Source organism: Lytechinus variegatus, chromosome 3, assembly GCF_018143015.1.
Source record: "Lytechinus variegatus isolate NC3 chromosome 3, Lvar_3.0, whole genome shotgun sequence".
Classification (NCBI taxonomy): domain Eukaryota; kingdom Metazoa; phylum Echinodermata; class Echinoidea; order Temnopleuroida; family Toxopneustidae; genus Lytechinus; species Lytechinus variegatus.
The window spans coordinates 65,784,465-65,928,643 of record NC_054742.1 but is presented as its reverse complement, the minus strand read 5'-3'; the positions used below and the strand labels follow the sequence as shown (position 1 = coordinate 65,928,643).

Here is a 144,179-nt window from a genome sequence, read left to right as displayed (position 1 = left end):
CAAAAATGTGACCAAAATACGTGATTAGTCACATCAGCGACAAGTATGTTTACTAATTTTTCTACTTCCCTGTCTCCCTCCAAGCCACTATTATTCTTCCAGGGAGTGTTACAGAGGTGATTTATCCAACTGGTTCATTATCTATACAAATTATTTTAATTTTTTGTTAGTCTTTCTTGAAAATTTCATAGCCTTATCTTTTTAATTTTCCTTTGGGGCCTATATAACTCACAAGCTTTGCTTTCAACTTAGGCCCCTCCATTTTTCACTATGTTCATTCTTACTTCAAATTTCTTCGTCTCAAGAACCATCTATTTCATATCACTATGAACTGAATATGTAAAATAGAAAGGCTAGACACATCATAATTCGTTTCAAAATATACTTAAACTAAAAATAACGCATAATCAAACCTGTCTCTCTCCATCTGGGTTCTGTGTAAAAAGAGGTAAATAATTATATGAACACAAAATGCGATCATAATACATGATTAGTCATTTCAACGACCAGTATGTTTATTTTCTCTCCTACCATGTCTCTCTAAGCCACTGTTCTTCTTCCATAGCATGCTGCAGAGGTTATTTGTTTATTATCCATATATTTTATTCTTTAATTTCTTGTTCTTTTCAATTACATTTCTATTTTCCTTTGGGGCCTATATAAATCACAAGCTTCGCCTTCATCTTCATTCTTCACTGGTTTCATTTTACTGCGTATGATTTTATATCATCGCAAACATAATTATCAACCATTGTAAATGTTTTACATAAATTAATGTGAAATATGAAAAAGTGAAACTGTAAAATATAAAGGCTAGACACATCAGAATTCCTTTCAAAATACTAAAACTAAAAGAAATGCACGACCAAACCTGATTCTCCCCATTTTGGTCCTGTATACAAAGAGGTAAAAATGAACAAATATATGAACAAATATGTGACCAAAATACATGATAAGTCATATCAACGACCAGTATGTTTATTTATTTTTCTACTTCCCTGTCTCCCTCCAAGCCACGGTTATTGCAGGGAGTGTTACAAATTGTTTAAGTTTTTTGTTAGTTTTTCTTGAAAATGTCTTAGCCTTATCTTTTTAATTTTCCTTTGGGGCCTATGTAACTCACAAGCTTTGCTTTCAACTTAGGCCCCTCCATTTTCACTAGGTTCATTCTTACTGTGTATAATTTCTTTGTATAAAGAACCATTTATTATATATCATTATAATCATAACTATCAACCAATGTTGTAAATGTTTTATACAATATGAACTATGGAAAAGTGAAACTATAAAATATACAGGCTAGATACATCAGAATTCCTTTCAAAAATACTAAAACTAAAAGAAATGCACAACCAAACCTGTTTCTCTATATTTGGGTCCTGCATACAAATAGGTAAAAATGAGCAAAAAATTTGACCAAATTACGTAATTAGTCATATCAACGACCAGTATGTTCATTTATTTTTCTTCTTCCCCGTCTCCCTCCAAGCCACCGTTATTCTTCCAGGGAGTGTTACAGGGGTGACTTTATCCAACTGGTTCATTATCTATATAATTTATATTTTTGTTTCCTTTTCTTGTAAATTTTATAGCCTTATCTATCTTTGGGGCCTATAACTCACAAGCTTTGCTTTCAACTGAAGCCCCTCCATTTATTTTATATCGTTACAATCATGGCAACCAATGTAAATACTATGAAAATGAATTGAAACTGTAAAATAGAAAAGCTAGACACATCGGAAATCCTTAAGGAATACTATAACTACCCCCATGCATTATCAAACCTGTATCTCTATTTGGGTCCTGTATAAAAAGTAAAAGGAACACAAAAATGTGAGCATAATACGTGATTAGCCTATATCAACGGTGACTCAGTGATAGAGCGCCCCGCCTCTTGCTGGGTGCTCAGCTTCTATATTGGAGAAGAATAATGATGATATTAGGACATGCAGGGCCCGCTGGTAGAGCAATTTAACTGAAGTGGCTTCTCTGGGTAAATAAAACGTTATTATTACTGTATATATTTATATGATAAGCAAATACAAACATCAAATTTTTTTCGGGGAAAAAAATGAAAAATTAATAAAACTGCAAAAGAAATAGCCAAACTTAGCTCCACTATAGGTCCTGTCCATCACTAACCACTGGATATTTCAAACAAAAACAAAACTAGAAACATCAACATTAGATTTTGAGAATGACAGATAATGAAGGTTTTGCGAATTAACAAAAGCCCCAAAATAGTGAATCTGTCTTTGAGTCCTGTTAATAATGTGAAAAAATAAAGCATGAGTTTATGATGAGTAGTCACTTCGGTGCTTCGGCTATGCCAATGATTTAACCTGTTGGTGTATGAAAACAAACATAGCAGGAAACATTGGAATTTGAATAGAAAAAAATTCGTAAAAAAACACTTCTAAAATGTGTTTCCCTTCCATGTCTCTCATCTGACTCTGTACATTACAAAAGTAGAGACAAAAAGGAATGCAAGTGTCGTACATCAGAAATCATATTTATCATTTAAATCATCATTAGGTAAACAAAATAATATAAAACACTAGAATTTGACTTTGGAAAAACAATCGCCAATATGCTTCACTCCTCTGTTCTAAGTAAAAGGTAAATTGAAAAGATGCAAGCACCACGCAGGAGTAGTCATTTTACTCATGTCGACGATCATTGTCTGTATAAATCAAACACAAAAACAGTATCTTTTAAAAATATTTATATATCTTTGATTAAAGTTACAAAGGCAAATAACAGATTATAAGGTTGATGAATGCATGGAATATTAATAACTACTCAGAACATGGGGATAGAGAACCGGACAACCGATCATGGTGGTTCAGTGGTAGAGCACCCGCACCCGGGGAGGTCGTGGATTCGATACCCTCATACCAAAGACTTTTAAAAACGAGACCTTCTCCTTCTTGTCAGGAGCTCCATCTAAGAGAATGAAGGATAAATAGGCATCCCTGCATAAGTAAATAAAGCTATAAAAATGATCTTTCTAGACGCATCAAGCCTGCAAGGAGATAATGTATTAGTTAGTACTTCAGTCTCCTCCTAGGCAATGCTGGACATCGTCCAAATCACTTCTGTCCTAAATACAAATATATCAACATATATAATCTGACTAAGATGAGTACACAAGGGCAAGTTATCATTGTTTTTGAAACATGTTAAAAAAAACTTACTTTTGTAAATCTTTGCAGTATCTTCATCAATGGTAATTCTCGTCATCACAACTGCATGACTGCATCATACCACTGATAAGCTGACTAAAAGGGTACACAAAAAGTGAACTTTGCGAAGATCCATGATTTGAAAATCGACATTACTTTGGGGGGTATTTAACTCTAGGTAAAAAAAAGAAACAATATTTCATTGGGGAAACACTGATATCAGCCATTGCTCCTTTCCCTTTGGGTTTCTATATCAAAATAAAAGAAAATTTTAAAAAAGATGTTCGTAACGTTGGTGAGTAGTCAATGGCATCATTGATCATGATGTTCATTATTGTGAATGGCATGAAGACCGATCTAACGAGTATAACCTATTATAAACAACGCTAGCTCAAACAAAACATAAAACAAAATAGCATAATGTCAATTGATAGACAAAGGGTAAAAAACGACAGTGAAGAAGGAGTTACAAGCTGTTCCAAGAGAAAATCGCAACATAGTGAAGAGAATAAAAATATTGATATTAATCTCTTTCGATACTCACTTTGACGAACATCAGGAGGAAAAATCTACATGACTAGAAAAATGAAATGCATATAATTATTTGTTCAACCGCAATCAGCCTAAGAAATAAATCATAAAATCAGGTTTCACATGGTTGCAAGTCCTTTGCTAAAGCTTTCAGCATGTCCTTGGTCAATGACGTCATCAAAGCTCTTCTGAATAATAAAGAAAAAAAAAACGACATGGATAAGATTAAAATAGTGGGAAAGCACAAGTAGTTAACTTAACGTTATCCTAACAGTTTTTAAAAAGTCCACAATTTCATCATTTTAATTAAGTACGTGGATCTAAATAAATACGTATTATTTAAAGTTTGTTCTAAAAATCGAGAGACATTCTCAAATAAAGATCAATAATTTAGGAATGTTACTGGTAAAGCAATATTGTACCCTGTTCATTCAAAATTGAGATTTCCAAGTCCACAGTCAAGTTCGCGAAATCGTCGAGGATTGTTACATTGAATTTCTTTGGCATTAAAAGAAATAATTTGACCCTGAGGTTTTTTCTCAAAAATTTGATGGAACAAGTTTTATTTAAAATATCGAAAAAATTTAAAAATGTATTCTTATTCGTTATTACATACCTTTTTAATCATAGACGGAGGGAGTGGTTAATTATTCCTTACCGCTAATAATGTAATATTAAGGTCAAGGATGTCATCAGATGAAGGAAGGCAATGACGTCAGCTGATGAAGGGAGCTAATGACAACAGCTGATAAAGGGAGTCAATGACGTAAGCCGATGAAGGGAGTCAATGACAACAGCTGATGAAGGGTGTCAATGACGTTAGCTGATGAAGGGAGTAAATGACGTCAGCTGATGAAGGGAGATTCAGTTCGCTTTTCGCCTCCCAGGCACAGGTGACGCCAAAACAAAAATAATAATAATAAAAAAAGTAAATGACGTCAGCTGATGAAGGGAGTAAATGACGTCAGCTGATGAAGGGAGTCAATGACGTCAGCTGATGAAAGAAGCCATGGAGAGCAGCTGATGAAGGGAGTCAATGACGTCAGCTGATGAAGGGAGTAAATGACGTCAGCTGATGAAGGGAGTCAATGACGTCAGCTGATGAAAGAAGCCATGGAGAGCAGCTGATGAAGGGAGTCAATGACGTCAGCTGATGAAAGAAGCCATGGAGAGCAGCTGATAAAGGAAGTCAATGACGTCAACTGATGAAAGAAGCCTTGGAGAGCAGCTGATGAAGGGAGTCAATAACGTCAGCTGATGAAGTGAGTCAATGACGTCAGCTGATGAAGGGAGTCAATGACGTCAGCTGATGAAACAAGCCATGACGAGCAGCTGATGAAGGGAGCTAAGAGGTAAACTGGAATAGGGAGGCAATGTAGGGCAGCTTATGAAGGGAATCAATGAGAGAACTGATAAAGAGAGTCAATTAGGTCGCTGATGAAGGGATTCAAGGAGGGCAGCTGATGATGATGAAGGAAGGCAACGACGGCAGCTGATGAAGGGAGCCAATGAGGGCAGCTGATGAAGGGAGCCAATGAGTGCAGCCGATGAAGGGAGTCGATAACGTCCATTGACGAAGTGAGTCAAAGTGGTCAGCTGGTGAAGGGAGGCAAGGACAGCTGATGCTGATGAAGGGAGTCAATGGTATAAGCCGATGAATGGTGACAATGACGGAGGGATTCTGATGCTGATGAAGGGGGTCAATAAGGGCAGCTGATGCCGATGAAGGGAGTCAATGGCGTCAGCTGATGAAGGGAATCAATGACGTCGGCTGATGAAAAGAGTCAATGACGTCAGCTGATGAAAGAAGAAATGGAGAGCAGCTGATGTAGGGGGCCAATGGGCTGATGTAGGGGCCAATCGGGGCAGTCGATGTAGGGAGGCAATGAGGATAGCTGATGCTGATGAAGGGATTCAATTTGGGTAGCCGATGAAGGGAGTCAATGATGGAAGCAGATGAAGGGTGACAATGGCGGAGGGCTACTGATGCTGATAAAAGGAGTCGATTAGGGCAACAGATGAAGGGAGTCAATAATGGCAGCTGATGAAGGGTGACAATAAAGGCTACTGATGCTGATGAAGGGAGTCGATGAGGGTCGCTGATGAAGTCATTGAGGATAGCTGATGAAGGGAGTCGGGAGGATTGCACATGAAGGGAATCGATGAGGGCAACTTGTCAAGGGAGCCTATCAGGGCAACTGATGAAGGGAGTCGACGAGGGCATGATGATGAAGGGAGTCGAAAACGTCTGTTGACGAAGGGAGTCAATGGGGTTAGCTGGTGAAGATAGTCAATGAGGGCAGCTGACGAAGGTGGTCGAGGAGGGCAGTTGTGGTCAATGAGGGTACCTAATGAAGGGAGTCAATGAGTTAAGCAGATGAAGGGAGTCAATAAGGATAGCTGATGGAGGGAGCCAATGAGGGTAGCATATGAGAGTCAATTAGGTCAACTGATGAAGGGATCTTAAGGGCAACTGATGAATGGAATCAATGAGGACATCTGATGAAGGGGGTCAATGAAGGAGGGCAGGTGAATTGAGATAGACTATGAGAGAAACTGATGAAGGGGCAATGAGGTCAGCTGATGAAGAGAGTCAACGAGTAAAGCTGATAAACGGAGTCAAGGTGGGTAATTGATAAAGGGAGACAAGGATGGCAGCTTATGAAGGGAGTCAATGAGGGTAGCTGATGGAGGGTGACAATGAGGGCTTCTGATGCTGATGAAGGGAGTCAATGAGGGTTTGCTGATGAAGAGAGCCAATGAAGTCAATGAAGGGAGTCGAGGGTAGCTGATGAAGGGAATCAATGAGTGCATATGATGAAGGGGGGCATTTGAAGAAGGGAGGCAATAAGGGCAGCTGATGAAGGAAGTCAAGGAGGGCAGCTGATGGAGGGAGGTCAGGTGATGAAGGGAGCTAATGAGGGCAGCTGATGAACGGCGTCAAAGATGGCAAATAATGCTAGTGCTGCTGATGAAGGGAGGCAACGACGGCAACTGATGGTATCGATGACGTTAATGATGAAGGGAGACAACGACGGGAGCTGATGAAGGGAGTCAATGAAGGCAGTTGATGCCGATGAAGGGAGTCAAGGTGGTCAGTTGATGAAGGGAGTCAATGACGGCAGCCGGTGAAGGGAGTCAATGACGGCAGCCGGTGAAGGGAGTCAATGAGGGCTTCTGAGGAAGTCAAGGAGGGTAGCTGATGAAGGGAGTCGTTTGCACAGCGGCAAGCAGTCAGCAGGATCTTGTTGCGGGCATCTCTTGAGTGCGCCACGTGTACTGGGGTCTGCTTGTAGGTCAACAGGGCTTTCCTTTTTGGCTTCAGTGACTCGCTGCATCTCTTCCCAGTGAATTTCATATCAGTCCGGACTCCGATGATCTTTCTTCCCAAAAGCAGCAAGAGCAGAGTAGATGCCGTCACGTAGGTGGTACCATTTGCTGTCACTACTTCATGGGATCTTTGATACAACATGTGTTGATACGTCGGTGCTTTGGTTTTGGCATGGTGTATCTTCTCATTCTCAGTCTCATGTTACTGGAGATAAGGAAGTGCTGTGTCACAATCAGCACTGTGAAAACCAGGACGATACATAGCTCGATCTGCACTCCTAGCAACAATGTCAGGCCGGTGCCAGTGTTGACATAAAGATTGTCTCCAGGAGGCGTGACAGATATTAATAAAATTGGTGGACGAAGTAGTTGAGGTAATTTTGATGAAGGAAGGGAGTCAAAGGAATCTTGACAGACATCGTAGATGAATTCGATCGCCGATGTGGGCAGTTGATGAAGGGGGTCAAAATAATCTTGGTATAGATACCAGCATCATTAATATTGATGATAGACGAAGTTGATTTCCAGTGAGGGAAAATGACCTATAGGAGTCAAAAGAATCTTGAAAGACATGATTAAAGATGGTATGCAATGGCACACAATTGCCAATGAGGGCAATCAACACGATTCATGATCGGATAAAAAAAAATCATTTAGGTAACGCAACTATTTTACCAACACGGGTTAAGATGAAGCTTAAGCCAGACATCTAACCGAGGTGCAAAGTGTATTGATACATCAAACTCAGCTTCGTAAGCCATTAATTGAATTCATAGTTTCAGAAAGATCATGAAGTGACATTGCTGATTTGCTGTGCCGTGCTGAACTTTGTTCTTTTCATGCGGGTTTACTAGTGCTGGAGGCCTATAGATTTTTTCAACCGTGTCAAGCTAGTGTAAATATTCGGGGCATCCATTCCTGAAACATAAACAAGAATGTTAATAAAAAAAAATTGGCTTTAAAATTTGATAAATCGTATTGATCACTAGATCTATGACGTAAAATTATCGTTTTCACCATTATAACTACAGTCACCATCCTGGATTTTTTTATGATGTTAGGCCTATCTGTATCTGTCCGACTTTGTCGTGAACTTATCTTTCAATAGAAAATTTTTAATAGACCTATTTTGCTGCTTGCCTGTTTAATGATTACTTGCACCAAGAATCCTCGGTAATTTGAATAAAATCCATATCTCGACCTATCACTGTATTACGTGTATGGGACTGTATTCAAAATCACAATATTCATACAAGTGCGCTTCACTGCAATGTTGGACACCAACATAAAGCTCTAAAATACAAGATACAGGCATAATAAATATGCTTACATAAATTTTCAAAACTAATGAAAATAAACTTACCACCATAATCAAAACGAACGAGACGATGTACGATGACGAAGCGCAGAAAACATTACGAAAATTATGCTTAAAAGCGACTTGATGAATTCGATAAAGATTCGATTCGAAAAAGCCGAATACTCGCAGCATTCCTACCTTTTGTATCAGCCAAATGCTTATCTTCAAAAGGCAGGATTCTTAACGAATGCAAATAAGGCGCAGTATCGTCGTTTTTTTAAAAAATCGAAAATTTCAGAATAAAAATTGAGCAGCGTTTACGTAACAACGCAGCAATCTTCGTGGCATGAAGTAATAAATTTTACCGACATAGGTTAAGATCAAGCTTAAGCCAGGCGCCTAACAGGGACCCTAAATGTATGAATTTTATCCTACGAATCCTGGAATTAAACTTGACCTCACAACCCATCTCAATAAAATTCATAGTTTCACTTTCATCACGAAATGATATTGCTATTGTTCAACGTGCAATTGACTCGCGCAGATTTTTGTTCATTTTCACGCGGGTTTTTATACCTATAGGCCGATAAATGATTCCATCTCAACCGTGTGTTCATATTCGGGCATTCCATACCTGAAACAAGAAAAATAAACCATGTTTAATAATTTGTTGATATTGATGATGGGTCTGAACTTTGATAAATACAAATGGTAACTAGATCTAAGTTTTGATTTGTATAACAATATTGTCGATCAAACTAAGAAAAAATAATACAGGTTCGCTACAATGTTAGAAACGAATATAAAGTTAAATATGCATTATGTCGGCCTAATTAATGAAAAGTAATAAAACTGAACTCACCATTATAATTAAAACGAACGAAACGGTGCATGATCATTGACTAAACGCCGAAAACGATACAATGATCGTGCGAGCGAATACCGAATAAACGATTCGATAGCCGAAAAGCTTCAAACTTGACTTTTTTTACCAGTTAGATTTTTAGCATCAGAAGGCGGATTGCAAATATGGCGCAACACAAACGTTTTCTCCGAAAGAGTCTAAAAGTGCAGCATTTAAATAACAACACAGCAATCTTCGTGATGTGAAGTAATAAATTTTACCGACATAGGTTAAGATCAAGCTTAAGCCAGGCGCCTAACGGGGACCCTATACATGTATGAATTTTTCCTACGAATCCTGACATTAAACATGACCTCACAACCCATCTCAATAAAATTCATAGTTTCACTAATATCACGAAATTATATTGCTGTATTGTTCAACGTGCAATTGACTCGCGCAGATTTTTGTTCATTTTCACGCGGGTTTTTATACCTATAGGCCGATAAATGATTCCATCTCAACCGTGTGTTCATATTCGGGCATTCCAAACCTGAAACAAGAAAAATAAACCATGTTTAATAATTTGTTGATATTGATGATGGGTCTGAACTTTGATAAATACAAATGGTAACTAGATCTAAGTTTTGTTTTGTATAACAATATTGTCGATCAAACTAAGAAAAAATAATACAGGTTCGCTACAATGTTAGAAACGAATATAAAGTTAAATATGCATTATGTCTGCCTAATTAATGAACATTGAAAATACTGAACTCACCATTATAATTAAAACGAACGAAACGGTGCATGATCATTGACTAAACGCCGAAAACGATATTATGATCGTGCGAGCAAATACCGAATGAACGATTCGATTGCCGAATAGCTTAAAACTTGACTTTTTTACCAGTTAGATTTTTAGCATCAGAAGGCGGATTGCAACTACGGCGCAACACAAACTCTTTTTTTCGAAAGAGTCTGACTAAAAAGTGCAACATTTAAGTAACAACGCAGCAATCTTCGTGATGTGAAGTAATAAATTTTACCGACATAGGTTAAGATCAAGCTTAAGCCAGGCGCCTAACGGGGACCCTATACATGTATGAATTTTTCCTACGAATCCTGGCATTAAACATGACCTCACAACCTATATCAATAAAATTCATAGTTTCAGAAATACCATGAAGTTCTATTGCTGTATTGTTTCAAATGCAACTGACGATAGCGCAGAACTTTGTTCATTTCGTGCCGTTTTTTTTTTCTAGTCTACAAGCCGAGATTCTAACTAAACGGTTCGATAGCCGAAAAGCTTAAAACTTTACTATTTTTACCAGTCAAATATTTATCATCAGAAGGCGGATTGCTGAGATGGCGCAACACAAACAATTTTTCGACATTTAAGTAACAACGCAGCAATCTTCGTGATGTGAAGTAATAAATTTTACCGATATAGGTTAAGATCAAGCTTAAGCCAGGCGCCTTATTTAGGAACCCTAAATATGATTTTTTTCCTACGAATCCTGGCATTAAACTTGACCTCACAACCAATATCAATAAAATTCATAGTTTCATCTATTTCATGAAGTCATATTGCTACATTGTTCCTTTTGTCAACTGTCTCTCCTGAAGATAATCGACACTTGGCAGAATTATTTCCATTTTCATGTTGGTTTTTCCAATTGCAGTCTCGAGTCCAAAGACTTCCGTCTCAACGAGTCTACATATTTTGGGCATTCCAAACCTGAAACACAAACAAGAAACCATGTTAATGAAATTCGTTGGCTTTGATAATAATAAAATATAAAGCTACACATAGGTCTCATTAATGTAACAGCCTTGTTAACACATTGCACTCATTAGGTCTATTTCACGAGATACACTGTAATGTCATCTTGCCATCTTTGATAATGTTAGACCTATATTTGCTGGGAGCTATTGAAAATAGCGGTATAATTATCATCGTTGCTACGATTATTCTACATTTTCCATTTTTCAGCTCGGTGTATTAACATTAAATTAGACCTATTCTGATGCAAGGCAACCTGATGTATTGGTAGGCTGATATGTAATTGCCGTGAACTCGAACTATCAATAGTCCTGTTTCTGCCAGTCTGATCATTATATTTTTTCCTTACGGTATTTCGTTTGTCTCAAGTCTCCTTCCTATCTAGAATCTACGGTTATTTGAGTAAATACCATGTAGTGTCATAATACTCTATTACGTGTATGGGACTTTATGGTTCCGCCAAAAAATATTGTCGAAACAAAATCACAAAATCCATTCACTGCAATGTTGGAATAATTGAATGATAAAATGTAAAGCTACAATAGATCTCATCAAAGTGGTAACAAACATTGTCAAAAAATAGTAGATAGACTATGCTCATTTGATCTAAGATATGAAACTGAATGAATGGTAATTCCATTTCACCACACAACTATAATCATCATCTTGCAATCTTTATGATGCTAGGCCAATATTTCATGTGAGCTAGATAGAAAATATGGAACAAAATTCATTTCATATTCACTTGGCAACATTCATCATTAATTCACTGTTATGATAAAATCATCCTTAAAATCTTTGCTTTTCTACTTTTTAATGTTAAGCGCGGTGTATTAACAGAAGTAGACCTATTCTGATGATATTCCTAAGTTGTTAAATGCTACACTATTTTCATCCACCTTTTGTCTGAACATATAGGTTCTTTTCGACTCACTGTAGCTGCACTACATTCTGGCAATACTCATCAAGAGTCATCTAGTCGCACTCATATTTTAGTGGATAAATTATCACGGGCTTAGAAACTATGGGACTATGTGCCGAGTCCAAATATTTTTCATACGATAATCAGATTAGAAATGTACCGCAATTACATATAAAAATAAACGAATATATAATAATCAAACCTGTTAACTGCAAAAGAAGAAATATAACAAAATCATTGGAATTAAACTCACCTTGTTTAAGAGTACGAACGGATATTTCGATAAGGACAACGGATGTCCCGATGCGAAAATCGATTATCGATAATAAAAATAATAGTAATAGACATTATGCAGCGCCAATTCTCTACATGTAGATCAGAGGCGCCATATTACTATTACCCCAGCTTTAGCTTGAGCGGCCGTTTCCAGCGCTCTGCCTTCTAGAAATTAATCTTGCCGGGTACCCATTCATCTCACCTGGGTCGAGTGCAGCTCAATTTGGGTAAATTTCTTGCTGGAGGAAAACACGCCATGGCTGGGATTCGAACCCACGACCTTTTGATTGAAAGACGAGAGTCTGAACCACTAGACCACAACGCCCCAACACTCATTAAGGTAATTTCGCCTGCCAAATTTTGGCGTTGGAAATCATCTTAACGGTTTCGAAAAGAATACCGAATCAGGGACACGTTTCAGACAGAGTTACAACCGTTGCAACTTTGCCATTATAGCAAATACTATGGTAAACTTAATTTTGATTATCTGCTGAGCCCTGTTGCCATGGTAGTTGCCACAATGGCAAAACTACAACAGATGTAACTCTTCATGAAACGGGCACCAGAAGTAACCGAACGATTCGAGATTTGTCGGGAAAAAGCCTTACAACCTTTTCTTTCGAAAAAAAAAGTTGTAAAGCTTTCGGCAAAAATGATTAATCTTTTCAAAATAATTTGATTACCCGTAGGTGACAACACAGCAATCTTCTTGATATGATACCTTAAATTTTACTGAGATGGGTTAAGATCAGGCTTAAATTCAGGCGCCTACAGGGGGGAGGGGGTCCTATCAAACCTACAAAACTTACTCTACGATCCTGGCAATAAACCTAACCTTACGACCCATCTCAATAAATTTCAAAGTTTCCATTAAGATCTTTAAGTGATATTGCTGTACTGGTCTGCGGGTAAAAGGACTCACTCATACAGGAACTTTTGTTCAGTCTCAGCATTCCCATCTGTATCCATGTCCAATCAACATAAGCACAAAAACATATTTCCATTTCAAGATCCAGTGAAAAAGTCTCCTTCCAAAGGTCCACAAACATGTCTGTCCGCAAATGTTCACCAAATTATTGAGTTCAAATCGACAGATGAAGGGTAGAACAACCGACCAAAGACCCATCAACAAACCTCGCATGAGATTTGGTTAATCTCGGCGAAGTTCTCCAGTGAAAATGATGTTTCTCGAGCAGATGAAAAGTGAAGAGTTTTTCTGTCGAATAAAAATAAGTTAAGCAATTCAGCATCTCAAGTCCTTGATGATAATAAATCTCAGTAAATATAGAGTCACGAAGTTCTGTAGAAAGTCTTCTGAAGCACATTTTGATGCACGGTTTTGCTGAAGCGTATTTTGCCTCTCATGCAGACACCTTTATACAGAGATGGATTTGGGCGAGGAGTGTGTAGTTGAGATTGGAGTCGGGTTCAAAACAAGCAGAAACAAAGTTCTTTGGAGAAATGCCGGCTTGTATTCACTTGAATCTTCACTCCTTCATTCCTCCATTCCAATGAAAACTGTAAACAAGAATGTAGTAAAATGCAATTACTTTAGCTATTAAAAGAGTAAAAGTAGTGTAGGGTGTAAAGGTCCTAAACATTTTACCAATGAGAACACAATAAATAGATTAAGTGGCATTTTGATACACGAAATCATATATGTAGCGGAAATGATAATCAGGCTATCAAACCTAGACTTATTTACATTAGGCAGAGTGGTAATAGTCGACTAATCAGGTGTTAGACCACATGATAAGTTGTAGACCAAATTGGGATTAGACGAATCACATATCGAACGTCATATGATAAATAGACTATCTACAATTTATTTGATTTAATTGATTTATTTCTTTTTTTTCATTCCATTTTTTTAAAATACAAGTCAAAAATACATAAATACAAATACATAAATACAATTACAAAAAATGAACAAAAGTAACGACCTTACATTTGCAAAGATTGGTAATTATACGAATAAAACACGATACTTATGTCATCGTTTTATACAACTTAACATTCTTTAAAGTACGAGTATTCGTGTGAATGTTAAAAAAAGAAAGGGGTGAAATGAAAAATGAGACCAGGGGCCCGTAACACAAAGGTTTGCAATCAATCGCTAAATACCAATGACCAATCAAGATCATTATTGCATGAGCACTCTGTTTAATATACTTACCGGGAGCCAATCAGTGTGGCTCTTTCATATTTGCAATTGATCGCAAACCTTTGTGTTACAGAGTCCAGATGAGAAGCTTGGCCTGTTGGACGATGATCTCTCGAATACGTAAATAATATAATATGAATTATCATTTAATTGTATAGAGACCATTTCCACACAAACGTTGGTAAAATTCCAGTTGTATTATTATGGTTTATTTCTTGCTTCCAAATGGGCACTTTAGAGAACTAATTCAAATTTATTAACTATTATTAAACTAATTCCCAAATTTATAATGCGAAACACATTTATTAGTTTCATATCCTTCACACCATAACTCTTAAAAGGCATGCGCATTCATAAAATCTAGTCATGAATTAGAGTAGGGACACCAGCACTTTTATGGGGGTGTGGGAAATTGCCAAAGCTAAAGACAGACTTGCAACACAATAGGGGTCATCTTCTTCCTGTCTCAACTAGAGATTAAGTGGGTACTTATGGCTTTTTTTAGAGGGCGGGTAGGATTGTGCCCCCCTATTAAAGGGGTGTTCCAGGATGAAAATGTGATTTTTAACACATAAATAACACATCAATGATGTGGAGCTTAACACAATTTTAATTTCATCCCAGTTGACACTGTGGTGAATTATATTGGTGACGTAAATTGAGGATATAGAATTGAAATTGATGAAGAAATGACATAGAAGCATTTTTTGTGATCTATGAATAAATTTCAAATGAATTAAGCATAAAAACTTTAGTGTCAATATTTATTAACTCTGTATAGAACCTTGATGAACCTCATGTAGCTCTCAGATGGAACAAAAATCAAAATCAATCAACAAATAAATAAATAATTTTTGTGAGCTTTGAAAATATATGTATAAATTGGCATATTTAATGAATTCCAAAATTCTGTGTTGATATTTTGTATCACCACCTTGAGCTATCAAATACATGTAAATAAAATAAAATTGATCAAATGAAGAAAAAACATTTTTGTGATTTATTAATAAATTTTTGCATAAATAAGCATAATTTTCCATACAAAATTTCAAAAATTTGTGTACAACCTTGGTGAACCTCATACAGCTCTACCACACAGAAGAAAAAAATATGTCAACAAATAAAGAAGAGGCATTTTCTGCGATTTATGAATAAATTTCTCATAAATTTGCATAAAAATTGTCTACTGAAAATTTCAAAATTCTGTGTAGAAGTTTGGTGAACCTCATGAAGTTCTACCAGATGGAAGGAAAAAATAAAGAACGGTCAACAAATAAAGAAGCATTTTCCGCGATTTCTGAATAAATTTTGCATAAATTAGCATAATCAATTTTCTACTAATAATTTCAAAATTCTGTGTAGACTAAAGGTATGGTGAACCTCATGAAGTTCTACCAGACGGAAGAAAAAAATAAAGAATGGTCAACAAATAAAGAAGAAGCATTTTCCGTGATTTCTGAATAAATTTTGCATAAATTAGCATAAATAATTTTCTAATAATTTCAAAATTCTGTGTAGACTAGAGGTATGGTGAACCTCATTAAGTTCTACCAGATGGAAGAAAAAAATCGAAATCGGTCAACATTTAAAGAAAAAGCATTTTATGTGAATTTGTAAAAATATGAATAAATTAATTTCGCATAAATTAGCATAAAAATTGTTCTAGTCAAAATTAGAGGGGAGCAATACCTACGGATGGAAGAGTTGGAATGAGGCCAGGGGTTGTGCTAGAGACCGCCAAAAATTAAAAGAAAGCGTGGAGGCCTTATGTGCCACAGGGCACGAATGAGGTAGTAGTAACAGTAGTAGTAATAACACAATCTCTATATGGTTGAGGATATACTTGGATTTGTTGATTAAAACAAGAACAAAACGGACAGATTTGACCCCAAAACATGTTTATCTATAATAGGTCAGTGGTTAAAATAAAGGTACTTACTCTAGGGTGACTGTCATGATCAATCTTAACTTTTATCTTTCTTTGACGAAACTGTCAAGCTTTTCCCCTCTCTGTGTTTCTCGAGATTACTGATTCTAACCTGCAGAAATAGAAGGGAGAAAAATAATAAAATAGAACATAATTGCTTATCAATAAACATGCTAAACCAGCCTCATAAAGGAAACCTCATGAACATAATCTTTATAGACTCCTAGTGTCATTTAAAAACACGTAATGGCGATGATGAAGATTATGATGACGACGATAACGACGACGATGATGATGATGATGATAATGATGATGATGAAGTAAGAGAGATTTAATCTACTGCGACCGGATTTTGAATCCAAGATTTTCCAAAGGGGGCTTCATTTAAAAATACATATTTGGCGATGATGATGATAATGACGATTGTGATGATGAAGATGATGATGAAGATGATGATGAAGATGATGGTGATGATAATGATGATGATGATGATGATAACGATAATAATGAAGTTAGAGAGGTTCAATCTACTTCGACCGGATTTTTAATCCAAGCTTTTCCAAAGGGGGCGTCATTTAAAAACACATATTTGGCGATGATGTCGATGATGATGAAGATGATGATGGTGGTGGTGGTGATGATGATGATGATGATGATAATGATGAAGTTAGAGAGGTTCAATCTACTTCGACCGGATTTCGGATCCAGGATTTTCTGAAGGGGGGGACATTTCTTACAGGATAATTTTGACAACCAAAAAGGGGTCCTCACTCCCAAATTCAGGTCATATTGTTCCATGAACAATGTGAAAATCCAATAGAAATATTGGGGGGGGGGGGCTCTCGGGGGGGGGGGGGCAAGGGCCGGATCTGCTCCACCTGGACCTGCCACTGAAGCAGTCAAACCACCAGTTACATTTTGGAAAGAGCCTAAGCAAATGACTACTGAAAGTTTGCTCATAGAATGATTCTCGCTGAGAAAGGCAACAATGAACATTATTTTAAAGGGATGCATGGTCCACGCTGGAAATATTCATATCTCAATAAATAGAGTAAAATTAACAAATCAAAATGCTAAAATTTTCATCTAAATCGGATAACAAAGTTATTGAATTTTGAAATTTATCAATATTATGTTAAAACAGTTATATGCACATCGTCACGAATATTCATTAGGTGGCTGATTATGTCATATCCAAAATTTTTCTTAGGTATTTATCATATGAAATTAGGTTTATTCACATTTTTCCTACCAAGAACTCAAACAATTGGATTGGCAACTGATTAAATGCATTAGTTATTTATTGCCGCAACTAATTGGAGACACATCATTTAGACATGTATGAAAAAATGAAACATTTATAATTTCATGTAATAACATAAGAAGTGGGGATGTGACATCATCAGCCCACCTAATGAATGCTCATGATGACGATGTGCATATAACTGTTTTCACAAAATATTGACAAATTTTATAATTCAATAACTTTATTTGTTCTCCGATTTTGATGAAATATTCAGCATTTTGCTTTGTGAATTTTATTCTATTTATTGAGATATAAATATCTCCAGCCTGGACCATCCCTTTAAGGTGATCTATCCGAGTTCAAAACCGATTTGGCAGCGGTTACTTACGCGTCAAATACCGCCACCCCTCCGGGGATCATGGGGATACGCGCATGATGCAGGGTGTGTTAAAATAAAGGCAATCCGAATTTCGGCGGCTAGTATGAAAAAATAAAATATTTTAGTTTTTACTCTCTTAAGTACAGCATTTTTTAAATCCTGATTGTGACCATTACTGGATGAAATTCAGCAAGCTATATGCACGTCATTCCAAACATTCTTCCTATTCTTTATGCTCGATAGCCCGGTAGCATTATTCTTTTTGCTTTCCCTTTTCTTCATTTTGAATTTTGTTTGCGTGTTATTCATGTATTTAGATTGGGTGCCTTTTACTTGATACATTTATGGCACGGACCCAATGCAAATCAGACTTTGAATCTGTTTGGGGGTTTTAACGTGTGAAAATAAAATAAATCTATCAATTCATCTATCCAATTTCATTTTTTCTCCCAGCCCATTCTCATTCCATTCTATCTTCATTTCATATCTTCATGTTTATTTTTGCCTCTAGTTTCTTTTTCTTACACCCTTTCCTTCTATTTTGCCATCCCTTTATTTCCCTATTCTCATACTCACTTTTATTCCGAAGCGATTAGTTCTCACATGTTCTTTCCTGCCCCCCTGACTTTTTTCCTTCCTTTCCTTTCCTTCCTTTTCTTTCCCTTTCTTCCATCCCCTTTTACTTATTTTTTTTTATTTTCCAAAGGAGATGGGGGACTGCCCCATCCCCGCCCGTTACGCCACTGGACATGTGTGGTACTGATTAAAATATTTAGTTTCAATCTTCTGTGAATAGTTGCTCTAAAATTGTATCATTTTATACCCCTATTTTTGTTTTAAGTATAAAAGGGTCAAATAATTACGTTGCAGTCTTTTGCTCTCGTGTAAATTAACCCAAATACGGTGACACGACATTAATTTTGCTCCTGCGACAAATTCTCCAGTCTTCATTTCTCAGAACTTAGGGTTAGAGTTGAATCGAAATAGAAATTTTGGTTCAGAATAAGTAATGTAAAAATTAAGGTTTATTCAATTTTGAAGAATAGGTTACCAACTGCCACTCATTCAACGAACAACATCTTCTCAGCAACTGCTTGCTTGAAGCATGGTCCTCACACAATCTACGAATTCATGGTTTTTTCTTACAATAAATTAGCAATTTTTCGTGCTATGATGTGAACAATAATAGGCTCATATATACAACTAACCTCTTTTCATTCCACTTCAGCTTCTTCGGATCAAAATTATCATCGGATGCAATTTCTGTGAGAAGATTTTTCTCCGCAAACGACGATACACGTTTCGTCACTGAAACCACCATCTTGCTTCTTCACCATCTAGCCTATTTTATTTTATACACTGTATGATATGTCAGGCAATAGGCGGAACACACACACACACCCACACAAAGACACATTCATTGAATGGCACCCACAATGGTCAAGCCGATAGTCTTTGGCTTCAGACACAATTTTTACTTGAAGTGAATAATTATGGTATATTATGGTATAGTTATGGTATAAAAGAACTTACTCAAAGCAAAATTCATAACAGAGTGTATCGCACAGAATGTTACTAAACATAACAACGCCGTTATGTTTTAATTTTACATTTTGAAATAAACAGGTTTACGTGATTTACATTTTTATTTATTGATTTACTGAACTTATCCTCATTTTCTACCACAATCGCTTGCCAAGAAATGCTTTCCCCGTCACTTCTCTTAAACAACATCACTTAAAGGTTATATTAACAGAATATATTTGGTTCAGTTATAATGTGTTTCTGATTCATGACTCCACTGTAATTCACATTGCTATAAGATGAATTTCCATTGTCTATCTCATAAATATTTGATCGACCCAAAACCTTTGGTTACCAACATTTCAAAGAATTCAGATTTCGTAAAGAGAGATTCTACATAAACAAATAAATGAAGAAAGAGATGGTCATAAAAAAGTGAAATGGATAAACCATGGCGTACAATATTTCAGGGGAGAATAATATTTAGACAAGGAGTTAAATCTACTCATGGCCTGTGACTGGCTGCTTCTACTAAGGTCTGTGCTTGGAGACTAGTCCATACATTTTTTGACCCATCAGACATCACCGAGCTTGACGCAGGTGCGTCACATTCTTGCGTCACAATCAAAGTTATGTGGTGAGCATTTCTTTAGGATTCCACGGACGACATGACAAATGATCTTGAAATTCCTGCGCAGTGGCCTAAAGTCAGTCCGAGAACGGGGGTGGGGAAGGGGAGAGGGGACGCGGGGAGGGAGGAGGATGAACTGAGTATGTCCAAATAAAAATATGAGGGTACTAAAAGTCATGTATCTAAAGGAGTATCTAAAATGGATAATCCTGCAAACTCACTTTTGGTGATGGATTTTGATGTCTATCACGAAATGTTTTTTTTCGATGGCTGTTATTATTACAGTTGGGTCTGATGACCACGTTAGAGCGAGCATTTTTTTTTAATTACACGTTACAGGTACAAGACTCAATAATTGTGTCTGACAAGGGAGGGGTCTTAGTATATTAGAGACGGAAGGCCTTCTAATAGGTCTAATGTTGCGAAGCAAGCATTCTCAATTATGGAATGGGCTAAAAATTTCAGAATATTAATTTTGTCCAAAGTTTGTTAACATCTAATAACTTTTTGTAAAAAAAATAGAGCTCTAAGGGCTTTCTTTAAACAAGTCAAATAAAAATACCGAACGAGGGTGCTAAATAAAAAAAATAATCCTTACAGCTGAGAAATGCAAAAATTTGACTTCTAACATGTCTAACGGCTACAATATACTGTGGTGATAATATTGAAATATTAGATGATACTCGAGTATAATTCACATTATTGAACCTTTGATAGATCTTTGGATGAGCTGTAAAATGTGTATTCTAATTCGCCTACAAAATGGAGAATATCTTTAAGATCCGGTAAATATTCATAGCCTACATATCCTACGTCTTTTATTCGTATTGATTTGATCACTGCCATTATTATTCATGATACATTAACATGTTCCTTACAGCAAGAGTTATGTACTTGAATAGCCTAACATATTCATGACATTTATGCAAACTATCCCAAACCCCTCCAAGTGCCCCCCCCCCCCTGTACAGGATGTAGTGATTGGTTTATGGTCAAGTTAACGACCATATTGAACCACATTCTCGCCTCTTCCTTCTTCACAAACAAAGGTTAATTTCAAATATTTCATTATCAATATTTCAAGCATGGTTGATTAAGATTTTAAAACACTTGTTTAAACCGTTTAAAGAAATGCTATCATGCGATTCACACAATAATAAGTGATGTTTAAATTGTTTTTAACAGTGCTGTTTTTCAACATTGTCACCATTATCTTATCATTGTAATTATGAACAAATATTACCATTTTGCTTTATAAATGTAGTAATTGATTTACTTGGTTTTGATCCAGGGAAGTCATTCTTTTCAAGCAATCTGCTGATAATGTCAATCATTCTCATCCTTTCAACCAGCCCGGTGCAATATACTGTCCACACAACTACTGGTTAAAGTCTGCCAAAATTGGGTAATAAAAACTAATGATTGGGTAATACATTTGCTAAATTGGATAATAATTGCCCAAAATATGTATACATTTTTTCACCAACATACATTGCCCATACAACACAATGGATCGTATGTTGCCCAACATTTTATAAGTATTTGTTTAGAATTAATATTTTAGTCCATTTTTTCTTTAATTCATGCAAAAAAAAACACTACAGTAACCAAAATATTGTGATTTTATGTAATGAAAAACGTATAAACGAATGCTAGGAGTGCAGAAGAAAATATGAATTCAATTCAAATCAAATCAAATCAAATTTAGTCCTTCTACGACTACATAGTGGACCGTTTCGGCAAAACCACATTGCGACTTATGATGAACATCATGAGCTGATGAGTTGCTCTATTATGGAGATAGATACAAACCAAGCTATCATTTATGTTTCAACGATGTTTATAAGGTGAGATTTCAACATGATAATCCTACGTGCAGAAATTTTGGAATGCCAGAACATCTCCTCACGGTAGTAAATTTCTCAAGTCAAGGGATGATGGCGATTGACAATCCGTGATCGATTAAAATAAATTCGTTAACGAACATGTGAAAAAATGGTAAGCGTAAAGTTTTTGCACACAAAACTATTTTTTTTTAAAGCAAAACTTAAGTAAAGTCTTGATATTACACAGTAATTTAGACGAGAAAGGCTAAGGCCAGGCTACAGTTTCTAAATCCTTTCGACTCTAACGCTAGATCTAACGTTCATGTCGCTGACTTAAAGCCCATGCCTTATTACTTTTATTTATATTAGGACCAATTTCCAAAAGGTTTCATTATCTCATTAAGATCACAAATATTGCTTTATTGTTCTACGGATAAAATTACTCACTCAGCAGCCATACGGGAACTTTTGTTAAGTCTCGACATTGTTTTCTGTTCCCGTCAATGGCCTTGGCCCCGATGTCTCCCGACTCCTGGTCCTTGCCAGGCATCCAATCCATGCTCGCTGAGTCAGTCACTGGCATAATCAGTTCCAAAACAGTTATTCATTTCTGATCCATTAAAAACATCCACAAATATTCATACATCCAAATGTTCGCGAAAAATCAAGTTCTTAATGATAAGCCGTAGATCTACAGCTATCAAAAAGTGTTCAGAGATCCATCTCTCGGGAGCACGATGGGGTTCGCATTGGCCTCCCCGGTGATGATGCGGTACTGCGTGGTCAAGGTTCGGCGTGAACATTTCTCCGAGTCCGTTGACCATGAAGAATTAAGACCAGTCAGAGTTTCTCTCCATAAAATCTTCTCAAACTGATTCAGATCAAGTTCTTCATGTGAACGATTCCAGCACTGTTGAAAAAAAATCATCTGATATGGGAATGCTCTCCGGGGCACAAGTTATTCCGGTTAGTTTTACCAGATTTATTGGACATCCAAGTTCTTCAATCTCGGCCTTGGGGGAAAAAGGATGCAACATAACGCTCGCTCTTTGTGACGTATTAATTTTGTCACAAATATCGTGGTCTGCATTGTTCAATGGCGCGAATTTACTTACCATAATGATAGAATGCATCTGGACGAATAATGTAACATAAGAATGTTAAAAGGAACATGATACCATGCGATGATGAATATACACGATATGATTTCGGATAAACATGGGGGGAGGATCCAGGGGTGATCTGGCCGTGCCGTAACCCCGGCTTAACCCATCTTAGCAAACTTTAAATAAAAATAAGGCTATAGATGTAGGGGATGGAGATAATTATAAGAAGAAAATTAAAACAGGATGGATGGGACCAATCACAAATCTTATAGGATCGGTTGAAAATATATTTTGGGACTATCCTTGATTTGCCCTAAAGGAAATTCACCTTGACGTGAAGATGGTTTTGATGAAAAAAAAAATATGAGAAGCACTGGCGGGGGGGGGGGGGCACAGCCGGCCCGTGCCCCCCCCGTTTGAGAGGCACAATTAAAATTTGCAATGTAAACATGTCGCTAAAACACACATGTGCCCCCCTCCTCCCTCTTAAGTGAGGAACTTTCTTTTTCCTTGTGAAATATTTTATTTAATTGTACTTAATTTTTCCTCGGGAAAATGTGCCCCCTCCCTTTTGGAAAATCCTGGGTCCGCCCCTGATAAGAAGAAACGAACTTATTGACATTCCCTCAAATAACTCTTCTGGCTTACTTATGTTATGTGATATGAATTTTTTTATAGAAAATCAAAATTTTATAATTATGTTATGTGATGCACATTTGATGTACGTTCAATTATCATCAGATTTATTTTATTCTCGCTACATTGAAAAAAATGAAGTCATAAGCATCGTAAAGAGTAGAATACTTATGGGATGTATATCATTTGACACTACTAGACATTGACAATTTAATAAGTAATGTCATTAACTTTTAGCGCTTCCATAATTTATTGTGTCCTGAAAGAGTGTTTTTACATAAATATTCGACGTAATTCTTATGTGTTACGCAGGGTTGACAAGGGGGTAGTTTTTGCTGTCGTGCAAAATTCGATTTAAATGCCTCTTTAAAACTTGTTTTCTTCAATTAAAAAAGGAATGGGAGATAAAAAGAAGATAAATTGAAAAAAGAAAGTCAGTATGGGAACGGTCTCGTTCCCATACTGCTGGCTCACAAAATTATGGATGCATAGAGAGCTATATGATAGAGGAAAATAGAAGAAAGCGAAACAACCATCCCCCAAAAAAACATAAAAAATTGGGGAAAAAGAATGGAAAGAAATAGGAACAGAAAGAAATGAGAGGATGAAGAAAATATATTTCAAATATGGCAAAAAAATAAAAACGAGATGAGGGAAAAGAGACATATTGGGGAAGAAGAAATTACTGTATATATTACAATTAATACACGTTTTTTTTCGTAACTGTATGAAACATAATTTGATTAGGGCCTATAATGTGTTCTTTATTCCTGGTGCTCGCATTATCTGTTAATTTAATTTTTTTTATTGTTTACATGAATTATGTCTATACGTAACTACTATACAATTTTCACCTTTGTAACTTGATCATTATGTTTGTTTAATTTTATATCATTGTTATAAATTTGGAATTTTGATTTATTGATAAATGCAGAAATACCTGCTTTAAACTAACTAGTAATCCTGTTGTACTAAAACATCCATTTCAAGTCAATATACACCAATATATTTCCTCGCACTTCGAGTTATTATTCTTTTTTCATGACTACTTAAAGTGATTGCCCCTTTTTAAGGTCTAAATATAAAATATTTTCAGTCCGTGCTCACGTTCGGATTAGTAGATTGTGAGATATATCTGCTCTTCATGAATTCCTCAGAACAGTCCTTAAAATTTCCCTTTTCTGGTTCTGAATAAAAGAAAAATATGTTCAGCTCACGCTTCGCATCATTTCGTTCGTGAAATACGGATGGTCTTAGTGAATTCCTACAAACAAAACTTAGATTACCCCTCTTCAGGTCTAAATTTCAAAAGATTTTCAGCTCGTGCTACGCGCTTGCATTTTGATTAGTGAGATACGTATCATAATCATGATTACAATGACTACAAAACGTGCTTCATGTGTTGAGGTGTAATTCTAATAAAATCAGCAAGCGCTTGAAGCTTCCATTAGATGAGATATGCATGCTTTTAATGAATTCCTAAAAATTAATGTCCTTAGTTTGGATCAATAATTTATACACAAATTTCAACTCTCGCTTGCATTGTTTATTTAGTGAGACAGGTACGTGATTTTCAAAAATTTCTTATGATGTACCCTTTTCAGGTCTGAATATAAGAAATTGAACCTCGCGCTTCAGCTCTCATTATTTGATGAGCGCGAAACATATCCGGTTAATGGCACAGTCCATAAAATGTCTTTATTAGGTCAGTATACCTGGCAATTGAGCGCGCTTCGTGCTCCCACTAAGTGACTCAAAATTTAGCTGGTGCCCTCATGCCTTGACCCACGGTACGCCACTGAGTCAGAGGGTGTAAGGGAAGATCGTTTGTTCATTCTTTTTTTATATAAAAAGGTAAATTTAAATGCATAAAGCCACTGCCTCCTCTTGCATAAAACTTAGGAAAAGAAATTGAAAAATGTAACCGAATCTAGGAACCAAAGCGGTCGCGGCTTATATGCATGCTATAGCTGCGCAAAAAAAAGACGGAAGTCAAATTAATAAGAGGAATGATAGAAGAGGGGGAAACTGGCACCCATGCATTACTCGTTTAAAAGTCAATATGAAGAACATAGTGAAGTTCGCGCTTTGCACTTTCTTTACAGTTAGTTTTTTTATAAAGATAATGATGCCCGTATTCTGAGGGCCCCCAGGTAGGCGAAAAGGGAGGCGCCAAAGAGAAAAGGGAAATAGAAAAAGAAAAAGGGGAGAAAAAAAGAGGGAAAGAAGAGAAGGATAAAAAAGGGGAAAGAAAGACAGAACGAAAAAAGAGGAAAGGGGGCGCAGAATTAATGTTCGACCTAGGGAGCAAAAAAACAACAACGATGTTTTACCTAGGGACGCCGTATTGATATTCGACATGGGGGGGGGGGCGCCGAATTAATGTTCAACCTTTGGGCGCCGAATTGATGTTTGACATATAGGGGGGCGACGAATAAATGTTTGACATACTATAATAATAATAATAACTCTTATTTACCCAGGGTAGCCACTCTCAGCTGTAAGCTGTTCTTCCAGCGGGCCCTGCATAACATAATATGTTATTATTACCCTTCTCCATTCTAAATGCTGAGCGCCAAGCAAGAAGGCAGAAGGTCCCATTTTTATAAGTCTTTGGTATGACTCGGCCGGGGATCGAACCCACGACCTCCCGTCCATGAGGCGGGCGCTCTACCACTGAGCCACCATGTCCGGTGATACTGATGTTCGACATAATAGGGGCCGCCGAATTGATCGATGTTTGACCTATGTGCATGGGGTACTCATCCCGCTGTATTACATTAAAATACTTAGAATGTCCAGTTTTCAGATCGGAATATTACAATTTTTGCTTGTGTTTCGCGCTCATATAAATTATTGTTTAGTAAACTTTCTGATCCTGCATACAAAAATCGCTTAGAATATCCAGGTTGGAATATTGCAAGTTTTCAGCTCGCGCTCGCCTTATTCAATTGGTGAGATATGTTTCCTATTCATGGGTCACTAAATGCACTGTCCTTAACAAGTTCCATTTTCATATCTTATTACAAGAAATGTCTAAACGATTCGGCTCGCGATTCGCTCTCGCAACATCTCGCAGGATATCCTTTGAACAACAATAGCGCCATTATTGACCAAAAAGCGAGTTCTAAAACTTCAGATTTGATTTTTTTTTCAAAACCGACCGCTCGCTACGCCTCCTCGCGAAAAAAGATAAAACCCTAAATATAGGCTATATCTTATCAATCAGAAATCAATCACTTCAAGACGGATTTCCTCGACTCAATTACTACAAAACACAACCATGACTGACTCAGATGATAATCTCATGGTGAATATATCCGTTTGTACCAAATGCCCATATCGACATTGCATAGGCATGTTAAGTGCAGGCCCCCACTTTTAAATTTCAAATATAAAAAATACCTTCAAAATCAATTTCATGTTGTACATGAAGCTTTGCCCCATCCATTTTTCATTTTCCATTAGCTCGAATATTATCCAGTGTCATCCCATAATTATGCAAACTCATAATGCCAACAGCTTCAGCGCGCCATCTAGCGGTAAAATCCTTATATGTGCTAATGGCAAGATGTCGCTCTTACCTGTCGTAACCCGAGCTGGACGCTGTCTTTCGACTGTAAGTTACCTGTTTTCACACGATTGCGTGTCAGAAAAACTCAAATAACTCCCCGAGAGCTTAGTGTATGGTTGATATTGTTCTGTTGAATTACTATAATAATGTATTATAAGCCAGGAGGGGGTGGTGTCGGCTGCTAAAACAAGCAAAGCACCGATTGTATTCTGATCAATTGTTGTGTAATTTCTTGTGCACACAAGTGAATAGGTGATTATCACGATTCTGTGATATGTGTACGAATAGCACATGACGTAATGAGTGAATTCACCTGCTACCCTGCAGCACTAAATGTATGAAATAGGCTACTACAATGGTGTACAAACTTAGATCTGCACAGCTCATAGACCGCTAGCAATAGCATCTGTCTGCTTCGAGGAATTAATGTAAACTGACAATGCAATGACATTTAATTTAAAAAATTTCTTTTTATTTCTCGCACACGACACAGTCACAGATGGCTCGCAATTGTGTTAAAAAAAAAAAAGTTAAAAATGGGAAATCCCCCCTACAGTACAGGGCTCATCAATTTTTGTCTTTATTTTGTTATTTCATAGATATATATGAAAAGAACTAGATCTAGACCTAAATAAAGATCCGGTTTTGTCCTGAAATGCACCATAACGGAAAAATGAACTTAAAAGGACAAAAAACAGTGACTTACTTTGGCGGTCGCGCAACTTCACTTCCTTGGTTTATCTGAATTTAGTAAATGGCCATTGAGCTGAGTCCCTGTACAGATACAGATTGAGCTAGAACTTTGGTCTCTGTAATCATGGTTAATTGGTGAGTGGAGCCAACGGAGTTCAGCGGAACAACCAATAAAACAGAGTCTGAAGCTTTTGGTCTACATAGCTCAGTGCTCCTTGTCGGCATAAGTCACATGCAGAAAAAGTTCAATTTAACAACATGTCAGTTCAACTAAAATGTCATCGATTGTCATTGCAAGGTCACATTACAATTTATATGCACAGCATGCTCACTCATTCAATGAACAAGGGTCACAATTTTTAGGGTTAAGCACATTTCTAAAGTGAATGTGATATTGACAGGATCACATACAGTGACTATGAAAGGTGCCTGTACCCTGTTAACATTACAATAAAGACTAGACCCTATGTAGAATCTTTATCGCTAAATACAGATTAAAAATTTCCACAGAATTAATTGATGAATATGATCTAAAGATTTGCTAGATTGACACTTATTAAGAATGAAATACTTGTTGGTACTTTTTATAATAAATTAGATTTCCTTTGGACTTTAAGATATAATGCTATTGTGAAAGGGGGAAATGTTCTTAAATTCCCATTTTAATTTTTTTGAATTTCAGTATAAATCCTAACATTTTAATTTTAGGTAAACCACGTTCACAAGCTTTCAAGATGTACCACACCCGCACTTTGGAGGGGCCAGAGGCGGCACATGTCACAGTCTGAAGCTGTAGAGGAACAGGACTTGGTAGTCATTGGGTCTGGACCAGGGGGCTATGTAGCAGCTATCAAGGCTGCACAACTAGGACTAAAGGTATGGATCTAGGACTACCCCGGTCAGATCAGCCACATTCATGATCCCAGTGCTACAACACTCAAGCACTAATAATTGCCCTGTCAAAGAAGATACTTTTTCTATATTATGGAACTTGTAAAGCTTCCAGGATTAAATGCATGGAAATTTGACGGAAAGTACTGAGCTGTTAATTATCTTATTTGTCTATTTTTACATAACTTGATTGACTTTGTATTCATAGTACATGAGCATATTGGGAATAATGGACGATAGATAATATACCTTTAAGTTTGGAGTTTATTTGCCAAATTACACTAGAGATATGTTTTTGTTATTTAGATTATACCCTGTAGTGTAAATAGTTAACTCAGATCACGGTGATTGAATAACATATATTTAACCCAACACTCCACCATTATTAGGAACTTACATCTTATTAATTGTCTGAGAAAAAAGTATGCAGGCCTAACTCTCTCCCAAATACAAATTGGATATGAATGATTTTAAGGAAGTCTAAAGAAATTTCCCTGTAAGAAACGGCAATTAACTAAACTTTTACCATCTCGCCTTGCAGGTTGTAGGTCATGCTGGTATTAAAATGCACTATGATGCTAATCTAATTAATCACAATTGTAAGTCTAATGACAGAGAAATGCCAGTTGTGGTTATGAAATGAAAAGAATCCAATAAAATGACCACCCAAGTGTTAAGATATATGTATGAATAATGAATATGTGGTAACTGCCAAATAGCTCTGGAAGAAAATACTACATCCTTTTACCTTTAAAATTTGTTCACTTTGGTGAAAGGAATCACTCCGTCGACCACACAACATGGACACCAGGGCTGAGGTTTCCTGTTCTATCATTGGGCGTCACTAAAAACAAAACAGCCTCGGCTAGAACACTAATACACCATTTTCTTTGGCAATCGGAATGACAGAAGGGGAGTACTTGCAAAAGTCCTTGACAACTAAAATTTAAACTTCTTCTGCAGGCATCCCCCTCTAACAACATACAGCCTCAAGAACCCCCTGCTAGTGCAATTGTCATGAGTCACTGAACACTCTCCCTGGCTAATAACAAAAGAAGTGCAGTGGTGCACATCCAAGTACAAAGCAATTCCTAAAAGGGGTACCTGAATTAAGCATTAGTGACACCCCTGAAAAGGGGGGAAATAATTGACCAATGAACAAAGAGAAGGCAGCAACAATTGGCCAATGGCAGAGAGGAAAAAAAAGTTCTAAGACAAAGTTGGCATAAGAAGAGTGAAACATGGAGTTATACTCCATAGACATTATATATTTTGTAAATACAAGATATATAACTGGAAATTGAGTATTAAAAAACAAACAAACATCATTTGAATTAGATTTTGAGCTACAATATTGTATAAGAAAAATCAAATTTACAAGATCTAGACGAATTAATTTATCTCTATTATTCCCCCAGACGACATGTGTTGAGAAGAATGATACCTTAGGAGGTACCTGCCTCAATGTAGGTTGCATCCCATCCAAGGCTCTTCTTAATAACTCCCATCTCTACCACATGGCTGCATCCAAGGACTTCAAGAACAGAGGCATTGATGGTATGTAATACGGTAAATGACATTGCCCATAGAAAAAAACATGTGTTTGGATTAGAAAGTTGAATATAATTCTTTGTGTGTGGGGTAGGGGTAGTGGTGGCTTAGATGGGGAGAGGCAAAATACTCAAAGAGCCTCTTTTTTTGTCCATTTCTTAAAGCCTTGTAATTATGAAATCTTTGTGATTATGGTAACTGCGATGGAAACCTTGATAATTATTGGCTCGTGAGCTCTGTTCCCATGGTAGATGTAGTTATAGAAATGACAAAGTTGTGAAACAGGCCCAGCACTGCATAAGTATTGAAATAAAGGTAACTTCTCCATGACATTGCATGATTGAATTTATTCCAGCTAGGAAATCTTCAGCAAAATAATCTTGTCAAAATGTTTGTATATTCAGAAATTAGGTACAGGGGGTAGCATCTCTAAAGTGCCTTTTTGCCAAAATGGTAAATAAATTGACTTTTCCTTTTGAGAATTGCATGGATGCATAATATACGTGTAATTCTAAAAATCGGCTGGAGCATAATCACAGGCCAAGAAGACCTGTTGGTGTCCAAGTTTAGTATGGGGTTGAGGGGGATGGGGAAGTGTTTCCCCCCCCCTAATGGCAATCAACATTATGACTTCTAAAAATGCTAGTCATTATTGGGGAATAATGAAAAAGAGTAATTGTATATTTGCAGTTATATTGTAAATCATAAATCAGTTATAATCTTGTACTTTATTGTACATATACTTTCTCTAGAGTTCTCATGTCTTTGTTTTAGGCCCGTCTTCTGAACTCTAGTCAAATTTAATAAAACTAATGTTGTGGCTTAACTATGGAAAGCCAATTGTGACATATACATGTAGCTCTAACAGTAGAGGTTCAATGTGTCAGCACATTGGTGGCCTATTCATCCATTGCTGTCCGGGAATGAAAGCTGAAATAGTTTTCTTCACCATTAAAACATCGGGTCAAATTTGTTGGCTCATTAGAACATAGTAAACAAAAGAACAACATTTTCAAAGTTTTGGCTCCCTTTAATTTTAGTACAAAGTTAGACCATGTCCAAGGTTAATCTGGACTTCAGAATACAGGCATTGGAGATTAATATAATCATGTTGAGTGTAGATTCCTTGTTTGATATGATAAAAATGTTTTTTTTCCTCTTCATATATAATTCTAGTTGGTGAAGTAAAGCTGAATTTGCCTCAGATGATGGGACAGAAATCCGATGCAGTCAAAGCACTAACGAATGGTATTGGGCATCTCTTCAAACAAAACTCAGTAAGTGATATTTTAAAATCAATATTCTGCCACAATATAAAAAAGATTTCATCTTACATGGTAATCTGTAAGAAGTTCTTATTATATTCATCATCATCAGTTTGCTCTGCATATTTTAGATGTAGGATGTACGGCCTAAAAGTGTAAAGTGGAAACTTTGTACATTTAGATATGTTGATATCAATTCTCTTTATGGGTATTATACATGTAGATTATTTGACATTCATGTGATCTGTAATGTAGGTATGTTCACGATGTTGACATCAATTCTCTTTATCAGATGGGTAAACATTAATGTCACAAAATATACAGTTCTGTCTTCACAGTTATTTTACTCATTGTAAGTAGACATGAGAATTCAACTATTGACTCTTCTTAATATATTGTGTCTTCTTCCTATGTACCGCATCCTGATGGTAAAATCAAAGAAGTTGTCAAGACCAAGCACTTCTTCATTCTTTCTTTCATTGCGATAGGTAACCAGGATTCAGGGACATGGTAAAATCACTGGACCTAATGAGGTCGCTGTACTCCATCCCGATGGTAAAATCAAAGAAGTCGTCAAGACTAAGAACATCCTCATAGCAACAGGGTCAGAGGTCATGCCATTCCCCGGAGTTGAGGTAGGTTATTTTATCCATCCCACCTCCACTGTCCCCCACATATAAAGCATGTACACGTTAGCTTTGGAGATTAGTATGATCATCAGAAATATGGTATTTTTTATCCTTAAAAAAATTTAAGGATAATCCTAAAATTTGAGGATATTGGATCAATGAATATGTGATTTTGATTTAAATTTAGTTTTTGTCTCTTTTTAAAGTTTCCTGGCTTACTTTTGGTTTTCATAGTGATCTTATTTATCGAGAGACAGCTTCAATGAGTTTTACAGACATGGATTTGAAATCATGCTCTTCTGTATTTCCTGATTTTCATGGATTCCAATTTTATTTTTTTATTTTGTCGGATTGATTTTTTGTGAAAAACTGCAGATTTTCAACATCTCACCAAGTCATACATATTCAAATTGTTCATTTGGAGTTTGTATGTATGATTCAAAAAGATCTCCCTCCTCTGTAAATTCTCCCTGAAAGGCAGCTCTGGGCCCCGTCTTACAAAGAGTTGTGATTGATCTAATCAATTACAACCATGGAAAACCAGCAACATCAACATCTACAATGCATGTTCAAAATATTTCCTAGATGATTTAGTATGCTTCTCTATGATTGCCAAGGACTTTGTGCAAATTTTCTGAACAAAAAGTTGTGATATTGATGGATTTCCAGGCAGTTGAAGTTGAGTGGATCAATCGTAACTCTTTGTAAGACGGGGCCCTGGGGCCTATTGCAGAAAAAGATGCGTTTAAACGCAAGTCAAGAAATCAATTGCAAGTCCCAAAATGCACGGTTTTGATTGGTTGAGCATGATTTTTAGAGTTTTGATTGATTGCAACTCTTTCTGCAATGGGCGCCAGATGTATGAATCTTATTCTTTTTTTATTTTCCGTGTAGGTTGATGAGAAGTCTGTGGTGTCATCAACGGGAGCCTTATCTCTTGAGAGAGTCCCTGATCACATGGTTCTCATTGGAGGAGGTGTTATCGGCTTAGAACTGGTGAGAACCCTTCTTCAGGGGCCTGTTTCACAAAACTTATTTTAATAAGAAATTTGTAATAACTGTTAAAAGCTTCAGAAATCCTTCAATCTGATTGGCCGATGGTAAATTTGTTATAGAAATTGTGCATTCGCTACTGTAACAAGTCTTTATGAAATTGGAACCTGTATTCTTGTATTGATATGTAAATAGAACAAATTTTGCACTGATTGGACAATAAATAGTAAATTGAATTGAATGAACCTTCAAAACAAACTTATTCAGACTTTCTGTCATAAAAGCCAAAGCAATTTTTATAAATGTATTGATGCCACACGTAGTTTTGTACTGTATTCATTAAATAGTGAGTGTCTCATGAGCTTGATGTATCTAGGGGCGTAGTTATCGGCAAAGATTTTGTGATAATCTCTAGTTACTCTTGATAAATTCTTATTCTAATTGAACTCCTTTCACATCAAAGATTTATTGATTCTGACTTCCAAAACTGAAAGCTAAATTTTGTTTCATATTCAGTGTGAGAGTGCTTTTTTTAGATGTTTTTTTTTTTAGCTTTGAAGAGATGTTTGTAGCCAAGGGTTGGTCAGATCTGTATCAGAAAAGTGTATTAATAAAATTATCTCAGACTCTTCATTATGAAAAAAGATCACTTCTTTTTAAATTTATGAGTGTTGAACTGAGAGGGTTCATATCCCAGCCATTTATGTGTCCATATTGTGTTGCATTGACTCAGTTGAGATGAATGGGTACCTGGCAGGATTAATTCCTTGATTGTACTTGAGTGCTGGATTTAAGCTGCAGCTCCAGCCAAAGCTGGGATAATGTAATTGCACTTTCTATCATCTGGGAATGGCCACTCAATATAAATCCAGCTATTGATATTATTACTTTATGAAATCGTTATCTCTTATCTCATCAGGGGTCTGTATGGCAACGTCTTGGAGCCAAAGTCACAGCCGTTGAGTTCTTGGGTCACATAGGTGGTGTCGGTATCGATATGGAAATGGCGTAAGTAAATGGTGGTGATTTTTTACTTGATTGTTAAGAAAACAAGAATGCTTGTAAGCAAGTTGGGGGGGGTTTCAGGGAAAAAAAAAGATTTTATGCATTCGTGTCTTGCTTTGTAGACAGTTGATGCATGGGACTAGAGTCTGCAAATCTTTGGAGATTATGTGTTGTGAATCTGTTGACGGTAACCGTTGAATTTGATGTTGGCTGGTTAACATGACAGTGATGTTGGGAAGTCGCTGTGGTGTGCCCCCGTATTGCAACTACTTTGAATCCTACAAACTGAATCAGCTGATCATAGTTGGAAGTTAATCACGTATATCAAAGTGTGATGTTACAGTTTGGTGCCAGTTGCATATGACCATAACTGGGCACCAGTTTCATGAATTTTGTCAGCATGAACCAAGTTTTTTATCTAACAGACAAAGTGGAAATCACACCATCTGGGCTCTGTAACACACAGCTTAGCAATGATCGTAGAACATTTCTCTACGATTGATTCCATTGACTTCAATGTACAATCAATCATGAAAATAAAGCGTACGATCAATCACTAACCTTTGTGTTACGGAGCCCTGGGCATTCGACTCATTGTCTCTGACCAGTGTAGAGTTGTGGTTTACAGAAAGTTAATCGTGAGGAACTGTATGAGAATAATTACTTGAATAGTTGTCTTTACCATTCATGCACAAAGAGAGAACTCAATAAATAAATTGAAGAAGCGTACATTGCAAACAAAATCTTTTTATTTTTGGCATCTCATAATTTCAGCACTGACTTAAATCGAACATGGTCTAACTTAAACCTGACTTCAGGATACGGGCCAATGACAGTTAGACCACTTGAATACAGTATCAAACCTATTAAACCAAGTCATGGTTGGACCATTATTAAACCAAGTTGCTAGAGGACCAAAAGTGTTTAGCCATGACGGCATAATAGCCAGTCTGAAAATTAGACCATCAGGGCCAGTAAACTTAAATAGGGATTAATCGCTAATTTGAAAGAACAATTCTGATTGGTTCCTCATCAGTGTACGGAGCAAAATGCGCATGCAACAATGATCTTGGTAGGCCACTTCATTAGCAATTACTTGCTATTCTTTGTGTTGACGGGTCCTATATGTTGACTAAGTGGATAACATATAAACCTCCCAGAGTATTTGTGATATTGATGTTAAGGAATTTTTTTATTTGTATTTATTTGTAGAAAGAACTTCCAGAGAATTCTCACCAAGCAAGGGATCAAGTTCAAGCTAAACACCAAGGTGACAGGTGCTACCAGGTCGGGAGACGAGATCAGCGTGTCTGTAGAATCGGTTAAAGATCCCAACAAGAAAGAAGAACTGCAGTGTGACACGCTGCTCGTCTGCATCGGACGCAGGCCCTACACAAATAACCTAGGCTTAGAGGTGGGTGTTTCGTTTCGATATCTTATGGACAAGGTCAAATGTTGTATAGGGCACATTTTTATGTTACAGTGCAAAGTGAGAAAAAGGAAAAAAAAGGCCCAAAAATTTTTTTTCAGGCCAGTGAGATGGGCATTGAGGCCATTCAGAAGGGCATACCGGTATATGGCAATGATATTCAATTGCATTAAATTTATTCAAGCCATGGTATTTGAAAGATAGAAGGCAGCATTGTCTACAGCATCATTATCATGTATCATTAAATCAAAATTGCACCGTTATTACATTTTTCTTAGAACCTATTTCATATCCTATTAAGATGTATGAGATGGTTACTGAAGAAGAATTAGCCTCCAATAATCCCCTTTCCCCTCTTGTTTCTGTTGTTTATAGTAAGCCAGCATAATCTTGTGCAGAAATTGAAGAGAAAGAATTTGACTGTTTGTTCATAATATATTGCTCAAATTGTGTGATGTTTAATATTTTCAAACCTAAAGGAAGCCATATTTTCAGTACATTTTCTCTGACATGATATCTTGCTGGTTCCATGACATTTGCTCCGGTGCCGTAAATTATAAAATTTAACCTCTTAAGCTGAATACACCCTCATCCTAATCTCCATATTATTCTGAACCAAAAACTCTATTTCAATTCTAATTCTAACCCTATGCCCTCTGTAGTATAGCAGTGCCTGTCCCAAAAAGGATGATTTTCATTTTGTTCTTGACCATCATCTGCATATCTTTTTGTACTATCTATTCAGTAATTGTAGTGTTTGGCAACCTTTATAGCATTCATTTGAAATGATGAAGGTGAACAAAGCATGTTGATTGTATTATCATTGTGATTGTATTTGAACCTTCATTCTTAGGAGCTTGGAATTTCCCTGGATGAGAGAGGGAGGATACCTGTAGACAGTCGCTTTGCAACGTCTGTACCAAAGTGAGTCATTTTCTGTTATTATTGAATAAATAAATAAATTAATTCATTAATAGTAAAGTCTGGGATGGGAAATGTGAAAAGCGGTAGGATGTGAAAGCCTATGTAGTATGTCTCGCAATTTAGTCTTGGAACTCTTGTTTGGAATGCTCCCCAGAGAGTGGATAATGTGCGGGCATGCCAGGATCCGATGACCAGGGTAATTATCTGTTACTTGATTTTCGACCAATCAACAGCGCCCATTCGGGACTTGCGATTGATTTTTTTACTTGCGTTTAAATGCAACTCTTTCTGCAACGGACCCCTGGACTATCAAATCGATTGTTTTTATTTCAAATAAATATGATGTGAGATGATCAGTGTTGTCATGTGAAAATGTTCATTAGTGTTCCTCCCAACAATGTTCCACTGTGTTCGATAACACACTCGCCTATTTTGCCCATATCCCTTTGTCCATTCTCAGCGTGTTCGCCATCGGAGATTGCATTCATGGGCCCATGCTGGCACACAAGGCTGAGGACGAAGGTATCATCGCTGTAGAAGGAATGGCTGGTGGGCCTGTTCACATTGACTATAACTGTGTTCCCTCAGTGATCTACACACATCCCGAGGTAGCATGGGTAGGCAAGACAGAGGAACAGCTGAAGGAAGAAGGAATCAAGTACAAAGTGGGAAAGTTCCCCTTTGCAGCCAACAGCAGGGCTAAGACCAATGGTGAGAGCAGAGGCAGAATAGTATAAAATCTCAATTTGCAAATTTAATGTAGTATTTCTCAATGTTCTATATAAGAAATTTAACACTACTGCCCAAATCCATAGAATTATAATGAAGATTTTGTAGTACCTGGGGGCCGTTTCATAAAGCTGTTCGTAAGTTAAGAGCGACTTTAAGAACGACTGGTGATCCTTTATTGTGGTAAATGGCATATTCATTAGCGATGGTTACGCGTGTAAGAAAGGATCACCAGTCGTTCTTAAAGTCGCTCTTAACTTACAAACAGCTTTATGAAACACCCTCCTGCTTTAATGAATGTGTTAAGATGAAACATATCAAAATGGGTTATATCAACTCTTTATGGTATTATACTCATTACGCTTAGAGCAAATAAAAGGCACTATTTAGTTACAAGTTTGCACTGTCTTTGTATTTTTCATGAACTAACTCTGCTTTCAGAATCCAGCCCTGTCCACTAAAGGGTACCCATTTTACCACAATGTCATTGCATTGTTCCTATGATCCCCCATCTCTCCTTTGATAGCTGTTACTAATGGTTTAGTGAAGATGTTAGTTATATATTTGCGTTGCTCCATTTCTCCTTTATTGATAGTGATGGTTTAGTGAAGATGCTGTTAGTTACCATGATTTAATTGCATTGCCCCTACATGTATATTTTTCCCATCTCTCTTTAGCCGATACCGATGGTTTAGTGAAGATGTTGAGTGATGCAGCTACCGATAGAATTCTTGGAGCACACATCATTGGGTCAGGAGCCGGAGAAATGATCAACGAAGCCGCATTAGCAATGGAATATGGAGCTTCCTGCGAAGATGTAGCCAGAGTTTGCCATGCACATCCGGTAAGTCGACCAATGTAATTGAGGAATATTTTATGGTGTGGAACTTTCACACGTTTGGGCCAATTTAAAAAATGTGTTCGTAGTGGAATCTTCTGATTTGCAATCGGAATAAAGAGTGGAGATGTGAATGCAATCTATTCGATAAAATGGCTTAGCTGCAAGTTTATCTTTCTGTTTATTAGACTCATAATTTGCTTGTGCATGATGAAATTGAGCTGTGCAGTTGTTTTGAGAATGGAATGAATGATAAGGTGTTTTCTCAATACTTACAATTTTTATTTTTCTTGACTCCTTCAAAAAAGTATTAAATATATATTTCTGATGAATGAAACTTTAAGCTCCAACATTTTAACATTGAATATTGATCAAGAAGATATGAACTGCCTTTGTTGTATGGAAATTAAAATGAAACTTTGTATGTATCACGAGTTTGTTGATATTTGCACCATTTTTTGGGGGGGGGGGGCATTCCAATAGTTTTCAATCTTATTAGAATCTTTAATGCTAAAGGGAATGCATCTTAAATGACAATTTTGGTTTCTTTTCTTTTTCTTTCAGACCGTATCCGAAGCATTCAGAGAAGCCAACATGGCAGCGTACATCGGGAAAGCTATCAACTTTTAATAATGCCCTTCATCGGAATACAATTTGAATAGATCCTCTCTGCTTATCTTGATTCTATTTGTAAAGTTTTAACTATTTGCTGCCCTGCAAGTAACCACAGTGGTTGTGGGGAAGATAGGTATATTGTATGTGTTGTGCGATAGTTATTTATATACTTTCAGATAAGTATTACTCTCTGAACTCTGCTTCGGAAGCATGGCCCATATATGTAGAGCCTCAAAGTATTCTATAAGAATCTGGCATTTTTACCTTTTAAGTGACTAACCCTGACCATGGTATGGGGTGTCATTTGGAGCAGACCTCAGTTGTATTTTTTGAAATGCATAGCATGTAAATAATACAGATAGATTTAAATATATTAACACTCCTGTATTGATGCTAATGAAATGTTTTCCAAGGACAGTTCATATTCGTTCACTGTGCTGGTTAATGGTTCTAAACAATGAATCTTTCACATAAGGTGCATGGCAGAACCATTTTAATTAATCGGTAATTTCATAAAGGCTTGTTATAATAATATATGCATAGTTTTTCTAACAAGTTTATGATCAGCCAATTAAATCAAAGGATTTGGGTATACAGTTATGTAAAGTAAAATTTATGACAACAGGTTTAATGAAACTGGCCCCCAAATCGTGGTAGTTTGTCGTTCAATGGTGAATTCAGTGGTTCTTTTGGGGTTTATTTATTGGATGAGAATTACTGTTTCTATGGTAACTGTGGATGTCAGCATGTCAGTGTTGAAAACCTTCATGAAACAATGACAAGGGCCTTGTATCACAAACCTTAATGCTTGATCCTATGACGGATCTTTATTCATGACTACATTGATCATTATGTGCAATCAAGCATACAAATTATCTGTATCATCCATTGCAAAGCTTTGTGTGACTTGGTCCCTGATGTTTTGTCATGGACACAGTCTTTAGGAAACCCCCCATCTAAGACAGACTGCACGATATCACATGAATTGGCAATATGAATGTCACGCATGAACAGAGCTTTTAAAGCCTGAAGTTCTTTTGTTATATTTTCATCATTTTTTTTCTGTGTACCAGGGGTGTGAGAGTTCAGATTTTTATCTGATTTCAGATTTTTTTGTTTTGATTTTCAGCTGGATTTCAGCTTATATTTGGCTTTCCTCTGTACAAAAAGTATGGGAGCACTTTCTATTTCAGACTTTTTCAATGTTTTTTTTTCAGATCTTTTTATTTGTGACCACTCACACCCCTGGTGTACATAACATACCACAGATGTATACACATTTGTCGAGATTTGTCAAGGACTTAATACATGCCTTTATAGTTATTAACCTTTTGCCAACTGGAACTGGTTGATACATGTACAAAGTGTATAGGAATTACAGAATTCAGCATTCAACAAGTTCATTGCATTGCATGTTTGGACTGAATTCTTGTACATCACAAGGAAGCGGGACGATTGAAACATGGAGAGTCCTCCTTCAAGTAGTCTCGCTCTTCGCTCATTATTTTTCCCTGGATAACACTGCTAAATATTGTAAAACTACAGAAATTCAAAAAATCAAGATTTTCACAGAAATGATGGTACAATCAAATGAAAACTGGGGTGTTAATTTGATAAAAGCAATCAGGAGAGTGCAGTGTTCTGAGGAATACCCTTGGACCGTACAAGAATCCTGTCCCATAATTGATTGCGATGCAAGAACTGTAAATGCACATATCGATACTGCTTTGCCCTTATGTATCATTCGATGAAAATGACATGCATGTGTAATATGACCAAGGTATATCAAGCACAATGATCATTAGATATCTATCTTTGTCGATGACAACTTTTTTGAAATTTCTTCAGTGTTTTGAGCTGATTTCCAACACATTAGCTCTAACAAATGATATATTTTTTATTATTTTGCCGTTTAAAAAACAAGTATAATATTACATACTGGGTGTTATTTCATCCTGATGTGTTTCATTTAAGTCTTTTTATTTTTTTTTTAGAGTGAATGTCAGACGGGGAGACAGAACTATGAGAAACTTGATCTTTTTAGTCTTGGCATTAATCCAGATAACCCCTACAAATTGTTAAATATGTAAGCTATGGCGGATTGGGGACATTGTCCTTGAATTCTCTGGAAGAATATCTGACAAGTGGGCTTCTGAAGCCTTTAGAAATCACAGTTCAATAACTACAAATCTGAATTAAGTCATTGGTAAGGGCTTAACTATACAATAATTTTATTTTAAATTCAATCATTCTTATTTTATGTCTTGGCTGTGTGCAAGCTGATAAAGAAATTGGAAACAAAAATACTTGATATTGTATTTTGTTTTACCATGTGTTCTATTTAATTATGGTGACCTTAAAAGATTGGGTTTTTTTTTAATGCCAGGTGTTGGGAGTTGTGTCCCAATCGACAGCTGTATTTGGAGAAAAGGTTTAAGAAATAAAGATTTGAAATTATCCTGTAAAATATGTGTTTGTATTTTCTATGTGTGCTGAAATTACTAAACATAATATACACCTAATGTTTGAAGGGTTAATAGCACTCAAGGGTGAAAATAATTATATCTAAATAAAGTGAAGTACACCACGCAAACTGCTGAAAATTTCAATAAACAATAAAGTTATTTAATTTGAAAGTTTGGCAATATTTTGTGAAAACATTTACATGCATGTTTCCATGAATATTCATGAGATGGACTGATGCCACATTCCCACTTTCCTTTTTCTTATGTTATTACATGAAATCATAATTATTTTGTATTTTCGTACATGTGTGTATACATGTATGTCCCCCTAATAACAAAATAAATTGCAGCAATGAATATCTAATGCACTAAAATCAGTTGTCAGTCCAATTTTTTTAGTACTTGAAGGACAAAATTTGAATAATTTCATATAATAAAATACATGTGCAAATGAACAAGTTGGACATGACATCAGTTTGCTCATTGAATATTCATGAAGACATGCATAGAATTGTTCACCGAAATAATGCAAATTATTGTTATGTCATAATTTTGTTGTGTTTCCTGTCCGATTTTGATGAAGTTTTCAGTGTTTTGTTAGATTTTTCTTTATCTTTTCAAAAATTATTTCAGCTTGGAGTACCTCTTTAAAGTAATATATTTTTATTCATTTTTCATTTTTGACTCGCCTGCATAGCAAAGCGAGATAATAGGCGCTGTTTTCGAACGGTAGTGGCGGCTTCGTCAACATCAAATCTTAACCGAAGGTTACGTTTAATTATTACTGAACATCCTGTCAGAGTTTGATGTCATATGACCAAGGTCAAAGCCGTTTTGGATGGTCGTTTCCAAAGTCAGCACTGCTGCTAAATCGAATCGCGTAATGCAGGCGAGACTGCCAGAGGCTCTCCACTTGTTTTGGATTTATCTTAGGATCACCTTGCACCTTGTGTTCATCACCCGGGGGTGTGGGGGGGGGCACTTCTATTGACGAGCGGATACCATGCTCGACCATGGGGTCCCGAAAAGCACCCTTAACAAGTATTTTCCATATTCTGAAAATGCACCCCTTAACAAGTGTTGGCATGTGAAACCCTACCCTTAATAATTCTTGGAAACAAAATGATACCCTTGGCAAGTATTCCCTGAATTGAAACCCAAGTACAGTGATATTTTAATGTCACAGACGTCGGTTTTACCTTTACCTACATCATTGGGCTTGGTACGGCCCCACCTCCCACACCTCGCGCAAATCAGACTCTAAACATTTTGTGTTGACAATTGGGCAAAATGTACATCCTTTATATATTTTAGTATCTTTACCCTTGTAAATTTGACCCTAAACACTCAGCTTTCCGTGCGAAATAGATACCCTTTTTTCATTATTTTAGTGTTTTTGACACCCTTATTACGATACATACGTAATGTGCCCTATACATCCTTTTTACATGTTTTTTTGGTCGCGCATGGTATCCACTCGTCAATGTAAGTGCCCCCCCCCCAGGTTCATCACTTCTGAATGGTCCTCTAGGGATTATAACTGGCAGTAAATGTTACTCTGCCTAAATAAAATTTCTTAGGACCACATATTGACTATAACACATTTTGCATATTCTGGTTAAAAAGATTAAAGGAATATTTTTATTCATGACATTAACAAATGAACACATACACACACCTGCATATCATCATGATCTATATTTTGTTCTTTAGTAACTCTGTTATCCCATGATCACAGTCATAATACTCAAGCCAATTTATAATACATATACATGTGAAATTTGCATTTAGCTTCAATGTATGTTTGAAAATAAAGGCATATTGGTAAAAGAAAATTATTTAAGATTATTCATGATATATTCTCACTCTCAGAAAAAATCATTTAAATATAAAAATGTTTTGGGTTAATATTCGCTGCATACATGTATATGCCATAATCGCAAGAATTGAATTAAATGATGAAAGATTGTATCTGCATTTACATGAATAACAATGAAGGCATTTTTTTATCATAAAAAGAAAAATATTTCTGCTATATTCTCATTTTGGACGAAAAGAAATGTATCTAAAATTCTAAATGTATAAAAATAATTCACTTTTGGTTCAACATTCAATCACAAGAATTTATTAAAGAAAGAAAGAAAAAGAAAGAACTTAAAATTGAGAATACACATTTGTATTAATGTACTTGTTTCATAATGAAGGCATGTTGGGTTATGAAAAGAAAAATACTCAAAACAATATATTCTCAGTTTGGACAAATGCATCTGAATTTTAGAAATTAATCATTTTGGGGTACCAACATCAACTATACTTTCTAATTTTCAATAATTTTTTCTACAATATATAAACACATTAGTTCAACATCAATTGTATGTACAATAATAGCAAAAAGTTAGTAACTTTTGCAAAGAATGTTCATTATAAAGCTGCAATTCATATAATTTAACATAGATAAAGATATAAAAGATAAAACATAAAAAGATATATTCTGCTAATACATGTACATTGCTAAATGTACATAGAATTTTTTCATTGTATACAACAAAAGGCCTTAACATACGCAAAATATACTTTATGTACAGGTCTAAAATGTGTCAAATACAATTTATAATTACATACATTAGCAAGTTAGCAACAAATACTTTTATCCATAAATGTGTTTGTACATTTTTTTCATCCATGAGAAGCTATAACTCGTCAAATGCATAACAAAAATAAGTTTTTAAGTCAGTACTTTTTTATGACCTTACAACGTCAAGTGATGTTTCATAAAATTCAAGTCACCCTTGAATTCCCAGTTGCTTGTTATACATGTACATTATAAAATAAAGAACTATGACATTGGTCAGATCATGCTTGGGATGGACCCAAGTGTGGTCATCAATACGTATTTAATGTCATGTAAATGTAAAAGGTCAAGTCCACCCCAGAAAAATGTTGATTAGAATAAACAGAGAAAAATCAAACTAGCATAATGCTGAAGACCTCATCAAATCGGATGTAAAATACGAGAGTTATGGCATTTTAAAGTGTCGCTTATTTTTTCCCCAAAACAGTTCTAAGCTCACCTCAGCGATATGCAAATGAGAGAGTCACTCACTCACTATTTCTTTTGTTTTTTATTGTTTGAATTATACAATATTTCATTTTCTACGGATATGACAATTATGACCATCTTGTTTGAAGCACAAAATGTTAAAACAATCAAATCCCACATGTAAAGGGAGGAATAAAACTTTGCTCACATGACATTGAGAAGAAAATTTAAATATTTTGATATTTCATATAATAAAATAAATACAAAAGAAATATTGAGTGAGTGATGTCATTGGTCCCCTCATTTGCATACTGACCAGAATGTGCATATAACTGTTTGGTGAAATTTAGCAAAACTTTAAAATCTCATAACTTTCTTATTTCAGATCCGATTTTGATGAAATTTTCAGTGTTTTTCTTGTTTGATTTTTCTCTTTCTATTCAAATCATCTTTTTGTTGGGGTGGACTTGTCCTTTAAAGCATAATACTTGCGTTTAAATCTTTGTGAAACACCCCTCAGGAGCATGTGTCATATGAGTTGTGCATGTTCTCAATGGTAATATATGCCCAAATCAGTACCATACCATCCATGTACAGAGATAGGAATCGGTTATGTTCACATCACAAACAAAATCCTAATTCAATCCTCAAGTCAAATAACAAACATACATGTGTTGTTAACTCTACCGAATGATAAAATCCAATCTGGCAATTACTGACATTCTCAGTGCTATGAAGGTAATTCTAGTGCAAACTTAAAAGGTCAATTCGCAGCTTTTCATTGGCATCATACCTGTAGTCACACGCACAGACCCTTCTTTGGCATCTGGGGAGCGTTTCATGAAAGGACATGTTGGACGTTTTATCCGACAGTTACTATAGCAACAGTGCCTCTCAGCCAATCAGAATCAAGGAATGATGTCAGATCTGATAACTTGTCACACAAAAATGTTGATGAAACGGTCCCCAGATCTCCACTCTAGACAAGGTATAAAATTGGTTAAAATGTCAAATTTGAGTCTGGTTAAGATCACCATTATAATCTGGGAAAAACCTTTTCTCAAATTTATGTTAAGATGTATAAATTCCCTAGAAATTATATGTACACCATACATTTACAAACACTATAAAATAAGATGAACTATGCGGAAAATAAAATTTCCACACAAAAAAAAATTCACATAGCCATCACAAATCTAATGAATTGTATTTCTTATGAAAGAGAAAACAATAGCCTTTGTTTAGCACTCGGCTCCATATTGTGATCCGTCACAGATGATTGAGTATGAATCATCATTTGATAATGCATATTGCCGGACATTGCTCTGACCACTTAATGGTGTCCCTTCAAGAAGACTGTATAATGACTCCACTGATAAAGCAAGTACAAATTGCATGATGTCATGCAACACAATCTAACCAGTGAGTAGTATTTAATGCATGCATGGTGTTTGGCACGTGAAAGTCATCATCAATGAAGATGAAGACACATATATATATAACATAATTGTAAAATGGTCTAAATTCTTAATTATGGGAATGGTTTGCAAATTTGCAGCATAACGAAGGGCTATTCACAGAGACCTTTTTTGGTAACAAAGAAATCTGTTGGATGAGGCATCAGTGAAGGTTTCATCACAGCCTTACTTGTAAAACATTTAGAAATATTGAGTTGACTCCTGTTTTTTTTTAATTGACATATTGGCCCATATTCTGAAGTCGGGTTTAATGTAAACTCTGGTTTAAAGTTTTGGTTTAACTATGGAAAGCCAATTGTGACATGAATCCCCAACAATAGAGGTTCAAAGTATCAGCAAATTCAACTCTTAAATAATTCTTAACTGTCTGGGAAAGATTAGTAAGATAATTTTCTTCACTTTTTGAATTAAGGAAGAGCACAGTAAACACAAGAAATATGCAGTGTAAACAAATTTTTGAAATTTTGGGCTTCCCATAATTTTAGCACAAAGTTAGACCATGGTCTAACTTTGAGTTGTCTGTGGCATCAGAAGTCCAGGTAATTGGCATCAATGAAAATCTAATGAGTTTCTCTTTCATATTCAGGAGGAAAATTTTGTCAATAATAATAGTATGCAGTAATAATAAAAACTGTATTAAATACTCTAAAGATTTGTATATCATCATCATAATTAATAATCTATGAATCTGAGACTTTCTAAATACAAATCACCTTTTTTAAATAGGAATTTATATATAGGAAACAGTATTGCACTTTAATAATCATATCAACTCAAAGAAATTACTTTAATAAAATTGATTTCAAAATTTCATAATTCCTTAATTGTTAACATGAACTACTATATACTTCAGGTTGTTCTTGGTCTCATTTGAAAGCATTTTTCCCCTTTTTTAATAATAGGTGCATCTGCTAAAAAATTGAAACAGAACATTTGATCATCTATTCCCAACTCTCCCCCCCCCCTCATAAAATTGTGGCAAGGTTGTCTCTAGGTTAATCAGTCCATAGGTCCATGATCAGTCATTGTGGCTGACCTCATTGATGACAGATATCACCCTCAGGCCTTTTTATCAAAGTGGAGACAATGGCAGAGTTGGGATTCAAACTCACAACCTTGCCATTATGAGTCCAATGCTCTAACCTCTGGACCACACGACCCGTCTCTGATAAAACAAAACAGGCATTTGGTCATGAAACTCTAAAAGGTGACGTATTCCCTGACCTATCATCAGAGTATGAAGTCGTGAAATTCAACCACAAAATGAGATGCAACATTTTCTTTCAGATCATCTTTAATCAAACAGCTTGGAATTTCAGTTTCTAGTCTTACCCGTTTTCCTCATCTCATGCTCACGTAAATTCATACTCCAAACCCTGTTATTATTTCATTCTAATCTCTCACTGAAATACTTTTATTGTTCATCATATCATATCATATCAAAGCATAGCATATCATATAGTACCATGGGATTAGGTTGATCCATTTTGGCAAGTTACATATCTTAAAAAAAAAAAAATTATTTTATATAAAGAAAAAAAACCCTCTTATTTATTTTGGCTAATTAATAGTGAGTTCTGAGCAAGGCAGCTGAAGTCGGGGTACTACTACACCCGGGTACTAGTAAACCCGGAAAGGAATTATTTTTAGATAGATGCTGTTATATAAACACTTATCAATATCATTTGGTGACAAAACCTCAATGGCAAGTTTGTGTTTGTGGTTCTGTGTTTTCCCCGGGTTCTCTTTGGTGTTCATCACTATTCTGCCGCTTGCCTTCCTCTCTTCCACTCTGTAACATTCCAATGTGCTCTCTCTGACCATTAGTCTCTGTGCCACCATTCGATCCATTCTCAGGCAGCTCTTTGCTTGATCCAGAGAGGGATGTGTCCTCGGTGAGGTCAGAAGTATCGCTTGATTGGATGGATAGAGGCTTCAGATTCAAAGTACGCATCTTGGGGTATACCAAGCCTTTGGGTGATTCAGATGAGGAAGAGGAGGCTGTAGCAGAGTTAGAGGAGGGGGAGGCAGAAGCTGGGGGGTTGTGTGCAACCAGGTTACCATCCTGAGTGGATCCTGCAACCCCCTCTCTGTTCAAGTGCTCAAGTCTCTGCTGGCCCTGTTCCCTGATTTCAGGCCTTTGGTGATAGCCATCAACCTGTGGTCTTGGATTTCCCATAGGAGGTCCAAAGCCTGGATGCTGTCCATAGTACTCGTGCTGACCATCCATCATATAGTTGGATTCCGGCATTACTTGCTGAGGCAAGTTCAATGGATGCCTAAGACGAGGATCCATGTGATCTCCGTACCGTCCCTGAGGTATTCCTTGAGGATGTCCCATGTACGTCCCCTGGAAGCGTGCCCCCGATGCATCTGATGAAGATGAAATGCTGGACGATTGTAAATAGCTTGGATAGGATGATCCAGGAGAGGGGGACATGCTACTTTGAGAAGAGGCAGCGTTCCTGTCCATATGGGGGTGACCTGCTCCTGGAACTGCAGGAGACAGGTACCGATGCTCATACATCTGTTGATTGTACAATCCTTGCTGTTGCATCTGATACTGATACTGTCTCTCCCTTTCACACATGTCACCCTGTCCAACGTCTTTCCTCATCCGACTACGATCGTGGATCTGGTCCAACCTTCTTTCTGGCAAATTATGAACTGTCTCAGCTGAACATGGTCTCTCGGCGGCATTCACATCACCCTGTACTTTAGGACCATTGGCCAAGGCCCGGAAGCCACCATAGTGTTCATACTTTGCGGGATCCTCCTTGACTTCACCCTCCCACCGATGGAGACCAGGCCTCCCGCTGGCACCATACTGGCCTTGGTCTTCAGTTATCTGATCTGATGATTCAACTGCCTTGCCATGCTCCAGAGGGTCTGAGCTTTCAACTGGATAATCTGTATTGAGAGAAATGTGAGAAGATGATGAATCTATGAAAAAATAATATTAATGTAAATACTGTCGTTGTGATGTTGCTACTGAATGTCAGAACAATATATAGCTATATTAATTGATCAAAAATGAAATTAAGACCCCCTTCCTACAATTACATGTAGTTAGATGTAAATAAAATTAACATGTTCATGTGTGGGTCGTGTGGTCCAGTGGTTAGAGCATTGGACTCATAATCGCAAGGTTGTGAGTTTGAATCCCAACTATGCCATTGTCTTCACTTTGATAAAAAGGCCCAAGAGCGATATTTGTCATCTATTACGTCAGCCACTATGACTGATTAACCTAAACGTAAAATGTTCCCAAGGTAATTGGTTATATACCAGCTTGGCGTTTACCAGCAAAATGATGTCCTGCCCAGTTCCTACGGGATTTACCACAAACAGAAACAGAAACATAAAAACCTGCCTTTTTTTGATGGTACAGCCAATTTACATTGCAAAAGGTGGTAATGACTTACTTTGAGTCCTTGAAGACTTATGTCTGTCTTCCTCTTCAATCCTTCCTACCATTTCTGATAACGCTTGACAAACCTAGAGGATAAAAAAACAGTCATCATCCAGAAAAATCACTTATGATTCTTCTACATATTGATTCATTCTGCAGTGCATTCAGAGCCAGTTTAAAAAAGAATTATTATTATTTGTTTGGCGTCACCAGTGCCTGGGAGGCGAAAAAGCGAACTGAATCACTACGTCACTATGACCCGCAGGTCTCTCCCCCTAATATAACTGATTGGGGGAAATGCAGGTGGACCACTACACCGGGGTTTCCCCCTACTCTTATACGAATAGTGCAGTGGGTTCTTAACGTGCAAAAGTGGCGACTCTCCTCTACACGAGGCCTCCATTTAACGTCCTATCCGAGGGACGGAGTGTTTTCCATTGTAACATAGCCTGCATCTATGAAACGTGGGAGAGGTGTTTACACACAATGCACTGGCTCCAGTCATCCGCCCGGGTTGGACTCGAACCTACGATCTTTGGTTCGACGGGCAGACGCGTTACCAACAGAGCCAACATCGCTCTCTCATGTTTTATTCACATCAACTACCGACGACCAGTAACGTCATAATTCATTATCCACATGAAATAGTGTTTTTTTTAATGACATATCACGGTGTTGAAGGCATTTGTATGAAGCTTCCTTAGGGGGGAAAAAAAGCTTCATGTCCATAATAAATGAGGTAACCCATCATCTGTTATCCTCTATTCTTTTATTATAGCTCGAACTCACAATATTCGGGTGAAGAGCTACACTGAACAGATCAAGACAATATTCTATCTTTCTACGAACGACCTTTCATTCAATGGTAAAATGTTTAGAAGGAAATACCATTAAAATTTCTTACAATAATTGACATGTAAACATCACTGTTTTTTCCTTGCAAATTGACAAATTGTAACTGCTAAAAATATCCATCATCAAACTATTTATTTCTGATACATACAATAATTTAATGCAGCAATACAATAAGAAAAGCTACCAATCTGAATAACATCTGATTGACCAAGGCTTTAAATAATTTAATGGCCTTCAAGCCCGGGGGCCACTTACATTGACGAGTGGATACCATGTGCGACCAAAAAAACATGTAAAAAGGATGTCTTTTTCAAGATAGGGCATGTTACTTACGTAAGGTAATAAGGGTGACAAAAACACTAAAATAATGAAAAAAATTGTATCTATTTTCGCTAAGAAGCAACGTGTTTAGGGTCAAATTTGCGATGGTATAAAAAATTAAGACTAAATTGTTTTATAAAGGATGTACTTTTTGCCCCAAGAGTCAATACTACGTGTTTAGAGTACGATTTGCACGAGGTGTGGGAGTTGGGGCTGTACTAAACCCAATGATATAAGTAAAGGTAAAGCCGACAACCGACGTCCGATATAACAATAAAAATATTGCTGTACTTGTTTCGGGGGTCAATTCAGGGAATAATTGGCAAGAGTATCGTTTTGTTCCAATACTTGTTAAGGGAAGGGTTTCACACGCCAATACTTGTTAAGGGGTGCATTTTCAGAGTGGAAAATACGTGTTTAGGGTGCTTTTTGAGACTCCATGGTCGCGCATGGTATCCACTCATCAATGGAAGTACTGTAGCCCCCTCGGGCCATCAAGGTTAAAATGGATAATAATGATAATTATGCTTTCTTATATAGTACTAATCACTTCCTTCATCAGAAGTCTCTAGGCACTATACAACAATGCACAATTATCCTGTCCATGGGTCCTGGGGGGTGTTTCACAAAGATTTAAGTATGACTATAAAGAGTCGCACTTTAATGTCTAATTGTGCCCAGTATAAAAGGCATGACTGCATTGGTCAAATCATGCCAAGAGGCAAGCACTACTACATATTGATCAATAAGATTGCGCATTGCATATCATGTACATGTCGGTATTTAAGTGCGATTAAGTCATACTTAAAATCTTTGTGAAACACCCCCTGGTGAATCAAAACAAGTGGAATGCCTCTGGCCTTCTCACCTGCATCACGCGATTCAACATAGCAGCAGTGCTGACTTTGAAAACTACTATAACTCACACAAGATGTTCAGTGATACTTGGTTACTCTTATTTCCACATTTTATGAATTAGACCAATACACTTACAGAGATAGGATGGTAATTCAACAAATACCCCTAATGCGGCCAAAGTTCATTGATCTCACATGACCTTTGACCTTGATCATGTGACGTGAAACTCATGCAGGATGTTTGGTAATACTTGATTAACCTTATGTCCAAGTTTCATGAACTAGGTCCATATATTTTCTAAGTTATGATGACATTTCAAAAACTTAACCTCAGGTTAAGATTTTGATGTTGATTCCCCCAACATGGTCTAAGTTCATTGACCCTAAATGACCTTTGACCTTATTCATGTGACATGAAACTCTAAAAGGATGTTCAGTAATACTTGATTAACCTTATGGCCAAGTTTCATGAACTAGGTCCATATACTTTCTAAGTTATGATGTCATTTTAAAAACTTAACCTTAGGTTAAGATTTGATGTTGACGCCACCACCGCCGTCGGAAAAGCGGCGCCTATAGTCTCACTCTGCTATGCAGGTGAGACAATAAAACCGAACATGTCACGTCGACTTACCTGTTCTGTTTCTGGTCTGTGTTTGAATTCCTTGAGACAGTCCATAGCCAGGTTAACCAGGCCCATCATGTACTTGGTGGGCCATGCTGGACACAACGGATCCTGGAGGATCTCGGCTACCACAGCTTGGGGTCTCCCTTCGTTGGCCTCCATGATTCTTTCAACACATCTCCACTGTAAACCATCAATCAAAAGAGATTATACAATGCCTGCTTTAGCTTGTTGTATGCAAGCAAGTGGAAGGCTGAATGTCAAACCGTCGCACACGTACCATCCAAAATGTATCATTGCACGGCCTCGACGTCATAATATGATAAAATCGTAAATAAATGCAGGTGCAATATGCACAGGGCTTTACTGGCTTTATGCACACTGCTGCTGCAGATCAGATGCATGCTCGAGGGATTTTGCTTTTTGCTTTCAAGAATTCTTTCTCATTTCCATAGACAATAGGGAAAAAAAGTGGTATGACATTTCAAATTCGGTGAAAGAAAGAAACACTCTATTCAACTCTGCTATATGAAATTATACACATGATTGAAAACGAAGTTGATTTTGTAATCAATCAGACAGAATTATTCCAGACAACAGGAAGAGATGTTGAAGTCATAGGGGAGACTGGGGTTAGTTGGAACATGGGGTAAGTTGAAACATTGTAAATTTCTTTAAAGCCTGTGAAATATATTTATGCAATACTGCCCTCAATTTATTACAATAATAATTCAACACTGTTTAAATATTAATAGCAATAAATTGAGGGCAGTATTGCATAAATTTATTTTACAGGCTTTAAAGAAAATTATAATGTTTCCACTTACCCCATGTTCCAACTAACCCCGGTCTCCCCTACTTTCATAGAATTTGACTGGAATGCAAACTACATACAGTGGAACTCAAAGGTTAGTAAACCCCATCAGAAAATAAACATATTTAAAGTTTTCAATATCTGTCGTGTTTTAGATACTTGATTGTGAAGTCAGGTGATCAAATATTACATTCAATAGAGTTTGTCTCTCTGGGCTAACCGAACACTGAAGTGTTGTTGTCTACATTCAACACTCAGCATGAAGGAGTGCATTTTGTGGCGAGGTTCACTTACTTTGGAGCACAAATGTACATGTAGGTGTGATACCCATTGCATTTCCTCGAACTCTTCACAAAACCCAACTTATTTTTAATCTTCATGGATAACATTTTTGCTAAAAAAATAAGATGAAAATCGAAAGCCTTCCGTCGCACGCACCACAAACTGTCCTCTCTGTGCACTTCGATGCGAAAGTTACTTTTGCAGAAAACGTATTTAGAGAAAAGTTTTTTTTAAAGCCAGCAATAAGTGCACCTACAAGGAGAGCAAATTATTACCAGTGTCTTCATTAAAAAGTTCAGGTTCCAAAGTTTCATCCCATATCTTTATATTTTCTTGAAGTTAATTATTTACGGTTCATGGAATAGATACTGTGCGCTTAACTTTCGCATCAAAGTGCGCAGAGAAGACGGTTCGTGGTGCGTGCGACGCTTTGGTAATCTTAACTGCATCATGGATGCTTGCCTAAAATCTCATGCATCGCTTGTTTGAACTTTGCATCAGTGGAACGGGAACTTTATGAATTATTCATTTAACAAGTTCGAAACTGAATGATTTCACAATAACAAATTTTGCACAGACAGTTGCACCCAGAAGTTTATATACACCCAGGAAATTATTTAAAAAGTTGACACTTGCCAAACATCTTAAAATTTACTTTATCTTATAAAATATTTATGCTATCATGACAAATTTGATATCAAACAAATGAGTATGTCTTGCCCCTTCATCACATTGCTTTATCATCAGGAGCTGAAAAATATTTAGGTGCCACTTTTCCCCAAAAATTCTTCATATTTTAGACAAATCAAAAATAAAAACTTGACAAAAAACATTTCATAATTGTGCTAGTTACTTCTCAACACAAACATTTCAGATTACCATTTTTTGTTCAGTGGTGACATACATGTATGATTGAAAATGTAATATAAATCATAGATTTGACATTTATATATCTCTATAAAACAATGTTTGAAAATATGATAACAAACAATAGAATACATTTGGAAAAATATTACTTTTTTTCTTCAAAGAAAATTCCACCTGAAATATACTTTCATTCCAACAGCATCCCAATTATGTGAAAGAGCTTAATACGCTCTTTCATTTGATAGCAAATTCGTTGTAATAGCATTTATATTTCTGAATATGTGGTAAATTTTGGCAAGTGAACATATTTCACTGAATTCCATGTGTGTGTGTGTGTAAACTTTTGGCCTCAACTGTATATGCGGACCCGGTCTCCAACGGGTCAATATCACAATGTATGAGATGTTAACGTTCTTACCAGAAGATCGTTGGTCTGAAACCGCCTCTTGGCTTGTCCTGCTTTCTCCCCAGTAACCAATTCAAGAAGGACCTATTAATCAAATGAAAACAATATTAATTTTACATTAGAGGAAGAGAAGACGATACAAACTGTTTTGAGAGACTGGAATGAGCACTGTAATTGATGAGAGAATCCAAATTAAAACTTAAAGGAGAATGAAATCTTTGTAACAAGATAGCTCGTGTGATAACAGAAAAATCAAAGAAACAGATCAACGAAATTTTGAGAAAAATCGGACAAATAATGAGAAAGTTATAAGCATTTGAATATTGCGATGCTATGGAGATCCTAAAATTGACAATGCAACAAAGATGTGTGATGTCACTTGTGAACAACTCTCCCCATTAGTTTAATATATATTTCACTTAAATTGCCTCTTTTATCACATCTATCAGTAGATCATATGTTCTTTCTAGAGGAGGGCATGTAATACAGATTTTTAAAGGATACATCATGGATAAAGAGTTTGTATCACAATAAGAAAAAGCAAAAAGAGACATTTTGAGGGTATTTTATAGTCCATCAAAGGGAAAGTTGTTCACATGTGACATCACACATCCTTGTTGCAATGCCAATGGGATGATCTCCATAGCAATAGTGGTTGCAATATTCAAATGCTCATAATTTTTTCATTATTTGTCTGATTTTCTCAAACTTTCTATGTTCTTATTCTTTGATTTTTCTGTTTCGACACACGTCGACTTGTTCTAAAGGTTTCATTCCCCTTTAATTAGGCTGCCATGTTGCATGCCAATGAGAAATACAAATTTACTTTACCCATTTGTTTGGAGTATGCTCAATTCGTATTTCTAACTTAAACTATGACTGGACTAAATAATGACATTGAAAAAAATCCAAACACCATTCATCTGAAACAACAGACAACTGAGTAAATCCTCCATGTTTTTGCTCAGTGATTTCTATTTCTGTATATATGATTAGTATGTTGGAAAATGAAGAAATTAATTTCAACTCAAACTTTGTAAAGGCTTTTCAATGTACATTGCATTCCTCCTTGTTTACAAATTACTGCAGAGAAATAAACCCTGGTTCATTTCGTGTAGATTTCTCCAGATGGAGAAATCTACAAGCTGACCACCCACCTGTGCTATGTATGTTTCACTTGAGAATTTCCTGTGTAATGTACATGAAATACATGACCTCTTTATTATGTAACTAGGAGGGCTATCAAACTTTCCAATCATGACAAGCTGAACTTACAACACCAAAGCTGTAGACATCCAGTTTCTTTGACAGCTTTCTGTTTGGATCCCGGATAAACTCCGGAGCCAGGTAGGCCTTGGTACCAAACACGACACTAGTCTTGAGAGTGGTGTACTCCTTGCCCTTCGTAGGTCCTGGTCTAGCTAGACCAAAGTCTGCAATCTTAGGCACAAAATTCTCATCAAGGAGGATTTTTGAGCTGTAAAAATAACAGACAATGCACCCAAAATATATTTGATATATCAAAATGGAGATGGATTCCTGATTGCATGTAGTCAAAATTTATACCTCAACTTTATTAATAACCTTTGTCTGTAATTGTCTTTTTTATGTTTACAAAATTATTTCTTTCTTTATTTTCATTTACTTTTTATTTCTATGTTTTGTTCTTCTATCAACTATATCTTACATTTTTACATGTATTCAATCTCTGATTTGATCTATTACCTTTAAACAATTATATTAAGAATTATGCAGATATGGATGTATAAAGTTATAAATCATCAAAAGTTCTTTTTACTTGGAAATGAGTTTTGTTTCTCAGCAGTAGACATGTGGGAGCATTTGTTAAGTTGAAAATATGAAGACATTGACCAACAGTTTTATTTGTTTATAATACACTCAACGAAAGCATGTTTTTTATACTGAAAATTAAATGAAATTATCGTAAATACAATAAAATTTGAAAAAAAAACCCAAATTACTTGGCACAATATATAGCAAATTCATATCAAGTTTACTGTTACAGGTAATAATATTCCTGGTATCACATCGCAATTTGCTCCAGATTTTTTGAAGACTGCTATGCATAAAGTCTTTTGTATCGTGCATATATTTAAATAGGACTGTAAATTACTAAGTTGAGAGCTTTTCTCTTATGACCAAAAATTCTATCAAAATTTGTAAAGCAAAATTATTCCCTGCTGTTATATGGGTAGACTTAAGGATGGTGCTAGGAAAGATTCTTATGAGGTTACCTCTTGATATCTTGATGTATGAGTGGTGGATTTTGGATTGAATGAAGGTACTGTATCCCCATAGCTGCTCCTTCAGCTATCGTATGCCTTCTCTTCCACTCCAATGGTCCATGTGGTGCCTGTAACAGAAAGATTGAGGTCACCGTCACAAGGTCAAGAGAGGTTAGCAAAGGTCATTATAGCCACTGTATTATACCTGCAATCTAAGCTCCACCCAGTTTAAAATAACCAATGGTAATACAATAAGTTACAAGTCTTTCAGATGTTATGGCAGCTTGTTAGTCTGCGAGGAACAGACCCTAATAGAAACTTTGATCAACAAGTGGGCCTTCACAAAAGAATAACACATTTAAACCTTGCATTGTAGTCTGTGTATTCAGACCACTTAACTTGAGTGAAGGGTTTGCACAGCAGACTAGTCACGAGTGGTGAAAGTTTTCGATTGGCAATCGGTCATCCCTCAAGATAACCGAGCATGCAGATGTGTGATTAACTGGTGATTGCTGGCGCTATAATGGAGAACCCATTTTTTTTTCATTTTCTAAAATGCCAATTCCATGTTCTTTGATTGTTCAAAAAATCACATTCCATGTTCGATTTAATTTGAATCGATTTAATATATTCTTCATAAAAAACCCATGTATACAAGTGTAAAAATGATGAACAAAATAGTCCAAAGATACAACTTAGCATGATCAAGAAAGAAAAATTATGTCGAATGAGGGGTCAACAAAAAGAGTGATAAGCATTGTTTAGTGCTGACCCCCCCCCAAAAAAAAAAATAAATATATATATATATTAAAAAATAAATAATAATACGCATGATTCAAATTTTTTGCATAAAAATTGTTGTTTTGGCTGTGAAGTTTTGTGTTCATCCTGAATTCTTTGATTTTACTCTTTGATTCTACTCTATCGATTGAAACATCTGAAAGGAGAAGGTGGGGCGGGGAGGGGGGTCATGTCTCACCCTGCCCTCTAACTGATATTCCAAGGAACCGTTCTTCATGTAGTCAAATATCAGGCAAATACAGTCATCACCAACAGAATAGGATTCCAAGCAAACAATGTTTTTACATCGGTACCTGCAAAAATAAAATAGAGTAAAAAAAATAGTAATTATTAACATTACTTATACTGTACTTTTCCCCAAGGCTAAGAACACTCACATTGAAATCTTAAACACTACAAAATTGCCTAACCATTGGGTTTTTAAGGTTAATTGTTGTTTTTGCCTTGTAGATGGTGTTGAGAATTGAGTCACAGTTTAAAAATACTAATCTAAATTTTGTATAAGTTGTAAATTCATGAGAATTACTTTCAAGGAGAGAAAACCTGAACAAAAATATTTGAAAACTATACCAACAATACTGACATTGAGTCTTTCCAATGGTCAAATCTACATGTAATTTTCTGTCACTGTGAAAAAATATTCCTAACATCGCTCTTTGTAACCTATGCAAACACACTTCAAAACATTTTTTATTGCTGGTTTCACAGTTTGAAATAATTGAATATTGTGACTTGGACGTTTTATTTTAATAATTATATGCTCACAATGTTATTCACATATTTTTAACAATGTGTCATACAACTTCCATTCAGCTCATATCAATTACAATTGAGATAATGTTTTACAATGTACAGTACACATATCCTATACATGCTACGGTTATATATAGTATATATACTCACTTTGTAAGAGCTTCAATTTCTTTGATTTGATCTCCTCTGATGTTGGATTGGTTAAATTTGACATTGTCATTCTGTGAATATTTAGGGGGGGGGAGAACAAAAATATATTACTATATATTCTTTGTTGTGTCCTTATAGTGGTGGAAAGAAAATGACAGAACTGAAAAATATGAAGAAAATTTTTATGTTGGACTGGTTTAATTTGACATTCTCATTCTATGAAATATTCACATATTCTCACTTTGTGCATATTCAAACACAAGATTGCATTGTATTTAAATACACGGGAGGAAATGAAAGAATCAAGAAATATGAGGGGGAGAAGAAACAAAAATACAGGACAAGGTACAGGAAACAGAGTATTGGAAGGACAAAAATATCACATGATTCAAATTACAGACTAAAATTATATCCTACAAGTCACATGACAACATCCTTCCTTCCTGGCAATTATTACAGAAAAGGGAAGTCACTTTATATTGCCTTGATAAGAAAGAATGCAGAAGGAAAGAAAAATAAAATCTGTAAAACAGAGAAAAGACTACATGTAAAGAATTTTGAAGGAGAAATCTGGTTCAATTGGCAGTTCTATACCTAGCTTTGTATACATAAAAGATGCCAATATTGCAGGATAAAATTTGGTCTTGGACAATCTAACCATGCCATTTCAGTTGCTTATAACTGTACATGTAGCTCGTACTTCCCATCAACAAGTTTGAATAGTGCCCTGCAATATTTCTAGCGTGACCTAATACTTGTTTCACTTGCTCATGCAAATTATGAATAATATTCGTTTTCCCAGAATAACAATTAATTATTCATGCCACTATTAAAAGTATCAGTTTGAATACTAACAATTTAATCAATTGAAATAAAATATATATGAATAACTGCTATCATTAATAACAAAATTTATTTGTATGTATATAAACATTATATTTCAGAAGTCGACAGATTAACTTATTGCCTACAGAGACTTGGTGTTGACCACCGAGTCCTTATGATTCTGTGGTCAACATGTTCACACATTGGCTTCTTGAACTTGGTGTTTCCTGGACAATGTCTATGAGTATCACAGAAATCAGTAGGCAACATGTTCGCTCATTGCCTTCTGGAAGTGGGTGGTACGCAGTGGCGTACCTAGGATTTTCCACAGGGGAGGGAGGGGCAAAAGTCGTCCGCCAAAAAATTTGACAAGCAAAAAAAAAAAGGTCTTCAAGTTCAAAGGAGCGGGCAAGGGATCAGTTGTGACTCGTCAGGGGGGGGGGAACAGTCTGCCCCCTCTGCCCCCCCCCCGTAGGAACGCTAATGGTGGTACGCTTGCAAAGCCTATGGAGATTATGGAATGAAGCATTCAGCGTGTTAACCCTAGTATCCCTGTACAATGCCTATAATGACAGAATTCAGGAGTGAACAGGTTAAGAGTCTACCTTGATGATCCTCTTGATAGCCACATCTATCATGTCAAGTTGAGCATGAAACACTTCCCCAAACGCTCCTGAACCAAGCTTGCGTGCAGCACTGAAATTCTCTGTAGCCTTGCACAGCTTCTCATACGGCACTTGGATTGTTGCCTCAAGATCTACCATTATGAAATGAAACAAAAATATTGTCATTTACAGTATACTCTATCAAACAATGTCATAAAAGAAACGCAAATCACCAGGGAAACCTACATGTATTGTAAATGATATACTTTTGATCTATAATCTGCATAAAATGGTTTGGTATATTGCAAGCCTAATTCTTATTCATGAACTATCATGTTATGTTTCTTTTCTCATTAGATACCTAAGTCATATTTTTTTAATACTGATTGCAGTATAGCCGAACTGCAAAAAAGTTTACATGCAAATATAAACAGGCATATAGGCCTACATTTATACAAACAAAAGAACATTACAATACAAGAGACGATTCTACCACTCTGTGTCACGCCTAGATACTAGTAAAATGAAAATAAACATTGTTACATATAGATAGATACTTTTTTTAAATGGTTATTTTAGTGGGGCCAACAACTGAAATTGTTGTCACTTAAATTTATCATGTAAGGAAACCACCTGATACAACAAAACTATTTTTTTCTCGACTGAACTTACACTTTTCAACACTGCTTGGGGCTGATGTGTTTGACTGTTTCACACTGGGATCAGAATGGGGAAGTGACTGAAAGTCAGGCTGTCTGGACATTGGAAGACACTCTGGTGACACGGGAGGTGGCATGGCCATATTATCATCATTAGAGTAGTGCGACTGGTAGCGCATCGGACCACCTAGAGGATGTTCCGATGGTGTCCTCATCAGGTCGTTGCCTGGATGCCTAGATCCTTGGTAATCCTGCCGGTAGTTCGGATGCTGAAAGGCGTTGTAATCGACCTGCTGCGGCCTTGTGGCCATCATCATCCGCGGATCGGCAGGTTGCAAGGGAATGTTGGCGTTGCTGCTGTGGTAGCTGGCTGTTGATGGTGTTCTGACACTACTCTGTTGCTGGTTATGGTTGTGGGTCTGAGGAAGATATTGGGGACTTGGCGAGCCTGGTGGATGGGCATGAGGCATGTGAGGAGGCATTGGAGACATGCTTCTTGGAAACTGGTTTTCTATAAAATGAAAATAGTATGAGTGATTAAAAGCTGGCAAAATATACGAGTGATCAGTGGCGGACCGTGACCCCAAGGAGACAATGATTGGAGGGGCACTGTATTGTTTGTGAACAATGCTTTGTCCCCTCCGGGTCAAGGTTTGCCACTGCGAGTGATCTCTATTCTAAAAAGGGGACATGGCAGTGAGTCATGGTCATGGTAGAGTCCTCTAAAAAAGACCCATGTGTCATATATTAAAGAGGGCTGTATTATCCCTAATAACTGTTTAATCTTTAGTGTTTTGGCAGATTTGAATTCTTCAAAATGATCTCAACTTTTCTCTTTTACTTTTAAATTGTTGTATCTCCCCAACACTGGCCTTATGTGATGTCAGAGCTACATGTACAATCCATAAACCCGAAAAAGGGCACATAAAATGTATGTAGTTTAGTATTAATATTGCTGTATGCTAAGATAATACCTTGAAAAAATAGTCTGAAAACAGTCTCTTGTCACCATAACATCCTGAACTCCCACAAAATTAACAAGAGGTATGGGGCTACTGTATTTCAAAGTTGATTACAATTTTCTCCCTTTTCCTTCTGACTTTTGTTTTAGTGAAAACTGCATACCTAAAATAAAAATCCTAACACCAAAGAAACGGCTTACCATGACCAGGTGGAATATTACTGGCCATTCCTTGTTGAAATTGGTTGATAGGTTGACCTACATTGACAGCGGGCTGTTCTGGGACCACTGGATCATTGTTTGTAACCTTCTGAATCAAGTAATGCAATTCTGGTTTCACTGAATAGAAAAAAATAGAAAACATATATTTACATAATCCTTCATTCAAACGGGCAGTACCAGAAACTTGTTGTTAAGGGAGAATGACACGTTTAGAACAAGATAGCTTGTGTGAAAACAGAAATATCAAAGAAACAGATCAACGAATATTTAAGAAAAATCAGACAAATAATGAGAAGGTTATGAGCATTTGAATATTGAAATCACTAAATATGCTATCCTCAAATTGGCAATGTGACAAAGATGTGTAATGTCACTTACAGTGGTGGACCGTGACCCCGAGGAGACAAAGCATTGGGGGGGGGGGCACGGCATTGTTCACAAACAATGCAGTGCCCCCCATGCTTTGTCTCCTCCGGGTCACGGTCCGCTTACTCCGCTACTGGTCACTTATGAACAACTCTCCCATTACTTTTATAGTATATACAGTGTATTTCACTTAAATTGCCTCTTTTATCACTTCTATCAGTAGATCATGTGTTCTTTCTACAGGAGGACATGTAATACACATTTTTAAAGAATGCATCATGGATAAAGAGTTTTATCAAGTAAAAAAAGCAAAACAAGACATTTTGGGGGTATCTTACAGTCCATCAAAGGGAAAGTAGTTCACATGTGACATCCCACAGTACCCTTGTCGCATTGCCAATAGGAGGATCTCCATAGCATTAGTGATTGCAATATTAAAATGCTCATAACTTTTTCATTGTTTGTCCGATTTTTCTCAAACTTTTGTTGATCTGTTTCTTTGAATTTTCTGTTTCGACACAAGCCTACTTGTTCCAAATGTTTCATTCCCCTTTAAATCAATTCAAGGTTCCCAAATCAATAATAAATCTTTCAATAATTTCTAAATTTGTAATTAACCGCTGGTTTAATATTCTTGACAGATCTTGATTTGCTGCACTAATCCTTCAGTTTAATGGGATCAAAATTTTGCAAACATGCATTGAAATTTTGTAACTGATGACAAATAAGTTTCTTGCAAAATATTATTGGCAATCTTGCACTTTTATCATATTGATATGCAGAGCTGCATACGTATTGTTCTTCAGACGAGTGTTTCACTGCTTATTCAGGGCTGACACATATGCTATATTTTCAGAAGTTTGGGAACCAAAGTATAAAGAAGATATACAGAATAAGTTTCCTACTCAATTACATCGGTCATTTAATTAAAAGAATTTCTAATGAGCTGAAACATTAAATTAACAGCCTCATAATCAGATCTGCCAACCTTCTACAACCAAAAAAAAGTATTCTTATACCCCTTTCACAGTGCGCTTTTCACCGGCGAAGTTCGCCACCGAAGGGGAAAGTGTCCAGTATGAAAGGTACACAGGAGAACTTCACCGGTGAAGTTCGCCGGCGAACTTCTCCACCTCTAGAGGTGGAGAACTTCGCCGGTGAAACAGCCAGTATGAAAGCAAACCGGAGAACTTCTCCTCTTTAATGACGTCAGAGGTCAAATTTTTTCTCTCCCGAAGTCCCCTGCACCGAGATTCCGCGCGCAACTACTTGCAAGCTCAGCTGAATGCTGTGGCCAAGTAGATACCCTCGAATCGCCCATTGAACTTTCGCCGGTGAAAAAATGTCAGTGCGAAAGGGTACATTTTTTTTTTCGCCGGTGAAGTGAGGAATGCGAGGCGGAGAAGTTCGCCGGTGAAAAATGAAGAGGGCAGCGTGAAAGGGGTATTACAAGGATAACTAGCACATCAATGATGTGGAGCTCATCCGGCATCTCGCAACATAATTTAACACAATTTTTAATTTCAGCCCAGTTGACACTGTAGTTAATTATATTGGTAACATAAATTGAGGATATAGAATTGAAATTGATGAAGAAATTACATAGAAGCATTTTTTTGTGATCTATGAATAAATTTCATATGAATTTAGTATTAATAATTATCTAGTCAAAGTTTCTTAACTCTGTGTAGAACCTTGGTGAACCTAATGTAGCTCTCAGATGGAACAAAAATAACCAAAGTCAATCAACAAATAAATAAGTAATTTTTGTGAGTTTTGAAAATATATGAATAAATTAGCATATTTAATGTTTCAAAATTCTATGTTGAAATTTTTATCACCACCTCAAGCTATTATATAAAGCAAACAAAATTAAAATTGATCAACAAATGAATTTAAAAAAAAAAATTTCTTTGTAATTCTGTGTAGAAGTTTGGTGAACCTCATGAAGCTCTACCAGATGGAAACAAGAAATTCAAAATCGGTCAACAAATAAAGAAGCATTTTTTGTGAATTTTGAAAAATGCGCATAAATTAGCATATTTAATGAATTTCAAAATTCTGTGTAGAAGTTTTGAATCCCCCCCTAGTGCTATCATATAAAGCAAACAGAATTGAAATCGGACACGAAATGGCGAAGTAGTAGCATTTTGAAATTGTGGATGGACGACAGACGCCACGCCACGGCATAAGCTCATCTTGCCCTTCGGGCCGGATGAGCTAAAAAAAATGTACTTCTTGACAAAAAAGAGTTTTTTCAAAACTTTGGCCCAACATAACAATTGCAAGCCTGTTATCGTGAGATTGAAAAATCATGTGAAATGACTCTACTTGAAAATAATTTCCCCTTTTAAACATGTGCTCATAGGCGAGAATTTACTTGTTCTTTTCATGCAACAAGTAACTGGCCCGACAGTGATTTTGACTGGTCTGGGACTGTCGGTCTGGTGCTACATGTAGTGTCACATGCTCTGTACTATAATACACACTCTTTAAGAATTTTTTTTTTAAGTAACAAATCATACAAAAAAAATTATTGGTGAATTCGTAGCAAAAAAAAAAGAGGAACAAATACTCTAAAAAGGGAACGGTTGTAGTGACTAAATGGTTGGCAAGTCTACATTATACAAGGTCAGCTACGAAAAGGAAGTTGAAACATTAAGTCAGCTGATATTTAGGTACCAGCATATCATCCTACTGTATCATATTACCATTCAATCTTTCACATACTCTTATCAATGATAATGATACTTGACTCTATTCTGTATAACAAGATATGTACAATCTATCAAGAATTTTTTTTAAAACTTGGTACCTTCCTGAATTGGAATGTGCATTCCAGTGGGGGCAATTTTGGGAGGGGACATTTCCCCCCTTAAGTTTTATACTACACATACAGGAGCCTACAGGACAAGGATGTAGCAAAATTTGCTTAACATTGTTAACCATGGAATCGCCCACAAGGTACTGTATATGGATATTCACACTATATCAACAAAGACACACCTACATGTACAGTACCAGTCACACTACTGGACAAATCTGAGTAGTTTTTGCCAGAGATTTAAGTTTATTTCTTAGCTACATGAAGGCCTAAACAGAAGCTACAAGCATAGAGCTATTCTCTGTTAGCTCCATGCTACAAGTGTATGATAGTATAGACCTACATTTATATTTATCAGTTCAACTTCCTGAGTATACATGTATGTATAAGAATAAACTATTTGGAGATAAGCATACATGTCTCTTCTGTTTTATTATATGAAATATCATCGTCAGTTTTGTGTGTGTATCATGGCAAAGAAGGTCTTGAATGACAATTTGAAAGATTCAAAAAGTCAAATCATGCCCACAAGTATTATTGGAGGAAAAATTGAAATATTTCATATACATCCAAGATAGAAACCAGCACATTGCAAGGTCGCATTTCAACATGGTTTCCAAGACCTAAGACCCAAGGGATGGTCCGGGCTGAAAACATTTATATCTTAATAAACAGAGTAAAATTCATAGAGCAAAATGCAGAAAATTTCATCAAAATCAGATAATAAATAACGAAGTTATTGAATTTTAAAGTTTATCAACATTTTGTGAAAACAGTTATATGCACATCATCATGAATATTCATTAGGTGGGCAGTTTCCCTTAATATGTTATTACATGAAATCATAAATGTTTCATTTGTTCGTACATGTGTTAATGATCATGTGTCTCCATTATGATGAAAAAGTTGCGGCAATAAATAACTACATATAATGCACTTAGTAGCTGTCAATCCAATTGTTTTAGTACTTGGTAGAAAAATTTTGAATAAACCTAATTTCATATAACAAAATATAAAAGAACAAGTGGGGATATGATATTATCAGCCCACCTAATATTCATAAAGACATGCCTACAATTGTTTCACCGGAATAATGCAAATCTTTAAAATTCAACAACTTTATAATTTGTTATCCGATTTTGATAAACTTTTCAGCATTTTGGTCTGTGAATTTTACTTTATTGAGATATACATGTAAATATTTCCAGCCTGGACCATCCCTTTAAGATCTCTTCCAAGACCATTTGGAGCACCCCCATTACATGTTACACCGGGTGGGTGTTTCATAAAGCTGCTCGTAAGATAAGAGCGACTTTAAGAACGACTGGTGAACCTTTCTTACGCGCTAAAGCATTGCCGATGAATATAATGGTGAACCGTCATTTACCACAAGAAAGGATCACCAGTCGTTCTTAAAGTCGCTCTTAACTTACGAGCAGCTTTATGAAACACCCACCAGTTTCCACATACTAAAATGATCTTAGGATGAAGATGAGAACTGGGTCTTATTCTCTCACCGTAATCCTTAAGGAGCGTCATGCACCTTGCATGCTTCATCTCATACAGCTTTAAGTACAGCTCTTCTATGGTGTGGTTCGCATAGTCCCACGTAGTCAACATCACGTCACTGGGACTACCCCCTGGCCGATGTAAGTTGAGCTGGAATGATGCTATGTCATTGTGGCTGAATCCCATCAGTCCAGCTGTTTTGTGATCATGAAAAAAGTAGGCAATAGAAATCTTCTTATTACTTAAATATCTATGGAGGTACATTGAAAACTTTAAAGTCCACCTCAACAAAAAGTTGATTTGAATAAAAAGACCAAAATCCAATGGACATAACCCTGAAAATTTCATCAAAATTGGATGTAAAATAGAAAATTTATGACACTTTAAAGTTTCGCTTAGTTTCACGAAATAGTTATATGCACAGCTTGGTTGGTATGCAAGTGAGGAGACTGATGATGTCATCCACTCACTATTTCTTTTGTATTTCATTTATGTGAAATATGAAATATTCTAATTTTATCCACATTGTCAAGTGAAACAAAGATTTATTTCTCCCTGAACACGTGGAATTGGCATTATTTAATATCATATGGTTCAGTCAAGTTGTTCCTTAGTATCAATCTGTAAAAAATGAAATATTGTATAATTCAAACAATAAAAAACAAAAGAAATAGTGAGTGAGAGACATCATTGACTGTCTCATTTGCATGTCACTGAGTTGTGTATAAGAAAAATAGGTGAAACTTTAAGATGTCATAACTTTCTTATTTCACATCTAACTTTGATGAAATTTTCAGCATTATGCTAGTTTAATTTTTCTCTATTTATTCAAATATACATTTTTCTGGGATGGACTTGACCTTTAAAGACCCAGACCGGAACCAAAGGTGAAATCAACAAATCATGCACTGGCCAATCAAAAGTTTATATTGTTTTTAAACACACCAATGCAAGCTGAGTATTTTGTTTAATAATACAGTGAAGCTCCAAATATCTGGTTTTGAAAATAGGCTACATGTATCTTGTGCTTCTCATCAGCCTAAAGACCGTGACGTCATGTTGTGTTACAAATGTTGTGATTCCATACGTTTGTACACAGAAAAAATGGCTTATTTTGGGGCTTTTCATATAATGCATCTTAATAATAATAATAATGCATCTTATTTTCCTTGATTTCCAGCAAGCTTGATGAAATCTACTTGTTAAGCAGCAATTGGAAGAATTGTAAACAATATTCCATACTTCATATCTCTTACTATTACAAATTATATTCAGGCCTACCCACAAATGTTTGTCATGACCTATGTTACAATATCCCATTTTGTTAAGATATTTTCAACTAATGCTCAGGCAAAGGTGTCTAAGCACATGATTCTCTTTCAACCAGCTGAGCTACTGAAAGAAGATATTTATAATGTATAATTCTTGCATTAAAGAGACTCCCGGTGCTGTGTGCCCTCATCTAACAATCAGACTTTCAAATAATTCAAAAGGTATCTGATATTTGATAAACACTAACAAATGATAGAGGAAGTCAACCTTTGTATAAACAATCAACATGATGATATTCCTATGTTAATTAAAATGGCTCACTTACACAAGATTTGTTTCCTGTTAATAACATTTTGAAGTCATTGTCTAGTGGGTTTTTAGCATGAGAGCTTGAAAAGCAATATCAATTAGAATTTTTTTCCAAGATGCCTATCAAGTTGATTGTGTCATGAAGAAGAATATCTTTGGACAGCAAATTGACTTTTTTATTATTGAAAATTGTAATCTGCCAAAACTTAGTGTGATACACATGTAGGGAATGATCAAAGTTTGTGTATGCAAAAACAAGAACAATCTAACTGACATATTTTTAATACTTTATAAATGTAGTAGGAATAAAACAATTTTTGTTAAAAATTGAATGAATCACAATTTCTTTATGTGATCAAATTCCAAGAGTTGTTGAAGTGAATGTTTGGAATCCAATTTCCACCTGTGATACAAAGCAACATGCATGCAATTATACAGCTTCATGCAAGTAAAATACATTTTGAAAAAAAAAACATCTCTTACCTTCTTATTAAAAATAATAACAGAAACCAAGAACTTAAAATACATGAATCTTCAAAAAGAAAAAAAAAAACCTGATGTAAAAAAAAAAACATTTCCCCAAAATGAACACCGAACAAGGTGAATTTTAGGGATACATTTTGCAGATCAGACCAGAGAACATGGTATCACATACAACAGAACTCGATCAAACTCCAATCAGACCTTTTTTAATGAACTTACCAAGTTGCATCCAGTCTTTATTTTGTAGATACGGATCTAAAATACTGCATAATTCTCGTTCGACTCTAGCAGATTTTATATCCTTTAAAAACACAGGCAGTTCCTTTGAATCCATAGTAGCAATGGACAACCACTATATACCCACCAAAAAATCAACCTGTTTCGAGTTCTCAACCATAAAATCTACTGAATGACAAACTTTGTATGCAAGACTCATGGTTCAATTTTCTAAACAAACCAGGATGGGTTTTTTTACTTTTTATTTACATTCTTTTATGTGAAGACTGAATAAAGAGGATGTGAAGATCTACAGCAGCACAATGTAAAGTTGTGCCCCCCCCAAAAAAAAAAGATAATCTATATACAACCAGTCATTCTTAGTACTGTATGTAGTACAAAAGGAACTTGTAAATGCAAGGTCAAAGCACACCACATGACCACACACAAAGTTCCAGTGCTTGATATCACATCCTGTTTCATGGTTTTAACCAAATTGACTTTGAACCTTTGTGAGATACCGTGACTTGTTCAGTTGGAAACTACCATTCACTAATAAATCTTTATTTAGAATAGTGCTGAGCTTGGTTGGGACTCCGGTTGTGAATCTTTGTTTTCTATGATTACCTGGCTAACTTATTACCCTACGCCACTCATCCAATGAACAAGGTTATGATATACGCCTACTTGAACATGCTTGTACTTGCGGCATAGACCTAGACACTACTAGCCTAAGGCTAGGCTATATAATTTTAGACCAAAGCTATTAAATTCAATTAAAAGTTTTAAAAAAAGTTCACATATTTAAGACATTTAATTTTAGATCTAGGCCCCTAGATACAATTGAAAATAAAAAATAACCTAAAATTAAAAGCCCAAGATTTATAATACAACTAAATTTGTTTGTTATGGTCATACTTTTAGTACTAGTAGTACTTTGTTTCATTGTCAATGCCATGCAATCCGGCATGCAATGCCAATTGCAATGGTCAAAATGTAAATTACACATATTAAAACAGAGTCAGAAATTAATTAGGCCTAGGGCCTAGGCCCAAGTCGTACGTCGTGTCACTTGATACCGAAATCCGAATGAAAATGAAAGGTGACTAACGAACGTTAAAATTCATACCTAAATGTCTCCAGTTCTTCAAGCCGGATAAATCGTCCAAATAATCACATAACCTTTGTCTAGTAGGGACTGGAATATCACGAATATATTTCATTCGATTGGAAGCCATTTTTTAATTCTTCACAGAAATCATGCATGCGATTCGCAACGCACAGTACAGCAGCATGCAGCGGTGCAGCAGTTCTCTCTACTACACGAGTACTGTGTGTCCTTCACGCATTTTGTTTTTCATCCGCGATTGTGGCAACAAAAGGTGACGTCAGTAGGGAAAACCCCTATCTCTATGATCTCGATGGACAGTGTGGAGTGTGCATGACGCGGGGCATGGCGGGCGGGGAAAACTAAATAACCACAAAGTCAATATGTTACTTGACATGAAAAATGCCCTGCATACCATGATTAGATTCCAAGAATCTATGTATGTTGCTTTTCATGATATCACCATTTGATCGATGTCTCGCCCAATAACCAAATTATGTATCACTTTTCATTTTGATAGATTGTGGGAGCTGAAAAAGACACCCGGGAAAGATATGCATGGGAAGGGAACCGTGGCGGGGGGGGGGGGGGGGTGAAAAAAATTCACTCGACACGTTATTCAAACTTTCATCAATATATATCATTGATCGGTTCCATCTACATGATTTGAAAAGTTGTAGTAATTCATCAGGAGTGGTGAGACAGAACTTGAAGGAAAAAAAGAGAAGAATAAACGATCGAAGAAGAAAGACGTGATGAAGGAATATTCTGTTTTTTAAGAAGAAAAATGTAATTTTCAGGTCATCTTACCTCTGGCTTCCCCCCTACTGGATCTCATGTTTGATAAATCAATTAATCCATCCACCACCTATCCACCCATCAATCGATCCACCAATCAATCAACCAACCAATCAAAAATCAATAATTAAATTTGTATGTTTTGTTACATCTAAATATGCAAGCCATTTTATCATTAGCCATTACCTCATTCCATGGAGCTATTCTGTTAATAGCTCTATGCTCCTTCTATTCCATATGTCCCTTGTATCTCATAAAAAAATTGAAAAATAGAAAGAAGTTTATATTATGAAGGCCAGTCTTATATCTATATTATTCAGTTAATTGTGTATGCTTCTCAGGTTTACAACTCTTACAAGTCAGCATTTCCCCTCTGATTTACCAAATAATTATGGCCAATGGCACTACGTATTTTCTAAAATTGTTTAACAAAAAATGGCATTATGTTTGAGTTAGAAGTTTACATATGTATACACCTTGGCATTCCACAAAAAAGTGAACACTATCCAAAATTATATATTCTTAATTTTCGAGTGGCATTGTTTTTTCTTTTAATTTGGTATATAATGTATTTCAATAATGTTTATCTTTTGTACAAAACCTATATATCAGGCAAAAATATGTGTAGAGCACACATATCCACCTTGCTAGGTGCTAAAGTTGCTCCTATGTTACTCCAGCTAAGATAGTCTACTGATTCTGGTGCTCACAGCCCTTGGCGGCAGAAGGTAAACAATTTTTTGGGGGTCCACCTGAAATTTTTGGAATTTTGGGGGGACGCAGGAAAAAAGAAAAGACAAGCAAAAAAAAAGGTTCTCAACAAAAAAATTTAGGGGGGACCTGTCTCCCCCCCCCCCCCCGTCCCTTCCCCACTTCCGCTGCCTATGCTCACAGCTTTTTAAGGAATCACTTTCTGTCGGCACCAATTTACCTCACCTGGAACTCGATTGTACTTCATATTTTTGCTGAAGGAAATCATCTATTCCTGGAATTCGAACCCACAACCCCCTGTTTCAAAGTCTGGAGACTAATCCACAGGGCCACAACACACATCAATGTAAATTCTTACTATTCCTCACCAAAACCTTTCATGAAATTACCTACAGGTGTATGTACACTTCTACATGATGCACAAACAAAAGAACTTTGATCAATTCAAATCATTCCACATTATATCTAAATATTTTATTGTTTCCACAGCACAACAGATATATTCTAATTTTTACAACACATATATTCATATATATAGACTGCTAAAAATACTAGTCACTTCAAATAAATAAATTACATTCATGATATAAAAATATCTTAATTGTACGCTGGAATACATTGTTATATCAAATATTTGGCTTGATCATAATAGTAGTCAATTCATTGTCCGTGAGAACTATCATACTTTTTTAAAGGCCTTGAAATAATGCTGGATTATAGTGATTTGATAATAAAACTACAAAAATATATTCCCTGTAAAATGGGGGAAGTGAACAATGAAGACACTTAAACATATGATTCCACAATACCCTGTTCAAAGCGATTCTCATATAATCTCAAGTATGAATATATATGTTACACTGAAAGCAGCATCTCATAAAACAAACATATGCAATTGAAACATATCTTATCAATGCATTCCTGCAAAAATATAATATATATATCTTAAATGTTTGACAATATGGAATATCAAAGTAGAAAGTAGAATGGAAATCTTGCTAATCAATGCCTCTTTTGGAGCTGTCTCTTATATTTACCAATTTACCAAATAGGCTTTTGTTGCCTGAAATGTCTTTATATATTTTTGTGTTTTGAACATATTCTCATTTAAGGGGCTAAGTCTTGATAGGCCTTCACTGGTCCTAATATCAATGTCTTTTAAAATAAAAATCTAAAATTCACTCACTCCTATTTTCCTACATAAAAAATACAATGGCAATACACATTCAACAGTGGCAAAGAAGAACACTCATTTCAGGTGTACATAAAACATAATATACAAAACAATAGAAATACATGAATGAAGCGTATATACTTGATACATCACAATTGTGCTATTTTCATGAATTTTGCTAGAAAAAAATGCAAATCCAGAAACATTATGAATGTGATGCATGTGGCAAAAACATTTATGCAAAAAGAAAATGGTCCAGAGCTTTCTAAGTAAATATTTTTTTAAATATCGTAAATGGCATTTCACTGACAAGTTTATGGCAGGTAAATGAATTATATAAATGTAATTGAGAACCTAATTATACAATACACTTTATAATAACAGTAAATAAAGAAGGACCAATGAACGATCAATACATAGGCCATTCCATCTAATATGATTTAATTTCATCTATATTCCAATGTGGGCAATTTATCATCAATGAGATATATTTGTTTAACCTTTAATCAATTTATGTAAGTAATATACATCACAAAATCAATTTTATTGTGTACCTATTTTAGTCAACATACAGTTGTTACAACACATTTTTATCTTGATATAATGTTTGAAGAATTTCATAAAAATTCTGAATACATGAAAATTACTTATTCATGAAAAAACCCAGCAACATAAAAGGATGTATACAGTACCAGTAAAATAAGAAAGTATTCCACTAAAGAGGGATTTTTTTATAATCTCTGAAAAAGCATCAAATCATAAATACATGGTCTATCTCATGAAAGTAGAATGTCTTTGAAATTGATATTTTATTGCCATGGAGGACCGGCTGAATGTCTAAACCAGCCCACCACATCCCCCTTCTAAATGTTCCATTTCTCAATTTTATTCCCTTCATTCTACTTTTTGGGTGTCTTTCTGACTTTCATATCCTTATTGATCTAAGACATTCGTAAACCAGAAAGGGGCTAATTTGGGGCAAAACACAACAAGTTAAGTGTGCTCCAGTGGTATCTCTAAAGTAAAAAGCCCCTTCCAAAAATTTGATTCCATAGGTTTCTTTCTTTTTCATTACAGAACAAAAAAAATGTATGCTGTAACCCAACCAACCCTAGTAAAAAATGTAAACTCTCATTTTTGAAATTCAAATTTGACCCCCCCCCATAAAAAAGTGCCAACTCACTTTCATTCGCATTAATTTTCTACGTTAGAAAAAAATTCATTAAAAAATGGCGAATAGAAGGGGCAAAACATCATCTGTATCGTGAGCCAAGGACACTAGTTTCTGACCCCGTATCTCAGTATGAAAATTATATCATATTTCAAAATGCACATTTATGTAGACAAATACATGAACGAACTGTAAATGTATGAGACTATGAACATGCACACATTGAGAAGTCATCACAGGACATTCTTGACATTTGTACATGCTTCATTGATCAATATGTTACTTTTTAAAGCTTCTTTTTTTTCTTTTGGTATATTTTCTATGATTGTGTAATATGATTATCGGTTGGTTGTAATTTTTTGCTTTCATTTCATCTTTATGATATTGTACTTTGCCTTTGTTTATACTGTGCACTGGATTTTTCAGTCTTTGGACTGTTTTGCCAGTTTTCTTATTGAATAGATACCATACCATACCAATACCGTACACTTCAGATATCACCAATATTTCAAAAGTAATTTCAAAATGCAAAACCTATGTATCCTTGGAGTATCAAAGAGTTGTGAAAGTGAGAGAGTCCAAATTGCTTTCCATACAAGCTTTTAAGACTTAGAAAATGTGTACTGATACTTGGCTCATGATGACTTTGATTTGTTTATGATAAAATCTTTATAAAGTAATTACAGGTTTAAAGGGGATGAATAAAATTTCAAAAAATATTTCAATTAATCAATCAGGGATTTTATCACCAACAAACAAGCTACGATAGTCACATGTACATGTAGGCTGCAAAGGCAACTTAACTTGTTCACAAACTCAACATTTCAAGCAATTTTGTTACCTTAAAATACATACAATACACTATATGTCTTGATTGTCAATTCAATGAATATTTCTCTAATAAATAACCCTATTTCATCTGATGTGTTCAATTGTGTGTTCTTTTAAATCATGACACATACCGTGCAATAAAAAAGGCAAGCTTGACTAGACACTTTATCACTCAGACACCAACGGCCAATAAACAAAATATGAAAACAAAGTTACAATACAAAGGTTTAAGATGATGTAAGTTTTGATTCACCCGAGTATATATAGTCAGATAAAATGTAGAAGATTTCTCCCATCAATGCAGTCAAGCTAAAGAAAGATTAACCAGGATTGCACAGTTCTCTTCACATTATAACTCCAGTTGACAGACCTCTATACAAAGGTACCGTAAAATACACAATTTTTATCATAATTTCTACAATGGAATAAAAATCTTAAATTGCCACATAAATATGATCACCTTCATATTTATACAAAATTTATGATTTTTTTTCCAAACAAACTTTGCACTTCCATGCCGCTATCAATTTTAAATTCATTCACATGTTTACATGATACTATCACACGATAATATCACAAGAATTTTTATTCTGTAAGTTTCTTTTCATGTATATCAAATTTGCTTCAGTTCACTTTAAACCACCTATAACATCTCTTATCGACTATATTAGAAATACTTATTAAGCATGGTATTTATTTGGTGCCAGCCTTTTTGTCACACACATTCTTAGACATTTGCATGCATAATAATTATCTACTTTTATATAGCGCTTTATACATTGGAACGACGTGTCTATAGCACTTTACAGATATATTATAACTCCGTCATTGGATACAATCAGTCATTCCTACAAAAAAGGTGTGCACATCCTCTCACCAGTGAGGAGTACACAGTACTGGACAAGCTACATGTACAAGGACTTTCACATCCTACCGGGTACCCACTTGGCACTTGGGTCGAGAGTAGCAAAGTGTGGATTGACGCCTTGCCAAAGGACGCCAGACCGCGGTGGGATTCGAACACACGACCCTCTGTTTACCAGGCGAGAGTCAGAACCACTACAGCACGGCTCCTCCACAAACAGTATTATGCATACTGATCATACATATACTGTATAATACATATTACAAAAGTACTTTATTAACGCTTTGTGTGCTGGGACATGAACCCCTCTGTACTGAATTACTTTCAGGGAGGGAAACAATGGGTTGTTTCGTTGAGTGTGAAATGCCAAGCTCACCCGCCACCAAGTGTGCATTGGTGTGAAGTACGCATGGAAAGAGTTAAGGATTGTCCTAAACAAGGAGTTTAGAAATATTTTAGAAAAAGAAAAAGTTAGAAATAGTTAAGAAAATAGAAAAAGTTTAGAAATAGCTTGAAAACACATTATTCACCATTTTGTAAACAATTAATGTAAGAACCCAGTGCTCTCCCCTCCATCTCCACTCCTTTTGTAAAAAGCGCTCAGAGACATGCAACTTTGCTTATGTATTTTGCACTATACAAAAACGTTTATTATTATTAATATTAAACATACATTACATAAAGTGAAGAAGGGTGGGTTTTTTTACTTCAAAAAGAGCACCCAGTGAATGATACTTAATACTAGCAATAAAAGAAGAAATTTAATTCACATAAGGTGATCTTTACTAAAAGGCATACCGTAATTGTGACTGGTATGATCTGTAAAAAACTTGCAGTGACAAGTTTGCTTTTGAGATTGCTACCACTTTGACAATCACACAATTTATGATAACAGTTACAATGAAATTTAGCATTCACTTGTACAAGACAGCAACAAAAAAAATCAATATACACTAATGTAATGACATACACATATACCAATTCATATTCACACAGGTTATATTTATCAAAATTATAAGCTCTTTAATAACCCTGTAAGGTGTTGTTATTTTGTGCCTTTGATACTATCGACAATGGTTCACTTTGGAATTTTTATTCAGTTTCCTTCATAAAATAGGTGCAAACAGAAAAATTCATTAGCGTGAATTGTTTCCTTTCTTCAAATTTTGTTCATGACATTATTGTTGATCATTGTACACATTTCATTACAAAAATTGTATGAGGTGTTGCACTGGCTTGAGAGACTAAGAATTCAATTTGCACTGGAAACAATTTGACTTGAATATAAAAGCTGATGCATTTTCATTTTGTGTATTTTTCAGTGCATCGGTTTTCAGACCTTCTTATCTCAAGTTTTAATGGCCAAGTGAATTACTGCATTATTATAAATAGTGATATTCCCAGTTATCAAAAGTTTCAGGACCAAAATGTGAGAGATTGTAAATCCATTGTTTAAATCATGATTTAAGTAAGAACAGACTCAAGAATATAGTCAATGGCCCGTATTCTGAAGTCGGGTTTAAGTTAAACTCCAGTTTAAAGTTGTGGTTTAAGTATGGATAGCCAATTGTTTCATAAATCACTAAGAGTAGAGATATAATATTTCACCTCACTTGGCTCTCAAATCATTCATAATTGTGTAGGAAGTATAAATAGATGATTGTCTTCACCATTGATGAATCAGGAAGGCTAGAGCACAGTAAACATAAGAAACATACAAATTAATAAAAATTTTGACCCTTTTGGCTTCCCATAATTTCAGAACAGAGTTAGACCATGGTCTAAGTTAAACCTGACTTCAGAATACGGGCCAATGTGTTTACATAGGGACTACATGTAAACTTTCTTTGTAAAAGTTCTCATGGCCAGTACTACTTTCGATGGTCTAATACAGTATTTACGGAACATTAAAGCTTTCTTGAGGCTCACAAGTATTTTAATCTTTCAGTTTCTCAAAAGATGCTTTTTGTTGTTCTAGCTTCATGTCACTTATTGATAGTACATTCAAATAAATTCTAATAAAACTTGTTCTTCTTTCAAATTCTTGGTAATTACTTTCAACTGTTATTGCTTTAATTTGTATGAGCAATGTATTAGAACAATCTTTCTGTCATTTCAATATTCTCATGCAGTCTTCTGACCAGGTTCTCATGCACTTGACTGACATTCCCATTCCATGCACGCTCACTGCCTTTCCCATAGGCATAATAATTTTTTGTCTAAACATAATATACTTTTATGTATAACCCCCTTCCTTGTTCTGTCTTTTAAATGTAAGTAACTACTTGTTGCTTGGAGGTTTGATTCTTCTTAGTGATACTTTAATTAACATACTTATAATAAAGCTGTTAAGTCCTATGACCTCTCCTACGTTAAATATCTTTGATGTTACTTCTTGTTGTTCTTGCCGGCAGCATAACATAATCTAGTATGTTTGGTGTCTTTGAATGTAAGTTTATGCTTGTTGTTTGGGGCCTTAATTCTTACTAGCACTACTATGACTAAATAAACATACTTATAATACCTGTAAAATAATCCATATTACCTGACCTTTCCTACATTAAATATCTTGGATGTTACTTCTTGTTGTTCTTGCCAGCATTCTTTGTGGCTGGACCCAAGGCTACTTGTCTTGCATTAGATCCAAACTGTAATGTGCTGATTGTTTCTGTCACATTGCTTTCACTTGGACTCACATTCACAAAGAGACATGCCTGTCAAAATAAAAAAAAGAGATGATTATCATTAAGGAAAGAATTATGGATGAGCCCGTCCAAGGGAATAATCTCGACTTTAAAAGTCAACATCAACTATTATTTCTCTATGATTGATCCCACGCAATCTATTTTCAGTGTAGTAACTCAAGTGCAGTGGTATAGCCTTCAAGTAAACATGTACAATGTATATGACATGCAGAAAGTCATCTATTCCCACATGTAGTTTTACTTAACAAATATAATTCTGGATGGTAATTTGATAACATTATAGCATAGATTTACAGGACTGATATCATTGTAGCTCAAATGCAATTTGAAAAAAAATCAGGTCTTTATTATAAAGGATAGTGGAAAACCGTATGAAGGCACCCAGGCTATAAACTATAGATTTAAAGAATCTCACATTTTAAACAGTTGTCAGTAATCTATTGTTTTGAAAAGAATGACCTGGGGCCTGTAACTCAAAGTCTAGCAATGAACGTAGAACATTTTTCTATGATTGATTGCATTGACTAACAAGTTATAATCAATTTTGAAACTCAATAACGATTAATCATCAACCTTTGTGTTACAGGAGCATGGTATCATTTGGAAGCAAATGATAATCAATTGTGACGTGATTGTAACAGGGTTTAAAGGTCAAATCTCTATTTACATGTATACAGTCCTGGTACTTTTTAGCACAAACTTGTTAAACATCCAATAATTTTGATTGATTCACAATTCTAGGAAATGATAAACAACTTATTATCCTAAAAATATAGGATCAAATGTTACGGAATGAACAATAGCATATTTTCCTGGTATAAAATGTCTATTTATGCCAATTACTTTGGCCCTGAACATAAAAGTTACAAGATTGACTGTTTAGTCTATGGCAAAACAGTGTCTTAAAAGGTTAATTTCAATTCTAAATATTTACTGAATCTCATAATGTTTTAGAGGCCTGTGCTCAACCCAGATATCATTATCGATCCCCCTTTAGGAAATGTTAGCAACTCAATATTGTACAACTAGTCACACAAATGCACAGATTAATAGTTTGCTTATCATTCAATGATACGCAAAACATTATACAAAATAAAAGATAATCTAAATCTTTGCAAACATGATTACATACATGTAGGAAATTGACTCCCATTGGCATATATAAAAATATTCAGAAAAACATAAGCGAGAAGTGAATACAAGTGAAGTGAATAAGCGAGAAGTAGAGCGTTGTGGCCCAGTGGATTAGTCTCCGGACTTTGAAACAGAGGGTCGTGGGTTCAAATCCCAGCCATGGCGTAGTTTCCTTCAGCAAGAAATTTATCCACATTGTGCTGCACTCAACCCAGGTGAGGTAAATGGGTACCTGGCAGGAATTTATTCCTTGAAATGCCATCGCGCTGTAAAAGGCTGCGAGGCTAAAGCCAGGGTAATAATATCCAAGTCCTTTGGAAGCGCATAGAGACGTTATTTATAATGTGTTATGCGCTATACAAGAACTGTCTATTATTATTATTATACAATGTTAATTACAAACAGATTAAAGCACAATTTTTTTAAAAATCAAGAAAATAAAAGAATGGCAAGAGTATTCATTGGCACTTCAATTCAATGGCAGCTCATATGCAAGATGGGTGAGACACAATATCATTTCATGGGATATATTATTTATGCACAACGATGGGGCCAACCAAATATTGTGCTTTATCCGGCCCGTTGCTGAAAGATTTGAGGTTAAACACAATTCAGAAATAAAGTGCAAGTCCTGAATGTGCGCATTTCATTGGTTAAAAATCATGTTGCGTATGATTTTTAGAGTTGCATTAGAGTGCAAATCCTTCCGTAACTGCCCCTGATCTGTCCCTGCCTCCAGTCGTGTCTTTACTAATTTTTAAAAGCAAAGAAATCAAAGTATAAGTTCTTTTTGGTTTGTTTACCTTAGCATCGCCACTGAGCGACGGTTGGAGTAGATGAGTCAACTTGGAGTTCCTGTAAGGCACATGAAGAGCTCCTGTTCGGAGTCCTGTGAAAACCTGCAAATATTGAATAAATCAAAATATTGAACAATCAAACAATCAAATTCAATTTCCTATTCAATGAGCATGTTTTTTTTTACCATGTTGAATGTATTTGTGAAAACTTCAAACTGCACCCTTGACAAAAGTCATGCTGATATTCACAAAAGTTTACTAATACTGTAATATTATGTTTCAAATTAGTACTTAAAGGTCAAGTCAACCTCAGAAAAATGTTGATTTGAATCAATAGAGAAAAATCAGACAAGCACAATGCTGAAAATTTCATCAAAATCGGATGTAAAATAAGAAAGTTATGACATTTCAAAGTTTGGCTTATTTTTAACAAAATAGTTATATGAACGAGCCAGTTTCATCCAAATGAGAGAGTCGATGATGTCACTCACTCACTATTTCTTTTGTTTTTTATTGTTTGAATTATACAATATTTCAATTTTTACGAATATGATGATTAGGACCTCCTTGCCTGAAGCACAAAATGTTAAAATAATGGAATTTCACTTGTTCAGGGAGGAATGAAACTTCATTTCACATGACAATGATGAGAAAAAAAAAATATTTCATATAATAAAATACAAAAGAAATAGTGAGTGAGTGATGTCATCAGTTCCCTCATTTGCATACCGACCGAGATGTGCATATAACTGTTTTGTGAAATGAAGCGAATCTTTAAAATGTCATAACTTTCTTATTTTACATCCGATTTTGATGAAATTTTCAGTGTTATGCTGGTTGAATTTTTCTCTTTTTATTCAAATCAAGTTTTTGTTGGGGTGGACTTGTCCTTTAACTCTTAACATGCCACGCACACTACTAACCCAATGCCACAGTGCTAATCCGAAGCTAATCCCCTGTGCCAGCCACAAAACCCCCCTGTGCCACATTGATTTTGGGATCGCGAGTCGTATTCACTCCTTTCAATAGTCATAATTTCAATTGCTTGTAACTCTCTAACGATTAGTTTATCCACAAAATATTATGTAGTAAAGTTGTAGGAAATTTCATACCCCTTATAATGGTGTCCTCATTATATGGATTGGTTGTTATCTTTACTGCTAAAATATGAGTTGTATCAAGTAATTCCATTTTGTGGAGTGTTTCGTATGGATCAAAAAACCTAGGTCTCTTCCCTCTCAGAGGCGGAGCCTTATCTTGTAAAAAATGTAGAAATACTCGAAAAAGTCTAATGTAAACTGCGTGAGTAAGTTAATCTGTCAGAAAGCAGAGTTCGCACTGCACACAATAGTGCTAATTACGGCGTGCATGCGATGCGCAATACAATGCAAAACGGGGTAACAATGATTGTAATTCCGAATGTGCGCAGTCATGCACGAAGCAGGCGAGGGTAGGAAACAATGCAAGCACAAAGCAATCAATAGTAGGCGTGCGAGCACGAGTGTGGCATGTTATAGTAGGATACGTAGCGTGCACGAAGCACTCAATGAGTTAAATAACACCCAGCAACAAGTGCATTTGAATAAAATCAAATAAGCAAAATTTTACCAGAACCTGGAGTAGAATACAACAGTTATGACTTTTAGATAATGGCTTGTTTTAATAAAATAACAATAACTAGCATTTATGAGGTGCTTATCTAGTTACCTATTCAATGCTGCACTGTACATTATCACACAAAATTAGTAAAAGCATGACAAAACAAATGAGGGAACTAAGATGTCATCCACTCGCTATATCTGGGATAAATTATTGAATATGACTTGAAAATAAGAAATATGATAGTTCTCTTCCCAATAACAGCATGGGTCCCCTTGATTAACTTAGCACACCTAAGTGACAATGGGACATTCAGCTCTATTTATACACATCCCACCGCTGCCACCAAAAAATGCAATTAAACCAATATTAGTGCAAAGCACATTCTTCAAGACAACTTATGATCACTGGATCACAATATTATCACAATTAATTGCAATTTTAGTAGAGATAGCATTGAGGATCCTGTTTCACCATCCAATTTTAAACTGATTTTCAGAATCATGCATATCTTTCAATCAGCTTTATAAGATACTCCCAGCATTCTTACCTGACCCAATGAAGTGAGAGACTTGTTGATTGCAGCGGCCTCTACTAGCGTCTGACCCGTTGCACCTGTCTTGGCTATTCGCTCTGACCCTGCCAGGTCAACCAAGGTCAACGAACCAAAGCTTGTTGCACTGGAAACCTTATCAGTGCCCTCTACAGTCAGCATCAGGAGTAGATGGGAGCGAGAACTGTGCCAGAAAAGAAATCAAGGAGTGAGATACGGTCAACTTGAATGTCAGGTATTCCTCTAATCATAGTAGAGCCATTGATTGTTGTGGTATTGTGGAGATATTGGCTGTAGATGATTTGTTCAAAGGTTGTGGGGGAACCACATCAAGTACTAGTAGTGTTTTACAAGATCTAGACCTTGTAGCATGTAAAGATACACATGATTCAAATTCTATATCTATGTCAAACCATGTACTACAATTTACTATTGATTGTACGTATCGCTTGTATCACTTTATAGGACAGGGTTCTGTGTGAGTAACCTTTTCTAACCACCTTATCAAAGGTCAAAGCAAAAAATAAAAATAAAAAAACCACACAGGGCAAAAGATTTCCGATAATCCTTGATTATCAAACTTTCCTAAGGCAATTTCATAACTTCAACAGAATATCACATGTTATTAAGTGATTTTGTGATCTTCATTAATGAACAGATATTTTTTTAAGAAATCAGAGGTATATGAGTACTTGTTCTCATTTTATTTCAACCGAGACACGAGTTGGTGGAAGAGTCAGTGCCTGGCAAGTGCGGTAGATGACAGGTTCGAATATTGCCATTGGTTCCAAGATTTTTCGAACTTATTTTCCAGATTGAATATGTAATCTGACACTGGGTCCAAGCCAAATGTATATATTACTCAACTTATCCAGCAATAAAGGTCTTTAATTTCAAGGTTCCCTTTTATTACATTTATTACATTTATTTTATAATATATGCAAGGAGTGCACCACTTTGTGAAAAATCACTTGTCTTATTAAGATTCCATCCATCTGAATGAATAGCTCACCTAGTGGAGTTCATCTTGGTAGCAGCTACTGAACGATTAGCATCACCCATCTCCATGATGGTAGTGATATCGCCCTTGTTGTTGACAAGCTTCTCAGTCAAGCCCTGGAGGTAGAGTCTCTTACCCTGCATCTTGATATCAAGAGGGGACTTGTTCTCTAGGTCTGTATTCAACAGGTCCTGGACCTGCTCGTTGTAGACCTCAATCATAGATACCTACACAAGTACCAAAAGTATAAAAGGGTATCTCTCAATAAAATGCTATATCTCATATTCATTATTGATTAAATATTGACTAAAATGAATAAAACATCTTTGATGATATAAATAATTTGTTTACTGTATATCCCATTCTACCAAAAATAAAGTGTACATTAATTTGCTGAGTATTGATAAAACATTATGGAATAGCCTTCAAAAAATTCTCAAGATAAACACTGAAAAAATATGTTACTTTAAATCTACTTACAAATTTATTTGAGCTATGTCGTAACTCAACTTAGTGGTCTCAGGAACTTATTATTTATTAATTTCATTTTCTCCCCGAAAAATTCTCAAACCCTGTATTTTATGCCTTACAACAGTCATTTTTAAAATATTGTTGAGACATAAGGTGAGAATATTAAATCATATTTTTTAATTTGTGAATTACTAGTTGTCCACATATACTGTTTGCAAAATTATAAAGTAAAATAATACAGCAATTGAAAAGAGTATTGACGTCACCAAACTGAATATTGTCAAGTTTCATCTTGCCCTGATGTCGTCAACCCATTGTCCTGTATTCTGAAGTCGGGTTTAACTTAAACTCAGGTTGAAAGTTGTGGTTTAAGTTTGGACAGCCAATTGTTTCATAAACCACTAACAGTAGAGACATCATACTTCAGCTCAATCGGCTCTCAAATCATTTATAATTGTGTAGGAAGTATAAATAAATGATTGTCTTCAATATCGATGAATCAGGAAAGAGCACAGTAAACATAAGAAACATACAACTTAATAAAAATGTTGATACTTTTGGCTTTACAAAACAACTTCAAACAACTTTAAACCTGAGTTTAAGTTAAACCCGACTTCAGAATATGGGCCAGTGTCTATGGGAACCAGGTGGCTCCTGAACAAAGTCTATGAAAATTAAGGAATTTATAATTCAATGAGTTAACTGACCTTGAGTACATAATCGACCTGCTGTCTCTCATTGCAGATTCTGAGGAGTTCCTGGATAGCTCGAACGTTGACTCCAGGATTGTCTTTGGGACCCATCATTGTGAAGGTCTTACCCGACCCGGTCTGTCCATACGCCATGATACACACATTGTAGCCATCAACGCAGGATGTTATGATAGGCAAGGCTTGGGCAAACACCTACACAAGAGCACAATAATAAAGATAATAGCATTCGACTTTTATAAATGCTCAATACAAATATTTATCTAAGCCCTGCACGTTATTACATATATCCCAGGTTTAGCACAGCTACCCTGATCAGACCAAAGACAAAACTATTTTTGCCATTTACAGAGAACCATCCCTGGCAACTTATATGGTTGGTTTTCGATTGGCTTGTCACATATTGATTCCCATGATGACACTTTGAGAAAATCATAACTCATTCACAAGAGTGGGGGTCAGCAGCTGGTTTACTATCAAGATTGTGATGACTAATCTGTCACTGGGTCTAGCTGGCAAGTAGTCCTAATGACCAGATGATCTTATCTCCGCATTTCTACTCAATATTACTCATTATCAAATGAAATTGGCTTCATAAACCATTCATCTAATCATATAGACCAAGTGAATATTGGACAAAATGCGTTTACCCAACTGGAAATTAGACAAAAAAGGGAAATGGATAAATATCAATCAGACAAAACGGAAGACCGCTTGGGACGAGACCAAATGGAAATTCAACAGAGTGGGCATATAAACCAAGTGGGAATATGCCCTAGCCCTGAGACACTGATTCTACCTGTTCTTGTGTTGACGTAGGAGAGAAGACATGATCAAAGGAGTGGGCCATCTTCTTCCCCGCTGGATTGGTGGCTTCTATCTCTATCTCTGATGGGAACTGCAGGCAGCACTCGGTGCGTGAATCGTACCGGACACGACAGAAGACACGGATGTTCCCTCGCAGCTCTTGCAACTGCACATGAAACGGAAGAAATCAAAGAATTGAGAGATGAATATCAATCAGATACACGGAGGTTGTTCTTCAAAAAAGTTAGGTCAGACTGAATGTCATGTTAAAGCGCAAATGCACAAATCAATTAATGCTTAATCTCGTTGCTAAATATGCAGAATATAGCGTATCCCATGAACACAATCTGACCAGTGCAGCAAAGCATTATGTACTGCAAGCAAATTTCACTCACACTTAAAACTTTGTGAAACACTCCCAGGTCTCTTTGTACACTATTTTCAGTCATAGCCATTTAAGATATTGACCTTACTTTTCTTACTTTTAATTGACTTGAAATATTTTTAGAGCAATGGGACCAAATCAAACAAGGCTGCATAATGCAAATACAAGTTTACTTTGAGTTTATTGCTGTAAAATTGTTTCATACCATTTAAAGTAACTTAAACATAATTTTCTCAAACCTGCTTCACTCATTCCTTTTTCTCCCAAAACTTATTTTTTTTATATGATGTGTTCTATTATTTAACAAATAAATCTGTCTACGTTGCACCAGAAATTACTTTGTTCAATTGAAGTGATCTAGATGTATTTAGAAAATTATTTAAAAAACAACATCATAGTATTACAGATAATTAACAAACTATTTTTGTACATAAATAAGCAATATTGATTCAGTTGGGAAAATAAGATTTAACAAACATTAAAATAAATTATGAATGCATGAGTCCATCATAATAAAGTGGTGACTTCAAATTAATGGCAGCCTTTCTTCTATGCTGACAAAGAAAAGATTAAAAGGAAGAAAATTGAATCTTATCCTGCCGTGATAATTGCACTTTTTATTCAATTTTATATATAGCATTCATAGTTTTGCTTGTTGAATTTTATTCTATTGAATTTCAAGTTAAACCCATATCTTATTAGGTGTCTCCAAAGATATTCCTGTCACCATTGTCAATGTCCATTTCTTTCATACCTTATTATAAAGGAGTTTCCTCTGCAAGCATTCCTTCCTGTAAAGTACCCTAAGTTCATCTAACTCCTTCACGTTCCCTGAATCCATCTTCTTCATCTTGCTGAGGGCAGCAGACGCCTCCTTCATCATCTCAATCATTTCTGAAGAAAAAAATAAAACAATCACTCAATACCAGATCTGGGGGCAATTAAAGAACTTTTGCAAGTTTCACATGACTTTAATTCATGCAGGATTGATGAACTCTTCTACTATATGAGATACCCCAAATATTTTGTGAATTTAGGTAAGGTTTTCATCGGTGCTTGTCCAGAAAAGCAGGCATTTGGGCCTGGGGGGGGGGCACTCGACCAAAAAAGTGGTAGGGGTGTGCCGCGGGAGAGACAAAAAACGGGGGCCTTGGAGCGGGCTTATTGTAAAAAGGAGGGTCCTCGGAACGGGCTTCGGAACTATAATTTTGTGAAAACGGGGGTCCCTGGAACGGATCGTCAGCGTGGGAGTACGTGCGTATGCATCCCTATGGAATGGGCAAGCGTGCATGATGTAGCTAGCGTGGTCTCCGCCGGGAGCGCTCTCGCAGAGACGATGGTTGGACAGCGCTCTGCGGCCGCTTTTCACCAAACTTGCAGCAGATCAATGCGACCGGTTATGGCGTCCGGTTATGGCGTAACGAAAAATATGCGAAGCCTTGGAGCGGATTTCTTTTTTCTCGTTAAGAACAAAATGCTATGCCTTGGAGCGGCTTTCTTTGTTTTTTTCTCAATAACACAAAAATGCTATGCCTTGGAACGGAAATTTGGGTGTGAAAATGGGGGTCCCCTCCGCGGCACATACCCACTATGCATTATAGACTGAGTGCCCCCCCCCCCCCCCGGGCATTTGGGTATCAACATGTAAAATTCTGAGTTGGTTTATAGCAATACAGAGCAAGTTCAAGTTCAGCATTTTTTTTTGCCAAAAAAGTGACTTAACTTTTCATGATCAACAATATTTTAGTCATATCATGTTACCACGATAAATAGACATAATCATAAAACCATCACTGAATATTTGATATATTTTTCAATATCGCATAATTTTAACATTCATATATCGCTCGGCACTACATTTAACACTCTAAGTCAATTCTTCCCTTTTTTTAATAGTCAAATAGACTTCTGTGGTTCCAAGATATTCAACTATGGGAGATTTAATACCTCCAAAAATATATGAAACATTGGGAAAGTACATCAAAACCACTAATACAGTGTACCTGTCTATACTACCATGGGAATTGGTTTCAGCAGTCACTATATGCAGGTGGCTGTTACAGAAAGGTGGCCACTAACAGATTTGACTGTATTCATAAAGTACTAACATACCATTGAATCCTTGCTGTACATCTTTCTTGAGTGTGAGGTTTGCTTTATCAAGTTCCTTGGCATCCTTGTCTAGCTTCCTCAGCGTTTCTTCATCTACAGTGGGTCCGGCTGGTTCTGCTGGTGACTCTGGGACGGAATCAGAAGGCGCTGTCTCTATCACCTGAAAGGCAAAGAATTTTTTTTTTCAAATCATTTAATCATTTGAGTCATTAATAAAATTGCTCACATAAATCAACCTGTCATATTTAAAACAATTGGATTAATCGTTACTCTTTGTAAGACGGGTCCCTGACATGTTTCCTTGATTTTGATCAGCTGAGAGGCACTGTTCTTATGTTAACTGTCAGATAGAACAGGACTTGTCGAATAAAATGTCAGATGAAGGCTTTCATGAAATGCTCCCCTGGATGACTGACAGAGGAAGAAGATAATAAAATGCTAGAATAGAGGTGAGAGGATGATTACCGGAGGTTCTGAAGCCAAGGATGTCCTTGCCCGAGCTGTTCTGGGTCTTTCATTCTGTAGAGCTAAAAGCTTATGGTTGGCAGTCTTGGCCTCCACCTCGAGACTCGCTACTTTTTCTCTCAGCTGATCCAACTAGAGTTGCAAAGAGGTAAAGAAAATGAAATACATACTTTATATACAAAACTAATTTGTTTCTTATTGTCATTTAATGACCATTTGGTTTAACACCATGTTATATAATCAGAAAAACCTTGGGATGTTTAATGTAATTATCCAACTGGAAATTTGGCAACATAGGACATGGGCTATAGGATCAAATGATCATTAAGATTAAATGGATAGATAAAATAAAGTCCTGGTGAAAACCAAGTCATGAGAGTAGAAATACAAGTGAATGAGAATTAAATCCCCAACCCTATCGTGACAGCCTCATGTGAGAAACATACATAATATGCTGTTACCTTGGCAACACAGTTCTAAACACATTGAAATACTATGTCTTTTACATCTTCATTCCAAGATAAATTACAGTGCCAAGTCTCATGTCCAACCAGAGCTGAGGACAAATAGTTCCATCTGCAAGATTTGCAATGGACACACCAACCAACTATCCATCTGTTTGGACATGGCAACATTATAAACCTAAACAACTCATACAGCCCATTCAATACATAGCAAATCCCTATTTCACAGAAGAAAACAAATATTTTACAATATATGTTGATATATCACTGTACCTCTTTCTGCATTCTGTCATTGTCTTGTCTTAGTTTCTTGTTGTTCTGCATAACCTTGTCATAGCTTCGATGCTGAAAAACAAAATAACAAATTCAGTGCCTCATATATTCATACATCAATTGGATTATTATTCTTTTATATCATTATAATTATTCAATCTGCAAAATGAAATACAATTACATAACACAACTGAATAAAAGTTAACCAAATAACTATGGCAATTGCCTTCTGACCTAGTTACAAGGGAATGGAAATGTAACATGTAACAATCATGAAAATAACTGAATATTGTAAGATGGCAGAATATGTATGATTATAGCTGTATAGGTTGTAGGTGGGGGTTTCATAAAGCAGTTCATAAGATACGAATGACTTTACGCATACCAGTTTATGAACAGTCTATGCCTCTATGATTCATTTTATGTGTCACTATAGTATAATTATTATTATTCTATTTCATACCATTTTTGCCAGTTTCTCTTGCTGAGCAGCAATCTTCTGGTCTTTTTCTTTGATGAGTTTCATATCAAATCCTTTAAGACGATCCGGTGTGTCCATACACCCTGTATCTCCAACGGTCAGGTACGTCATGACTGTGTCGTCGACGTCATAGTTGCTCTTCCTCAAGGCTGCTACAATGTCATAGCCATCTTTCCAAGATGGAGTTTGATCCTAATACGAGATCGGAGAGAAAGATAATAAGTTTTAATATCACAATTATTAATTCAAAACAACCCTAAGTTCTAAACCTCTGTGTGACCTTTTAAAGGACAAGTCCACCCCAACAAAAAGATGATATGAAAAAATGGAGAAAAATCCAACAAACAAAACACTGCAAATTTCATCGAAATCGGATGTAAAATAAGAAAGTTATGACATTTTAAAGTTTCGCTTAATTTAAAAAAAACAGTGCACATCCTGGTCGGTATGCAAATTGGCAGACTGATGACTTCACCCACTCACTATTTCTTTTGTATTTTATTATATGAAATATTCTTATTTTCTCCTCCTTGTCAAGTGAAACAAAGTTTTATTTCTCCCTGAACATGTGGAATTACCATTATTTTAACGGTTTATGGTTAAGTTGGTCCTTTTGTCCAATCTGTAAAAACTGAAATATTGTATTATTCAAACAATAACAAACAAAAGAAATAGTGAGTGATGGACATCATCGAGTCTCTCATTTGCATGTCGCGAGTTGTGCATTGAACTGTTTTGTGAAAAATAAGCAAAACTTAAAAATGTCATAACTTTCTTATTTTACATCCGATTTCGATGAAATTTGCAGCGTTATGTTTATTTGATTTTTCAAATCAACAATTTTTGGGGGTGGACTTGACCTTTAAAGATAGAGTTATTTTCCTCATGAGAAGGGAGGGCAACATTCAGATTGAAAACTGAAAATGATTCTTCTAAAAAACACAATATGTCTTACAACTTCTCTTTCATTTGTTAAAGATAGAGTTGATTCCTTATGAGAAAAGAAAATAAGATTCAAATTAATGTTTGAAAAATTAAAATGATTCATTTAAAGACACAACAAAACAGGCAACCTCAATATTTTAATCATCTATTAATGATTTTCACTATTCCATTGAACGCAAATATTCTCTAATATTGGCAACAATTTCAGAGAATGACTTTCTTCTCTAATCTTAACAGTCATCTATATGAAGTGTTAAGTGCATAACCATATAAATTTCAATTTACTATTAAGAAGAATGCATTTGGAAATTGCATAGGCCAAGCTAATCACAGCTTAAAATCATTTGTTAAAAATCAATTTTATTCTGGCATATTTTCAGACATAATCATACATAATAAAAAATAGGAAAAAAAATAAAAAGAAAACTGATTTTTAATTCATGCATATCAGATGGAAAATTAGACTGCAAGTCTTCAATTTGGGTAAGAGGAGGATTAAGCGTTTGTCTTCTTTTAATAACCAAAATATGAATCTAACCTTGACTTGTTTGATCAATCCTTTGACGAAGTCAGTATGCTGCTCCCAACTGATAGGCATCTTCACCCACATACCAGAGTTATCATCAAAGAAACAATGGATGTTACGCTTCTCCTGTTAGAGAGGAAATGGAATGGAAATGATCAGAAGTGAAGAAGTCCTGATAAGATATTTATTATCAAAGAAACAATGGATGTTAGACAGGAAACATAATTGATAAAAGATTCCTGATCAATATGTATCATTAAAGAAACAATGGATGTTACATTTCTCATGTGAGAAAGGAAATGCAGACATTAACTCCTGAAAAATTTATTATCAAAGAACAATTAATGAAACTTATATCCTGTTGGATAAAAAATGGGGAAAATATATAAAAAAGAATAATTACCGATGAATAAATTAAGTGAGTTGGACACTATGGAATGCCAACGTATTAAAATTAATGCAGCAATATATATGACGTGGTGTTACAGAAAAAAATAATGCAGGGGAACACATTTCATGGGTTTAATACCCCTTTCTTGTATATTTCATTTTCAACAAAATATAAACCAAGTAAATACAAACATAACGAGACAATGTCATAAACAATACAGGGTATATCAAGGTCGTTAAATCAACTTAAAATAGACATGTTATGATGAAAAAATACAAAAGATTATGTCATATTGATGACATTTTAAAGTCTCTTTATAAAGGCCCTGAAATATGAAGCATCATCATGATAAAATCGTTAAGTTATAGGATTCAAATACACAACTGGTTTGCAAATATGTAATATATTACAAAGTAATGGTTTAAAATATAATGGAAATAATGAAAAGCTCGAGCCATATATTTGTCCTCAGCCTTACAACTGTCTTTCATTTGAAATTATGCACTGAAGAGGTGTTCATTATAATACTGATAGCACTGGTCAAAGTGTAAATGAATAGCTCTTAGGAACTAACACCTGCCACTAACTTATCTTAGCTAAGGAGTTGCAAAGAGGTAGCTAGGCAATGCTTATTACCTGCTTTGGAATTATATCACGAATAAGTAAGATAAAGGGAGGGGTAATAAGAAAGAGAGAGTGATGAAAATAATGGAGATACTATGAGAGATAATGGAGATACTATGAGAGATAATGGAGAGAGGAGAGGAATAGCGAGAGATGAAGGGGAGGGGTAGTAAAAGGAGAAAGAAAGAGAGGGGGAAAGGCAGGTATTGACACGGATATCAGGTAGAAAAGGTGTTATTTCAAGCATTGCGATTGGTCAAAACAAATCACATGACATTCAAGTTTTTTAGCATAACACTGATATGAAAAATGGGTGTGCACTGAAAATGGCATGGCATGCTTCAGCACATCATCCTGACACGGTAGGAAGGCACCAAAATGTACAGCTAATCCTTTTAAAGACTTGCGTTTTCTGTGTCTCTATTTCATAAAACAAATAATGCACTTGCACTGTAAAGTGAAAACTCTTTATAAATTATCCAAGATGATGCACACTTGGCACTTGAACACCCTTATATATGCATGCTGCAAAAGAATAATCTTTTCCATTATAAAAATAGATAGATAAAATCATACCTCAAATATATAGGTTAGAAGCGTTCCTCTGGTGGGGTGCACGAGTGACCCTGCTCTATCGTCATTGGTTCCACCCAGACCCCCTGAAACCTCTGCCCCACTGCTCTCATCTCGATGGCTGTTTCCTCCGCTCTCATTGGTGGGCTGTTCAGACGACTCAGAGTAACCTTGATCACCATCTCGTATGAACACACCCTGGCTCATCCACTTGTTAGGAAATGGCTGCCAGTTCTATTGTTGAAAATTAGGAATTATTCATAAGTATTACTGGATGTCAACCTACGAAACGCATCGCAGTGTAGACAAAGGGTTGCATACATGTACATATGGGGGGGGGGGGGGTGCAGCACATGGAGAAATGAATACTATGACAGGATCAAAAGGACAAAACAAGATACAATAGCCTTTAATTAATGTTATAATAGTGTTTTATTCTTTGAAAAATGCAATTGTGTACAATAAAATTTCCCTGAGCACGTAAGATACTGTAAAGAATGTCTCATGCAACATTTCACTACACGTAATTGAATCACTACACTGCATATTCCATAATAATGAATCACTGTGGAATGAAAATGTATTTGAACTTTAATTAAGACATCAATCATACAAAATAAGTTTCCTGCTTGCTCAAATATACATCTTACAGGTAAAATCACAATTTTCATAGCACTTAGAAATTCAAAGCAGTTTGAGTTTGATCTCTCCCTCCAAATGAATATTTGATATGCCAATAATTCCCCAAAGATGGCATCATCTTTTCCTCAATTGAATATTATGAGTATTGAAGAGTTACATGACTAAGACCATTCTAATACTCTCCTTTATAATTTCTCCTCCCTTTTTTTCTTTTTGCCCTTCTTTTCTTCTTCCTTTTATTGTTTTGTTATTTACAACTGGAAAAATCATAGGGCGGGCAGTGCATGGTGTCCCTGCCCCCATCAGTCATTATCCCTGAATATAGTTATACACATTGCCATATACATGTCAGAGCCACTAATGGCTGAAAGGCATCTCAAAATGAACTGAGCATTTGACAATGATCAGCTCCCCTTGAATTGCATACATGTAGGAGGTATCAGCAGTAGCATTAATATTATTAGGCAAATAAATGATGCAGGCATGTTGGGTGTATAAGCTCACTTCAAGTGCTGTGCTAAAAGGTCTCTAATTGAATCGTCAGCTTGAAATTGAATTTGCGGCTGGTTTTTAAAGGGAGGGTTAAAATGAAATTGAAGGGGTTGGTGGATGTATTTGAAAATCACATCATTTTCTGAAGGTGATATGGACTGGGGGTTACTTAAATTGAAATGGATGTTGGTTAAGAATATTAATGATTATTAAATGAAAGTGATTAATTAATCCCCCCAAAACAGGTGCACACATTGGTATCAATAATGCATAAAGCATTTTCATTAATACTTGATGCAATGTTTATAAAAGAGCAATGTAGATAAATTACCTTGGTCAAGGGCTGTAATGGGAATCAAACCCCGGTATAATGGAGTATCGCAAGAAAATATCTGCAATCAATCGCAAATATTCTGTTGCAATTTTACAATTGATTGATCACTTTTAACTATAGCAAATCAGATTACACTCCTTGTTTCATGGAACAAATTAGCAATCAATCCCAAATTTACGGCATATTCTTGATTTTGGGGACAAAAATAGACTTTCAATTGATTGCAAGTTTCTGGCAACGCCCCATAGCATCTGTAGACCACTCAGCCACAACACCTCGCCAGTAACTAATTAATAATTGCTGTGTTGTGTTTAATGAAGTTTGGTAAATCCAGGTACAGGTATGAATCAATGAAACATATATGCAGACGAGTTTATCTGAGTTATATCTGGACATTTATTTTCAATTCCCTAACAATCATATAAAGATTTTTGTTTGTGATGCCTTCCATATACATGCATAGCTCTAACCATTGACACTAGCTCAACACCAAAGGGCCGTCTGCACCATACAGAGTTTTCAAATTAGCGCATTATTTCTGATCCAACAAAATCATCCTGCTCTGAACAATCTCGAGATTATTTGCAATGGAGATGCAATTATTGCGCTAGTTCGTAGGATTAATCTCAAGATTGCAATCCCAAGTCACCTTGGGATAATTCGCAAAATAGCGCACTGTTACGAATTATCGCGATTATTCGTTGGTGCAGATGCACTCAGGATTATTTATTCACGGCGTCAGACCATAATGCATCGATAATCGCTCAAGCAGGAATCGCTCTTCATGCGATGGTGGAGACAGGGTTTCTTGAATCTCGAGATTTGTCGCGAAGAGGGCCGATCGGGCTAAAATCTCGAGATTGAGCAAACTCGAGATGGTGCAGCACCGCCTCAAGTGAGACTAGTCCCTACACCAGTTAATTGTTTTTATCTTTGGTGCATTCATTGCTGTGCTCATGTAAACAAATGGCCTAACACCAACACCAAACTTTAAATCACCCAGTGTTGTTCTGTCAAATGGCTTTGAACTGGTAAAAGTGCTTGTGTACATACCTGAGTGTCCCAGCTATCAAGGTAGTGTCTCTTTCCGCCTTGCTTGATGCAGGTGTATTTCTTGCCGTTGTTATGATGAAACGTTTCAAAGACGATATCCTCATCACCCTAAAATATACACAGATTATTGGTTGAAAAAAATATCAAACATACACAGATTATTGGTTTAACAAAAAAAAAGCATACACAGGTTATATCAAACATTGTTAAAAAATAATTCCACAGTTAAACTTAGAAGTAAAATGTTACAGAAATATTATTTAATGGAAACTAATTCAATTACAAACAAAACAAGTGTAAAAATGAAAAAAAAACCTTTATTTGACAGACTCTATTGTATGATATTGAAATTATCGAATCACTTTATGCATACTGTGCTTGGATTGCCTTGTAAGATTACAAGTACACCTGTATTTGCAGAGCTTTAAATTTCTGGACCCCCCCTCTTAAAAAGACAAATTAAATCAATAAAAAATGAATAAATAATAAATAGAATAAAAATAAAATAACAAACAAAAAAAAATTAAATAAAGCAAATAAAAAAACTAAGAAGTAAATGAATGAATAATGAAAATTAAAAATAAACAATTTGTTTTAAATAAGTTCAAAGTAAAAAAAATGTTTAAAAACATAAAAGCACAAAAATACCCAAATGGCTGAAAATGCTAAACAAAAATTTCATGATTTTGTTGACTGATGTAAAGTACAGACCATCTCTTTCATTTCAGTATTTGATATTCATTTGCATGGACTTTTGACATATTATATGGAGAGGGCTATTAATAAATCCACTTTCTTTTGCTTTATATTCTTATTCTCCTATCATATCACTTTCACACCTCAGTATAATTGAATGTATCAAATCAGAAGAAATGAATGTTATGAAAGTACATGTTACTTTATGTCATGTAATTCTTTCAAAGCTGACGCCATAAAGCATTGACTATTAAAATCTCCATTTGACAGTTAAATCTATTCTACAATATTCTATAACTTCCAATTCAAGACAAACAAAGCATTCAGAGAATACATGCATTGATTATATTCTTGTGCCTGCCTATGATCATCACTGCTGAGGATAAAATCCATGGAATCAAACTCATTGTTGCCATAGCAACGATGTAATCAATCGAAAGATTGCACAAACTGCTTTGCCCTTGTAAGATATTTATGCCTCAGTTTCCATGACAACTGCGATGACATTTCATTTGCAGTTTCAAACTGCCTTTCATAATGCACAATATCTAGCATTTATACAATTGTACCAATAATCATTATATTTGTAACGGTTTGAAATACATGTACTTTAATCATACATTAATTTCTTTAAAGACTTACTCATTTTACACTTCCAGTTCTATATGTACTACATAATAATGTTATTTTCTCTTTCCTTTGGGGCAATTCAATAAAACTATCAACCTTTTTGTATGTCCGACCCCCATTTTTCTCAAGTCTTACTTCACTTCATAAACTGACCAAGTTATTGTCCTTTGAGAACATTACTGACTTTCAAAAGAACAAGAAATCAGAGATAGAAAACTTCATGAAGGTCCCGCTCATTGGGGGTCGGAGGTATATATTTTACGAAATTGCCCTTTGGAAAAATCTGTGATTACTCAACTTCAAGCTTTTGCATTTAAAAAAAAAAATTATCCCATATGTTGAAATTGTAATGGAAGTTTATACAAACACAAGCCACAGTATCAGTACTCATAACTTGTTTGCTCTTCTATGATTTTGCTAATAGTAGGACCTATGGTTCTATTTTTTTATGAACAACGGGTACTTGAATTCCATTCAATGTATTTTCCATTTGCCAATGTTTTATTAAATAAAAGATAAATATCTATATTACAGATGCACATAAATCAATTCTATTTACATTGGTAATCACAAATGAATATTACATGTCAAATTTATAGGAGAGAGATCTGCATTTATGTGCATAATATCTTTGTGGGTAGAGATTACTTAAAGGACAAGTCCACCCCAACAAAAACTTGATTTGAATAAAAAGAGAAAAATTCAACAAACATAACACTGAAAATTTCATCAAAATCGGATGTAAAATATGAAAGTTATGACATTTTATAAAGTTTTGCTTCATTTCACAAAACAGTTATATGCACATCTCTGTCGTTATCCAAATGAGGGAACTGATGACATCACTCACTCACATATTTCTTTTGTATTTTATTATATGAAATATGAAATATTTTTATTTTCTCGTCATTGTCATGTGAAATTAAGTTTCATTCCTCCCTGAACACGTGGAATTCCATTATTTTAACATTTTGTGCTTCAGGCAAGGAGGTCCTAATCATCAAATTCGTAAAAATTGAAATATTGTATAATTCAAACAATAAAAAACAAAAGAAATAGTAAGTGAGTGACATCATCGACTCTCTCATTTGGATGTAACTGGCTCGTTCATATAACTATTTTGTTAAAAATAAGCGAAACTTTGAAATGTGATAACTTTGTTATTTTACATCCGATTTTGATGAAATTTTCAGCATTGTGCTTGTCCGATTTTTCTCTATTGATTCAAATCAACATTTTTCTGAGGTGGACTTGACCTTTAAATTGTGATGATTTCAAAATGCAATAAGTAGAATCCTTGAAGAGGAATAAAAACACGTGCCATATACCCCATGGGCCTGTTTTTCCTTTTCATTCATTCTTGGATGGGAGCGCCTTGGAGATACAGGGAGTATTGTGGCTACAGAACGGAACAGATCAATAAATCAATGACTCAATAATACACTGCTAAACCTAGAACGAGAATACAACAGAAACAATGAGATGCACTCCAGCACTTTGGCCAATGTACAGAGCTCTGCAATAGAACATACGTAGGCTTACATCTCCAAAATACTGCGAGCTTACCAACCAATATTTTTCAAAGATTCTTTCAAAAAATGATTTAAAAATTACAGAGTACCGGTAGTTTTGTACTAATGCTATGTAATTTGACCTTAATTTGCCTGAAGAAAAAAAAAGAGTTAACAAATAATGTTCAATCAATTTTCATGTACATGTAGGTAGATGGATATATCGTTGAAATGTGATGCTAAATGAAAACAATGGGGTTTTTAACATATTTTTTTTAGAAACCCCAATCTATTTCCTGACATTTACATAGTTTAGTCCCCCTTAGTTGAGTTTGTACTGTATTTAAATGGTCAGGGCTGAAAGTATATCTCAATAAATAGAGTAACGTTCACAAATCAAAATGCTGAAAATTTCATCCAAATCAGATAATAAATGAAGTTATTGAATCTTAAATTTTATCAATATTTGTGAAAACAGAGATATGCACATCTTCATAAATATTCATTAGGTGGGCTGATGATGTCACATCCCCACTTTCCTTTTTCTTATGTTATTACATGAAATCATAATTGTTTCATTTTTTCATACATGTGTAAAAGATGTGTCTCCATTATGATGAAATAAGTTGCGGCAATAAATAACTGATGCACTAAATCAGTTGTCTATCCAATTGTTTTAGTTCTCAGTAGAAAATTTTTGAATATATCTAATTTCATATACCGGTAATAAAATACAAAAGAACAAGTGGGGATATGACATGATCAGTCCACCTAATGAATATTCATATTCATAAACACATGCCTGTAAAATGCTAAAACTTTGTTATTAGTTATCGAATTTCGATCAAAATTTTCAGCATTTTGCTTTGTGAATTTTACTTTATTTATTGAGATTAAGGTCCACGTAACTAGTGTGCCCTATATTGAGGAGCATTTCATCAACATTTTTTATCTGACAAGGTGTCTGATTGTGCATCTTTCTTTGATTTTGATTGGCTGAGAAGCACTTTTCTATAATAAGGTGCTTGTCATACATGTAATGTCAGATAAAAATCTTATTGTTTTTGTATTGCTGTACTATTGTAAAGGTACTTATATTTTTATGATGTAAGGGGCCCGTTTCATAAAGGACTTGCAACTGTTGTAACTTTGCCATAATGGCAACTACCATGGTAACAGGGCTCAGCAGCCAATCAAAATGGAGGTTTCCATGGTACATGTAGTTGCCATGACAAAGTTGCAACAGTTGTAGCTCTTTATGAAACGGTCCCCAGGTCAGCTGTTAAATATGGGTCCTTTTCTTTCTGGCTGCTTCCTGCCACGCAACATTTTGTATATTGTTAAAAAACACTGACTTGACATTGAATTAAATGAATAATTGAGGAAAAATTATAAACAGCATATTTTTCTCCTTCACTCCTTCTCCTTGTAAGTACTTTGTTAAGTTTGTTTTTACATTCTTACTCTTTGCTTCCTTCTTTTAGTTTTTATTCTTTTATTCCTTTCTTTCATTATTTCATTCTTTTAAAGATCAACCTCTTTCTTTTTTTTTCTTTGTTCAAACATTTTCTGAATATTCTGACTTTAAAGACCACTACCATACTTTTAGTAATTCAAGCTCATGAAATTATATTGAGGAAATCTTTCTTTCTGAAAACAACAAGGACTTATCATAGGACATCAGATCACACTCTCTCTCTATTCTACTTCATCAAAATGCAAAAAAAAAAAAATTTAAAAGCATCATAACAATGTTGTAAGGCTATATTTGTTGGACTAGTGGTTTGTCTGAATTTGATTGTGGATGCTGCTTCTTCTTCAGATAACAGTGCAGGCCTCCATCTGGTGGATTGTCATACTGTAGAGTGTGCAAGTGTAAACATACAGTGTCCAATAAAAGATTGCTTAGAGCGTGCAAGTGATACTGACTATAAAAGGTCAAGTCCATCCTAGAAAATGTTTGACTTGAATCGATAGAGAAAAATCAAACAATTCAATTCAATTCAATTCTTTTTTATTTCATTTCCATTCAAAACATAATACAAAGTAATATAAAAAACAATACAAATCAAATACAATTTTATAGAAGGGCATTCTTACTTCGTAAAAAAAAAACAGTATAATATAGAGCATAAATGGATATGGAAATGAGGGGGATCTACTAAAAAGCAAAGCTTGTAAAAATGTGGATCCCCCTTGGAAAAGAAGAAATTATAGTCGACTTACTATATGCGTACATGCATGTATTACAGGAAAGAAAAAGAGAAAAAGAAATCATATTGACGGAAACATAAAAACTGAACAAATGCAAACCTTTTCACACAAAGAGGTCTTCGTTGCAAAGGATATGTTGCGCAAGACAGGAAAAAAAAAACAGAGAGAGGTGATGACAAGACGTAGAGCATAACACAAGCATAACACTGAAAATTTTATCAAAATCAGATGTAAAATATGAAGGTTGTGGCATTATTTTAGTTTCGCTTATTTTTTCACAAAACAATATATGCACAACTCAGAAATAATATGAGAGTCGATGATGTCCCTCACTCACTGTTACTTTGGTTTTTGTTTGAAATATACAATATTTCATTTTTTACAGATTTGACAATAAGTACCAACTTGACTTTAAAGTAACACATTATTCCACATGTTCAGAGAGGAATGAAATTTTGTTTCACATGACAATGAGGAGAAAATTAGAATTTTTCATATTTCATAAATTACAAAGGAAATAGTGAGTGGGTGACGTCATCAGTCTGCTCATTTGCATACCGAACAGGATGTGCATATAACTGTTTTGTGAAAATTAATATAACTTTCTTATTTTACATCCAATTTTGATGAAATTTTCAGTGTTATGCTTGTTGGATTTTTCTCCTTTTATCCAAATCAAGAATACCTTATTACTGAATAACTTCATCAAATATAACACTTTACGTGGTGGCATCCTTGAATATTTTTTTTTTTTTTCTCTTCTTGCTTATTAGATTTTGTGGACTGTTCTTCGGGTCAGCTTCACCCTCTCTCCTTTTAAAAATCTTACACCTAGGCTTAATTGCAGACATTAACTTAAATTGTGATGCTATATTATAATGACAGTGTAAACTTACCATTTCTTGCAACTGCAGAGCCATTGAAAGGAATTCATCAGGGTTTTGGTTGGGCTGTGGTACCAACTGTGACTGTTGCTGAAACGTATCAATAACTCTCTGTTGCTGTTGTACCGACTGGCCACCGTACTGCCACATATCCTGTGGCCCACTGTATTCATGTTGCTGGTACCCGTCGTATCCTGCCCCCAGCCCTGTGGCGTAGCCAGGATCACCACTCCCGCCGTATTGCACGTTACTCCCTTGACTATTTGGCACATTCTTTGGTTTTCCATCTTGTTTCTGTTTGTTCCTTGAAGCAGCATTGTCCTGACTTGGTTCAGTTGATTGGGACACTGAAGGGGCGTTTGGATCCGTCAGCTGCACCTCTTCGAATTCCCCCCGCCCCCGAGCGCGCTTCTGGCGCTTGGGTTGAGGGGTGGGTTCCGGCATCCTCTGTGAAGTATTTGGAGAACTGCTGGACCCACTTCCCATTAGGCTGATGGTGGTCAAGCGTGCAACTGGTTCTTACACCAGCTGCTAAGATTGTTGGTCGGTCAACTTTGACCGACCATGAACCAAAAGTATTAAAGAGGCCCTTCTACTCAAGAGATCTACATTCTGCACCAGATGCTTCAGATTTACTCGTGGGAATAAGCCTGGAAAAGTAAAATGGAAAGAAATAATGGTTACCCAGGACTACATGTAGGCCTAATTGTAATCACTCTTTAAGAAGGTAGTTGAGTAAACACTGATTTCATGAGAAAGTGTGCAATACCAAGGCCTCAACTAAAATGAGAAATCATGAATCTTCACTCAAAAACAAATTGAAAATCATCAAAACAGCACATGTGGGATAGTGTATTATCATAGCTTGGAAAAAGACTAGAAATTTACTAGAATTTCATGCATATTTTGCTTTAATATTTCTCAGCAATTACAGAATTTCTTCCAGAATCCTTTGGCACAGACACAATTCAATTCCATTCAAACTTATTTTGAAATCGGAACCATAGCTGGAATTTATCTTAAATTATTAGGCGTATGCCTAACTAAGGACCAAAACGTTAACAGTATTAACCTCATAGCAACATGAATGTATAAAAATGGTGATGCTTTAGCACTGGCGGCAACACACAAAAAAAGAATTTCTGGCAGATTTGCCAACAAAAAATTGTTTTCATGATCAACCTTCGAGTTTGTGTATTGTTTTATTAAAACAACCTAAATGTCAAAAATCACATGCATAAAGATAAAAGAAATAAATCTGAAGTAAATACACTGCTACTGGAAAGTCCTATCACTGGAAATTAATTTACTTATTTAATAACCCATATAGGCCTAGAGTCTTCATGTAGATCTAGATACAATTTGGGATACAGGAAATAGAATCATATCTTTAATTCTGTTAAAATAATACCATTTATTTACCAATCAATTTAAACAGACAAATGATCATAACCTTGTTCATATAGAATGAGTGGGAGTCAGATTAATTTAAAAAAATCAAATATATGAAACTACTCCATTGGCATTAAGTGCATTGTTATCACATGACATACAAAATTATTCAACTTGAATGTAAACCTATATCACAGCATAACAGATTTCATCAGTGTCCTGATCCCATGGCCATGGGTGTCTCCTGCCCATCAGAGTGCCTCCATTTCCTCGCCTTTAACTCGACTAGAAGAGTGCACAGTAATATACAGCAGAACCAACCCTGTATACTGGCCCCAGACACCGGGGATGCTACGCTCACCAGTTGGAGTTTTTACCCCAGCTAGCTTAACGATGCTCTCGCTCGGATCGGAACTCTAATCTAAACGTTTTGAACTCAACGATCAATTACTGTCGTGATTCTACTTTATACTAGCACATTGGCACTCAGAGTGAACCCGACCACATGTTGACATAGCCGAAATGCATGATTTATATAAAGTGTAAAAAAAATATAACAAACCAACCATCTTTTCGTCGAGATTCGCAACGTTCGACGGTCAAGATCCAGCGCCGGCCGGGTATATGGGGCGTCTCTAGCAACGAAATAGGGGCTTTACCTAAGTTTACCGAATACGTCAGATACCAGCGCCGCGACCAAGCACGCGCGGGGGCGCCGTTTTGCTTCTCACGCACTGGTGGTTTATCATCAACACTAAATAAACTGTTGTTTATAACTTTAAATAGGCCTATATAGCGCATTATCAAATTAATCTGTTACATTTCCGCAGTGGTGGGGGTCACTTGACCGGCGCGGCAGAATGTATAATATCCCGGGCGTCTATTGTCACCTGGGGACCCCTGGGGAACAGGTAGGGGGAGCCTAGATGAGAAAATGGGGGGATAGACACTTGCCCCCCTCCCGAAATTTGTTGTGCTGTAAAGAGCACCAAAGTAGCATTTCTCACTCATTAAATTCTCATCCGGCCACATGCAGTTGTTGGTTGCCAACATACAGGATAAAGTCAAACTTGAGTCTTTGGCTAATTCAATGGCTTGACTTGTTTGACCCAATTGACCCAGTACTGTATATCATGCCATATAGGATAGAACTGCTTTACAATTCTATTATTTGCCATTAAACAAATCTTACTTTACAGATGAAACTAAAATTAATTTTCGAAGGTATATTGGATGCCATAAACGCCTTTACAGATTTTATAACATTTACATCATATAGCCTTTCACCAAAGAAAATTAAGCTCGCGCTTCGCGCTCATAATTATACTTTAGTATTTATTATGAAACGTGCTTAAACTATCAAGTCTTTAGATCGGAATATAATCCAGCTCGCGCTTCGGGGGTCTGAAAGGGGCTCGTGTCATACATTTAGGAAGAAACCCATCCTGTCATGGTGACTAAAAGTGAATATAATATCTCGTTTGTTAGGTCATGAAAAGTTTCAATTGGCGCATAGTATTAAATTATTGTTTATTGGTATACAAATTTTGTTCTTTATAACTGTTATAATCACAAAGAAATTTTGCTTGAAATGTCAAGTTCGGAATATAACATTTTAAAAAATCAGCTCGCATCGTTGATTGGTGATATAATTATGTATGAGTCACTACAAACAGCGTACTTATAAGTGGAAGTAAGCATTCGCTGCCAGGTCTATGTGGTTGGAAAAAAATTCAAGCTAATGTAAGTTTTGTTTTTTAATTTGTAAATAGGTGGTTTATTATTCAATTACATTTATTACCTTGCATAATTTATTTTACTCTGATGTGTTTTTAAACAGAAATACACTGTAGGCCTAGCTATGTGAAAGTATAATAGGTTTACACCTTAACAAGATAATAACTTGGCCGGATGACTTCAGGTTGTACAGATTTAGACAAAATAGGCTTCCTTTGAAACATATAGCATTATCTGATTTTTTATTAAACATTTTAATGAGGGCTCGATCTCTGCATTGATCCCACCAGTGAGCAGTGACCTATAAAAAGGTCATTCCTTGTGCTCTATATCGTCTCTAAAGCTCACTCGCGATTGACACTCGATTTATGAAATAAAAAAAATGTTCGCCTCTGCCCCTAACATTGTTTTTTCGCCACCGAAAATTCTGGTGCCACCACTAGCTGCGGCTTTTTCAAAGTGGATGTATATGGTAACGTCGCTTGGGTCACTGGAGTCCGAGTGGTGGTGCATGGTGAGGGTGCTTCCAAAAGGGGAGCAATTTTTTTGGAGAATATTTCGTCCGCGAAAAAAATTGACAAGCAAAAAAAAAAGGTCTTCAACCCCTCAAATAAAGGAGATTTCGTACCAGAAAAAATTGACAAGCAAAAAAAAAAAGGTCTTCAAGATCTTTACATTACAAATTATTAATTATGCTTCTCAAAGGGGGGGGGGGGTACGTCCACTGCATGAGTTGTGACTCGTCAGAGGGAACAGTCTGCCCCCCCCCCTCTTAGGTACGCAAGTGGGTGCTTCATCTTGTAGGGGTACTTTAATATTAAAAAAAAAACTGTTCTAGGATATCTTCTCTGGAGGTCGACTCTGGCATGACCCCTGGGGAGATCGTGGAATTCCGTCCTCGATGAACAAGTGCCCATAATTTTGTTTTTGTAATTCAAATTTCTTCATCTTGTTATTAACTTTGTTTGTTATAAACAAATGCAGTTCATTTTTTACCCGAATGTTATTTGTTTCTTTTCTGTATGACTATTGATTAACTGCATTGGTGTAATTATCTTTACTCTTTTTCCTCGATTATTTCTATAGACCATTAATTATATTGCTAATGATCATTTCTTCATTTTCATCATGATGCGAGTCGTAATAAATTCATTCGTATGATTTTTTTAATCATTATATCTGAATGTGTGCGTGTGTGTATATATATATATATATATATATATATATATATATATATATATATATATATATATAGGGCAATTATGTGTCCAACCAATTTGGGGCAGTATTTTTTTCCAAATGCGGGATGTATTGTCCAGTAAGGTTAAAAAAATAAGCAGCAATTACTTTAGAATGGGCAAAATTTTCATCACACTGGATAAATTAAAATGCCCCCCAAAATACCAAATGTCTGTTGGACACCCTCATGCATGCCAAAGAAAAAACATGATTTCGAGGAAAATGGTCCATCTGCATGTATCCAAAACCTCCATATGACAATAATAATCCAAAATGATCAATGTTTGGGTGAGCACATGCAGCAGCTAGCGCGATTTTAGACTAAACGATTTTTTTTTGGGGGGGGCGGCTTCAGGAGGCTTGAGAATTTTCGACGTCGGTTTATTAAATGCAATGAAAGTCGCCTATAATTGTGGACATCCTTATACTGACCGAGCAGTTAGTCTCCCCTTTCCTATAAAACAAATATTTCTAATATCATGCGAGATGGCGTAGAGACCAATCGAAAAAAAAAAAAAATCAAATTTTCAAATTGCTTGATAATTTTTCATTTATAACATGCATCAGGGCATGATGGGTATTAATATACGACATAGATGAGGGCATTTATCTATAAGGGGGGGGGGTAGGATTGGTTATCAGGATTGGTTTGTTACTGCTGTTACTCTCTCCAGGGTTTTATTTTCTAAGAGCAATATTCTCACAATTTTAGAGACTTTGAACGTATAAAAGGTATAAAAGAACATGGCAGGAGATGGGGTTTTAATGTCTATGACACCCCTTATGAGTACTAACATGACTAAGAGGGAATGTGGTGACCCGGGGAGAAAAAAAATGATGCAAAACCGAGCATTTGGGACACTTTATAAACTTTACATCTGCAACATCGTCAATGCATATATATAGGCTGCAATTAAACGAATATTCGAACCAATGATCACTGCCCTGTAAAACACAAAATTCTAGACCTACACATTACATTATTGTAGAGAATACCGTCAAAACATTCTACATGTTGCTTCTATCACGGGGCGATCGCCCAAGAAAATATTGGGGATGGGGCAAACATATCGATTTGCTCTGCCAAATGATTTTGACAAAATGAAGAAATTATGAATCAATTGCAAAAATGTGTTTTAAAAAAAATCTGAAAGCGCTATATGAAACTATCAAACTTGACATGAAGATACATGTACATGGCTTTACAAGCGGGGTATATAAGCTGCCCTCCTGGCGGATTTCAACGGGAAAGTGAAAATAAAAACTGGAAAAGGAGAAAAGGGAGAGAGAAAGAAAGGGAAAGGGGAAAAGGAAAAATTGAAAAGGAAAGGGAAAGGAAAAAGTGAAAAGAAAACGAAAATAAAATAATTTTAAACAAAAAAAAATGGAAAGAAGAAAAGCGGGAAAAAGAACGAAAGAAGAACATTTGTGAAAGATCAAATCATTCAGAAAAAGGCCTTATGTAATGCAATAGCAGTGGTGTAACAGGCGGGGGGGAAGCTGTCCCCCTGGCAGATTTCACCGGGAAAATAAAAAAACGGGAAAAGGAGAAAAGGGAGGAAGAAAGAAAGGAAAAGGGGAAGGAAAGGGGAGAAGGAAAGTTTGAAAGGAAAGGAAAGGAAAAAGTGAAAAGAAAACGAAGATAAAATATTTTTAAGCGGAAAAGGATGGAAGGAAAGGCGTGAAAAGGAACGAAAGAACATTTGAGAAAGAACAAATCATTTCGAAATATGTAATGCAATAGCATGATCAGATGGGAAATTAATTGAAAGATGACAAAATGGCAAACAATAGCGGGAAGTAAAGTTAGAATGGAATCATTCAAAAGCTAAATTGGAAAACGAAGAAAAGGTACAAGAAAAAAACACACCTAATAACACGACCGGGCTGCCGAGGATTAAAAATAAAGAGCGGGAAGAAAGATTGACTGCATACAACATTGTGATATAAGCTTGCTAAAAGCTATGGGGCTTTGCCCTAGACCCCACGCAGTAGGGGTTCTTCATCTATAACCTTCTGGCTCTGTAACGCCCCCCCCCCTCTAGTGACCCTTCCTACATTAAGCTTTATGTTCAGTCACTGGCGTACAGGCGTGAGGATTTTGGTTCCCACTGACACCCAAGAGGAAATAATATAAATTACATAGGAGATAACGTATAATGAAATGTGTTATTGCTGAATGAAAAATATATATATCACTTAATTAGAATTTCAAAGGCGATCTTTTTCCAGCTCGCTTTGCTCGCTGGCAACTTTTAACAAACATTCCCACATTGCGTGCCCCCTCAAAGTATTTGGTTCATTAAGCAACTGGGTTTAATAAATGTGTTGTGTAAAAGCTATATATATTCTGTATATACCAGCGATATTTGATATCAAAGCGGCAATCTGCGAGGTTTAAATGGCTTTAAATGATATCAAGAAGGTCCGGGGACTCCGCCCCGGGCCCCGACCGCATTGCACTGTCATATGAGTATAGGGTTGGCCTTGACCCCGCAAAAGTAGGAAAGGAAACTAAAGGAAATTTTACTGAATATATATGTCAGAACCCAGGCGCGTACGCAAGGGGGGGTGGGTTTCGGGGGTTCAAACCCCCCCTTTTCGTTTCGTTTCCTTTTTTTTTTTTTTTTTTTTGCTTGTCTCCCAAGAGGTCGGTCTGGTCAAGGAGTTATCGGGCAAGAGCCGATAACTCCTTGGTCTGGTTACGGACAGTTTCCCTACCCAATAATGTATATGACAGCAATAATGAACAGAATCTCATGTTTCCGACGAAAAACACAGAAAAAATTTCCGCTCGCTTCGCTCGCTCCATTTTATTATATCTTTTATTTCCGCATGTCGCCGACATGATCACGGTATCGCCATTAGCAAGGCCATACATGATTATCATGATGTATACTTATGAATACAAGTGAACCAATACAAAGACATACGTTTTCTAACAAAATATGTTTTACCAATATGAAAACCAAAATGACGGAAAACGCTAAAATGTCGGTTAGCTCGCTCCGCTCGCTCGTAATAATTTATGAAATTCCATAAGTATCTAGTCTCCTGTTCAAGGCCGTATTATGAGTGTTACGAATAGAAGGACATGTAGCATCGACTAATACTTGATTTACTAACAAACTACTGACAAGAAATGTATGTTTTGACGGGAAAACGCGAAAATTTCGGCTCGCTCACTCCGCTCGCTCGTAATCATTTATGAAATTTCTTAAGTTTCTAGTCTCTTGATCAAGGCCATATCATGAGACTTACGAGCAGAAGGACATGTATCATCAACTAATATGTAATCATTACCAACAAGCTATTGAGAAGAATTGTATGTTTTGACGGAAAAACGCAAACATTTCGGCTCGCTTGCTCCGCTCGCTCGTAATTATTCATGACATTTCTCAAGTTTCTAGTGTTCTGATCAAGGCCATATCCAGGCGCGTAGCCAGGGGGGCGGTCGCCCCCCCAAACGTCCCCCAAAAGAAAAAAAAGAAGGGAAAAAGGAGAGGAGAAAAGGAAAAGGGAAGGAAGGAAAGGGAAGAAAGGTAGCTTTGTGTTTTTTCTATTTATTCTTTATTTTTTTCTCAAAAGAGAAACTCCTTCACTCTTCTTGCTTTAAATTCATATATGAATTTTGCTTCAGCGCTGCGCGCGGTTAAATGACAATATTGAAGTTCTCCATTGTCCCCCCACCTTTTCTCTAACCCTGTTTTTCCACCTCAGCTATGTGCTTCTTGCCAGTTAAAGTTAAAATTGTATACATTAGGGCATGAATTTGAGTAAGGTTAGGCCGAAGTAAATGTATGAAGTTATCTTCTTTTTTTTCAATTGATCGCGCAACTTCTGGTCTGGTCGGCTCCGAGCGGGTAAAATCTTTATATCAGTTTCTGCCGTCACCTCCATAAAGTCAGCTTCTCCCGCTTTTCAGCTCATTACTATAAACAACCATAACTTGGGGGCAAACAGGTTCCTAATTTAAAAAGAGGAAGGTATGAAATTCGTGTCGTATTAAATAAAAAAAAAGTACAATATTTTTTTTTATCAAATTGTATTAAACTTCATGTCATTTCCATGTATACATTCATCTCCTGTCCTGTTTTGCGCCCTCAGTTTGAAATTTTGAATGACACTTAAGTTTCTTTATATTCAAAATGAAGCGCTTCAGGATAAGTCAAAAAAATTAATCATCCTTTATTATATAGATAGATAATTTCAATAAATCACAGAAGTTTCAACTTTCAACTGTTTTGCGAGTTAAAACTATGCACTGATGCTAAATTGTTTGTAATCAAATCTGATCTTTCCAAAGAAAGTTTCAATATATCTTTGAGAATACCCTTTTCTCGGGACCCTTTTTATGGCAAGAAAAATTGATAAATCACTTTAGCTTCCGCGCTTCGCGCGGAGTTATTATCATTTTAATTTCCTCCATTGTATACCTCTTTTGTGCGTTTACAATCACTTTTGAAAACAAGGTTCAAAATCGCAATATAGTCAACAGAACTGGAGGTACTAGAGACAAGAGAAACGGCTCCTTTTCATTTTAATTTATGAAACACTAAAAGCTTCGCGCTTCGCGCGGGAGGGGGAAACCCCTCCCTGCACCCACCCCCTAGGGAGCGCGCTTCGCGCGCTCTGTAAGTGTTGGCACCTTTGGTTGGCACGCTTCGCGTGCATGTACCGCCCCCTCCAAAATGAAATCCTGGCTATACGCGGTTGGCCATATCATGAGTGCTACGATCCGAAGGACATGTAGCATCGACTATGATACCAACAAACTATTGACAAAAAGGTTATGTTTTTAACGCAAAAACGAGAACATTTCTGCTCGCTCGCGGGTCATGACCGCACTGTTACATACCCATCCCCACTTAAATGTTATTGTCTTATTTGCAGCGCTGAAAAAAAAAATTTAAAAAAATTATCACCTCCCCCCCCGCTCCTCACTTTTTAGAGACTGGGCGGGAGATTTAAAAAAAAATCAGCTCGAACCCCCCCCCTTTCAAAAATCCTGCTTACGCGCCTGTCAGAACCTATCTCAAAGTTAGATTCTCATGAAAAGGGGATTTTTTTTTCTCGCTCGATCGCTCGGGAATTTGAGCAGCTTTTTTAGCACATGCTCCAGCATAGCTGCGCCTTTTTTTTTACCGGCTTTACGCTACTGCCGCAAAAGAATCCTGTTCACAGTGGCGTACAGAACACAAAAAAAAAATGGGAAGAGAGAAGGGTGAAATATAATTCTCTGGATATCACAAAATTGGATTTTGATATTAAAAATGTCTTTTTTTAAAGATAAATTCTACCCGATAGTCACAATTCATATCTGGACTTCTCAAACTTGTCGCCTCATTGTCCATACCATATGATGAGACCGGATGAGACCATATATATGACTGGGAAATTTTTGGCTCTTGTCTTCCCCCCCCCGCGCCCCTGGCCACCGACCCCTGTTACGCCGGTGCATTTTAGTACATGTACTTTGATGACCCCGTCGATGACTCGATCCTACTCGATCATGACTTCGGGATACTTTCGGCCGATGACGTAAAAAACTATTTTTTACGATACACACATGCACAGTCATCATCATTCGAATGAATGAAAATGACAACAGAGATTGCAACACCGCTTACCTTTTTCGTAATATTGTTTGTGTACCCATGATGCACACTTCCATAGCTTTGAAAACGCAATATAGCGCGCGTGGATCGATCGTATTCATTAGGTAAACACAAATATGTACGACGAACGAACAGGAATCTCTTTCTTCTTTTCCCGGTTTGATGCCGAAATTTTTGATAAATACGCAAGAAGTATACATATATCTCCCAAATCCTGAAATTTAGGTTGTTCATATTGTAGTTAATCTTATTTATAGTGACGATGCCGCGGACAAATAAGAAGAAAAAGAAGGGTAAGCTGTCCCATTTTTCATAGTCTTGTCCAATATGCTATTGCACGTGTGTGTGATCGTGAGCGAGTGATGCCGGCCGGCCGGGGCGGCGCGCGGGATCGGGCGGGTGCATGGTCATGATGGTGAACGTGCATGACGTGTGATTGTGTGAATGATATTAATATGACATGTCATTGGAAAACTAGTTGAGAGTGCAGTGAGACTAGCCAGGAGGCACCCCCAATGAAATTGAAAATAGAAACATGGAGAAGGTTCAGAATAAATATATCTATAGCCCTAGGCCTATATATGGGGCTAGACCAAAACAAGCTTCAGTCTCTGTATTTTGCCTTGGTTCCGCTGAACAGCGTTGGCCCCACTCACCATACATCATAGACTGAAGTGGTTGGGGGTCTGTGGCTACAGACAACGTATAGTGAACTAGCGTTTTATAGATCGCGATTTAAAACTGTTTTTTGAGCGAAATTTAATGATGTAAATTCAGGGAAATACAAATAATTTAAGTAATTGCATACCTTGGACCGGATTTATTGATAAAAAAATCCACTGGTAGCGATGCCACATCATTTTTAAATATCTACTGTATACATATGTTGTGACCATTCATTTTGAAGCTTGTGACCTGCTCTTCACAATAAGACTACGTTTTTTTCTTAATATATGCAAATTAGGCAAATATCTAATTAAATATGCACGCATATCATTAAAAATGTCTGCCGCTCATGCGGAATGTGTATTTGCCTTTGTAGTTTCACCCATGCTAGTGATTTTGAGATAATTAACCACCAAAATATGTCAATTGGCCCATTCTTTGATTAAACCAATATATAATATTAAAAAAGAGTGTTTCATATAATTAAATATGCAAATTTAAAATACCATATATCTTTATGTAAATGAGGTTATGATGCAAAGCCAATGATACGCATATTGTAAACATGTATGTTAAAAATATTTCTTTTCAAACTACATGTATGAGGAAATTAACCACCAACAATATGTCAAGTGGCCTATTCCTTGATTAAACTATTATAATATATTAAAATTCAAACAGAATACATGTATTTAAATATGCATATGCAAATGAGATTATGATGCAATATAGTACAATATATGTTACAACATTTTGTTCTTGTGTATGGCATTTCATTACAAATAAATTGGATAATAGTATCATCATCAGTGATATGATGTTCAATTGCAAAAGAACAAATTCATAGAATATTATCTTCTACATGTACAAAAAGTGGTAAATATGCAAATGAGACGATTATGTAATGAACAATTCAAGTGCAGAAGTACTTGTCCAGCTGCATTCATTACCAAATTTATGCTTCTTCATGCTTTGTATACTGTATATTTGTATAATACAACTTGATATTATTTTTTATTAAGTACTAAAATGCAGTTTACATTTTCTTTTGTTTACATGTAAAAGCTCTGTACAATTCAGTTTATGCTTCTAACATTCTTGAAATGAAATACCATTATACTGATTATTATCATTATGCATGAAACTTGCCTGATCCCTGATCAATGAATTGGTCAGTGGTAAAGTATTCCACACACGTATCATCTGCATTTCAAAGATGATCGAATGTTCACTTGTGAAAAGATGTATTCTGTTATACTATTTTTCCCCAAAACAAGTATATTCAACATCGAGAATATTACAAGATCGTCTTTCTGGCCTTCCAAAGTGATTTGGTAAGGTTGGACAAGTAGAGAAGGCTAAAAAAAAAAAAAAATTGGGTCGGGGGCCACGGGCCGGAATGGGGGGAGGGGGGCCAGGGGCCGGTAAGGTTGGACAAGTTAAAGAAAGCTCTCCAAAAAAAAATTGGGTCAGGGGCCATGGACCGGTATGGGGGCCAGGGACCAGTAAGGTTGGACAAGTTAAAGAAAGCTAAAAAAAAAAAATTAGGTCGGGCCACTGGCCGGGATGGGGGAGGGGGGCCAGGGACCAGTAAGGTTGGACAAGTTAAAGAAAAATAAATAAAAAAAAAAAAAAAAATTGGGTCAGGGGCCACGGGCCGTGATGGGGGGAGGGGGACAAGGGGCCAGTAAGATTGGACATGTTAAAGAAAGCTAAAAAAAAAAAAAAAAAAAAAAAAAAAAATGGGTCAGGGGCCCTGGGCCGGGATGGGGCCAGGGACCAGTAAGGTTGGACAAGTTCAAGAAAACTAAAAAAAAAAAAAAAAAAAAAATATTTGGTCAGGGGCCACGGGCCGTGATGGGGGGAGGGGGGCCAGGGGCCGGTAAGGTCGGACATATTAAAGAAAGCTAAAAATAAAAAAGAAATAAAAAATTGGGTCGGGGCCAAGGGGCCGGAATTGGGTGCCAGGGGCCGGTAAGGTTGGACAAGTTAAAGAAAGCTAAAAAAAAAATTGGGCTGGTGGGGGGGGCAGGGGCCTGGATGGGGGGAGGGGCGGGGGCCAGTAACATTTGACGGCTTAAAGGTAGCTAAAAAAAATGGGTCGGGATAGGTAGGGGCCGCCGGGCCGGTGACGTTGGACAAGTACCGATAATGGGTAGCCCTCCCCCCAAAAAAATGGGGTCAGGGGGCAAGGGCCAATAAAGTTTGGGGTCCGTGTTACAGGCCCCCCCCCAAAAAAAAAAAAGAAATAGGGTTGGGACGAGTAATAATGGCAATTATGGGTGAGGGGCGGGTTGCATACATATAGGCCACGCAGGGGCCTGGGGCAAATTATGGAAGGGGTAAACATAGATCTAGACATAATAAATCAGGCAAAAAAAAAAAATGGGGCCTTGGACCACAATCAGGGTTTAAAAGGGCAAGAAAGGTACATCACCATCTGTTACATAATCACCAAAAAACAAACAACCCTACTCAACAGACTATACAGTCTCTGTATTGACCCTGAATTTTCCAGATTGGGGACAGTGCAAGCCCTTATCTTTCCCGCTGGCGGTAATTCGCGGTTTGCTAATTGGTAACAAGTTTGGTATCATTACAAAGCTTAGAATTCAAAGAATCTCATGATGCTGGGAGTTTTTTGGTTTTTTTATGTGTAGGGGTACGATAAAGGGGTCAAATCATTCATGTCATCATCAAATCACCATATCAACAAAATCTCAACAAATCATGATATCAAAATGCAAAAAAAATCAGATTTTTTAGACATAATTTCAGAGCAAAAGTACTAAACTAACGATTCAAATTGCCACAAACGCTGGTGGAAGTCAAAATCTTGTGTGTCACATGATTATGACATGAGCAGTACTTTCCACTTTTGGCTTCTGAGATTCAAAATGGCCGCGCGCATCGTACGATCAGGCAGGTTTCAAGACACATTTCAAGTGCAAAATATCTGGCGATTCTAACCTCAAATCAGAATGTAAAGTGAAAATTTCCTATTTTAATTTAATAATCTTCGGATTTTTGTGGGTCAGAGTGTTACTGAATTAATATTTAAAGACTGGAAAAGAGTTTTCTGAGACCATGTTTTACACAGGGGCAGAGCATACCGATGCGAACGCGCGGCTGGTTTGGCATCGCTACCACTGGATGATTGAGAAATCTGTCATCTAAGCCATTTTCTCCTGACCTGACGGTTTATCTTGCAAGTTGCCATCTTGAATGACGTCATTATCGTTAATGTCTCGATATATCGCGATTATAACTATTATCGTTTGTCTTCGTGAGTGTATCGTATCGTATTATTGCCTTGTAGGTGTGCTGGTGGAATGCAATATCGATATCACATTCGTACATTGTTGACGCCCTCTCTCTGTTCGTTTGTAAATATTTCATAGTTTGGCTGCCATTTTGACCTGTTTTCCTGTGTCGTACCCAACTAAACATCGGTAAAGTATAATTTTCATGCATTTTCATCTATATCGTTTAAAGAATGTTAAAATAGAATAATTCACTATTTTGAATTTGTATTTCTTATATCCTTAGATTGTAACCTCGATGTGTTTTAGAACCTCAAACTTTGGACTCTGGTCGGACAAAGGTGCTGGTGTTATAACAAATGGGAGCCCACACGGACACTTTACCGTCGGTGAATGGGGATTACAGTAAAATGTCAGAAATTGTTGAATAAATCCCCAGAAACGACGGTTATTCCTGTCTAATATGGGGCCAGAGCCAGGGAGTGAAAGTAAAAATTAAAATCAGCCTACATCTGTAGGCGGCCTACACTACCGATTCAAGCTTCAGTTCAACAGAAGGGATCCGAACGCAGCATGTACAAGGAACTTCAACCCCCTGACCCTTGAAATCCCATTCTCAAGAACTAATTACTATAAGAAATCCTTCCCCAATACGGCAATTAGGGATTGCATTGGAATACCCTCCCATATCATGCATATAACCAGCTCACAAACGTTAAATAACAAATTGATAAGTCTCCAGCTCGACTAGGATGGTCTTCTCTTGCCGACCTCTATTCCCTCCAAGTTGAGTGATGTTCAGCTTTTCAACATACCTACCGTGAAACCGTGACTAAGTAAAATATGGCTTTATTCCGTCAAATTTTAGCCGCACTTGTGACTTACATGTAGTTTTATAGAGATTTTAAGTTCAATTTTACTCGCACTGTCATAGACCTGGGCACTTGACAAGCACAATGGCTACGATAATATGCCAACGGCAGTCTGTACTGTACAGGAAGAAGAAGAAGAAATTTAGAGCAGGAAACGGTCAGTGGCAAATTGGGCTTAGACTGTGTACAACTGATTGACCATCTCTGCTCAGCGAATCGGAGACCGTTGATTGGTCAATCGAGCAGATCACGTCATGGCTACGTGGTCGCCAAAATAATTCCTTAGGACTGCGTGCGGAAGTATCGTTGCGATAGACTGTACAAACTCCAAATAACACGGTGCCATATCGATGCTTATTTATAAGATTTTGACGGAAAAGCAAGAAGTAATTGAAATTGGCTTACTTGTGCTGTATCAGTGATAATATGGATCCTCCGAGAATACCTTTCATAATGTAGGATGGTTATTTTTTCCAATTTTGTTCATTTTCTGTAATTTGTGTTTCCTTCAGCTGTTTTACATTTCTGTTCCGTCTAGACATGAGTTCATTTGCATTTCTTTTCAGCACTGCCCTTACAGTCCGAACTTCGGTTATTTGAGTATATAATAAGCCAGTTCGTAGTTCCTGTCTGCGCATTCATGATCAAGAGATTCTATTGATGGTCAGAGGAAGGTCATTTGTACTAAAGTGACATGGTGGTTTAAAATCTAATGAGATAAGCACCAACTTTGATGTCTTGATTATTCATAGATTCTTTTGAATTGTGGTTTTCATTTACATCCACAAAAAACAACAATGCGTCCACACGAACGACTGGTATTTCACAGTTTGCCAAGTACATTGTGCAACATGCTATGATATGCATTCAAAGTAGGAATGCAACAAATACACCTTCATAAAGTGTTCACTGGAGTATTCATTGGTGTGCTATTCTAGTCACCTGGTCTATTCAATTTCTTCATCCTGCTATGGAAGGCAAGCTTACATGATATCTTGCTTTGGAATCTGCCCATCATAATGAAAGAAATGAAAAGTCATTTGACCCAAATTACCCCAGAAGTAACTACAATATATTCAGTTTTCATTCATCCTTCTCCACATTGGATTCTTTTCCTCTGATTCTCTTTAGTCCTCTTCATTCCCTCTGTATTCAGGTGTTCCACTCACTTCATTTCTTACCTTACTCCTTAGTTTCTAATGCCATTATTACATAATCAACCAGACATCTTTTATCACCTTCATGTTATTCCTCATTGGTTTATATCATGAATTGGACTACTACACTTCAGTTGGGTTCTTCTATTTTCTTTGATTTCATTGGTTAAATTTAAGATATAATGTTATGTTACTGTAGCAACAAATTTTGATGTGGGCCAAGGAAAGCCAAAGGTATAAATAGAGAGAGTATTTTAATAACTGATGCACAGATACGACATTACAGATCCAGTCTCTTTGTTTAGTTATTCTCCGTCTTCTGTTCCTGATAATGTAATGTTTGGTGTTAAGTTCTTGAGTTATGCACATTTTAAAACTGATTATTTTATTCTCATCAAGTAGGTGTTTAGTTTTTAACCCTACAACTGGTGGCAGCGCCTTTTAATTAAACCCTTCAATGTCATGAGCAGTGCTAACTGCTCATGAAAAAAATACTTGATGATATTTATTGGCCTATGCAAGTGATTATTAATGAAGAGGGGATAGCCAAAGAGGACATGAAAGAGGCAAGTGGAGTGGAAAGGATGGATACACTGAATTGGCAATGTACATGTAGAGGGATGGGATAAGAGCAATTGCTGCGAGTGAACGATGATTGATGATGGAAATGGATTTGACCATTTATTAAAAAAATGTCCAAATGAGGTCCGGTGATAAAACTTTCCCCACCCCCCCCCCCCAAAAAAATGTGTAATTTTCAATGGCATACATGTAAGCACATGTAGCAGTATGTACTTCTGACCTATGTGTGTTGGTCAAAGAAAAATGCAACAAACTGGCCTGTATTTGAGTTGTAGAGATGTACATGATATTGACACGTTAGACCGCCTACCTACATGTACATGTACTGTACATGTACATTTGTGGGTGTATTATATAGAGGGGATATGCACAATACACCTATTACACTACATGTATACTTCTCAAATTTTAACAAACTACTGTATCTTGGTCGTGATTATTAGTAAAATACAAAATCCTAAATTATGGTCCATACATGTAAGAGAAGTTTTGTTTTGCAGTCATAATATATTCGTAGATTTACTTTTACATGCTATACACATTATAAAGCCAGGAAATTTATCTCACCATGTTTATACAAATCATTCATCCAGGACAGATTTCTATAAGGTCTACATGTACTCTCATCTTTGGGAATCACAACAGATGTTCCTTAATACATCACCAGTGCATGGTCCATATACTAGTAGGTCACAGATTGACATTTTAATCGGTATCATCGGCACTCTACCATATGTTTTCATAACAACCATATAAAGAATTCCATTGACAACTTTGCCATCTCACTTAAAGTGTCCAACTTTTCAGATTCGCAGATTGTGAATGACTGTGAGTTGATGGGATTTTGTTTGAACATTTTTGAGAAATGAAAGGATCTCGTCGTTTTCTTTCACCAGGCGGTGCCAGGGCTGGCGACAGCAGTGAGTGCGATACGGCTGAGGAGACAGCGAGTGTCACCAGCAGTCACATATCAGAACCAGACAGCATCGATGAAGGTAATTATGAATTATAACAAAAATTTTTAAATATTTTTTAATAAAAAAATGGTTAAGCATTTGTTTCATTTTTTTCAGTGACATTTAGTGTTACATGTATGTTCTTTTTTTTATCGATTTGTATATATTGATACATGTATATTTTCTTTGTCATTCAATTTTCTTGTTTTTAGGAGGGGGGGGGGTGGATGTACTTTTTATTATTATTACAGTTCACTCTCATCTCCCTCCTCAAAAAAAATAGATGAAATGCTACAACAGATTGTTTGAAACAATATCTGAATATCAATTGAATAGTCAAGTACTGTGTTGTATTTTTAATTTAACAAGGAACTTTGCCAAGTTCTTTGGATTAGGAATGTGATATTGGAATGGGAAGTTTGTCATCACCATATGTTGCTAAAACAAGACCTTTTCAGAAATGTCAGTTCATACTTTACTTTCCATTTCCACGTTCTCAGGAAGTGTTTTTTTATAAAGGATTTCAAAGGGGAAAATACAAGATTATGGTTTGTGTGATGAATGGGATATTTGATAGTTCTACATTCGATTTAAATGTATTTAATAATGTTATACAAATGATAATTGTTAATATGAGTGCAATGGACTGAATATTTCATTTTTCACTCTTTCACCAAATGAAGTACAGTGTACAAAATGTATTCTGTCTATTGCACAAAAGGAGAAGCATTCATGATTTGTTTTTAAATATGACACCTAAAGATAGATCCTTGTCGTTGGTTATTCATAAATTTGGATGCAAAATTGTATGCAGCAGAGCGAGCATGGCTTGTTGATTGTCGCATACACATGATGCAATCGCGTTTGTTTTATTTTTACTTGCAGGTGTTGGTGGTCTCAACAAACATTACACTGTACATAGACAAAATACACGTAGTATGGATCTAAAATTGCACGAATAATTACATTGTAATTTGTAAAATGGGCTGAATGATTGATTTAAAAACAACCACTCAGATGACAAGGATCTATATGTACTGTATGAAGGTGTCCTAATGATGTATTGTTACTGTTGGCCTAAGTTTTTTCTCCATTCAATATGCACTCTTTATACCATGGTCACATTTGTTCTACGGCGGCCGTACGGCGAGTCGAAAACAGCCGTTTTATTCATTTTTATTCAAACCACATATATTTAGCTGGTACAAAAATGTTAAAACGGCTGTTTTTGACTTGCCGTACGGCCGCCGTAGAACAAATGTGACCATGGTATTAGTCTTCAACTTTCTCCTGATCATTCCTCTATACATGTTCATGTATGTTACATGCACACTTTTTTTCTAAAGTGGAGAAATTTTTGTTTAAATAGTTTAACATTGTAGATAAATGGATGAAAGAAGAACAAGGAAAAAAAACAAACAGCAAAAAATATCTGTATTCTGATACATGTACATGATTTTACCCATTAGTATGGTGTACTAATTGCACTGTGACACAAAATTTTGTGATCAATTACAAATTTAACACAATTGATTAGAACTCCAGTACTTCAAACAAAATACTCGTGCAACAATGAGATACATTGTACATGTAGATAGCCATTGCAAGTTCAGCAGTTGATTGCTATGAAGCTACATGTCTGTTCTGTTGATATATCAAAGTAATATTATGACAGCTGGTAGTGTGCGAAATCTGTAAGAATAGACTAGATCACTTCTGAGCCGCGATAGGAGAGTGTAATGAGAAAGGTCAGAGATCATGATAAGTTCTGCAGCGTAGTGAAGTTTACTCGTGACTAGTAGTGTACAATGTACATTTACATGTACATGTAGGCCTCTGTCATAAATGACGTGTAGGCTGTCACAGTTGACTTGAATACTGATGTCATCTACAGTAAATAAGATTTAATAAATGTACTTAAATGGAGTTACCTTGTTTTTTGATATATTGAAAAAGAACATTACATACAGTTTGGCCTAATTATAAGTCAAAGATTGAATACAAAACACACCCCATTTCATTCCATATTTGGATAAATTTTTAATGCAATGTCAATGAATTTAAAACAAACATACATATAGTATTGTATCAGAGATCAAATCCATGCTAACATTAAATTCTCTGCTGATTACATGGACTGTATATTCAATTTATAATCAAAGCATTTCACTTTATACATAATTGCTCAGAATTTACAGTATTTCAAGTACAATATTTCTTTTGTTTTTATAATGCAAAAGGATGCTTGTAATTTTCATTTTATTAGTGATGGCATTATTACATGTATGTATAGGCAATGCTCTTTGAAATTCCTGGATGAATGAAATTTTTGGCAAAGTACCAAATTCTGAGCGTTGAGTCATGAATGACATTGGCACAGTTGGCTAGGAGAAGTGCACACGTGCTTATACATATGTATTTGAAGGTCTTTATATTTATTAATTTTTTTATGACAGCATGCATACTGTACTTTACAGAACACATTTGGGGGTGAGATGAGGAACATGCATGTTTACATGTATATTGTTCAATATGGAAATGCTTGTAATCTATATGTACATTTACATAATACATATAATGCATGCACATACATGTACATCAACAAGCAGATCAGTATGCCTACATTGTAATTGTAAAAATTAGAATTTGTATTTTTTCACTTTATGAAAATAATTATGGGCCTACATGTAATATCATTTATTAATAGCTTGTTGTACATGTATATCCAGTAGGAAATCTGTCCATTTTATCAGGTCTAAATGTTTCTTTCTTTATACATGTACTTCATGTAGTCTTTTGCTTCCTTTTGTTGCTTCACAGGTTTTTTTTTTTCTAAATCAGTATCAATTTATTCCACTTTACAAATCCAATGTCTGCTTGATTACATGTAAATTAACTTTTTTAAACAATTTTCATTTTCTTTGTGAATCAGTGATTGCTAGCCATGGTTTGGATGATGTTGATGAAAGCAGTGGCCAGGATGCATTTGAAGAGAAGATTAGGGACTTCATCGATGGAACGACACAAAAGAGGTACTCTAACCACCCATCTCCTCCCCCCCTCCCCTCCCCATCTCCATCCCCTCCCCATCTCTATCCCCTTTCCCTTACATGTATATGCTGGTGCAAAATAGGGTCTAACAATATCGGTGCTACAGTTGTACTTAACAGACAGATTCTATTAAAGTGACTGGTTAACATTGGTTTGTCTTTTAAAAAATCTGAGCTAGAAGGTCACACTTGTCACCTGTGTCTGTGATATGTTACAAAAATGAAGTCCAATAAAAATTGCGTTCGAAAATAATTAGTTAGTGCTTCAAAAATTGAAATATAAAGTGACCGGAAACACCATCTTAATTTCATCCCATATACTTATGTGTACTATTTAGGTGTCTATAAGAGGCCTATTTACAAAATCAGGGTTTGCCTTGTAGTCTTAGCTTTTCATTATCAATAATGGTTGTTTTCAGGGTTTATTAGTTCTAATACATGCACTTGTACACATGTTTCATCTTGGTTTGATAATTTTTTAAATCGGCTGCTCACAGGTTAAACAATACCTTTAAGATAAAAGATTTCTGATCCCTAGAAATTCATCTTAACATTGACCTGAATGCCAGACTTTAGAACAACGTTGATTGCATTTTGTTTTCACATCTGCAAGGGGGTGAAGAATGTATGTGGCCCTCTACTCATTGTAGATAAAGTACAAACATGTACATGGACTTTTGCAGTAGGTACATGTATCATTCACAGAGTGACATTTTTGTACAAAAGTAACATATTTTCTGCACATGGACTTCAGAATGTAGCCTTCTAGTCTACAACAACCGGTGTGTTGGCTCAGTCGGTAGAGCGTCCCTCTCACAACCGGGAGGTCGGGGGTTCAAACCCTGGTCGCGTCAGACCAAAAGACGTTAAAAGATGGGAGTTGCTGCTACCCTGTTTGGCGTTCAACGATTAAAGGGATAGAGCCTCGTCGATCTAGCGCTGCACAGTGGCTGCCGGGCCCACGATCAATTGGGCAAAGCAAATTTTCGGAGTATATCATTTCATGTCTATTTCGAACAATAAATTATGGATTTTCATTTCATTTTCATTTACTTGTACATCATTCTAGATTCAAAAGGGGTAATTGAGAGCGATGTTTCCGTACATACATGTAAAACAATAAGCGTTTTAGCATTATTTGTCATACTTTTTTTCTCTCCCGTTTACGTCACAGTGCTGCAGGTCGGAAGCACTGTCTGGAGGGTATCAGAGCAGCTTTCTCAAAGAAATACATCTTTGATTTCGTAGATAATAGAAAGATCACATTAGCAGACTGCATTGAAAGGTGTATAAAGAAAGGTAAGATCATAACCCTGTACAATGAAACCTGTATACAGAGACCACTCAAGTAAAGTAGAGAGTTTGTTAAAGGTCAAGTCCACCCCAGGAAAGTGCTGACTTGAATAGAGAAAAAAATCAAACTAGCATAGCTGAAAATTTCATCAATTTCGGATGTAAAAAAAGTGATATGCACAACTAGGTGAGTCAGTCGATGATGTCCATCACTCACTATTTCTTTAGTTTTGTATTGTTTGAATTATACAATATTTCATTTTTTATAGATTTGACAATAAGGACCAACTTGACTGAACCATATAATATTAAACAAAGCTAATCTTACATGTTCAGGGAGGAATTAATCATTGTATCACTTGACAATGAGGAGAAAATTAGAATATTTCATATAATAAAATACAAAAGAAATAGTGAGTGGATGACGTCATACTCTCCTCATTTGCATACCAGCCAGGATGTGCATATAACTGTTTTGTGAAATGAAGCGAAACTTTAAGATTTCATAACTTTCTTATTTTACATCCGATTTTGATGAAATTTTCAGTGTTATGCTTGTTGGATTTTTCTCTTTTTATTCAAATCAACTTTTTGGCTGGACTTGTCCTTATAATAGCAGGTGGTCTAATATGATGGTTATATTGTTGCAATGGGAATATGAGGCAAGGGAAAAGCAAACTTGTCTTGAATTGACAGATGGGCCTTCTATACAAGTCAAGTGGTTGCTTTAGTAGGTATGTCTCCATGTTCAACCAGGGCCCATGGAGGTGTATAATGGTTTGAAAATTTTGAATATTGCTTGATGCCGTCCAAAGGGGTGAGGGGGCTAAAATAGTTGGTGGTACATGTATAATTTTTTATCTACATGTATTTACTGCAAAATCTGTGATCAATCTCAGTTTCAGTTTGATTTTAATACATCTCAGCCCTGTACAACATGACCTCCAAATACAAAAACTTTCATTGAAATTTCAGAAATGAGGCTTGTGTACACATAGTCATCTTCTCTGAGTTCTTTGAATTTGTACTGAGTTCTTTGAATTTTCAATTTTCTACTGACATCAAAATATGAATAAGGCCCTCTACTAATATTCCATCATTTTGTCTTCTCCGTATCCCTCAGGTAAAGGTGATGAACAGGTCTTAGCCGCTAAACTATTGAACACATTATGGATCCAGCTTGGGGCAGGATTAGAATGTGAGGAAGTGTTTACAGCTCTGAGACCCGTCCTCATGACCAAGGTCCAAGATAAAACCGCTGCACCTGCTGCAAGAGCAAGCGTAAGATATTTTGATTTCAGGAGATATCAGGGTCCCATCTTACAGAGAGTTACGATTGATCCGATCAATCGTAACTCTATGGAAATCCGTCAGTGTCATTATTTTTTCGACAGGAACTTTGCACAATGTCCTTTGTGAACAAAGAGAAGCACTGTGAATTTTCAAGAGAATAATGAATGTATCAATATTCATCATAGTTAGAAAATCTTTGGAATATACATGTATAAAAGACGTTGACGTTGCTGGCCGTCCATTATTGTGATTGATGGGATCAATCGCAATTCTTTGTAAGATGGGCCCTGTTGATTTCCATGTTGGATGCAATGGGTAATTCCAAGTAGAGTGTTGGTGGTGAGAGTGAGAATATGATAACTGGGCCCCATCTTACAAAGATTTACGATTGATCTAATCAGTCATAACTTCATGGAAATCCATCAGTGACATCATTTTTTCAACAGGAACTTTGCACAATGTCCTTTGTGAACAAAGAGAAGCACTGTGAATTTTTAAGAGAATAATGAATGTATCAATATTCATCATAGGTAGAAAATCTTTTGAATATACATGTATAAAAGACGTTGACGTTGCTGGCCGTCCATAATTGTGATTGATTGGATCAATCGCAACTCTTTTTGTAAGACGGCGCCCTGTTGATTTCCATGTTGGATGCAATGGGTAATTCCAAGTAGAGTGTTGGTGAAAGTATTGGTGGTGAGAATACGATACCAGCTATCGATAGCTCATGACGTCACCCATCTGCCCAATCATTTCAACTTCCCACAAAAAGTCTCAATGATGAAGAGAACTTTGCAATAAGATTGAGTTGTTCAGAATACAAAGAATGCACTGTCTGTCTGTATTAAAATCAAAAAGAAGCTCATGAATTAATGAAATGGGGGATGTGTATGGATTGGCTTATACATGTACATGTTTGTAATCTCTTGAGAGCACTGTGGTCGGACATGTTTTCTTTCTAATGGCTTATAGAGTCTCTTCCTTTGCATAGTTTAGATTGATACATGTATGAACCAGTCTCATCTTTCATTAGATGAGGCCCTCATACATATGTAAACCTATAACAGGCAACATTTTCATCAGCATGTTTTGCAGATGCATGCTTATCATCACTGTTTAGTCAAGGAATGTATCGTAATAAAAATATAGTCATTTTAGTATGAACTGTAGTAGTTTAGTTTGTACTTTGCAGGAACATTGAACATTGTACCTGATGAATGAATTGAGGAAGTAAGAAAAAGTAACATTTTGTACATGTATTTGGATGTTTCCAGTATGGATGGCATATATACAGTGCGTATCAAAAAAAAGTTTACACTTAGAAAAAATCCTGTAAAATTATATATTTGTAATATCCTGATGATTTTTCCACATTTTAGCATTGGTACAGATCCATTTAAGCAAATGACGATATAACTGTCGAAAAATATTTCCCGCTTGAGTGAGCACCACTTACTTTTGAAAAGTTGGTGAAAAATGATTTGCGCAGAACTTTGAAATAGTTATGCGAATAAAAGTAGACCTTAATCATGAAGAACACGTGGAATTTAGCTAGTAAAATTGATTTGAAGATATCTTTTACCTTTTTAAACTTGTTTCCTTGCCAAAAACACTTCGAAGAGTGCATTGCGCCCCACCCCACTCCCCCACACACCGAGTCCATCGTGACGATATTTGCTTTACACTGAGCTGTGATTTACATGAAATGGCTTAGGCTTGATTTTCATATTGTTAATCATTGCCAAGCTTGGGAAAAGTGTGGAGAAACAAGTATTAAATGAAAAATGAAATGTAAAGCCACTTTAAATGATAAAAACTTAGTGAAAAGTGCTGGAGATGGCTGATATAAACTTTTGTTCAGATTCAGTTATGTCCTCAGATCCAGCTGGCACAAAAAGGGTAAAGGTTGTGCTTACTAAGTGTTAAAATTTCAAATTTGGGCGGCAAAATTGTTACAAAATGCTTGAATGTATCTGTTTTATTTCAATTGGCTAAAAGTGCTAGGGAAATTTATGAGAAATGCTTCGCAGGGTAAGTTTGATTTCGCCCTTTCCCCTTGACACAGCGTGAAAACAAGCATTTCTGCGCAAACAGATTTCTGCGAGCTTTACAAAAATGGACAGTGCTCACTCAAGTGTAACATTCTGTCAAAACTTTTACTTTCATTTGATAGATGAGACCCAAACCCATAATTATATGTGAAAAAATTACCCACATGTTGCATATTTTTGAATTCCCAGGGCTTTTTCAAAGTGTAAACTTTTTTTGATACGCACTATATATGTAATATTGTTAGTAACCTATGTCTAAACCTATATGCTGTCGCTGAGATTATCACTAAATATTTTTTTACTGCACAATATTATAAATTAGTTTGTGAACTTCTATGTACATATTAATATCTGACCCCTCTTGGACTTCAATGTGCAGAAAAAAAATCAAGTTATGAATATTGTTTACTGTAATGGCGTGTTTTTCTTCAGCAAGAAATAGACTCATGTTGTGCTGCACTCAACCCAGGTGAGGTGAATGGGTACCACTACCCAGTAGGATTCATCCCTTGAAATACATTGAGTGCTGGAAGACTGCTTGAGCTTAAGCTTGGGTAATAATAATAACAATGCACATTGGAACAGGTTATTTATAGATAAAGGACGCAATATTAATGCCTATTATTGTAATTGTAAGGTACGTTCTGATCACAATATCTCTTATATTTTCTTTTTCAGTGTGCTACTGCTTTAGGACTTGGAACATTTGTAGCAGCTGCAGAGTTTGAGGTATGTATAGACCTAGAAGTTGTACATGTACTTCTCATTACATAAATCGTTAACGACAACTGTTATTCACATCCTTGCTATCAACGCTCATTGCCATGGTAATGTTATTCAACAGTCAACAATAATGACTGTTTCCTAGAGACGTACATTTAAGTTAATTTTGCCACCATGGAAGGATTGATTTGATTACTGCTGGGCCTAGTTTCCACAATGGCCAAGTGACCAGAATAGTAAGTGCTTTTATGAAAACGGGTCCCTGGTCGACTGATAAATTTGCATGAGCTGGATCATTCTGCCATTTGTATTTTATCACGGTTTTTATGAAAGAACTTCAGTGTGTATCAGGGGAAAAAAAGTTCTCCGGGGCTTGGGCGATTTTTTCCCCCCTCAATGCTCAAAAGGGCCCTGGAAAAATTCCTATCCATTGCAATGTGTTAAAGCTAATTGGATGTTGCAGACTACGCAGTAAGTCGGAAAAAGCAGCCCCCGCAAATATGTTTGTTTATTTTTATGTTTTTTTATTCATTCAGACTGTATGCAGCTGCATGAATGCTCTTGAGGACATCTTTAGCGCTTCATACCTGAAAGGTGACGGGACTAGTCCTACCCATAAACCTGGTATATCTACCCTACACACGGCAGCACTCAATGGCTGGATGCTACTACTGTCTATAACACCTCCTTCTAGGATACGAGTAATAGTTGAAACGTAAGTTGGTGTTACCTATGCTATCGCCTTGACGATATCATGGATATTTATGACGAAAGCCCCTCCAGACTATTTCAAATGTTCAGAAAAATGATCAGGGCCACATTTTGAATAATATGGCTACAATAAAATTTCCTTCGAAATATAAGCATAAAGCATAAACAATTCATATAGTAATATTGTATCAGATTTCCAAAATAAAAATAAGTAAATGATGACTTGCACTTCAACTTGCATATCTATTTGACAACGAAGAGTGACCTTGACATGCTTCAAGGTCATATCAATTACTATACTGAATGTCATGAAATGCACTAATTATGTACCTAGAATTCATCTTCTCTGTAAAACAACTTAACTACAAATAAATTGAATACGACTTTAGGAAGGGTCTATGTTGACTTTCATTTGTTAACATAATAAAAAAAAATTCATCACGTGCCCGGAGGCGCCAAATTCGAGTATTTTGCCTATATACAACTACGCCACATATGACTGTACGCTAATTACGTTATGCATAGATGGTTTACAAGGATACATTTCATGTGAACTAATTCATTCGGCCTCAAACTTTGACACATGAATTTCTATACTTAAAAACCATATTTAACCTTGCCACTTGGCTTAAATGATAACATAGCTAATAAACTTTAAGATAAACAAATAATACGCCATTGGCCTCGTATCATGAAATTAAAGCACATTAAACAGCAGCTATGGAAAAGCAACATGTTTCCCATGACCAGACATAATAGCAATACGCCCTCAATAGGTAAATTTTATCATTGATTTACAAGATGAAACAAAGAAAGTCATCATAACAAATGGAGAAATTACAAAAACTTCATCCCGCACACAACAGAGAACATGATTAGGACTCCACACTTGGTCATCATATATTCACTCCAGGGGTATTGTTTAGAAATTGGAAGAGAGTTTGGCGACAAGGGAACAGTCATGGTCCACTTCCTCATCAATTGATATTCTCTTGACATGTTCTCCTGCCTTTGTTATGTATGTAATACTGACTGGAAGTTCCACTCTGCAATCAAATTGTACCGACTCCTTATATATTGAGTTTCCAGATTCTAAGATTGCTTCAACTGGAAACCCGCTCTCGACGTCCCTGAGTCCAACATTGATGCCCCTTAGTTCCTTTGACTCCAATGCTTCTATTACACTGCTACCTGTGGAGTTTAATCTTTTTCCGTCTTAAAGGAGCATGGTTATTGATTTATTTATTCATGTTTTATTTAACATAATCAATAAAAACAGTGGAGGGTTGTCCGGTTCAGTAAAAAAACAGTTTTACAATGGAGCCCTTCTTGAATAAAAAGAAACATAACATCAGCAAAACAAATGCAGAACAAATACATGGTAAATGAATAAAAAACAAAATCAATATAATGAAATACATGTAGATAACATAATCAAAATTGAAAACAAAAACATAAAACACTCTATCACAGCATTCCACTTTCTCTGTTGCCGCATCTTGTAAACCATGATTTGTATCTACATAATGTACCATACCAAAGTCCTGAACACATTTATCCCTTCTCGATATTTTATGAAGGCGATTCCAGGGATAACTTAGAAGAAAATCTTGCGAAGTACAATGTGTGTGAGAAATTGGAGAGGGTTTGTGACGCTTCAGACATCTACCTCAGTGGTGATTATATGTTTTTGATAAAGATTTTGGATGGTTCAGCTGTACTTAGTCCAACATCTCAAAGGGGTTGGAATTTCTACCATGAATGTGAAAAGGAAGACAAAGCACAGGTAGCAGGAAGTGGACTCAGGACTGATCGACCAAGCCAACTTGACAGGAAGCACCCTGAATCCCTCCTCCCTTGCATCCCATTAAGCAATATCATATTTGATCCCATGCATGGCTTCACACGAATAGTGGAGAAGCTTCTCATTCTTGAAGTAGAAAAGATCATCTATGAGAGTAACAAAAATGAGCAGAAAACTGGGGCTGGATCCAAAAAAGTTCTTCTCGAGAACTTGGTAACAAATATCAATAATAGAGGTGTTAGACGGGGACATTTCCAAATTCATTTGGATAAATCAGGCAATCCAGAGCCCATCTCCCTCAACAAAAGTCATGCTCTCAGTGTTGTAGGAATGGTAAAAAAAGATGAAATACAGGATTATCCCCATGTTCTACACAATGTCGTGCCCAAGCGAAATTTGCCTATGGAGACTCAAAAGAAAGTGAAAGAATACTTTGATCAGCCTGAAATTACTGAATATGATCTGGCAGCACAAATATATGATACAATTTTCTTAATGTATAGTATTTTGAAGGAGGAACCTCAACCCATTCTTCTAGATGGCAAATTGGAAGGTTCGCTCAAACCTGAAGATTACGGCTGGGGATATAGTGAGCAAACCAAGTTGCAGTACAAAGATCATGCAGAGCGCTTTTACAAATTGTTTTGTGTGCGCTTTACTTGGCAAAGCCTCACTCCATATATGATGAAGTTCATTGACTACTCATATCACTTCATGAACCACTTGCCATTTCCACTAAACCGTTTTCTGACGGAGGGTGGCGAACACATTAATTACATTCACAGTAGTTTACTATTTCAAGCATACAACAAGGCATGGGGGTAAGACTAAAGTTGATCCCCAACTAACCTTCCTCATAGCAATGTACAGAAAACTTTCGTATGAGATCAAGAAGGGAGATGCAGCTGAAGAATTCACACTCTATGCAAAGAAGCATGTGTCTGCTTGCAAGATACAAGCATTGTTCAGGGGCCATTCTGTAAGGAAACCTTTGAAAGAAAAGAGATGGCGTCTAAAGCCAAAAAATGAAGATGAGCTCAGAACACATGATGCTGTTTTGTAAGATTTACACTCTCATACTTTCAGAACCATGGACGCCCCTTCCTCCTTTATAGTTAAACACCTCTTATAATCGGGATTGCTCTCTCTTTTGTGCTGATCCTTTTGCCTCTGCGACACAAATCATAGGGTGGTGATTAATTCGTCTATGGCTGGATGCTAGTACTGTCTATAACACCTCCTAGGATATGAGTAATAGTAGAAATGTAAGTTGATGTTATCCATACTATCGCCTTGACGTTATGGTTATTTATGACGAAAGCACCTCCCGACTGTCTTCACCATTTGAAATGTTCAGAAACATGATCAGGGCCACATTATGAGTACTATGGCTACAATAAAATGTCCTCGGACACTAATAAGTGAATTTGGTTGAAATCTCATGGAGATCATGATTAGGCCTCCACTCTTGGTCATCATATATTCTCTCCAAGGGTATTGTTTAGAAATTGGAAGAGAATTTGGCGACAGTGTGCCCAAGTGGACAGTCCTGGACCACAGAGGTGGGCCGTCTCCACTCCAATTCTGGCTGCACACCCGTCCATTCAAATAAATATTTTACTGGAGTAAACTGAACTTTTAATGAAATTTCTCTTCCTCATCAATTGATATTCTATTGACATGTTCTCCTGCCTTTGTAGTGTATGTACATATATTACTGACTTTAAGTTCCACTCTGAAATCAAATCCTACCGAATCATCCTCAATATATATCAAGTTTCCAGATTCCAGCATTGCTTCCACTGGGTAGCCACTTTCGTTGTCCCTGAGTCCAACATTGATGCCCCTTAGTTCTCGTGATTTTGATGCTTCTATTTTACTGTTAGCTGTTGAATTTAGTCTCCTTCCATCTTTAAGGATTCATGTTTTATTTAACATAATTGATAGAAACAGTGGAGGGTAGTCCGGTTCAGTTTAAAAAAAATGTTCTACAGCGGAGCCCTCCACAAATAATAAGAAACATAAACATGATAAAACAAATACATGGTAAATGAATACGTAACAGATAATTAATATAATGAAATAGATAACATTAATCAAAATTAATATCAAACTTGGAAACGTGAACAAACGCAGAAATCACTCTATCATCGCATTCCGCTTTCTCTGTTGCCACGTCTCCCCACAACACAACCTTCCTCTTTTTTAGTGAAACACCTCTTATAATCGGGAGAGCTGCTTCACTCTCCAACCTCTGTTATATCTTCAGAGAGACTCAATCTCCTCTTGCCGTGATCCTTCACCTCTGCGACATAAATTATGGGGGGGGGGGGGTGATAAATTTGCCGATCACCTCGTCATTTACAACAAAATCAGCCACATTTGTCATGACCCAATTTTCCACATTGTTCTGAAAACCCCCCATAAATATCCTTTAATTTGTTTCCAGTTTTACATAGCTCGGTTGGGATCCATTGGGATTGTTATTCTCTTGGCTATGGTTTACTTTAAACATTGGTTAACTTAAACTGCTCCTGTTTAACAAAGAAATTAATACCAGCTGCCAACTAATCATGTAAAAATTATTTTGATCTTACGTTGAAAAATTGTCTACAAAATTGATTGTTTTCCGAAAAATGGGATAATGGGAGCAGACAATTCTTTTCAATGATTTCTGTAGTATATCGTAATTGTTTCAATATTTAATTTCAATTCAATTTGAATTCACCAACCAACCTTTAAAAAATAACTATTACATAAAAATCTGCCATGAAATACAAATACATGGTGTTTAAAGAGAAATTCCAGTAGTTGCAGTTAACACTGATTTCATGAGAAAGTCTGTAAAACAAGGCTTAATTGCAAGTATATCATCGAGGATCTAGATCTGGTAGTTACATTAACTGGACTTTGTGAAATCTTGAAATCTACGCTGAAAAATGTTCACACCGAAAATCCCCAACACAGATAAGCGCACGTGGGACAATGTATAATTATTGCTCAGGGCGTCGGGCCCGACGCCCTACCCGAATCCCGTGCTTATTTGCTGATTTCTCAGCAATTACACAATTTCTTCCAGAATCCTTTGGCACATGTGTTTTATTTATACAAACAGACACTTTAGTGGTCATTTCACTGGATTCTGTACGAACTCATTTTGATATCGTTACCAAAACTAGCATTTACCTTTAAAAAATGGGGGGATACCCTTAATAAGCACAGTGCTTGTGAGCAGGGTCCCAACATACACTATAAATTTGAGGTTAACATTGTTATACAAATTATACATTATAACATTATAATTCAAATTATACAAATTATACATTATAACATTATGATACAAATTACACATTAAAAATACATTTGTAACAATAGACACGCACCCACATGTATGTATACACATAAATTAGAGAGAGAAACGGAAAGAGAGGGGAGACAGTGTAGATGGAAGAGGTAGAAAGAAAGGAGTCATAATAAGTACCATTTCACAATAAAAGAACTAATAAAGGTGTTTGTATGTCTAAATAAGTATTATGCGCCAAATAATTGTGATTTGGCACTATCTCTATACTTTTCCTTGCTAGATTTCAAGCAAGTACCCACCATGTAGGCTAATCCATATTGGCAGTTTTTTACATACTCAAATTTTTAGCTTGATTTCAATATTCACCGATGTCAATTCATCAGGATTTTAAATTTGAAATTAAACAAAAATCATTAAACAAGTCATTGTTCGCTGTTACTAACCGAGTTTGGCTTTATTCTTTTGCCTTTTTTCCGATTTCAAATAGACATTTACCAAAGCTTCCAGATCTATTGTCTAGTGAGGATGTCAATTTAAGAATAGTAGCCGGGGAAGCTATAGCTATGCTATATGAACTAGCTAGAGAAGATGATGAGGTAGGTATTTTCAGTCGTCTAGTGCCGAATGATGTTAGAACCCTCGGGGACAGTGATTTTCCGTTTTACCAGTAAATGAAACGGAAATTCTTTGTGGTTCTTATACTTTTCATGTCCAAATTCATGGAATTCACCTTTGCAAAATGGATTTCAGGTTTTTGCTGTGTACATTTTCAGTGACAAAATGGAATTGCCATTTTTAGATCAAGTTGAAACGGAATTACAGATTTTCAAAAACGGAAGAGACCATTTTGAAAACGGAAAATCGCTGTCTCTAAACCCTAAATAGACTGGGCTATTTCGACGCGTAAGAAGACTGGGGGGGGGGGGGGGGCTGATTCAGCCCCCCCTTATGATCTCGGCCGTCGATCGCGCGATTGCGACGAAAATTGGCACACGTGTCACCCATGGCATTATCTACAAAACTATAACATCAAATTCTGCAAAAAATCTCATGTCTCATTAATTATGCTAATTTATGCGTAAAATAATAAGTTTGCTCTAATTAATAAAATAATGCCCCTGAAATGCTAATTTTTGTTTCACATGCACTAGATAGGCATCTGATCAAATTGATTAAAAAAATTCAAAATCTCATTTATTTTCTTATGTATTCTATTGTTTTCTAAATTTCTTATGTATTTTTCTACTTTTTGTTTTTAATTGTTTTTTCAATGGAAATTGTCGGGGACTTTATTTTGACCATAAACAAGATAAAATTAATTGATTTTAAGCAGTAAAAGGAAAAATAATGATACATTTATGAATTTTGGTTAAGCACACTATTTGCATTGGATTTGTACACAAATACACGTTTTTGAGTAATTTTGGGTCTGCATGCACTTAGGAAATGCTGCGTAATTTTGGAACCGTGTACCCGGGGGTCACAATTTTGGTCTCAAAAGTTGCGCGAGACTTGAAAGTAAAAAGTCAGCGAGCGACGCGGTCAAAAAATTTCGCGCGGCGGATTTATCGAGAAAAAATGTCGAGGGGGGGCTGAATCAGCCCCCCCCCCAGTCTTTTTAGGGTTAACCCTATTCAGGATTCCGATTGCATCAGTATCAGATCATGATGAATGGACAAATTTTATTCATTCCTTTGAAAAAAAATGCAAATTATTTATGATTTATGAACAAAAGATCCTGGTGGTTTTAGCTCTTTGTAATTTACACATAAACTTCACATACTATTGGAAATCTGCTCTCATGCAAATGAGATGCTCAATTTGTTAATGGGAGTGAAATTTCATATATAACCATCATCAATTTTTGACAAATCTAGGTCCTTGCATTGAATTTTTATTAAGGAGAGAATTTTGAATATACAAAAACTGGATTTCAACTGAAGTCCATGGGAAATCAAAGTGATCAGCACCCAAGAACGAGTCACCAGTTATTTGTAAAGTTGCGTTCAAATTTGAATAAGTTTGTGAAACAGTCCCCAGGATATAAATATGGAATGGTTTTCTTGTTTGGTCGCATTCAAGATTGTAGGAAGTACAGTGGCATAGCAGTCTGGTCATGACTTTTTTTTTGTATGTGTACCTTTATAAAGCAAACTTGTTGATATCCTTAGAAAAGTGCATGGCAATGTATCGTCTACCAGTTTTGAGATGATAGTAATTTTTAAAAGTTCATTCTTCCAATAGTGATATGATTTTTAATGCGCAAAATAAATGTAATTTTTTTCTCTCATAATAATAATAATATAGGATTTGTATAGCGCATGTATCCACCTTGCTCGGTGCTCAAGATGCTCCTGTATTACCCTGCTATATGTCTGCCGATTCCATTGCGCACAGCTTTTTGAGGAATTACTTTATTTTCTTGTAGGAATTTGAAGGTGATGATATAGATGATCTTGCAATGAAGTTAAGAAATCTAGCCACAGACAGCAACAAGCATAGAGCCAAGAAAGATCTGAGGCATCAACGGTCTAGTTTTAGAGACATCATACAGACTATAGAGGTAAGCATCACATCTTGCTTCTCTTCTCGGTGAAAGAATGTTTTCTCTCAATTAGTTCTTTTGGTTGGTTTCCTCAAATTAATGTTAATTCAAAAATAATTATTTGAAGTATTGATGGAACACTCCTAAATCATAGATGCTAAAAAGAAAGCTGACGTCATCTACAAGGTTTTATGGCGGTTGTGAAATAACTTACTCTCAATTCCAAGTCAGTTTTAAGAGTCTGGTCTCCGCAATAAGACATGCTTTAATCGGTAAATTGCCAATTTGTCTATTTCCAACTTCTTTGTTGCCAATTGTCATGAACGGCATTTGACAATACATTTTATATTTTCTTGAAAGCATCGTGCAGACCTGCCAACCAGTACGTTTTAGGCGTATTTAGTACGTTTTTGCAACCAAAATACGGCAGTACGTTTTTTCTTTAAATTTTTTTTTTTTTTACAAAATCGTAATTCATTGAGAAAAACCATTTCTATATGTCTCTATTTCATAAAAGTACACAAATGTGATTAATAGATCACTGTAATTTCAGGTAACTTGTTATTTTTTTTCAATCATTTTGTTAAAACCAGGGTGAAGATATACACATGTTTCAATGTGTTTTTTTCATCTGCAAGAGAAGTGCGCATTTTTAGCTTGCATGCAGCTTGAGCGCCGCGATGAGCGAGTGCCCCAAGCATTTTATTTTGAAATACACTTTTTTTGGAAAAAATACAGTTTTTTTATCACAGAATACAGTTTTTCATTCCCAGAGGTTGGCAGGTCTGATCCTACCTAGTAACCTCTCTCCTCTCCATCACCCTCCACCGAATGTCCCACTCAACCGGTACTAACTAACCCTTTGCTTTCCTCCACAGAACGGTGAATCCCCACAGGAGCTTGTCAAGTTTGGGGTAGAATGTTTAGAGATAGATTCATGGGTGAGAAAGAGGCAGTATTCTATCATCAGGGAGTCTTTAGGCTCAGGTACAAACACACATCTGCAGGAAAACCCGTTACTCAGGGATATATTTGGACTTGGGGCTCCCCTCGTTATTGGGCCAGGGGGCCACAAAAAAGCATCAAAGTCAGAGAGGGTAAGTTCTCTCATGTCCAATTTGTAATTCGTTTGTGTATTTTTCTTTCTTTCTTTATTCATTTATTTATTTAGTTAGTTAGTCAATTAGTCAGTCAGTCAGTTAGTTAGTTAGTTACTTAGTTATTTATTTATTATACATCCATTCATCTATGTATTGATTTGTTTATTTCTCTTTTTAGAGTTATTAATTTACTCGTTCAAATATATGTCAGTGTATTATTTTCTTTCTATTTATTCATTTATATTTTGAACTAATGATATATTGATTGATTGATAAGGTTATGAATTCATCAGTCACTTCTGTATTGAATTTGAAACATCTTACATCTATCTTCGAAAATATTGAGGTGACTAATTATTATCCTTTCTTTTTGGGGGGATTAAGTTTATGCTTTGGTATTAATTGTATAATTGTGCTGATTGTGACTTTTTCACCTATTCAGTAGGGTTCAGTACGTAACTATATGAATGACGTATTTAGGAAGCAACAAATAAACATCTGTTTTCCCCCCTCTTTCTTGCTCTCCCTCTTACAGCACCATTTTAACTCGGCTGCATTCAAGGCTCGCACCAAAGTCAGAAGCAAGCAACGGGACAAGCGTGTAGCAATATACTGAAATCAATTGTAGTTACGATTTTATTATCCTAGCTTTATATATTATTCTGTATTTCTTAGAAATGTTATGGCCTCGGATGCCGCATTGACTGGCCTCATAGCCCCTCTCATATGCCTTGGATATTTTTGATTTTCCCATGCAAGCTGTGATATCAAAATGTGCCCTGTAGAAAAGCTGCCTTGCACTAAGGCCTGAAGTTTATACCCCAATCTCGCCCAGCTATGGCTTGGTCGGTTTTGATAACCACAATGGTACAACAAAATGACAGTGTGGTCTATGTCATAATGATAATAATAATAATAGTCAGTTCTTGTATAGCGAATAACACATTATGAACCATGTCTCTATGCGCTTTCAAAGGACTTGGATATTATTACCCTGGCTGTAGCTGAAGCAGCTTTTACGCACTCGGTATTTCAAGAAATAAATTTCTGCCAGGTACCCATTCACCTCACCTGGATTGAGTGCAGCACAATGTAGATTAATTCCTTGCTGAAGGAAACTATGCCATGGCTGGGATTTGAACCCACGTCCCTCTTTTTTAAAGTCCGGAGACTAATCCACCGGGCCACAATGCTCCAAGCAAGGTCAGGGTCTTGATCATGTTGGGTCAAGGGATTCAGTGTTGTGGGCCAAATCCTGGGGAACTAAAAAGTAGCCTGTGATTTTCACAGATAACTGCTATGAACTACTGAAATCCTTGTATCTGATTGGCTCAGAATGAGTTAGCTTTGTGAAACGCTCCCCTGTTGCACAACCGGTCTTAATCCTCTCTTGGTCCCTATTTTCTACAAACTTCTACTGTGTCTGAGGGTGCATTTCGTCTCCTTTATGTGTGAACGTTTTATCAACATTATTGTCCGAATAGTTGTCAGATCTGACAACTCTCCTGATGGTAACTGTCAGTTAAAACCGGATTAAAAAGATGGAATAGACCTAAACTTCCAAGTTACCTCCTGTAATGAGACATCAATGCAATTTAATTTGGATTTGAATTCAGAGCTGTGCATTTTCTATGTAACGTACAAATTTTAGCCGGGGGAGGGGGGGTAACAGAAAGAGGTCTATACAATTATTATTTTGTTATTAATCATATCTGTTAATACATGGTTTTCCATAGACTTACAGGATCACTTTGTTGTACAAATGATTGAAATCCTTTGTGTTACAGTCTCCATTTACACGGTCACCTTTTAAGGCAAAACTGCTCCTGGAATACCATTAATAACAAATGCTAAACATGGTATAAGTCGGTTATTGCATCATGACCAATATTATGTGATTTCAGTGGGTGAGAACACTAGCTGCCAACTAGACTATCTTTGTAGGTCTGATATGTGTGGTGAGCCCTCTACTGGTGAAATCTCCCTAACAACTCACCTGGGCGTTGTGGCGTGCGCCTGTAATCCAAGCTGTGGGGAAGTTACAAATTGATGCAGAAGTTCGAGCCCTGGTCATTTTTTCGGATGGTGACGTTAAAGGTCGGTCCCAGACGTAAATAATCATATCTGATTGATACACGTCTGACAAAACTCAAATGCACGCACACGCACACACTCAACCAATAGATCACTCAACATTCTACTTGGTATTTCTCTCTATGAAACAAAAAATTGTGTTAATTTTAGGGTCCAATTGACCATATCCTGTGGTCCCTTGATGGGAAGACTTAGCTATAGCATGATACACATAAAAATTAGTTTCTTAACATGCTGTGTCAATATGTGTTGTATGAATAAATATTTGAAGGAAACCATCACTACACTTCTTCAATTTGTAGTGTGATAAAAAAAAATGCTTAAATGAATAGAAGATCACAAAACCCCTTCAACTGGCAATTAATGTGATGAAAATACGATATAAATCAGTTTTCCCCCATACAAAGTTGATAAATTTCTGACTTCATAAGTTACTCCATTTATTTCCAATCCAAAGCTGATGAAATAAGGCATCAAACAATCCATTGTACTGATTGAGTTAGCTGAAAAGATCTGCCATGACTTGTCAAACAGAAGATTAGATTTGATAGCCCCGTCTAATAGACCAGTTCGTAGTTACTTCATGGGCAATTTTGGTCAAATGACCTTTCATTTCTTTCATCATGATAGGCAGATTTCAAAGCACGATATTATGTAAGCTTGCCTTACATAGCAGGATGAAGAAATTGAATAGACCAGGTGACTAGAATAGCGCACCAATGAACACTTAATGAAGGTATTTGTTGCATACCTACTTTGAATGCATATCTTAGCACGTTGCACAATGTACTTGACAAACTGTGAAATACCAGTCGTTCGTGGAAGCATTGTTGTTTTTTGTGGATGTAAATGAAAACGACAATTCAAAAAAATATATGAATAATCAAGACATCAAAGTTGGTGCTTATCTCATTAGATTTTAAACCACCATGTCACTTTAGTACAAATGACCTTCTTCTGATCATGCGTAGAATCTTTTGATCATGCGCAGAAAGGAACTACGAACTGGCTTATTACCTGCTATCATAATGTACATGTGGTATAAGATTGATTGCATAGATTGTGAATATGTGAATGATTATGTACAAGGGTATGGCAGGGTTACAAGATGCTAATTCACATTAGCTTTTTGAATGAATGAACAAACAACCAAGTTTTTCAGTGCTGAAAACGGATTTATCAATCATTTTATTTCCCTTCAGTTGAATTTATAATACTCTTTGTAGATTGGATTTCTTGTTTATAGAAAAAAACTTTCAGTGCAAAGTTTATTATCTGAGAAACTGTATTTAGTGTAGTAGGAAATTCATTCCCGCTATGTTAAAAGAATTGTAAGTTTGGAGGTAGCTCATTTAGCACAAGAAAATATATACCAGTCATTCATAAAATGATGGGTAACTCCTGACAAGCTGTGTGAAACAGCCCCCAGTTATAAAGCTGAGCTCTTTATTTCCATGGTAACAGGGCTCAGCAGCCAATCAGAATCAAGGTTCCCATGGTAGATGTAATGGCAAAGTTACAACAGTTGCAAATCCTTTATGAAACGGGCCCAGATCTAACATCGTCGTTTTTTTTTTGCTTCAGGGAGGGGGGGATTTTTTTTTTTTTTACAGCTGTAGTTGTTAATTCAAAATGGGTACCTTTATTAACACTGTATCATGAAAAGCTGAAATAGCCACCAGTTATCAGCCACCATCATATCTCCAGCTCAGCTTTGAATTGCCAGGTCAAACTTCCCATTTTGGGGGAGGGAGAGGTCTGGATTCTTTTTTTTTTAAAAGCTGAAAAATCGTAAGGGGTGATCCTAGATGACTTTCACAACTCATGAGCCAATTGCTATTCCCACCAATTTAAAACGGGACTTGGCTAAAAAGTAGTTGGCAGCTTGGACTAGGATTCAAAGATCAAAATCACTGATTTAGCTGTTAATTCATTTATGATTGTAACTGTTATCAGTAAAGTTCGTGAATCAGACAATGTCACATTAAGGGTTATTAACGAATTCTGACAGGTTGCTATGTTGGGCAAACGATACAGTCTGCCCGTTGGTTGTTTCAGGTATATGGTCTGTGGCGAACCTTGATCATTTGCTGCCTTCTTAGAAGAGTTAATGACTACCATTTGGTTCAGCAATTGCTTTTGTTCATTATGCACTGGATTGGGAACAGTCTAGCACTCATTCTGTAAGAAGCAAATTTTCATACTTCCAGAAAAGTGAATTCATCCCTTTAAAAGCAAACTATGTCAAGGGTGATAGTAGTCATGTAATGGTGATCATGTGCGTATTCCATATTATTAAGAGGAAATCCTACACGTATGACATTGCCATCAAAGTCAATTTTGTCTGTTTGGCCACTTTAGAGGTCATTTCCCCCTCTCTATAACAGGAAACTTCCACGTACTTATGTGACCTTGTTTACCAAGTGCGTGATGTTTTTGTTTTCCAGGGAAAGGTAGTAAAGGTAAAGCTGTTTATTTTTCCCTGGGGGCCATGTTTTGCAGGAGTTGCTCATGGATGATCAAGTGCACATGCTCTTTTTTCTCACAGACTAATGAGGCGTTGCAAGAAACTTGCGATCAATTGCAAGTCTATTTTCGTTCCCGAAATCAAGCATATGCCGTGCAATTGATTGCAAATTTGCGATTGATTGCTAATCTGCTCCCTGAAACAAGGAGCATAATCTGATTTGCTATAGTTAAAAGTGATCAATCAGTTGTAAAATTGCAACAGAATATTTGCAATTAATTGCAATTATTTTCTTGCAACACCCCCCAAGTCAGAGTATGATGTTAAGTTTTTATCCCGAGGGGGGCGAGGGGCACTTCCATTGACGAGTGGATACCATGCGTGAACAAGGGGTTTCGATAAGCACCCTAAACAAGTATTTTCCCTGTTCTGAAAATGCACCCCTTAAAAGTATTGGAGTGAAACCCTACCTTTAACAAGTATTGGAAACATAACGGGACCCTGGACTTACTGTACTTTGACACCCTAAACAAGTACAGCCCCAGCATTAGCAGCAACCCTTTTCCAGTATGTGTATTCACATCTGAGTTACAATTACATCAGAGAAGCAAACAACTTATATGAGAAAGTTTCCCAGGACCGCCCCATCTCCCACAGCACCCTAGGCACAGTGTTGGTGCAAAAAGTAGATCCTTAATAAAGTACTTCAGTCTTTTTATACCCTTGCAAATTGGACCATAGCGTTCCTCTCGAAATATATACCTTTTTTCATTATTTTAGCATTTTTAACACCCTCTGTACGTTGAGTACATAAAAAAAGAGATCCTTTTTACGTGTTTTGGGGGGGTCATGCATGGTATCCACTCGTCAATGGAAGTGGCACCCTTGGGGTTTTTATTCATGTAACACTGAATCAATTTCATCTTTTTCAAAATTAAAAAAAAAGGATTACTCAATTGCAGTCCTTCTTGGCTCATATTTTTCCTGGAAAATTGATGTCAATCTTAATTCATTGGCCACAACATGCCTTTTTCACTGACCCCGACCCATGTGTATATCGTCTCAGTGTCCATTGGTTTGAAATGAAAACAACGAAAACAGAGAGCTCTATGGAGTATGACTAATGTCTACCTTTTATAACTCTCTGTTCATAATATACCATGAGCTTGAGAGTTTTCGTTTCCTATCTGTCATGATGGTGTAGAAGGCCCTGGGATTCAAATTTAAAATAATTTTAGGTCAATAAATCAATTACAAGTCTTTCAAGCAATCACAGATTTGCAGTAGATTGTTTGGCTGCACGTTGCTGTAAGAGTGGATAAGAGTGTATAAAAACCAGAAGTGTGCCAAAGTGAGAATGCTTAACCCACTCGACAAACTCATCCTCGATACCCTTTTAAAACCAGGAAGTTGTTGTATTCATATCAATGCCAACAGTTCTCCATAAACATGAGTGAAACGCATTAAGTATCCAGGGACGTACTCTCTCCTTGCCTGGCAAATGTCACGTTGTTGTGGTGGTATATTGATGGATGAATTCCAGTTATTTTGTTGGGTTATTTCATTAGGTGGGGGCAGTAAATGGGATTAAGGTACAGAAATGTCATGTAGACCAAGTGATTCCACTACAAACTGCAAATAAACTGCACAACAAAACATCAAAACCCTTCAATTGAAGAGGATTATTAATTCCTCTTGAGTAACATTTAAATGACATTTTAATGGGTGTTTCTATAATCCTGATTCTTCTTAGCTGTGAATCAGATATATTTAAAATTCCCCATCTCATCTATGTAAAACTATGTTGAATATCGAAAGTATATTTTAGTAGGTGATATTCTATGATTTGTCTTCTCCATAGATATGTCTGGTTTCATTTAATTGAAGTTCCTATTTTTTTTTCAGGTCGAGTTTAAAGGCACCAAATCAGTCAAATTAAACCCCATAATTGTAATAACATTGTCTTTAAATACATGGTTTATGGTCGAATCCCTGAAACATGGACTTCAAGTATTGATTGCTCAGTAATTAGGGAAATTAAGCAGGACATTCTTTTTAAGATAATGTACATGTAACGCTTGTCCACATGTGCTTATTCGCATTGATGATTTACATGGCCGATCATTCTTGACTAGCTAGCATTTTGCTTTCTTGTCAAAATCTGTACTTTCATTTTCTGCCTTGACAACACATATAGCCTTAACAGAAAAGTAGAAAATTGAGAAGCTTTAATTTTCTTTTTTTTCATGACTATATAGCAGTTGTTTTGATCTAAAAATTCTAAATGCTTTTTCCATATCAAAACCTGTACTTTCACTTTCTGCCTCAATGACATATTTTAGCTGTGACAGAAAAACAGAAAATTGTGAAGTAAAAAAAAAAAAATCATGACTATATCGCAGTTTGCTTTGATCTAAAAATGCATTTTCCATATCAAAACCTTTACTTTCATTTTCTGCCTCAATGACACATTTAGCCTTAACAGAATAGCAGAAAATTGAGAAGTTTCGATCTTACTTTAGCCTACAGTGTATTTGATAAATCTTTATTGCAATATGAAATAGAAATCTCCAGGGGATCAAACATTTTCTTATTCATGTGCAATCATCTGGCAAAGATTTTTTTTTTCATTTTCTCTACTTTTGGCATTGATTTTTCTGCACACCCTGCTTTATAGCAGCTGATTTGAATTCATCAAAATATATCCTAAACATTGCATCTGCCTGAGCGGCCATCAGCAATATACATTGTACCATGCAGGTCTGATATTTTGTTTCACTCATGTGTGTTAAAGTATAATGTGAGAGTTGGACCACCAGTATAACATGAGAGTGGAGCCAATTTTTACTTGGAAAGTGGAGCCAATTTTTACTTGGAAAGAATCATTTGAATATTTTTTTCTTTTCTATTCATTTAAGCAATGACTTCAATGGTCAAAGTTTAGATTTAGGTTTTCTCTATCATTTAGATTTTGAACCTTTGATATTTGATTTGTACAATGTATGATGGAAGATATTTGCTCCTTAAAGATACCCCCTTCTTCTTTTTTTTAATTATAATGAAAAGCAAATTGAAACTTCAGTTGTTGTGGATTCTTGATTCTATTAGCTAAAGGCAACACAGAATTCATTGAAAGAAATTCAACTAATGAAGTCTTATTGAAGTCTTATTGACTGAATAACATGATAATGATTTATTCTCTTCAAAATTTAATTGATTCCTTTGGTTTTAAACCTTTCACAATGGAGTTTGAAGTTTTATGTAATATTCCCAGATTTTTTCTTTGTTGTTGTGCTGTGTTGAATGGACTGAAATTGATATTGGATGAAATCAAGTCGGAGATGGTCTCCTTTTTAATGCCCTTTAAACTTTATGTGGATGTAGACTTGTTGACATAGGAAGAATCCCTATTACATCTTATCGGTGTATTAAGCTAGGGTTACACCAAACCAGATTCTCCCGAATAATTTTGGACCCAATCACAGGCCCATCGGTCCAGAACAGGGTCCCGAATCAGAGCACTATTGCCAAGAATTGACTTCCCAGAATTGCCCAAATGCCAGAATCCAACTGCATTCTATCCGAATACATCCCGAATGTGGCCCCAATGAAATTTGTCGAGGCGGCATTCGGGAATATTTTGGAGGGAACTTGGCCGGTTTTGAATATTTCAAAACAAGCCATATCCCTCCACAAATGTTCCCAAATCCCTCCCGAATTTTCTTGCATTCAGGGAGAAGAGAATACTCCTGAAT

General features: G+C 36.1%; 4 protein-coding genes and 1 long non-coding RNA gene across 9 annotated transcripts; 2 read left to right on the top strand and 3 right to left on the bottom strand.

Moving 5' to 3' along the window:
* Window positions 1–13,061: 13,061 nt before the first annotated feature.
* Window positions 13,062–30,014, bottom strand: LOC121411706. Of its 2 annotated transcripts, none has more exons than XR_005969526.1 (3): window positions 29,523–30,014; window positions 16,281–16,380; window positions 13,062–13,695 (listed from the first exon to the last, which is right to left on the bottom strand). It is a non-coding gene; the product is annotated as an uncharacterized LOC121411706 (long non-coding RNA). The 2 variants fall into 2 exon arrangements; XR_005969527.1 differs by lacking the exon at window positions 29,523–30,014 and adding an exon at window positions 19,102–19,219.
* On the top strand, window positions 27,159–39,864 carry LOC121411705 (dihydrolipoyl dehydrogenase, mitochondrial-like). Its single transcript, XM_041604537.1, has 12 exons — window positions 27,159–27,235; window positions 28,592–28,759; window positions 30,193–30,331; window positions 31,502–31,602; window positions 32,079–32,225; window positions 33,114–33,215; window positions 34,132–34,220; window positions 35,430–35,631; window positions 36,500–36,570; window positions 37,031–37,281; window positions 37,977–38,143; window positions 38,702–39,864. The coding sequence occupies exons 1-12, from the start codon at window positions 27,188–27,190 to the stop codon at window positions 38,765–38,767; spliced, it is 1,551 nt and encodes a 516-aa protein (XP_041460471.1). The 5' UTR covers window positions 27,159–27,187; the 3' UTR covers window positions 38,768–39,864.
* A 6,155-nt stretch (window positions 39,865–46,019) lies between these two features.
* On the bottom strand, window positions 46,020–69,697 carry LOC121411704 (probable serine/threonine-protein kinase drkD). 3 transcript variants are annotated; one of them, XM_041604534.1, is made up of 13 exons: window positions 69,505–69,697; window positions 66,104–66,289; window positions 61,376–61,513; window positions 60,227–60,724; window positions 59,555–59,706; window positions 58,125–58,195; window positions 57,400–57,514; window positions 56,430–56,548; window positions 55,450–55,651; window positions 54,187–54,258; window positions 51,815–51,988; window positions 49,161–49,233; window positions 46,020–48,645 (listed from the first exon to the last, which is right to left on the bottom strand). In XM_041604534.1, exons 1-13 carry the CDS (start codon window positions 69,611–69,613, stop codon window positions 47,435–47,437), a joined length of 3,120 nt encoding a protein of 1,039 aa, XP_041460468.1. In that variant the 5' UTR covers window positions 69,614–69,697; the 3' UTR covers window positions 46,020–47,434. The 3 variants fall into 3 exon arrangements, with proteins under 3 accessions (XP_041460468.1, XP_041460470.1, XP_041460467.1); XM_041604536.1 differs by lacking the exon at window positions 69,505–69,697 and adding an exon at window positions 69,003–69,118; XM_041604533.1 differs by lacking the exon at window positions 69,505–69,697 and adding an exon at window positions 68,379–68,577.
* A 7,110-nt stretch (window positions 69,698–76,807) lies between these two features.
* LOC121411703 (kinesin-like protein klp-3) lies at window positions 76,808–110,517 on the bottom strand. Of its 2 annotated transcripts, none has more exons than XM_041604532.1 (16): window positions 110,503–110,517; window positions 100,517–101,154; window positions 94,570–94,677; window positions 92,052–92,282; window positions 90,473–90,586; window positions 88,972–89,181; window positions 88,509–88,580; window positions 87,772–87,903; window positions 87,307–87,466; window positions 85,949–86,088; window positions 84,802–84,975; window positions 84,000–84,197; window positions 82,834–83,048; window positions 81,819–82,005; window positions 79,676–79,771; window positions 76,808–77,747 (listed from the first exon to the last, which is right to left on the bottom strand). In XM_041604532.1, the coding sequence occupies exons 2-16, from the start codon at window positions 100,988–100,990 to the stop codon at window positions 77,610–77,612; spliced, it is 2,649 nt and encodes an 882-aa protein (XP_041460466.1). In that variant the 5' UTR covers window positions 100,991–101,154; window positions 110,503–110,517; the 3' UTR covers window positions 76,808–77,609. The 2 variants fall into 2 exon arrangements, with proteins under 2 accessions (XP_041460466.1, XP_041460465.1); XM_041604531.1 differs by lacking the exon at window positions 110,503–110,517 and adding an exon at window positions 102,463–102,561.
* A 73-nt stretch (window positions 110,518–110,590) lies between these two features.
* LOC121411701 (interferon-related developmental regulator 2-like) lies at window positions 110,591–137,854 on the top strand. Its single transcript, XM_041604530.1, has 11 exons — window positions 110,591–110,783; window positions 117,927–118,025; window positions 120,919–121,018; window positions 122,211–122,335; window positions 123,453–123,610; window positions 126,355–126,405; window positions 126,936–127,114; window positions 132,706–132,814; window positions 134,647–134,781; window positions 135,642–135,860; window positions 136,399–137,854. The coding sequence occupies exons 1-11, from the start codon at window positions 110,753–110,755 to the stop codon at window positions 136,477–136,479; spliced, it is 1,287 nt and encodes a 428-aa protein (XP_041460464.1). The 5' UTR covers window positions 110,591–110,752; the 3' UTR covers window positions 136,480–137,854.
* The last annotated feature ends 6,325 nt before the right edge of the window (window positions 137,855–144,179 follow it).

Coding starts and splice junctions, on each gene's coding strand:
- LOC121411701 (XM_041604530.1), top strand. CDS start 110,753: ATGCCGCGGACAAATAAGAAGAAAAAGAAGG. Junction 110,784..117,926: donor AAATAAGAAGAAAAAGAAGG/GTAAGCTGTCCC, acceptor TTCTTTCACCAG/GCGGTGCCAGGGCTGGCGAC. Junction 126,406..126,935: donor TAGCAGCTGCAGAGTTTGAG/GTATGTATAGAC, acceptor TTATTCATTCAG/ACTGTATGCAGCTGCATGAA.
- LOC121411703 (XM_041604532.1), bottom strand. CDS start 100,990: ATGGGAAGTGGGTCCAGCAGTTCTCCAAATACTTCACAGAGGATGCCG. Junction 94,678..100,516: donor CTCTGCAGTTGCAAGAAATG/GTAAGTTTACAC, acceptor TGTATATTTTAG/GGTGATGAGGATATCGTCTT. Junction 88,581..88,971: donor AAGAGAAACTGGCAAAAATG/GTATGAAATAGA, acceptor TTTGTTTTTCAG/CATCGAAGCTATGACAAGGT.
- LOC121411704 (XM_041604533.1), bottom strand. CDS start 68,493: ATGGATTCAAAGGAACTGCCTGTGTTTTTAAAGGATATAAAATCTGCT. Junction 60,725..61,375: donor TAATATTCCACCTGGTCATG/GTAAGCCGTTTC, acceptor TTCATTTTATAG/AAAACCAGTTTCCAAGAAGC. Junction 55,652..56,429: donor ATACATCAAGATATCAAGAG/GTAACCTCATAA, acceptor TTATTTTTACAG/CTCAAAAATCCTCCTTGATG.
- LOC121411705 (XM_041604537.1), top strand. CDS start 27,188: ATGTCGCTCTTACCTGTCGTAACCCGAGCTGGACGCTGTCTTTCGACT. Junction 27,236..28,591: donor CTGGACGCTGTCTTTCGACT/GTAAGTTACCTG, acceptor TTTTAATTTTAG/GTAAACCACGTTCACAAGCT. Junction 37,282..37,976: donor CAGCAGGGCTAAGACCAATG/GTGAGAGCAGAG, acceptor ATCTCTCTTTAG/CCGATACCGATGGTTTAGTG.